The sequence below is a fragment of the Microcaecilia unicolor genome, chromosome 10 (assembly GCF_901765095.1).
Source record: "Microcaecilia unicolor chromosome 10, aMicUni1.1, whole genome shotgun sequence".
NCBI classification, from domain to species: Eukaryota; Metazoa; Chordata; class Amphibia; order Gymnophiona; family Siphonopidae; genus Microcaecilia; species Microcaecilia unicolor.
This window is the reverse complement of record NC_044040.1, coordinates 212,466,033-212,578,345: the sequence shown is the minus strand read 5'-3', so window position 1 is coordinate 212,578,345 and position 112,313 is coordinate 212,466,033. Positions and strand designations below refer to the sequence as shown.

Sequence of the window (112,313 nt, the reverse complement as noted above, 5' to 3'; positions counted from 1 at the left end):
AAGTAAACGCTTGGCGGAGTTTCTCCTGTGGTTTAAATGTTGCCGTTACTAAAGATAAGTGCTGCTTTTCAAATTTATTACAAGCAGTTAAAGTGCAGTTAAGACATCTTTTTAAATCATAAGAAACTATATAAAAAGGTTAAAAAAAATGATAAAACATCAAAAATAAAAAACTTCTAGAAAATAACTAGGTTGATCTATGAGGATTTGCGCCTCAGCCATTCTGTTGGATGAACATTGCAATATTATGTTCGTATGGTGAGAGCACATTAATATCTGAGGATCCCCAAAAGAATGAAGATAGTACATCAAAGTGATTACTGCAAAGTGTGAGATTATTGCCACTGTGAGAGATTGGTAATTGTTAAATTAGTTGTTAAAGAAATTGAAATCGATTGATCAGGAGAATATACAGTTGTTTGGGACAAAATATATGGGATATTGGTTATAAAGTCCCCACACGAAAAATATTGGCCTACTAAATTGAAGTGTTTTCAAAATGGCAGCCGAGACCCCACGGTAGTCTCACGGGTCTCAACAATCTTGCGAGACTTCCGCAGGGAATCTCGGCCACCATTTTTAAAATACGGTGGTCTTGAGCAGGGGGGGAATAGCGGCAGCCCAGCCGGCCAGGCAGGACAGAACATGTTCCTCCCCGCAGAGGCCACTAGATCGCCAGCGGTGCGCCGGGCATCCGGGCAGAGCCTCTGGGCCCCCTAGAGTCTCTGGGTCCTTGGGCACTGCCCGGTTGTCCGTATGGTCAGTCCACCTCTGCTCCAGGTATTTGTTTTTTAAATAGTTTTAATATTGGTTGCTAGTAAATTGTTGTGATTCATAATAGGGTTTATCTTTTTTTTGTTTTGTGTGTATTTATAGGTACCATAAGCTATAAAAAGCTGGTAATAAGTGTTTACTTCCCCACTAGCTTAGCCGCAGTGCTTGTGCAAACCTTCAGGCATTTCTCGGAGTAATCACTGGACATTACCTTCCTTGTTTTTGCTTTCACCAGCAGGGTAATAGGTCTGGCTTCATGTCTGTGATGGGATAATGTAAGAAGAAAGGTATGTTTGGGTTGTTTTTCTTTTTAAGTCAAAGGTTTGAAGAAGGGCCACCCGTGTCCAAACAAGTGTAATTGTTTTCAGATGCAAAACACATTACAGCATTCAGTAAACTGCAAGCCTCTGTAATCTGATTTTATTTTTTATGAGCGTGTCAGGAGAATCGCTTTCATGTGGGTTGCGTATGTGTGTTTATGGGACACGGTTTGCGGGAGACTGTGTTTAACGGATTTTCCTCTACAGTAGACTCAGGTTTATCAGAATTTTGCCAAATTCCAGTATGTGTCGCATTTTATGACTATCTTGTAACATTTTATGCTACTGCTGGATTTTCGACGCATTTCCCCTGATGTCACCTGGTAGCTGACGGGATGATTTGGAACGGAATAAGTAGGAATGCAAATGCCACAATGTAGTGGAATCAGACCCAGGAAATGGTTAGTTATACTCACAGAAAAAAAGAAAAAAGAAAAAAATAGCATTAAATCTCAAAACCTGGATTTAAATCCTTTCAACTAACCCTTCTACACTGCCTCACACTTGGCGATCGATTTCACATGTTATGCTCACCTTAAATTATTCTACATTGTGGGGGAATAACTAATAACCTCATTACCTTTCAATTTAATATGCTAATATGGATTAATTTCTGCCTGAAAACCTTTCTACATCATGCGGCCAGATATTTGCGTATAGACCTCCGAATAACTGTTCACGGTCGCCCATGGAAACTTTCTGCATCGGCCTTTGAGAGCAGGGTTTATAAGTGAAGCTGGCTACAGATAATCTCATCCAATCATCCAGTGCACAGCTGTAAAACCAAGAGATGCGGGTTCAAATCCCATCCCTTCGAATATTTGATTGAGACCTAACCCTTTGGTAAGATATGTTGACCCTTCTTACATGCCTGGGAGTCTAAGAATCACTAGAAATACTTTTAAGAAACGTTTCACTGGATCTAGTGTGGGAACGGTCAGCCTGCTGTCCTCGGAGAATACCTGCTACAGGTAAGTATCTTCGCTTTACTTTCAAAAAGGAGAATAATAAAATTAATCAAATGGTTAAAAATCCTAAATGGAGTGGTTACAAAGTTCAAGTGTACAATAGGTGCATAGATTAAAAAAAACTTTTTGGGAAGCCCAGACTAAATGTATTTCACATATTAAAGGTTTGAATGAAAGCCAAATGGCAGCTGGCATGATTAAAAGGTAAAGTAAAAGGCGTGTTACAGTCAAAATAAATTTTTCAAGAAGTAGAGCATATGAGTTTATCTTGTTGGGCAGACTGGATGGACCGTACAGGTGTTTTTCTGCCGTCACCTACTATGTTACGTGTGTTACTATGTTACTATGTTAGTGCATGTCCAAAAATATCTGTGGTGGTGGGGTATCAAAACTTTTATCCCACCAAATTCTGAAACTACTACTTATCATTTCTATAGCGCTACTAGACGTACGCAGCGCTGTACACTTGAACATGAAGAGACAGTCCCTGCTCGACAGAGCTTACAATCTAATTAGGACAGACAAACAGGACAAATAAGAGAAAAGGGAATTATTAAGGTGGGGATGATAAAATAAGGGTACTGAACAAGTGAGTAAGGGTTAGGAGTTAAAAGCAGCAACAAAAAGGTGGGCTTTTAACCTAGATTTGAAGACGGCCAGATATGGAGCTTGACGTACCGGCTCAGGAAGTCTATTCCAGGCGTATGGTGCAGCAAGATAAAAGGAACGGAGTCTGGAGTTAGCAGTGGAGGAGACGGGTGCAGATAAGAGAGATTTACCCAGTGAACGGAGTTCCCGGGGAAGAGTGTAGGGAGAGATGAAAGTGGAAATGTACTGAGTTGCTGCAGAGTGAATGCACTTATAAGTCAATAAGAGGAGTTTGAACTGTATGTGGAAACGGATAAGGAGCCAATGAAGTGACTTGAGGAGAGGGCTAATATGAGCGTAGCGTCACTGGCGGAATATAAGTCGTGCAGCAGAATTTTGAACAGATGGCTAAGTGGGAGACCTGTGAGAAGCAAGTTGCAATAGTCTAAGCGAGAGGTGATAAGAGCGTGGATGAGGGTTCTGGTAGTGTGCTCAGAAAGGAAAGGGCGAATTTTGCTGATATTATAGAGAAAGAAACGACAGGTTTTAGCAGTCTGCTGAATATGTGCAGAGAAGGAGAGGGAGAAGTCGAAGATGACCCCCCTCCCCCCCCCCCCAGGTTACCAGCTGATGAGACAGGGAGGATGAGAGTGTTATCCACAGAAATAGAGAATGGGGGAGGAGGAGAGGTTGGTTTAAGGGGAAAGATAAGAAGCACAGTCTTGGTCAGAATCAGAGGAAAACTCTATAAAAAATAAAGCCAGCTGGGTTGATATGTGATCATATCCGGGAAAAGGTGACCCAGAAAGAACAACAACAGCAAAAAAGAGGTTTTAATAAATTCTGTTAGATCAATTTGTAATACAACAGTCCAAACCCCGTCCTTTTATGTGAAAAAAATATAAAACATTACAGAAGTTCAAACATGTAACTTTTGCAGACTGCTTATGGACCCATGACATGAAAAACTGGCCATTCTCAACATTTTGGATGTTCTAAGTTGGTCGCCTTTTCCCAGAGAAGGTTACATATAGTTCAGTAGGTTTTTGGGCTGTTTCTGTAGAGAAATCAGTGCTGCTTCTCATTCGAAGGGACCTGTCCAATCTCTACTGAAGTCTTACTACTTTCCAGAAAAGGCAGGGCAGCTTAAAGAACGGGTGATGATTCCCCACTCTCCTCCTCCGCTCTTCCCAACCCCCCCCCCCCCCCCCCCATCCTGTACCCAGTACCTCCCAATGCTCCTTTCTTCCTCCATGGACTCTCCCAGCTCCAGCTCTACCTCCTCCTCCACCTCTGGCCTCATAATTTATTTTTAGCAGTGGGACAAGGGCCACCTCTGAAGCCTGCTCATTATTTGGTGAAACAGGCTTTTGTTCTCCTCAGCCACGTTTGGACTGAAATGTGTTTATTAATCTTTACTGTTTCAGCATGAAACCCGACACACCCAGACACACACAGACTGTGGCTTCTTAGTTGCTGTTTCTAGGGGTTTTCTTCCCCCCCTCCCCTTACCGTTGGCAACATCTGAAAAAAGGCAACTATTCCTTCCCTTAAGATAAACGTATCCACAACAAAAATGGGCAGACGGCCAAAGTTTTGAGGGTGCAGGTCTTGCGGTTGTTTATCTCTGGTTTAATTACCTGTTATGTCTAAGTTACATGTCTGGCGCTTCCAGGTGTGGGGCCTCCCAGGGAAAGGTGAGCTGGCGCCTTGTTCCCAGATTCGAGGTACGTGAGGGGTGCGCTCTCCAGTGTTATGTCAGTTTCTTAATTACCGTGCTACCTTCTAGGGTCTTACAGCGCAGTTGATGAAGCTAATAATTCTGACTTGGCTAACGTTCCTGCACTCTTCAGCTATATCAAGCTTCAAAACACCTGGTCTCAGAAAATTATTTCTCTGTTGTGGTGCTAATTGATTCCCGGGAAACGTGTAATTTAGAAGCATGGAAGCATTTAATACAGCACAGGCGATTTTAAATCAACAGAAGTGCAATCCGAAAACAGTATTTACAGGAAAGTGTTTCTAACTGGCTTAGTACACATGGGCCACGTGAAAGGATTAACATGAATCTTGCTGTTTCCATGCAGGAAAAGTCATCCTGATTTTTTAGTGCATGAGGAGACAACGGATTCTACAGAATATAGTTAAGATAGGCATACGGTCTGTCATCTTCTATATTTCTGTAGGAATGATCCTCACACTCATTCCTGCCTTGACCAGCTGACCCCAGGCCAAGCATCCTGTCTGTTTTTTCTATTTAAGTCTCAGTTGCCAAAGTTTTAATCAGGTTAAGTTTTCTTAAATCATGTCTCCTTGTTATTTTCACTCCATCTGAAATGCCAACCTTGCTCTGGATCTCAGTGCCACCTGTAAAAAGAAAACCACTTTCCTGCTGATCTCCCTTCCATATCATATTTAGGAAAACAGCAACTCAAAAAGGGGACTTATTCTGGCACATACGTAATACGAATAAAGTGGAATAGGGGTGGAGAGGTTGTTCTGAGCTCAACGGCACAACATTGACAGTCTTGAACTGCGTGACACGGACATAGTAACATAGCAACATAGTAGATGACGGCAGAAAAAGACCTGCACGGTCCATCCAGTCTGCCCAACAAGATAAACTCACATGTGCTACTTTTTGTGTATACCTTACCTTGATTTGTACCTGTCCTTTTCCGGGCACAGACCGTATAAGTCTGCCCAGCACTATCCCCGCCTCCCAACCACCAGCCCCGCCTCCCACCACCGACTCTGGCACAGACCGTATAAGTCTGCCCAGCACTATCCCTGCCTCCCAGCCACCAGTCCCGCCTCCCACCACTGGCTCTGGCACAGACCGTACAAGTCTGCCCAGCACTAACCCCGCCTCCCAACCACCAGCCCCGCCTCCCAGCACCGGCTCTGGCACAGACCGTGTAAGTCTGCCCAGCACTATCCCCGCCTCCCAACCACCATCCCCGCCTCCTGCCACCGGCTCTGCCACCCAATCTCGGCTAAGCTCCTTAGGATCCATTCCTTCTGAACAGGATTCCTTTATGTTTATCCCATGCATGTTTGAATTCCGTTACCGTTTTCATTTCCACCACCTCATGCTAAAATTGAGCATACATAATACGAATAAAGTGGAATAGGGGTGGAGAGGTTGTTCTGAGCTCAACGGCACAACATTGACAGTCTTGAACTGCGTGACATAATATCAACATGCTAAAACTGAGCATAAGAACAACCACTCAGACCAATGGTTGTTCTTATGCTCAGTATCTTGCTTCCAGCAGTGGCCAATCCAGGTCCCAAGTACCTGGCAGAAACCCAATTAGTAGCACCATTCCATGCTACCAGTCTCAGGGCAAGCAGTGGCTTCTCCCATGCCCATCTCAATAACAGACTATGGACTTTTCCTCCAGGAACTTTCCCAAACCTTTTTTTTAAATCCAGATACATTAATCACCCTTACCACATCCTCCGGCAACAAGTTCCAGAGTTTAACTATTCTTTGAGTGAAAAAATATTTCCTCCTATTTGTTTTAAAAATATTTCCATGTAATTTCATTGAGTGTCCCCTGGTCTTTGTACTTTTTGAATGAATGAAAAATTGATTCACCTGCACCCACTCCACACCACTAAGCATTTTGTAGACCTCAATCATATCCCCCCTCAGCCATCTCTTTTTCAAGCCGAAGAGCCCTAACCTCTTTAGTCTTTCCTCATATGGGGAGCAGTTCCATCCCCTTTATCATTTTGTTCGCTCTTCTTTGAACATTTCCTAATTCCATTATATCTTTTTTTGAGATACGGCGACCAGAACTGAACGCAATACTCAAGGTGAGGTTGCACCATGGAGCGATACAGAGGCATTATAATATTTTTGGTCTTAGTTTGCATCCCTCTCCTTGAGTTCAAGGTTAAGCAGGCTAAGCATTTTCTTTGTGTGTTAAGAGTTTGTTTTACTTTTGGGGAGCTTCATTGGAATCAAAGACTCTTTCTAAACCCTTACACGGAGAAACCTTAATCTCTTGGCTAATTGATGAGTTGACTTGCACACAACCTGCTACTCTACAATAGGCTGCGGCCTACACAGAGCTTAGGAATTTAATAGCTTCAGAGGGATGGAGCCACTTTAAGTCAACATTGTGTTTATAGCATTTCTTAAAGAAGCTGCCCTTAATGAGCTTTCATTTTCTTTATTTACCCACTAAGCCCTCGTCAGTCTGTGAATACTTGAATGTTTGAAAGTTTTGCTTAGCTACTTAAACTCCCATCAGAGTTTTCTGGAATGGACTTTTAAACAAGAGAAATTGTATTCACAGAGAGCCGTTTATGCAAGCAAGATTCCCAACTTGCTTTGCAGATTTAATACTTCAGAAACATGTTTGGGTTGTTTTTCTTTGCCAACAGTCAAATATCACATGGGAAAAGGATCCTTCATCTTTCTTACACTGCCAGTATACATTAGAGGGTTCAAGACCTGCCCTCTATTTTCTCATTGGGGTCCATAAGGCCTCTTGGGCTCGATTTAGTAAACAGTGGTGCCGAACGGTATTCTACAATGAGTGTTCCAAGATGGACGCCCTCTATAGAATAGAGTGTTGTGCAGGGATTTGCACCCATCTTTGGGCGCCAGGCTTTACACCAACTGACACCAGGTGTAAATCTTGGCGTGTACGTTAGGCATGGATCCACGGTACTCAGTAACACTGCGCGCATCTATAGTGAATGCCCTGAACTCACCCACGCTCCTCCCGTGGCCATGCCCCCTTTCGAGTTGCGTGCTACAAGATTTGCACACGGGTCTTTATAGAATAGCACTTAGCAAGATGTGTGGAAAATCCAAAATGTTGCTAATTAATGCCAATAATTGGTTGTTAGCACCCAATTATTGGCGCTAATTGGCTCATTAGACAATTTAGTTATGCGCATCTCAGAATAGCCCGAGCCTTCAAGGGGGGGCCGGCGCCGCAGTCCCACCTGCCCTCCGTCGTCGACTGTCTGCCACCGGGCCGAGCCCCCTGCATTGAAATCACAGCACCTCTCACCTCCGTGTGAAAGTGCTGCAGGCAGCAGGGCAGCAGATCGCTTCCCTTCGGGCCTCCTTCTCTCCCTGTGTCCCGCCCTCGTCTGATGTAACTTCCGTGAGGGACACAAGGAGGGAAGGAAGGCCGAAGGGAGGCGATCTGCTCCCTGTTGCCTGCAGCGCTTTCACATGGAGGTGAGAGGCGCTGTGATTTCAATGCAGGGGGCCTGGCCCGGTGGCGGACGGAGGGGGCGGGTGAAGGGGGGAGCGGTGGCAGCGACCTCAGTGGGGAGGGGGGAGAGGCAGCGGTGACCTCGGGGGGGGGGAGGGGGAGTGGCGGTGACCTCGGGGGGGGAGGGGCAGGGGCCCCGAAGGCGGCCTCGCCCCAGGCCTGGCCCAGTCTCTTGGCAGCCCTGCAGAATAGTACACAATTTTGCTTGTGGAAATTTGCACGTTGTTTATAGAATTCCCCTATAAGTGCAACAGAATACAAGGACTGTGTGAGGGAAGTGGAACAAGTTGATCTGGACAATTTAATCCAAAAGTATTTCCAATCAATCCCTCGTTCTGTAATTGTTAATAGTTTTTGAAAGTGTACCAAGGATTACATTTGATAGGCAGGCCAACAGTGGATAAGCTAAATGTTTTCACTGAGTAATGATGTTAATTATGTTGTAATTGGACTTGTTACAGTGTTTTCCCTGTAACGTTCTGTGGCTTCTCATGATCCAGCTGAAGAAAGGGGTTTGTGTTTTCATCTGGCTTTTCCAACAAGTTGACATGCAGTAGAGGATTCATTTGTGTCCTTTAGGAGAGCAGGAAGAAAAAGAGGAACCCTCCAAAATAAAGAGTGTTTGCTTTTGGTTTCATATTTGTTGGCACTGCAGTTTCTTCCAGAGCTTAATTGGAGACGGCTCCACCGGGGGGGGGGGGTTTCCATATTTTATATCCGCCTTTTGACTCAGTTTACCTGGTTACATAAGTACATAAGTAATGCCACACTGGGAAAAGACCAAGGGTCCATCGAGCCCAGCATCCTGTCCACGACAGCGGCCAATCCAGGCCAAGGGCACCTGGCGAGCTTCCCAAACGTACAAACATTCTATACATGTTATTCCCGGAATTGTGGATTTTTCCCAAGCCCATTTAGTAGCGGTTTATGGAATTGTCCTTTAGGAAACTGTCTAACCCCTTTTTAAACTCTGCCAAGCTAACCGCCTTCACTACGTTCTCTGGCAACGAATTCCAGAGTTTAATTACGCGTTGGGTGAAGAAATATTTTCTCCGATTAGTTTTAAATTTACTACACTGTAGTTTCATCGCATGCCCCCTAGTCCTAGTATTTTTGGAAAGCGTGAACAGAAGCTTCACATCCACCTGTTCCACTCCACTCATTATTTTATATACCTCTATCATGTCTCCCCTCAGCCGTCTCTTCTCCAAGCTGTATAGCCCTAGCCTCCTTAGTCTTTCTTCATAGGGAAGTCGTCCCATCCCCGCTATCATTTTAGTCGCCCTTCGCTGCACCTTTTCCAATTCTACTTTATCTTTCTTGAGATGAGGTGACCAGAATCGTGGGTTCATTATCAAAACGGCGGGGGTCGATATTCAAAGGGATTGTACTGGATCGGTTAAATTGTTTGTTCAGGAATATCCACCGATAATGAGTGACGCTTGCGGATTCCTGGACCTTTTCGGCTTCAGTTACGCTGGGACAAATTCCTCTTTATTGATGAACCTAAGCCTTCCAGCTGGTTCTTTATCATTAGAAATCACATATCCGACAACCCCTGAGGCAGGCGCTGTGTGCTGAAACACGGCCTGTGTGGGGTCTACGCTGTAGGAGATTGATGTAGCATTTTGATCCTTGTTGTAGAATTAAGGAATTTGTCCCGATTTTGGAGGCTTCTAGGGGGTCCTTTTACTAAGCCACATAGGTGCCTACGCACGCCAGTTTGTAGTTACGACATGGCTCTTGTGGTAATTTCATTTTTGGCACGCGTCTGCTACGTGCGTCCAAAAAATAATGTTTATTTTCTGACACGTGTGAAGTGTCAATTGACGCGCGTAGGTCATTACTGCCCGGTTACTGTGTGAGACCTTACCACTAAGTCAGTGGCTGGCAGTAAGGTCTCAGACCCAAAATGGACAAGCACCAATTTTAATTTTGCTGCACGTCTATTTTGGGTAAAAACTTTAAAAAGGCCTTTTTTACAGACCCGCTGAAAAATGGATTTGCGCGCATGTAAAACCCGTGCCTGTACTACCGCAGGCCATTTTTCAGTGCACCTTAATTAAAGGACCCCTCAGTGCTTGTTTTTTTGTTTTTTGGACTGACTTGTTAAGTGACATTGATTATCGGCACTAACCACCAAACACAAAGCCGGCTATTTTGTGGGCGGTCTGAGACAGCGACGTAGCTACCTTACATGGCACCTAAAGTGAAACACCCCCGGGTGGAGCACACACCCCTCCTCCAAGCAAGGGGGTGTGTGGAGCAGATACGCTGTTGGCTGGGCCACTCCTCTACCCCCTCAGACATTAACTTCCTGTTTCAGGGCAGGGGACCAACAGAGTTGACAGTGGGCGCCTGCTCCACACACCCCCTTCATTGTCGGCACCCGGGGCGGAATGCCCGACCACTTCGCCCTAGGTATGCCAGAGGTTGGGGGGGTTGAGTTGGCACTTAAGCCGTTAAGGACTGCCTGTGCTAATCAGGAAACCAGATGGCATAAAACACAGTCCTGTCTTTATCTGGTTTTGCTTGGCAGTTAAGTGCTGAACATCACACTTAGCCTCCCCCCCCCCCCCCCCCCCCCATTTACAAAGCTGCGCTAGTGGCTGCCACGTGGCAATCCTGATACATCTCATTCAAAAGAATGGGCTTTGTAAAAAAAGGGGGTGGGGTTAACCAGATAAGGGAGAACCAGCCAATCATGGCCCAGAGCCAAAGAAACGCAGAGCACCATTAGCTAAATATTTACCCCAGATTTTTCTAAAATAATTCTCCCCAAATAACACAGGCTCTAATGTATCTTTATAAAATAGACTCCTGCAATCATGTCCCATATGTATAAATACTGGCACAAATTTACACCCCCTCCAACATGGATGTAATTGTGTGTGTGTGAATCCCATGATGGAGGAGTGGCCTAGTGGTTAGAGCACCGGTCTTGCAATCCAGAGGTGGCCGGTTCAAATCCCACTTCTGCTCCTTGTGATCTTGGGCAAGTCACTTAACCCTCCATTGCCTCAGGTACAAACTTAGATTGTGAGCCCTCCTGGGACAGAGAAATATCCAGAGTACCTGAATGTGACTCACCTTGAGCTACTGCTGAAAAAGGTGTGAGCAAAATCTAAATAAATAAATAAAGATTCCATTCAGAATCTCAAAGAATAGCAACATTCCATGTAGAACCCCAAAGAATATCAAGATTCTGGAATCCTAAAGAGTGACAAGATTCCATGCAACATTCAATGTAGAACCCTAAAGAGTAGCAGTTGTGGAGGAGTGGCCTAGTGGTTAGAGCACCAGAGGTGGCCGGTTCAAATCCCACTGCTGCTCCTTGTGATCTTGGGCAAGTCACTTAACCCTCCATTGCCTCAGGTACAAACTTAGATTGTGAGCCCTCCTGGGACAGAGAAATATCCAGAGTACCTGAATGTAACTCACCTTGAGCTACTACTGAAAAAGGTGTGAGCAAAATCTAAAAAAAAAAAAAAATACTGTGCAAAAGAAAAAGAAATATATCCTAACAGGCAAAACGTCTTCAAAACCAAACTTGTAAATGTAAAAAAAATCTTTATATGGTATAAACTCATCCTTCTAGCAAGCTGAACACAAAATATTGCACACCAAACTTGTGGTCGTATAGCAAAAAGTCTTTACTGTAACAATCTTCAGCAATCAACATCCAAAATATAGTTTTGAAACCATTTGTTGGATCCTAGCAAATGATTTGAAAACTACATATCGAAGGTTGATTGCTGAAGATTGTTACATCACCACGTGACTATGACATGAACCCTTTCACTCCTGGACTACTTAATATAGTTTTCAGTGCTGGACTGGTTGGTCTGGTGTTGTTCCCTGTCCTTTATGTGCTTCCGTTTGTGTTAACTCTCCGTCCTGGTGGTTCCTCCACATCTCCATTCTCTTTCGTACTGATACACACAATCCAGGGTCCTTTATTCCTAGAATGAATCTTCTTCACGAGTGGTCTTAGTTATTTAGGTTTTTGGATCTGGCTCACACGCTTTTCACTAGCAGCTCAAGTGAGCCACATTCAGATAGAGTGGCCACCTCCCTGTACCTGATGGGCTCACAGTTCACGTTTGTACCTGAGCCAATGGAGGGTTACATGATTTGCTCAAGGTCATAGAAGCCACAGTGTGATTTGAACCTGGCTCTTCGGTTCTGTTAGACCACTTCTCCACTCTGGGATTAATGTGAATTTCCTCCTCTGAGCCAGAGGGAATATGTGTTCATTGCCACGTTAGAGGTGTGGGTGACATTAGCATCGAGAGGGGATAAGCACCGAAACATGTTGCTTATAGTGGTGTTGGGAGGTTATTCAGTCAAAGCTTTTAAGAGCAGATCACACAAATCTGTCTGGGCTAGGGTTCTTCAGCTTAGAGAAAAGACGGCAGATGGGACATATGATAGAGGTCTATAAAATAATGGGTGGAGTGGAATGGGTAGATGTGAATCGTTTGTTTACTCTTTCCAAAAATACTAGGACTAGGGAGAACACAATGAAGCTACAATTTAAAACGAATTGGAGAGCATTTTTCTTCACTCAACGTGTAATTAAACTCTGGAATTCGTTGCCAGAGAATGTAATAAAAGTGGTTAGCTTAGCGGGGTTTAAAAAAGGTTTGGCTGGCTTCCTAAAAGAAAAGTCCATAAGCCATTATTAAGATGGACTCGGGGAAAATCCACTGCTTATTTCTAGGATAAATTAACAAACAAAATACACAGAGTGTGTGTATGGCGATGCGATAGTCTTAAATACTATTTGAACTAAAGTGAAAGGGAGTCTCATACACAATTTGTCTGTAGATAGTAATATTGTTTTCACTCAATAGGTGAATATATTACATATATTCATGTCATAATCATTGACTCCACCTCCACCAACCCTTTTATAATCACAAAAAGCAACTTGCTCTGTTTTCTTCAGTAAATATATATTTGTCAAAAAGCAACACACTGCACTTATCTTAGGCGAAAAGGTGTCCTCTTAAATCCCCGACAGGTACCCGTTTCGTACAAACTTTGTCAAGGGGGAGTGGCTATAGTTCCGATTCATGCCCCAGGCTTCAGTATGTGCTGGTTACAATCCTTTGACTAGGATAAGCAGCATAAAATGTATTGTACTGTTTTGGGATCTTGCCCGGTACTTGTGACCTTGATTGGCCACTATTGGAAAGAGGATGCTGGGTTCGATGGACCTTCAGTCTGTCCCAGTATGGCAATACTTATATACTTATGCCCTGTCACTTGGTGTAACTAAACTGGCAGTCCCGTCCCGGTAGCACTTCACCACTGCTGCTGCAGCCAGAGCTTCTCTCATACCAGGGTTTCATCTACCGTGCCACAACTGATTTGGGTCTCTTTTCTCCCATATTACCAGTTAGTGATATGAATCCCACAGTGCTCCGTTGAGCACAAACTGATCCACTTGAACTTTGTGGGAGAGGCCAGCACAGGCTGAGTAAGGGGCTGTCACTTCTGCTGTTTCCATTGAGCATTACCAAGGTGACTTGGGTGGGAGGTGGAGGGGTTGATTGAAGCCAAGAAAAGGGAGGGTGCTGGTAGACCATGGAATTGGCTATAGATGCCAAGGGAGTGGGTTGCTGAAGGGGAAGATTACGGCCTAAGGAGAGGCTGATAGGAGTGCAGAGATATATGTACTTTAGATACATCACTAAACCACTGGAAAAGTGTGTGGCTTTCTTCTTACTGGGCCAGTGAATCTCACTTTTTGGCTTGGGCCCACCCTTGGCATCTCTGGATGCAATCTGCTATGTGAGATTTTAGATGAAAAAAACAAGGGTACCTCTACCAGAAATTCACATGGAAATTCCAAAGGATGTAAGAAAAGTCCCCCTCCCCCGAAACTGGGTCACTTGTCTTAACGTACTATCCTTTAAAACAAAACTCTAGCCAGGAACCTCAAATATTCATCTCATTTATTGAATAAGTCTCTTTACATTTCATATACAAAGATTAAAAAAAAAAAACGCAAAATCCAGTATAGCTTAGAATCCTAAAAAAAAAAACAGGTTAAATGTACATTCTGGAATACAGAAACACCTCTTTAACCTCATGTGGTTTGCAGGCTTCCCTTCCAAGGGAATGCAATCAAACGACAATATTTGTCAACTTAACAAAAACCGCAAGACATTCATTCAAATGGTTTGTACAAGTTTACATGAAATACCAACTTTATTTACATATTTCCTAATCCTCCCCTCAAGATTTAGGGAATCCATATTTGATGAGAAGGACAGTGCGTTCCACAGTGCTGGCCCATTGCCCGTTCTCACAACAGTTGAAAATACAAGAAGGGATGTAGCCAGACCTCGGCGGGAGGGGGGTAGAGCCCAAAGTGTGTGTGTGTGGGGGGGCACATTTTAGCCCACCTCCCCAGCCACCACCCCTCCCCCGCCGCTTCCGACCCCGCGAGGTACCTTTGCTGGTAGGGGTCCCCAATCCCCGCCAGCTGACGCGTTTATCTATCCCACGCTGCTGGTGTCGCACTTGCTTCCTCTCCTGTTTTCAGTGCGCCGTGCACTGCACGCACGTTTTAATGAAACTGATCATGCACGGTGCGACTGTAAACAGGAGAGGAAGCAAGTGTGAGAGACAGATAAACAGCTGGTTGGGGTCTGGGGCCCCAGAGCCAATTTGGGGAGGACGAGGCTCTCGTGGCCCCCCATAGCTAAGCCATCACAGATGGATATCAGATGAGCATGGAATCACTTTAAAGGCATAGCGTACTATGGAAATGATTCATCCGTTCAGTGGTTGTTCCAAGGAATTAATTCAAATGCTGCATTTTATTGTGTGGATCAGGTAAAAGAGAGAAGCTTGCGGCCCAAAGATTAGGTCCTGGTTCTGCTACATTCTGCTTCTTTCTCCTGCTTCTGTCTTTTCTGCAGCACTGTAAACCCTGTTGTACATTAGGTAACGGGCTGTGATTTGCAACAATGCAGGGGCATGTCAAAAACGAACAGAAAAAGCAGACATTTACGAGCTCTTTTCACTAATGGATTTAGTACATGCTAATTGTTAATGCGCACTTACCCCCAAATTCTAGAAATGCATCTCAAGTTGTGCGCGCTAATTGGCTTTAATTAGAATTTATATGCACAACTTTCTAGGCGTATTCTATAACGCGTTGCGTGTGAATTCTAATGCGTGCAGCCGGAAAGGGGGCATGGAATGTGCGGTTGTGGGTGTTTTAAACAATGATGCGCACTATTATGGAATACACCCACTCTGCGCCTAACTTAGGCGCAGGTATTTAGGTCTGGTTTTAGGTGTGCCTAAATTTTAGACAAAAGAACGGTGCGTGAGCATATTCTATAAAGTACGTCTAACTTTAGGAGTAGTTTATAGAATCGCACTAAGCGTGTGGTTTTTTGGCACCGATTTTTAAGGCGCCGTTTATAGAATTAGTCCCTAATTGCTAAGAATCCCATAAGAATAAAATAGGCTCCTTAGCATTTAGCATGCGCTAATGATTAGGGCACCTTTAGTAAAAGGAGCTCTGTATTTTTCATCTGTTTGCTGATAATAGTGCATGCTATGTGAAAATAACACGCACTCTTTCCCAATAGTGAAACCACCATGCATGCACGAACCATTGTAGATAGTAGCAGCAGCAAGGACTTGAATTCTACCAAATACACTTATGCCTGACGAGGCCATGTTTCGCCAAAGGCTGCGTCAGAGGCAAAACTAGAGAGGCAGAGTCAAAAGCACCCTTCTCTCTAGAGTAGCAGTCTAGGTTGGGGGTTCCCTAACCTGGTCCTGGAGGCACCCCAGCCAGTCAGATTTTCAGGATATCCACAATGAATATTTATGAGAGAAATTTGCGTGCAGTGAAGGCAGTGCATGCAAATCTCTCTCATGAATATTCCTTGTGGATGTTCTGAAAACCTGACCGGCTGGGGTGCCTCCAGGACCAGGTTTGGGAACCACTGGTCTAGGTGATTCTTATAGCAAGTCCTCAACAAAATCGCACCATTTTCTGGCTTGTCATCCCTACTGTACATGCTATCAAAGACTCTGAGTGCCCAACGATTTGTAGCATTCATTTTTGTAAAAAATATATCTGTATTTATTTAAGTGTGTTATTTTAATGAGAAAAGAATGAGGAAGGAACATTGTTCATCTATTAATCAGGACGAAGAAACCCATTCTCATATGTAAGAAAAAGGAAGCACTTCTTCTGTCGAACATTGTGAAGCCAACGCTCAGGCCATCCCAGCATTTTAACGTCCCTTCCCATGATACTGAAGCGCTGTCTGTGTTATACGTAGTCTTTGCCCCCTGAGGCTGTGTTCTTGCCTTGGCTCCTCGGTGGGGGGTATGAGGTTTCCCTTCTAGGGCAAGAGCAGCAGAGTATGCCACCTCCGATGATAGCTAGAACTGCGGCTGCCCAGCCTATGAAGAGAGCGTGTCCAAATTCATACCTGAGGACAGAAGGAAGACAGGCGTGTTCAGAAACCAGGAAACAGTAGTATTCTGCGTCAAAGGATCCTAGTTGACTGTTACCCTAGTTCTTTCCTATCACTTAGTCTTCTAGTGAAACCTATACGGGATCTTGAACCTCTGCCCTGATGAAGACTCGAAACTTGGCCATGTCGGTTGAGGTTCTTTGTTTACACCAAATCGCTGCCAGTTAAGTAATTCAGAAAAATCACTTCAAAAATAGACAATTGATAAAAAAATTAATACAATAAGATGTTGGATCAATGACGATTAACACTCTGCTGCCTGAAAAAATGTTTATTAAGCAGTATGGTTGCATTAGATTCTGAAGATCCTCCACAAGAGATAAAAGATTTATCAATGAAGTGGGTTCGTGCTTGGGATTGTCTTTGATTTTTAGGCGCCTTACAGAATAGCACTCGCAATTCACTGCAGTAATTGGTTGTTAGCACCCAATGATCGCTAGTTAAGGGTTCGTTGATCAATCAAGTTGTGCGCTTCTTAATTTTGGCACTCAACATTGGGCACCATATATAGAACACTGTAAATTCACAATTACATGCGTCAAACTGTACTATAATGAGAGCACACAAGAGTATATATAAGGGCAGAACATAGGTGGGACATGGGCGTATCTCCCGTTTACTTACACAACTTATAGAATACTGGAAGTTGCATGCATCTGTGCTCTATCAGACACACCGTGTCTGATAGAGCACTGATGCACGCAACTTCCAGTATTGATATTGAGATACGTTTCTGATATTGAGATACATTTCTGACCATATCAGGGCCCTCTTTTGCTAAACTACGTTAAAAGTTTGCAGTTACCATGCATTAATTACCAAAATTAGCACAGAATAACTGCAAGGACTCTGTGTTAAATGATGGGGATCTGCCTAGCATCTTCCCATACAGTTAACTCATAGACATCAGATTCAGCACATTAACTGTTCCGCATGATATGCTGTGTTAACTTTTTAATGCACAGTAGCATACTGCATGCTATGGACTGGATTTCGTAAATGGCAATCAAAATTCAGCGCCCAAAACACCGGTGCTGTATAACAGGCGTTCTGGGATCAGCATCCTATATAGAATAGCAGGTAGACCTGGGATCCATGCTCAACTGTGGGCACGAGGAGTTACACCAACGAAAAGCAAATGTAAATCTCGACGAGCAAGCTAAGCGCAGATCCGCAGTATTCTATAGCATTGCCCGCATGTTGAGGGAATGCCCCGACCCGCCCACGTCCCTCCCATGGCCATTCCCTCCTGGATGTGTAAGTGTGTTTTCATGTGGATCTGTCCTGTTTCGGTGCTTTGTGTCCGTTAGAACACTTTTCCATGCTGAAAATTCAGTTCCATAGATAGAATTCTCCCGTAAATGTAGGGTGCATCCTCTACCCAGGGCCAGATGCACTAACCCCACGTAAAGAGCCCTTTCCTTACCGATCCCTTAGCGAATCGGTAAGGAAAGGGCATGGATGAAGAAAATCACATGCAAATGAGCTGCTCGCTGTTAGCTCATTTGCACGCGATTTCCTTCCTAAAGAGGGGAAGCCAGTTGGCCAGCTGAGCATGCGCGTTTAGCTGTTACCGGTATCAGCTAAACGCACTGTGATTGGCTGAGAGAGACCTGGAGGGAGGGACGTCCAAATAGTTTTGATTTGGACGTCCTCTCATGTCCCGATCGTTGGGGGGGGGGGGCGTAAGCTGAAAACAACCTTGGAGGGGACGGAGAATGTTGAGAGAACCTCCATGGCTGTGGTCATTTCAGGCACGTAAGAAAAACACGTCCGAGGAGGACACCCATCACAAAAGCTGAAGGAAAACGTCCAGGTGCTCGAAAGGGACATCCTTTTTTTTTTTTGAGTGAAGGACGTCCGAGTGTTAGGCACTTGGACATCCTTCACTCGAAAAAAATAATGGATGTCCCTGACGAGCACGGATATTTTTTCTTCAGCTTTTGTGATGGGCGTCCTCCTCTGCATAGTCCAGCTCAGCAGCCCCAACAAGAGGTGCAGACCTCCCGTTAGGTTTTCCACGGTGCCTGGAGTCGGAAAACGGCTGTGCATCTGCTAATTAGCTCATTATAATAACCTGTAGCTCATTTGCATTCCGTTTTCGTTAGCTGCTACCGTGACAGGAAAATGGCTCGGGGAACCCGTTTGTGCATGTCCCGGTTTACTACTTGCATGCTAAACTGGCTAGAACCAGTTTAAAAACCACGTTGCTGGCTCGTCAAGTTTCGTGCATCTGGCCCTAAAACGGGAATTCGCATATGCTAAGTGTCGAGCTGTTTCCTTAACTACTGGTGCAGGCGTTGTACTAAGTGTGAATTACTACATTAACTGCTTAATGCAAATGGAACCCCATGTCACAATTGTATGTTTCAATGAACGTGTTTGTAACTCAAGTCATGCATCTTCACCATCCATAGTCATCTGTTGACACACCCACCCCTCTCTAAGTATATAAATATACCTAGAGAGGGATGGGTGTATCTAGACCCAAGGGTGTATCTAAGTATATCTAGACTCATCATGAACTAGACAAAACTGAAATCCCCACACTAGACTGATAACTTATGTGCTTCTAATGAAAATTACGCAATACGCACTACCATTTTATTTCACATACCGGAAATGAACTTTCTAGAGTTGATTGTCTACCTTATTCTATAATTCACTTTATCTTTTAGGAACTTCTAAGCAATACCACTGTGAATTCTACTTTACCATTTATGCACCTTAATGCAATACCACTTGTATTTTTCTATCCGGAAATGGCGATACGCCATTATGGCTTAATGTAAGCCACATTGAGCCTGCAAATTGGTGGGAAAATGTGGGATACAAATGCAACAAACAAATAAATAAATAAATAGGCAGATAGTTCACTATACATACTTGGTATTGGTGGGGGTGTAAGGGTTGTAGAAATCCCGTGCAATTTTACTTCCATACCAGGCTGTGCCAATCAGGACTGCGAGACCTAAAGAAGGACAACCGGAATTTAGGTATGATATCTACATACCATCACATGATATAATGACATAAACCAGTTTCCCACCTGCTCACTCAATATTATTTTGATCAAGAAATCAATTCATTTGGCAGAGGAACTCCCTGGCTCCTATTTAGTGAAGGGTCCTTTTACGAAGCTGCGCTGAAAAATGACCTGCGCTGGTGTAGACACCTGTATTGGATGCACGCAGGTTCATTTTTCAGCGCACCTGCAAAACAGGCCCTTTTTTGGGGCTGAAAATGGATGTGTGGCCCATTTTGGGCCTGAGACCTTACCGCCACCCATTGACTTAGCGGTAAGGTCTCATACGTTAACTGGGCGGTAATCATCAGTGCGTATACAATGCTGATTACCACCCGGTTAGTGCCATGTGCCAGAAAATTTCCAGGGCACCTACTGGACGTGCTTACAAAATGAAATTACCGCCCGGACCACGCGATAGCCAGGCAATAGTTCCAAATTGGCTCACGTTGGGCACGCGTGGAGGGGCATAATCGAACTAAAGAATGCACACTTTTGACAACATCGCATGTCAAATGAAGAAAAATAACAAACAACAGAAGCAACAGACAAATGTTGGCCATCACATCCCTAAGCGACCTTGGGCATTTCATTTTGCCCTCCGTTCTCACAGGTAAGCCAGTTTAAGCATTGAAATAACTCACGTATCTGAATCAGTAGAGTAGCTACATGGGGGCCTGGGCCCCCGTAGATTTGGCCCTGGACCCCCCTGCCGACGACCCTCTCGACCCCCCTCCTACCGCCAACCCTCCCCCGCTGCTGCCGCCATCACCATCGCCTACCTTTGCTGGCGGGGGACCCCATCCCCCGCCAGTGAGATCCTCTTCTGGCGCAAAGTTTCACAGAAACAGAATGAAGCCTTGCGCCGGAAGAAGAGGACCTCGGCTGGCGGGGGTTGGGGGTCCCCTGCCAGCAAAGGTAGGCGACGGCGGGGGAGGGTTGGCGGCGGGAGGTGGGTCAAGAGGGTCGTCGGCAGGGGGGGCAAAGTTGTTGTTGGTGGCGGCGGGGGGGGGGGGTCGGCAATTGCAGGGGGGGGGGTCGGCGGCGCCGGGGGGGGGGGGGCTAAAATGTGCCCCTCACCTTGTGCTCTGGACCCCCCTCCCGCCGGTCTGGCTATGCCCCTGATCTGAATATATAATTTCTCACAAGCTCAAATTTGGAAAAGGTAAATAATGAATCTAAAATCTAAATCCAACTCTCCCCTGGTATTTATGAGCGGGCTTCCAGAAATTGGGGTTTATTTGTTACTAACAGCTATGCTCCAGGCCTCGCCCACATGCTCTGGCAATAAATTCCACATCTTAACTAAGTAGTGACCAAAGAGATGCCTTCTTGAATTTGGTTTAATTCTGTTACTTCAATTTCATGAGTCTTCTGTAGTCCTAAAATTATTTGAAGGAATAAATAATAGAGAGGGGAAGCCCACAATTGTCACTCTGTTTCATTTCCCATGTCATTTGCAGCACGTTTTGTTTTGTTTTGGTTAGAAATGTCCTTGGGAAATTCAGCAAACTGCTTCATTAATAATAATAATAATAATAAAAAGCATGAAAAAAATCCTTAACAAAGGCGGTTAGCTTAGCGGAGTTTAAAAAAGGTTTGGACGGCTTCCTAAAAGAAAAGTCCATAGACCGTTATTAAATGAACTTGGGGAAAATGCACTATTTCTGGGATAAGCAGTATAAAATGTTTTGTACATTTTTGGGATCTTGCCGGGTATTTGTGACCTGGATTGGCCACTGTTGGAAACAGGATGCTGGGCTCAATGGACCTTTGGTCTTTCCCAGTATGGCAATACTTATGTACTTATATTCCCCTGCATACATCTAGCATCACCGCAGAATGGAGTAGTAGTGTAGCCAAGGGTGAGCCCAGGTGGGCCCAGGCCCACCCAGTAGCAGCACACCTATGATGTGGCTGGCAGGGATCCCCAAGCCCCACCAGGCAAAAACTCCCAACAAGTCCCTCCTGCATACCTTGTAAATAGCAGATCTTCGCCTGCATCGAACAGCGACTGATACCTACTGTTCGCAATGGCCCCATAGCCTTCCCTCTGATGCGTTCCCACCTATGCAGAAACAGGAAGTTGCATCAGCGGGAAGGCTGTGTGGCTAACATGAGCAGTGCGTATTAGTTGCTGCTCGCTGCTGGTGAAACTTTTCCACTTAAAAAGGAATGCGGGGGAGGGGGATGTTTGAGAGACCATATGGAATGCAGGCGAGAGAGGGAGAGACCCAGTCACTTGTGGGACAGGGCGGAGTTCTTCTGCCCACCCATGTTGAGCCCAGGCCCTGAAAAGGAGGCATGCCAAGTCATAGGGAAATCACTAAAAACCCATCTATTCAAACAAGCCTATCCTAATGACCCAAACTAATCCTATGAACCATACTAGCCAACACATATCCAGGAGACAACGACAATGACCTAGACTACGTCTCCCACCATAACTCCCTTGTTCATCCTGTAACCCATCCCCCTCCCGCCTCCTCCACCCCCTTCCAATGTTCACCTACCCTTGCTCTCTCCTCTCCTACTCCCTTCACCCTGTCCTTCTCCTACCTAATCTCTTTCATTATTCCGCGATACTCAACTTTATTGTCTTTATCAATATTCTGTAATCCCTATTACAATGTAAGCCGCATTGAACCTGCTTTTAGTGGGAAAGCGCGGGGTACAAATGTAATAATAAATAAATAGTCTTCTCCTCTTACCTGCAATGATGAAAAGTGCCCCCCCAGCCACAGCAATTTTTCCCTTCTTCTCCTTGTCATCTTCAAGGCCCTTTGTACATTTCATCCCAAATGCAGCAACGCACATGCCGCAGAACCCGATAAAGATGCCGCAGATCATCAGGGCTCGAGTTGCTTGCAGATCAGCTGAAACAAATTGGAGGAAACACTTTAAAAAAAAAATAATAAAAACGTGGAAAAATATGTTTAAACTTTCATCACGGGAGCCCAGGTGAAAGAGGTTGAGAAATGGGGGAAAGCCCAGCTAAGATTAAAGAGACCAAGATACTAGACTTATAAAGCTAGATGGAAGGAATTTGGTTTATGTATTCAAGAGAAGGGAAAATGAAGGGGGCTACTCTACAGTGATTTTCAACTGCAAGAGGAAGGATTAAGGGAAGGATGATGTTCAACGAACAACAATTAACTGGGATAAAATTCCAGCAGGGGATATGTGGATGGGACTTTGGTAAGACTTTCCCCATTTGCGAACAAGTGTTCTAGGGAGCTGGAGAAATCTCCTTTAGTGGACAATTTTAGGAGCAGATGAAACAGGGGGCAAGGGCTTGGCTGGATGACCTCTTGAGGTCCCTTCACCACTTTTTTTCCACTCTCCACGATACCAGCACCTGCATATGCTCAGTTTTCAGCGCATGCGTACTGCAGACTGCCATGGTGGAAAGAAGCATTTTCCCGCCAGCTGAGATATTTTTGTTGGTGGTGGTTGGAGGTGGGGGGGGAAGAGCACTTGGTGCCCACCCACTTCTTGCCTAGGCCCACCCAAAATCTGTAGTCTGGCTACGCCCCTGCCTCCCACCCCCAGTGTGCCATCATATCCGGCGCTACAAAAATACATTTCTGCGTGGAGATCAAAGTGTATTCTATAACTTAATTGGTTAATTAGCTAATCAGCGCTGTCAATTGGATATTAACACGCAATTATCAGCACTAATTGCCATTAAGATTTACGCGCAGAACTCGCCAAGTGTATTCTGTAACGTGGTGCATGTAAATTCTAAGGTGCATAGTTGAAAAGGGGGTGTGGCCATGGATGGGGTATGGGCATTTCTAAAATCTATGCGCATCATTATAGAATACACCTGCTCTGCGCCTAATATAGGCAATCGGGATTTACGCCAACTAAAACCTGGCCTAAATGGACACAACCAAATTTGGGCGTATTCTGTATGCCGTGCGAAAACTTAAGCCTCTTCTATAAAATTTAGGTGCATTTTTTTACTGGGCGGATTTTTCAGCCACCATATATAGAACCTATGAGCTCTTACTGCCTACGGAATAGGTGTCAGTAACTGCTCACGTCGTAATAGTCACGCACTAATGGAAAAATTAGCGCATGGCCGTATCATAGAAAAAGGAAAATCAGTCTTTTACTGGCAATGCTAAAAGTGGCCTTTAGTGGGCAGGAAACACCCCGCACTGGAAATAACGCAGGTCACATTTTAATACTATTTAGCAAAAGTTAGTCCTGGTGACTGAAGTGTGGGCAAGAGTTTTTCACTTCATGCCTTGAGTTCAGTTTAGCTAGCTTCCTCAACCCAAATCTAGCCATTGGCAACATCACAAGAGCAACCTTGATGATTGGGAAAGGGTTACTCAGGATCAGATCTATCGTACACTGGCTCCCAATCAAAGAACGCATTGCCTTCAAAATCTGTACAATGGTTCACAAAATTATATACGGTGAAGCACCGGATTGCATGACAGACTTAATCGACCTACCAGCCAGAAACTCATCCGTATCAACACGAACGTACCTAAATCTACACTACCCAAGCTGCAAAGGACTCAAATAGAAATCAAGTTACGTATCCAGTTTTTCCTAATTCAGCACACAACTGTGGAACGCATTACCAAAAGCCTTGAAAACCATATACGACCATCTACACTTCAGAAAGACACTCAAGACCCACCTGTTTAAAAAGGCATACCCTACAGATCCAACGTAAACGCCTGATCTCTGCGACACAACAACACTAAAGTTCGTAATGGCCATCACCGAACTCTCCCGTCGAACGATTCCTCTATGTGGTCCTACCACACGAACCTTACCCTATCACAACTTCACCTTGTATTTGTTTACACCGGAGTCTGCAACTGCTCTCCGGCATTATGTAAGCCACATTGAACCTACAAAGAGGTGGGGAAAATGTGGGATACAAATGTAACAAATAAATAAATAAATATATTATGTAATTCTGAGTGGGAGCTGAACTAAAAACCCCGAATAACTCAATGAATATCTTTTGACTGAAATGTTCTTTCCCAGGGATAGCTGCATATTTAGATAGGGTGTCATCTTTCCATATAAAATCTGTCCCCCAAATCTGATCCCGGAGGGCCACAAAGCAAACAAATTTGCAGGATTTCCACAGTGAATATGCATGACTTGTTTGCAGCTCTCCAGGATGAGATTTGGGCAACCCTGCCTTACAGGATTTACAGTGCAGTACTAAGCTGGGACTTGTTCATGGCAGGCAGCGACTCATTCGCCGATGAGCTGCCCGCACGATGCATGCTTTATCTTTAAGGCGAGTTAAGAGCGGTCTATAACTCTCTGGTATTTTTCAAACACATCCAGAAGGTCCACGGCCTTCTGGCAGCAGCTAAAACCTCCTTCAGAAAACTTCTGTGGGTGTTTACACTGAAGGACCATTACTAGATTTCCTTGGAATTCTAATTCTGCCAAAGAGAGAAAAACAGCTCTTCAGCGCAGGCTCCCCTCGTCCTCGCTGATTCCTGCCGTACATTTTCATGTCACTTTCAGCCGGAAGACTTGGCCTTCCTCAGAAAACAATGAGATCATTGTTTCTTCACTCAAAAACTATCAGCAATCTGACACTTTTCTCACACTGATAATTCATGTACAATATTGCCATCCCCTGTCGTGCCAAGATTTTGAATAATCTAATCTAATCTGAGATTTGTACACTGCACTACTCCCAGTTTGAGGATCAAGGCGGTTCACATACAAGAAACTCACAATAACATGAGGAATTACATGAAATTAAAAGGATAATAACAAACAATATTTTTTCAAATATACATCCATAGCTTTATCACCCTCTTAATTAAGACCAGCTCCTCACCTTTCTGTAAATTCATCCACTGTTTTAACCAAATAATGGTTAGTGCTATGGGATGATAACCAGGGAAGAGGAGACTTAATCCTTGTGATTTTAGGCAAATCATTTAACTCTCCATTGCCTCAGGTACAAACTTAGATTGGATCCTCGGGGGGGGGGGGGGGGGAATGGAATGAGCAATTACTGAAAAGGCATGAGCTAATAATAATGAAAAGAATTATCAAAGCAACGTACCCTCCAAACTTCTCGGCTCAATTTATGGGGGGGGGGGGGGGGGGGTCCCAACAGCTTCCTCCCAAGAATTTTGAACAGTTGAGATGGATTCATTAGTAGAGGTAGTGGAGGAGTGGCCTAATGGTTAATGCAGCAACCTAAGAACCAGGGGAAGGGGGTTGAAGAACTGAGAACCAAGTTGAAAGGGGTTCAGTTCCTACTGTAGCTTCTTGTGACTTTGGGCAAGTCACTTAACCCTCCATTGCTCCAGGTACAAAATAAATGCATGTATAAAATATGTAAACCACTTCAACTGTAACCACAGAAATGTGGTATATCAAATCCATTAACAATGCAACATAGTACTTAGACATACTAGGTCACTAGTCTTAAGTTTTGGAGCACAACTACCGGCCTGGCACTGTACAAGATGAATATGGATGCATCAATACAGAGGTGTAATGACTGAATAATGCAAGTCGAAGAGGTGATGGATAAGGGAGCTCCCTGCCCTGAAAATAAAGACTTGCGTGGTCCATCCGTTCTGCCCAATAACCCTGCCTAAGCCACTCATCAGCCTTCGTCCGTACTGGACATTTGTCTTGGTTGAGCAGTTGACATCTTTGTCAGGGTTGTACTGGAATCCTGATGAACGTTACTAGGGTTCTGAGAATACTTTCACTCATCTGATGTGGTTGAGAAACTGGTCTGAACCTGCAAAGACCAAACTATCCCTAGGTGCTGCTGAGACTGGAATTTGGTGAGGCGGTAAACAGACAGGTAGAGACAAGTGCGGTATGAGCAACATCAAGAATATACAGAAAAGCTTCTGACTAGCGGGGAAGTTAAAAGAGAGCAGACAGATCTGAGGCACGCAAAGGCGTATGATACGTCCCATCACATTAATAGTCTACCTTCCTCCGACACCATCTCAATGCCGTCCACTGCTTTTCTGTCTCTTTGGAAGATCCGAAGTGCTTTTCTCTAGAAATCCTTAAGGACTCAGAATCACAAAAACATTCCCCCTGTATCCAAGGGCAGCTGTGGTACACTGTCTGCATCACCCTATGAGCTAGAACTAGGGGAGAGATGGGATGAGAATCCAGAGACATCCTGATGGACCTACGTCTTTGATCTCTTCTGAAGAAAATCTTCATATGCAGCTTAAACTTGCCTGGTGTGTAAAACCTCTGTGGTGTTGATCCCATCTCCAGGAATTTGGAATGTGTTCAAATACTCCGAGTGACGATTCACTCAGGCATATATTATACCAAGGTATCCTACTACCATTGCCACCTAGCCCAACTATCTCCAGATCTCCAGGAATCTTTATGGGTTTTTTGGTTGGGTTTCTTTTTTTCCCCAACTTGAATGTTAGGAATAGGAAGCCAAAAATATTTTGCGCAATTTTCTTCTGGCTTTTCTTTTTTTCATTCTGAAATGAATTTTGTTACGAGTATACATTTCTCTGAAGTATGTACAATGAAGGCACACTCTTATTAAAAAGTGTGCATTATGTGCAAAGAGTGTGCAAACCGTCATGCGTGCATGAACCAGCATGCTTACACATGCATGTGTGCACCATTGGAAACACTGCAACCCCTTTGCACAGACCCCCAGATTCTATAAAGGTCACCCACAGCTGATGTGTGCAAATTAGGGCATTGAGCCCAGATCCATGTGCAAATTAATTAGTTAACAAGTTGTTAACAATCAATAATTAGGGTTAATTGGCACTCATTTGCAGTTACATGCGGCTTTGCCCTGCGCCCTATTCTATAACATATGCGCCTTAATTCAAAAGGGGGTGTGGCCATGAGAGGCATGTCCGCCATTAGCTGCTTGCCGGTATTTACACCAGGTTTAAGTGATCTTGCCCAAGGTTAGGCATGTGATAAGCTGGTACTCAGCAAAGGACACTTTGCGCAGAGGACCTTTACAGAATACTGAGTTAGCATCGATCTTCTTGGCATCTAACTTTGGGCACCATTTTCCAGGGGTGCCGAGAGGGGGGGGGCAGGGGGGACAAAATTCCCTGGGCCCGAGCCTCCAAGGTGGGCCCGGCGCTGCACTCCCCTCCACCCCCCCCCCCTCCGTCCACCACCAGGCCGGGCCCCCCTGAATTCAAATCATAAGCACCTCACCTCGCTCCATGTGAAAGAAGTGCAGCAGCGGCAGTCTGCAGATCGCCTCCCTTTGGGCCTTCCCTCCCTGTGTCCCACCCTCACACAAGTTACGTCAGACGAGGGCAGGACACAGGGGCGGCCTTGCTCCGGGCCTGGCCCAGTCTCTCGGCGGCCCTGCCATTTTCTGAAGAGTGACCCTTATCAGCAATCGACTTTCATCACAAACGACAGCCCATCCCTATTGTATATAGGTTAAATTAGTTATGGAAATGATATTATTTAAGGGGTCTATAACATTTATAGCCTTGAAGATATATTCAGCTATTTTGACCTTATCTCTGAACTTTTTCGCCTCTAAATCACTGGGGATATATTCAGTGATATGACATTGGGAATGACACAAATATGTCTCATGTCTATGATCAATTGTCTAAGCTCTTAGGCCCAGATGCTCAAAACTCCGGCGCTGTTCCGAACAGCACCGGAGAAATACTGCCCAATCAGCACATCTGAGCAGTGTCCTCATGCTCAATGCTAATGACGTGCAAATTTAAGTGTGGTCATAGCGTTGAGCATGAGGGACAACTGTGGGCGGATTGTGCCTGGGCATGTGCTCAACAGCTGTGCCCTTTTATGGTAGTTAAGCCCCGCCCAGTACATCCCAGTATGCACCAAGCAAGGTAGGGCACTGCCATTTTGAGGAGGCACCCAACAGGAGGAGGGAGTGCTAGATCCCTCCTCCTTCTTTCAAGGTAGGAGGGGGTTGGGGGGTCACAGTTAGACCTCCAGGGCTAGCCCTGGGGGGGGGGGGGGTTAGGGTACTCCCTGAGCCCATACGCCGGGCCCCCTCCCTACCCATCTTCAAATCATTGCTCAAAGCCCACCTCTTCAATGTCGCCTTCGGCACCTAATCACTTCATCTCTTCTCAGGAAATCTCATCTACCCCAACTTGACATTTCGTCTTTTAGATTGTAAGCTCTTCTGAGCAGGGACCGTCCTTATTCGTTAATTTGTACAGCGCTGCGTAACCCTTGTAGTGCTCTAGAAATGTTAAGTAGTAGTAGTACCACTGGACCACCAGGGTGTTATTTAATTTCAGGGGAGCCTGGGGTCCACAGGACAACAAGGCCTTCACATCTTTGAGGGATGGGGGGGTCTGGGGTCCACTGGACCACCAGGGATTGAAGTCTTTGGGGTGGGTGGCCTGGGGTCTTCTGAATCACCAGGGCTGTGATAGCAGGTCTCCCTATTACCCCCGTGAAGTGACCGCGACCAAAATAGAACAAAAATGCCTGATCTCTGGTGTTTCTGTGACTTTCCAGGTGTTGTGCGATATTTTGCCTGTAAAGTTACTTTACGCTTTAGTACATAAGGCCCCAAACGTCATACATAGATGACCGGGGTAGATTCTGAATCTGCTAGAAGCTCTGCTGTGGAAGGTGGTGGACCAAGCTGAAAATCCTCCTGAGCCTGCCTGCAGGGTTAACAAACGTCAGGGAGTTGCCTCATAGCTGTGAAAGAGGTGTGTGTTTCTTTAAAAACAACACAGAAATGATGAGAGCCGAAAAACATTATTTCACCCTGTTCCATTGCTTCGTTTCCCCCACATTAAACCATTAAAGGGTAATTGTATAATTGGTGCATCTATATAGGTCCCTAGAGGAGACCATATGGATTTCATCCCAGTCCTTGGGACACACCTGGCCTGTTGGGTTTTCAGGTTATCTGCAATGAATATACACGTGAGAAATTTGCATACCAAGAAGGCAGTGCATGCAAATCTATCTCATCCGTATTCATTGTGGATATCCTGAAAACCTGAGTGGCCAGGTGGTCCTTGAGGACTGGGTTGAAAACCACTGCTATAGCGGGATGCAGGCGCCTTTCCTTTACCTTGCCAGGTCGAGTTTTCAGGATTTCCCCAATGAATATACATGATCTCACTGCATGAGGCAGCGCATGCAAATAGATCTCATGCATATTTATTGGGGAAATCCTGAAAGCCTGACAGGATTGCGGCCCTCGAGGACCAAGGTTAAACAACCCTGCTTTACAGAATGGTAGCGTAATATATATGCACGTATGTGGTTTCTGCTAACTAGAGGTGGTTGGTATAAATGTGCTCCCTAAATGCTAGAGCAACACCCCCAACTTACCACCCATATCTGCCAAATATGTGCTATGTAAGATATGCCCTTATTTACAGAACAGCACTTACGCAGATTTTTAAGCATTTATCTGTTTATGTGCATGCGCATCAGTGGTGTAGCTATGGGTGGGCCTGGGTGGGCACAGGCCCACCCATTCTTGGCTCAGGCCCACCCAGCGGCAGCACCCCACATCAATATCTCTCCTCCTCCGTGGCATCCCGGCATCTGCCTGCCCATCGCTGAACCCCGTCCCTCCCTGGTGTACCTTACAGGTGTCCCCGGTACCTGCAGTGATTCAATTATTGTTGCCTGCGCTGAGAGACTAGGCCAGGCCTGGGGCAAGGCTGCCCTGCTGCTGCCGCCTCCCGTCACTCCCCCCACCGCTGCAGTCCGCTGTCTCACCTGCCTGCCTCCATGGCTCTGGGTCACCCTGCATTCAAGGCGGCAGTCGCAGATCGCCTCTCTTCTGGCCTTCCTTCCCTGTGTCCCGCCCTCGTCTGATGTAACTTCCGGTTTCCGTGAGGGCGGGACACAGGGAGGGAAGGCCCGAAGAGAGGCGATCTGTGACCGCCGCTTCGAATGCAGGGGGCCCGGAGCCGAGGAGGCAGGCAGGTGAGATCAGGAACTGCAGCGCCGGTGGCCTGACCCCGCTGCCGGGCCCCCCGTGGAAGCCCGGGCCCGGGGAATTTTGTTCCCTCTGCCCCCCATCTCGGCAGCCCTGCCTGCAGGCTTCCATCGGCTGGGTCCCTCCGGAGAGGAAAATGATGTGCCAGGGAGAGACGGGGTTCAGTGATGGGGGTACAGATGCTGGGGCGCCGTGGAGGAGGTGAGATGTTGATGTAGGGTAGGTGAAAAAATCTATAATTTTTAAAATATCTTGGTGGGGGGGGGAGGGGCTGTGGTGTGGTGTGACGTGCTGTGCTGTTGAAGAGTCCATCATCTAAGTTAGCTCTGGGTCCATCCAAAATATTGGGTCTGGCTATGCCACTGATGCACACGTGTGTATCTGACAATCTTCTAAACACTTAGGTGTGTCTTTGCGCTTATCCTATAGATTTTCTCTGTTAGCGCAGTTTAAAACCACTTTACATGCGCTAAAACTGGAAAACAAAGCAAAATTTAAAAACAGTGAAAGCCCGATCAATGAAACCAAAAAGAGAGACGAACGATATGAAACCCCACCCCCGTGCATACACCTGAATTTTAGCGGCATCTGTAGAAGAAATGAGCAGTCTGGCTAGAGATTACCTGTCCCTGGGAGCTTAGGCGCCTGATTCTGCAACAGCTCCTTCTAAGAAAGAACGACCTAGACCAGCTTGGGGATTCTGTGTCAGCAAGATCTAACCTGCATTTAACATTTTAAAAGTAATAAATAGAAATAAAACAAAACATAGAAAAGAAAATAAGATGGTGGGAGGCGGGGCTGGTGGTTGGGAGGCGGGGATAGTGCTGGGCAGACTTGTACGGTCTGTGCCCTGAAGGGGACGGATACAAATCAAGGTAAGTTATACACAAAAAGTAGCACATATGAGTTTATCTTGTTGGGCAGACAGGATGGACCGTGCAGGTCTTTTTCTGCCGTCATCTACTATGTTACTATATGTTACTATCCAGCTTATAACCAAAAGTAATCGCCGGCTATTTCCCGACCCAAATCGGGATATGGCCGGCAATTTCGCAAAAGCAGCGAAAAGCGTATAATCGAAAGCTACATTTGTGATAGCTTCGCCGCTTTCCCTTCGCCTCGCCGGCGAAAGTTCAAAGGGGCATGTTGGCGGCGAAGCGAAGGCGGGACATGGGCAGGCTTGGGCATGGCTACCAGATGGCCGGCTTTCGCGGATAATGGAAAAATAAAACCCGGCGATAAGCAGTATTTCGCCGGGTTTACTTGGTCCTTTTATTTTCACGACCAAGCCTCAAAAAGGTGCCCCAACTGACCAGATGACCACCGGAGAGAATGGGGGATGACCTCCCCTTACTCCCCCAGTGGTCGCCAACCCCCTCCCACACTAAAATTATTAAAATACAAACCTTTTTTGCCAGCCTGTATGCCAACCTCAAATGTCATACCCAGCACCCTGACAGCAGTATGCAGGTCCCTGGAAAAGTTGTTGTTGGTTGCAGTGGACTGCAGAAAGGCAGAGCCAGGCCCATCCCCCCCCCCCCCCCCACCTGTTCCACTTGTGGTGGGTAATGTTGAGCCCTCCCAAACCCCCCAAAACCCACTGTACCCACATGTAGGTGCCCCCCTTCAGCCCTTAGGGCTAGGGTAATGGTGCACACTTGTGGACAGTGGGTTTTGGGGGGGATTTGGGGGACTCAGCACACAAGGGAAGGGTGCTATGCACCTGGAAGCTAATTTGGTTGTTTATAAAAGATGTTTGAAGTGCCCCCTAGGGTGCCCGGTTGGTGTCCTGGCATGTGAGGGGGACCATTGCACTACAAATGCTGGCTCCTCCCACGGCCAAATGCCTTAGATTTCGCCGGGTTTGAGATCGCCGGCAGTTTTTTCCATTATCGCGGAAAAACAAAAGTGGCGATCTCAAACCCGGCGAAATCCAAGGCATTTCGCCGGCCCACACCGTATTATCGAAAAAAAAAGATGGCCGGCCATCTTTTTTGAACATACGGTTCCGGCCAGCTGTTGCGCCGCCGCCAAAATAGATCGCCGGCGACCTATTTCACTGGCGACGTTCGATTATTTCCCTCTATGACACCTTTTTATGGGACTAAATATTTTTTGACTAGCTTTCGCAGGCAACCCTTAATCTTCAGATCAGAAATAAGCAAATGTTGACAAATACCTTATTTCTGATCTGAAGGATTGCCTTAAAGCTAATCAAAAATCTATTAAGTTAGTTCAATAAAAAAAAGGCGTCATCTTCTTTTCTTTTCTATGTTTTGTTTTATTTCTATTCATTACCTTTAAAAGTGGACTAACGCGGCGACCATAAAGCTTTCTGCAGGCCTTTCCCCACAGGCAGATCTAACATTGATTACTCTGAACAGAAAATAGAAATTGAGACACCATCAACTCTTTCCCTGCAAATTATCCGAACCCAGCTCTCAATGGTGGGCTGGGTCCCCTGCTGTGCTAATTTTTTGGGGGAACAGAAGCTGTGGGTAGTGTTCCTGAGGTTTGAACGTTTTGCTTTAGTAAGAAGTGGGGGGGTGTTTCTGTTTTCCTTCCTTTCACTGTTCTTTTGTTCCCTTCTCTTATCCACTTGCTTCATAACTGGACTTAAATCCTAGGATTCCCCGGTGTCACCCAGATGCTGTTTGGTAATCTTCTGTCACTCCTTCTGTACATTCTTTTCTCTGTTCTCTCTAACCTGTATGCAAAGTATTTCCTTTTTTTTTTCTTAAATTGTTTTTTTTTGCATATTCACAAGATACAGAAGTTTGGCCAGCCAAGAATAATAAAAGCAGAAACATAATTTAATCACCTTTAAGAGAGTAAAGATAACAACAGAAGTGAAAGAACTTCAGATGAATGAGAGGTCTCTGGCTAGTCTCAATAAACAGTTGAAACAGAATAAAAGAAAACAGAGAAAAGAAAATAAGATGATACCTTTTTTATTGGACTAACTTAATACATTTTTTGATTAGCTTTCGAAGGTTGCCCTCCTTTGTCAGATCAGAAAATCGTGAAGAAGGGCTACCTTCGAAAGCTAATCAAAAAATGTATTAAGTTAGTCCAATAAAAAAGGTATCATCTTATTTTCTTTTCTCTGTTTTCTTTTATTCTATTTCTATTGATTATCTTTGCAAGTGGACTAACACGGCTACCACATCTCTCTAATAAACAGTTGCGAGCCAGCTGCAAACCACTGGAAGCTACATGGTCGATGCCAGCTTTCTATACCAAGGGCCACTTTCAAGTACCCCAGCCAGCCCCAGTAACACAAACGCACACCTTTAAGTCACTTTACATCTGACATGAGGAAGGACTTTTTAAAATTTTTTTACTTACTGTCCAGCACCAGCAAGGAATCATAAGTTTTGCATTGCATCTGGCCGGTGCTCTGCATGACGCAAGACATCCACAGCCCTATGTACATGGCCTGAGCGGTGACAATGTTCTCGCCTGCGTAAGAGGACATTTTCCACTGGGGCATGGCCGTGCACACAATGAAGCCAATCCAGCCCACTAATGCCAGTACAAATCCCAACATCTGCAAGCCAGCGTTAGCCATCTTCTGCTCAACCACTCAATCTGCAATTCAGAGGTCTTTGGCTGGCTTCAGGCAGACTTCTTTTCAGCTGGAGATATCTATGATAGAGAAAAAAAAAGGTTCTAAGGACTTTTTTTCTTCTTCAGAAGCTACAAAAAATAATAAGATGAGCAGGACAGGCAGCAAAGTGTCTTGTCCGCCTTTCTTCTGTAGTGCTGGAAGGAGCTGATCCTTTCCTAGGCAGTAACACCTGAATGCAGACGGTAGGTGTCTTAAATCTCTCTATTTAACTGGAGTCTCCAGAGCTCCCCCTTGTGGTTTCACTTGGGATCTGTTCCCCCACCACACCTCTTCTTGGGCTTCTTCAGGGAACACTGTAGGAAAAGCCACACCCTTTCCCAGGAGTTTCACATTGTACAGAAATAAAGGCAAGTCATAGAACCTTCACTCCCTATGAAGAGACAGCTGCGTGCTTGATATGTGTTGAAGAACTGTTGATCCCTAAGGGCATGTGAGACTTCTTTTCAGTTTTCTCTCGTCTGTGTTGTCCAGATCAGCAGTTTAAGAATAGGGAGACCAGCAAAGCTGAATAAGTCAGGTGATCTTCCGATTGGCATCTGGTGTGTGAAACAGAAAAAGCTAGAGATTATTATTATTATTGCCCAGATAATAAACTAGTCAGGGGTCAAGAAAACACATTTTTATTGTTTTTTTTAAATAATATATGCAATACACAGGTTTCATTTGCATAAATGTTTATAACTGGCTGATAGCCTCAGGCACTTAGCACTGGGGTAAATAAATCTGCCAGAAAAATATTGACTGTATCTGACCACCTTGGCAGGCATGGGCTGACGAGTCCCATCTTCACACTTAGGTCATGATCAAGTGTACATAAGTACATAAGTAATGCCACACTGGGAAAAGACCAAGGGTCCATCGAGCCCAGCATCCTGTCCATGACAGCGGCCAATCCAGGCCAAGGGCACCTGGCAAGCTTCCCAAACGTACAAACATTCTATACATGTTATTCCTGGGATTGTGGATTTTTCCCAAGTCCATTTAGTAGCGGTTTATGGACTTGTCCTTTAGGAAACCATCCAACCCCTTTTTAAACTCTGCTAAGCTAACCGCCTTCACCACTTTCTCCGGCAAGGAATTCCAGAGTTTAATTATACGTTGGGTGAAGAAAACTTTTCTCAGATTTGTTTTAAATTTGCTACACTGTAGTTTCATCGCATGCCCCCTAGTCCTAGTATTTTTGCACACCAAAACTTAGAATGAGACATGTAGAAAGACTTAAAGTGACAAAAAAACAGCTCATGTGCAAATCACTCCTGGCAGACAAGACTGTACAGAGTATGAGTATCACTGCTGCAGCTGGGTTTCTGGGAACTTTCCTTCCTCTTAACTATGTTAAATATACCGTTGGGTATCTTTTCTTGATTTTCTTTTCTCTGTTTTGATTTATTACCTTTAAAAGTGAACTAACACAGCAACCCCACCGCTTTACTTTTATTCTTGACAATATCCAGTTAAGCTGCTCATAAATTCTCTGCCTGTGGGCTGAGCATAGTAGGGGCTTATTCCTTCATTAATCCCTTCATTATCTACAATCAAAAAAAAAACATGTGACCACAGGTTAAATTCTTCCATGTAAACACATAACTAGAAATCGTATGCGGCGGAATCCAGGGAGGCGTGTTAGACACAGCCTCATATCTAAAACAATACAACAGAGGACAGTTTTCTCCGTTACAAAGGAGAGCCTGCTTAGATACATAAGGGGCAGATCTGTATAGCTTTCCCTGCATGTAAAGTATGTTTTATAAACCAGAAAATGCCCCTTCACAGTTGTGCAATGGGTATTGTAAGTGCAAAAGTTCACTTTGGGGATGAATTGAGGGAAAATTGGAGACCCCTGGAGATGCTGAGGGGAATCTTTGCTGAGACATGAGTCTTATTAATTAATTAATTCATTAGGATTTATTTACCGCCTTTTTGAAGGAATTCGCTCAAGGCGGTGTACAGTAAGAATAGATCAACCACGAGCAATAGACAATTACGGTAGTAAAAATATTCAAATAACAATGCAAAGTATGGTATAGTTACTACTTCCAATGTCAACACAATACGTAATAGAACATTTTAATTGATCGTGAAGGTTAAAGCAAAGATGGAACATACGGGGCCCTGTTTACGAAGGTGTGTTAATAATTTTAACGTGCCTATGATTAATGTGTGTGCTAACCGTGTAGGCATCTATAGGGATATTGTAGACATGTACACAGTTAACGTGTTTACACGTTTAACATGCATTAAAATTGTTAACGTGGCTTAGTAAACAGGGTCCATAGATAAGAGACTAATAATAGTTAGAAAGTAAGGTGACTAATTAAAAAAAAAATTTACACATAATGACTTTTGGCCAGATTATGCCAGGTTACTGACCTGAAACCTTTTTGAATTTGACCCCTTCCATCACTGGTCCAGCCTGGTACCTTTCTTTCTTTAAAAAAAAAAAAATGGCCATCAGGATACGAAAACCCAAGGACCAATACTTCCCCCTTCAACTTTCTCTGCAGATGAACTCTGAGTAATATTGTTACCATAACGCTTATAGCACACATAGAGGGGCATAATCGAAAGGGGCCGCCCATCTCTAAGGGCGGCCATCTCCGTGGACTGATCCGAGAAGGGACGGTCCCGACCGTATTATCAAAAAAGATGGGCGGCCATCTTTTATTTCAATAATACGGTTGGGCCCGGCCAAATGTCAGAGATGGGCGGGTTTGAGATGGTCGGCATCGGTTTTCAGCGATAATGGAAACCGAAGGTGGCCATCTCAAAAATGAACAACTCCAAGGCATTGTTTGGTGGGAGCGGTTTAGTGATGCCCTCCGGTGGTCATCTGGGCAGTTAGGGCACCTTTTTGGGAATTGGACCTAAAAAAAAGGGTCCAAAAAAAGGCGACCTAAATTCTCGCTACGGTCGTCCTTCTTTTTTCCAATATGGCCTGAAGCCGGCCATCTGTTAACCACTCCCATGCCCGCCCCTGTCCCGCCTTCGCTACTGTGCCGACATGCCCCCGTGAACTTTGTTCGTCTCCGCGACGGAGTGCAGATGAAAGCGCCCAAAATCGGCTTTCGATTATACCAATTTGGGCGCCCTCGGGAGATGGGCGCCCATCTCCCTTCGAAAATAAGCTGGATAGTACTGCAAATCAGGAAAACTGTACTAGAATGAATAATTCATGCAGGGGTATTTAAAAAAAATGATCAGAACTTCATTTAGATGGTCAAATATAGGTGAATTTTCAGCTGAACATAGGTTAATAAAAGAAAACAGAATATAAGGTAATACCTTTCTAATGGACTAACAACACATTTTTGACTAGTTTTCAGACGTTAAAGCCTCCTTCCTCAGGTCAAGACTATCCAGAAAATGTGATGATTCTAGAGTATATGAATAAAGTGGTGTGGTACTATTATTATTATTAACATTTGTATAGCGCTACCAGATGCACGCAGCGCTGAACACCTGACATAGAGAGACAGTCCCTGCTCAATAGAGCTTACAACCTAAAAATAATACAGACAGACAAGACAATTAAGGGCGAGGGAAGTACTGGGTGAGAAGGAACAAGGATAGGGGAATTGAGTAGTGGTTAGGAGCCAAAACATTCCATGTAGAATCTCCAATAGTAGCAACATTCCATGTAGAAGCCTGTCCTTGTGCGTCCGCGCAGGCTTCTGTTTCTGTGAGTCTGACGTCCTGCACACTCACAGAAACAGAAGCCTGCACGGCCGCGTTGCTCATCTGCAAGGGCAGGCTTCTACATGGAACGTTATTATTATTAACATTTTTATAGCGTTACCAGACACACGCAGCACTGAACACCTGACACAGAGAGACAGTCCCTGCTCGATAGAGCTTACAATCTAAAAATACAGACAGACAAGACAATTAAGGGCGAGGGAAGTACTGGGTGAGAAGGAACAAGGGGAGGGCAATTGAGTAGTGGATAGGAGCCAAAAGCAGTGGTGAAAAGGTGGGTTTTCGGCATAGATTTTAAAACAGGTAGAGATGGAGCTAGACGTACAGGCTCAGGAAGTCTATTCCAGGCATAAGGTGCTGCGAGGGAAAAGGAACAAAGTCTGGAACGGTGGTAGATATGTTAGTTCACTTTTAAAGGTAATAAATAGAAATAAAACAAAACATAGAAAAGAAAATAAGATGATACCTTTTTATTGGCCTAACTAAATACATTTTCCAATTAGCTTTTGAAGATAACCCTTCTTCAGATCAGAAATAAGCAAATGTTAAGAAATATCAGAATATGTCATGAAACACAAAAAGGTCCCAATGACAGTCTCACAGGAAGAGATCTGGGTGGGTGAAAGACAGGGAGAGAGGGATGGCTGGTAAGAGGGTGACAAAGCAGTAGAATTTTGTGGTTTATAGTGGGATAGAAAACCCAGATCTTTGTTAAGTCCTGTCCGGTGGGTGTGAAAATATATAAACAAACACAGGTGTCCTTTTGCTAAGGTGTGCTGAAAAATGGGCTGCGCTAGTGTAGGTGCGTGTTTTGGGCACGCGCAGAACCATGTTTCAGTGCGCCTGTAAAAAAAAAAAGGCCTTTTTAAAATTTTTGCTGAAAACGGGCGTGCGGCAAAATAAAAATTGGCGCACATCCATTGTGGATCTGAGACCTTACCGTCACCCACTGACTTAGCGGTAAGGTCTCACGCGGTAACTGTGTTGTAAACATCAATGTGCGTAGAATGATTACCGCCTAGTTTCCGCTGTGCGCAGGAAACTAAAAATTATTTTCTGGCCACACGTAGCGGATGCATGTAAAAAATGAAATTACCTCCTGGAACATGCGGTAGCTGGGCAGTAACTCCAAATTGACATGCATAGGATGCGTATACGTACCTATGCGGCTTAGTAAAATGACAATGAAATCACAAGAATCCTGTAATGGTGCTGTCAGTGGCGTAGCTACGTGGGGCCATGGGGGCCTGGGCCCCCGTAGATTTGGCCCTGGACCCCCTGCTGATGGCCCTCTCGACCCCCCTCCTGCCGCCAACCCACCGTCACCGTCTGCTACCTTTGCTGGCGGGGTCCCCAACCCTCGCCAGCTGAGGTCCTCTTCTTCCGGCGCAAGGCTTCGTTCTGTTTCTGAGTCTGACGTCCTGCACGTTGTACGTACGTATGTACAACGTGCAGGACGTCAGACACAGAAACAGCCTTGCGCTGGAAGAAGAGGACCTCGGCTGACGGGGGTTGGGGTCCCCCGCCAGCAAAGGTAGGTGATGGCGGGGGAGGGTTGGCGGCAGGAGGGGGGGTCGAGAGGGTCATCGGCAGGGGGGATCAAAGTTGGCAGCGGCAGTCAGCAATGGCGGGGTGGGGGGGTTGGCAGCACCGGGGGGGGGGGGGGGGGCTAAAATGTGCCCCCTCACCTCGGGATCTGGACCCCCCCTCCCGCCGAAGTCTGGCTAAGCCCCTGAGTGCTGTCACAACTTTTATTCAAAACAAGGCGTGACCCTTTACTTTTTTACTTTACCAGGTGCTTATATTCCTCTCACACCTCAAGATTTTTGGAGCGGATTACAGAATAAAAAGAATTAGCAAGATTACATTGGGAAGACAAGTTTCGTAGCAGATTACATAACAGATTAGCAGGTAGATAAGTCAGTCTAATGCATAGATGTAAAGAAAGGGATGAAGTCTGACAATTTTGATTCAGCATTACAGCACTCGATTGACGTCCAGAGAGAGACAAGCGAGGAGAGTGTGCCTTTAGCAGGACCATCATCGTTGCTTGGTACATAGCGTGTATGGTGCATACGATATATGGAAGGACATGGTGGTGGCTGGTTCCTCTTCCAGCTATCGCCAGTGCAGCAGTTTGATAGGCTCTGAGACTGCTCCCCACTCCTTCTCTCTCCAGATTCAGAGACCCTCTTGCTTTAGTGTAATGGTGCAGTGGCCAGAGAAACAGGACCCTTCCCCAAAGACATGGGATTTAATTTGAAACTGGGCTGAATTTCTATTCCAGCAAAGTTTCCCTCCATGAGGTATCTCCTCTCCTCCTACCACTATCAATCACAGGTAGAATAGCCAGTCCCTTGTTCCAGACGCTGTGGGGGTAAATAAAAGTCAAAGTGCAATGCTATGGTAGAACCACTAGAGGGCTCTACAGAACCTTAGGGTCTCTACATAAGAATTAGAAAACTCCTATGCTCTAAACTGGATTTACACTTATTGCTCAGAGAGATGTGGTAGCCACATAAGCGTCTACGCGCTCCCAACGTGCGCCAAAATGGAATAACCGCCTGACTACTGAGTGGCTCTTGCGGTTATTTCATTTTTGGCATGCATCCGATACGTGCGTCTGAAAAATACTTTTTATTTTCTGGCATGCGTAGCGGACGTGTGTCAAGTGGCATTTGATGCGCGTAGGTCATTACTGGCCAAATTCTTTACCGCTAGGAGGTTTATGGCTGGCGGTAAGGTCTCAGACCCAAAATGGACGCGCTGCAATTTTGATTTTGCCGCATGTTCATTTTCGGCAGAAATTTTAAAAAGGCATTCTTTGCAGGTGCGCTGAAAAATGATTCTGCGCTCGCCCAAAACCCGCGCCTACGCTGCCGCAAGCCATTTTTCAGCGCCTTTGTAAAAGGGCCCCTTACTCCACTTTTAAAGGTAATCAATAGAAATAAAAGAAAATAAAACATAGAAAAGAAAATAAGATGATACCTTTTTTATTGGACTAATTTAATACATTTTTAGATTAGATTTCAAAGGTCGCCCTTCTTCATCAGATCAGAAATAAACAAATGTTGATAAATAACAGTATTTATAAGTGAAACATCAAAGCAGTTCAGTGACAGTCTTAACAGGATGAGGGTGGGGTGGATTAGGTGAGAGACGGGGGTGGGGGTGGATGAGGGACTGGGAGAGATGCATGGTAATAAGAGGGTGAATTTTATGGTTTATAATGGGCTAGAAAACGCAGGTCTTTGTTAAGTCCTGTCTGGTGGGTGTCAAAATATTAAATCATTCTGACTTCATCGGCTCTCCCTGTCTCTCACCTAACCCACCCCACCCTCATCCTGTGAGACTGTCACTGAAATGCTTTGATGTTTCACTTATATATACTGTTATCTACCAACATTTGCTTATTTCCGATCTGATGAAGAAGGGCAACCTTCGAAAGCTAATCAAAAAGCCAATAAAAAAAAAGGCACCATCTTATTTTCCTTTCTATATTTTTTTTTATTTCTATTGATAGACTTATTGCTCAAAATGCCCAAATCTGAGCTCAAGGTGAGTTACAAGCAGGTACGCAAGTTGCTTCCCTGCCCAAGTGGACTCACAGTCTATTTTGTACCTGAGGCAATGGAGGGTGAAATATATTGCCCAGGGTGATAAGGAGTGTCAGAGGGAAAGGCGTCTTTGTTTCACAACCCACTTCTCTAACTACTAAGCTATTCCATGGTGTGGTGAGAATGCAATAAGGGAAAATTTGCCATGTACTAAGTACATTGTGTTGAATACCAAATACTTTTATTTTGAAACATAAATTCTATGGAAAGAGTCTTTTGGGTAAACATGGAAGTCTGAGGCCTGAAATTAAATCCTTCTCCACCTTGCTCCCCCACTACCACCAAAAAGCCCTACTGTAGCCCCGCCCCCCCAAAAAAAATTGAGTTGAGATGCAGTTCAGTATTGCGCTCCCTCCCCGTGAAGGAGTGTCCAAATGTGGGCTCCACAGAATGATGTGGAAAACCTAAGGTCTTTCAGCCTCATTAAGGAAGAGTATTTTTCACGCAGCTAATTTACCCCAGTTAAATTGCTAATTATCTAGATAAATGATTTTGAAACAGGTCCTCCCCCCCTCGCTTTTGTATTAAAATAGTCTAGTTCTGCTGCTAGACATTGGTGATATGACTGAGAAGCAACAGCGTGTGAGAAGGTGAAGTATTTCCAGTCTGGCTGGTATGGAATGAGAAGAGAATTTGGTAACTGTGTTGGAACTTGTTAGTGCGTTTGAACAGGCCTGGGATTCTGCACCCGGGGAGCTGATCCCTCGTACTAATGAAATTCCATTATAGGGCGAGGAAAGAGCAGAAAGGAAATGCATCTGTACTAAAGAACCATCCACGAATCGCAGGACGATCTGGCTGTCATCGTGTCGGATGAGTCCAAGAAATCAAAGGTCAACTCAAAGAGGAGCAAATTTCTTCTTTCTAGGCTATAGCGGTTCTTTTCTGTATTTTATTATGGTAATTCTCGGTGCAGGTCTTGTCATTATCTACAGGGCTTTGCTAGAAGCAAGGAGGTTTTATGACAGGAGACAGCATGACATCAAAAAGTTGAAGCCATCTCCCCCACTCAGCCGCCATATTGTGTGACCCCAAACATTCGCAGATGCTGTTGAAAGCTATAGCAACATAAGAACATAAGAGCAGCCATACTGGGTCAGATCAATGGTCCATGTAGCCCAGTATCCTGTTCCCAACAGTGGCCAAGCCAGGTCACAAGTACCTGGCAGAAACCCAAATAGTAGCAACATTCCATAGAGAATCCCAAAGACTAGCAAGATTCCGGAACCCCAAAGAGTAGCAAGATTCCGGAATCCCAAAGAGCAGCAAGATTCCATACAGAATCCAAAGAATAGCAAGATTCCGGAATCTCAAAGAGTAGCAACATTCCATGCTACTATTCCCAGGGCAAGCAGTGGCTTCCCCCTTGTCCATCTCAATAACAGACTATGGACTTCTCCTCCAGGAACTTGTCCAAACATTTTTTTTTAAACCCAGATACACTAACTGCTGTTACTACATCCTCTGGCAATGAGTTCCAGAGCTTAACTATTTGTTCAGTGAAACAATATTTCCTCCTGTTTGTTTTAAAAGTATTTCCACGTAACTTCCTCCAGTCTGACTTTTCATGCTAGGAATGAACCTGCCTGAGGCAGGGCAGGGAAGAGAAGGAGGGAGGGAGGGAGGGAAGAAGTTCCATGGTCTGAGGCAAGTTGGGGTTTTAAAGAAATTTTAGTCAGATCAAGAAATTCCTTAAGATCCAGGTCTGACTTTAATTTAAAAAACAAACAAAAAACAATCCGGTTCAGCCCAGGGGCGTAGCCAGACAACAGATTTTAGGTGGGCCTAGGCAAGAATTGGGTGGGCACCAAGTGTTCTTCTCCCCCCTCCCAAAACAAAAATCTCAGCTGGTGGGAAAACGGTTCTTTCCACCTTGGCAGCAGGAATGCACTAAAACTGAGCATGCGCAGGAGCCGATGTTGTGGAGAGTAGCGTTTTCGTTACCATCAGGGGGAAATCTTCAGCTGGCGGAGCTTGGGATTCCCACCAGTTACCACTAAATATGTGCTACTGTTGGGTGGGCCTGAGCCATAAATGGGTGGGCCCTGGCCCACCCAAGCCCACCTGTGGCTACGCCACTGGTTCAGCCAACTGGACTCCTTCCCTTCCCTATCTCGGGCAGGTTGATTCTTAGCAATAAAGTTGGATCTAACTTTATAGAAAAAAAAAATCCCAATGCTCCTGGACAAGGTGAGCTCAGCTGGGGCAAAGTAAATCAAGTTTGAAACATGGGTAACTGGGTAAAAGCCAGATCTTCTCTCAAGATCCATCCAGTGCCTCCCTGGGGGACTTAACCCGCCTCCAGTGTGAAAATCACAGCTGTAAAATCTGTTCTGTCCTCATCTGGCCTTAAAATGCAGAACTGCTGCCACTCAGTGGCAGACATGTGCATTGCAGGCAGTCATCTGCTAGACTAGACAGACCAGGAGCCTCTGAAACAAAGCAATAGTTTCTTTGATCATATCACCAAATTTACTACTACTACTACTACTTATCATTTCTATAGTGCTACTAGACATACGCAGTGCTGTACACTTGAACATGAAAAGACAGTCCCTGCTCGACAGAGCTTACAATCTAATTAGGACAGACAAACAGGACAAACAAGAGATATAAGGGAATATTAAAGTGAGGATGATAAAATAAGGGTTCTGAACAAGTGAATAAGGGTTAGGAGTTAAAAGCAGCATCAAAAAGGTGGGCTTTTAGCTTAGATTTGAAGACGGCCAGAGATGGAGCTTGACGTACCGGCTCAGGAAGTCTATTCCAGGCAAATGGTGCAGCAAGATAAAAGGAACGGAGTCTGGAGTTAGCGGTGGAGGAGAAGGGTGCAGATAAGAGAGATTTACCCAGTGAACGGAAGGAGAGATGAGAGTGGAGAGGTACTGAGGAGCTGCAGAGTGAATGCACTTATAGGTCAATAAGAGGAGTTTGAACTGAATGCGGAAACGGATAGGAAGCCAGTGAAGTGACTTAAGGAGAGGCTAATATGAGCATAACGACACTGGCGGAATATTAGTGATGCAGCAGAATTTTGAACAGATTGAAGAGGAGAGAGATGGCTAAGTGGGAGACCTGTGAGAAGCAAGTTGCAATAGTCTAAGCGAGAGGTGATAAGAGTGTGGATGAGGGTTCTGGTAGTGTGCTCAAAAAGGAAAGGGCGAATTCAAGTATGATGAGACCTTTAGTGTAAAGACCTACAACTGAGTCCGTGCAGTTTGTCTCTCACTCTAATGAGTACTAAAATCTATGCCACAGCTGAACGGTGAAGCATGTTTCTTGCAATAACCTTGAAATAATTCATGCACAGTCAGAGCCTGAAAGCAAGCAGAAAAAAAGTGATTGAAACATGTAACCAGAGGAAATATTACAATCTCTGAGCCTCTTGATCTGTCTTTATTTTTGGAATGTGATTTATCATGCTCTCTCCCAGCTAAAACTAACCAAAAGGGAGTCTAAGAAAAACTGATTAAAACTAGTTTAAAATCAAGGTTTTGTAAATCTCCAAGGACAGAAGCAGAAATAGATCCATTAATAGCCAGTTTGCTAGTAATCAGCAATATTGTGCTGCTGCACTGTTTATCATCAGTGTTACATGATCCAAGCTTGCCTGAGTATGTTTCAAAGATAACTTTCCCTTTCCAAAGTTTTATTCAGTGAGTACTGCACTGGGGATGAATACTATTTGGTTACTGCAGGAAATTCTCACAGTTAATTATTTCCTCCACTACAGTGGTCTTGCAAAGGGTAAGGGGTTATATATTTGATATTCCGCCTTTCTGTGGTACAACCAAAGTGGTTTCTATTTGTTATGTACAGGTACTTTCTCTGTCCCTAGAGGGCTCACAATCTGTTTTTGTAACCTGGAGCAATGGAGACTTCAGGGGTCCTTTTACAAAGGCGTGCTGAAAAGTGGCTTGCGGTAGTATAGGCATGGATTTTGGGCGCACGCTGATCCATTTTTTAGCGTGCCTGTAAAAAAAGGCCTCTTTTTTTGTTTTTTTGCTGAAAATGGACGTGCGGCAAAATCAAAAATGCCGCACATCCATTTTGGGTCTGAGACCTTGCCGTCAGCCATTGACTTAGCGGTAAAGAATCTAGCGTGCGTCCGTTACTTGTGCCAGAAAATAAAAAAATCTATTTTTCAGATGCGCGTAGTGGACGCGCACCGGAATTGAAATTACCACAAAGACTGTGTGGTAAATGCAATTTGGTAGGCGTTTGGCGCGTGTCCTACGCAGCTTAGTAAAAAGGCCCCTGAATGACTTGCTCAGAGTTACAAGGAGCTGCAATGAGAATCAAACCCGGGTATCCCACAGGCAACACTGCTCAGCTGCAGCCAGGGTGGAAAAGTGTTCAGCAGTCAAAAGAATACTTAAGCCTTACTAGGATACTTTCATCTGTCATGTCCTCAGTTTAATATTATGCTGGGCTAGCTATTAAGATATGCAATGGTAGAAGAGCCCTTTATCATTTTCATCGCCTATGTAATTATAGCTTTTAGGCTGTGACAACAAGTGCATTTCAGCTCTAGAACTATCTGACTTTTCACGCCTTCCCTGTCCTGACAGAAGACTCAGGAGGGGGTGGGGAAGACTGCTGTCTCACCCAAACAACAGCAATATTACCTGGGCATCAACTGGAATCTTTTTCCTTCCCAGCATGGGTCAGACAGTAAAATCCTGGTATTGGTTCTCCTAAATATGTTAAAAAGTGTCTTTGCCCAGTACTGCCACTCAGTAATCCATAGTTGTATTCATTTGAGCAACATTTTACCCTCTGGTTGCCGTTAGAATCGATATGCGTACATTTGCAGTATGGCCTTGTGTTTAAGTTTATCCAAACTTCCATAAGGTAGTTTTAGGAGCTGGGATACTGAATCAAAGCTTTTAAAATGGCTTTTCAGATATGCCAGGTATCTGTTAATATCTTTCTGCAGGACTGCTGACAAGTAGAGAGGAAAGGCAGACATCGAGACCAACTCTTCCAGGGCTGGAGAAGAGAAAAAGGGTCCAGCAGATCAGTGCTAGGATTTTCAGGACCTCAATATTTTGTTTGCCCCAGAACCTAAATTTTCTCTGGACAGTCCTGGTTCTACATTAAGAGGGGCATTTTCGATATGACATCGACTTTGGATGTTTTGCAGAAAATGTCCGAGATCCAAATAGAAAAAGTCGTTTTCCAAAATGAAAAATATCTTTTTTTGTTTGTTTGTTTCAAAAAAGTTTTTATGCTTTGGACATTTTGTTTTTTGGTCTATTTTTGAAAAAAAAAAAAAAGTGAATAAGTGCAAAACATGGAGATTCATGCCATTGGGATGTGGGAGGAGCCAGCATTTTTAGCAGACTGGTCCTCCAGACATCCCAGGGAAGCAATGGGGCACCCTAGAGGGAGCTTCTGTGCACTTCATGAAAATGCTCAGAGGTACACTTCTCACCTTTGCTCCCTTATCTTCTCCCCTGAGCCCTCCAAAACGACTACTACTTACATTTCTAAAGCGCTACTAGACGTACGCAGCGTTGTACACTTGAACATGAAGAGACAGTCCCTGCTCGACAGAGCTTGCAATCTAATTAGGACAGACAAACAGGACAAACAAGAGATAAGGGAATTACTAAGGTGAGGATGATAAAATAAGGGTTCTGAACAAGTGAATAAGGGTTAGGAGTTAAAAGCAGGATGCAAAAAGGTGGGCTTTTAGCATAGATTTGAAGACGGCCAGAGATGGAGCTTGACGAACCGGCTCAGGAAGTCTATTCCAGAACACTGTCCCCCATCATACACCATTACAGTAGCCCTTATGGGTGAAGTGGGCACCTCTATGTGGGTACAGTAGGGTTTTGGTGACTTTGAGAAGCCTTACAGTTCCACCTGGGTCCCCCACTGTGTACTGCACCGACCACTAACACCACTCCAGGGACCTGCCTGCTGCTCTAATAGACTTGACTTTAACATCTGAGGCTGTCATAGAGGCTGTAAGTCATATTTTTATTCACATTTTGGCGGGTGAGAGGGGGTCAGTGACTACTGTGGGGGTATTGGGGGGGGGGGGTCACTCCTGAATCCCTCCAGTGGTCATTTAGGGCACCTTTTTGAGCCTTATAGTCATTATAAAAACAGGTCTAGCTCAAAACATCTTAGTTTTAGTGCTGGATGTTTTTTTTTGTTCCGTTATGGCTGAAAAACATCTAAGTCTTAGGAACACCCAAATCCTGCCCCCTTGAGATATGGACACACTGCCGAAGAACAGCATAGAAAAACATCTGAAAAACAGGTTTTGAAAACACTGATTTGGACATTTTTGTGAGAAAAACCTCCAAATGCTGCTTTATGCCATGTTTTTTTTAGACGTTTTTATCTTTTGAAAATGAGCCCCCAAACGTACAAATGATGGAATCCTTTTTTGTGTGCCAAATTTTGCCCAGTACTGTTTTCTGGCTATACCATTATTACTAGAAGTAATATATCTCTACCATTTTGTACACAATGCTGTACAGACATCTAATATAATAAAACGCACCCTCAACGTTCTGAGGACAACGTTCTGAAGCCATCTGACGTCACTCCCAGGCTGAAGGGTTCGTGGATTCGTGGTGTGAAGCCTTCAAGCCAGCCAGCCGTCTCTGCCCCGCCCTCGCGTCCAACGTCATGACGTCGAGGGCGGAAAAAAAAAATCTAGCAGCGAAGCGTCAGGGAAGGAGGCGGCGCTCCCGACGTCTAGCCTTCCCTTCGCTGTGTTCCGCCTTCTTCTGACGTCAAGGATGACGTCAAAAGAAGGCGGAACACAGCGAAGGGAAAGCTAGACGTCGGGAGCACCACCTCCTTCTCTGACGCTTCGCTGCTGGAACCGCCACGGAGGTAAATTTAAAAAGAAGAAAAAAAACAAAAAGGGATGTTGGGGGGAGAGAAGAGGGTGACCAGTAAAGTAGAACAATGGGAGCGGGAGGGCAGGGGAGAAACGACAGCATGGATGCGAAGGGGGGGGCATGGATGCGAAGGGGGGGGGAGAAGAGGGCGGGCCAGGCTGGGACATGGGAGAGAGAGGAGCATGGATGCGGGGGGGGGGGTCATGGAAGGGAGAGAGGGGAATTGCTGGAAAAGGATGAATGGAGGCGGCAGGGGACAGAGAAGCATGGATGGGCATGGATTGGGAGGGCAGGGCTCAGGGAGAGAGGGGAATTGCTGGAAAGGGATGAATGGAGGGCGCAGGGGACAGAGGAGCATGGATGGGCATGGATTGGGAGGGCATGACTCAGGGAGAGAGGGGAATTGCTGGATAGGGATGAATGGAGGGGACAGATGGGCATGGATGGATATGGATTGCAGGGCAGGCCTCAGGGAGAGAGGGGAATTGCTGGATAGCGATGAATGGAGGGGCCAGGTGACAGAGGAGCATGGATGGGCATGGATTGGGAGGGCAGGACTCAGGGAGAGAGGGGAATTGCTGGATAGGGATGAATGGAGGGGACAGATGGGCATGGATGGATATGGATTGCAGGGCAGGCCTCAGGGAGAGAGGGGAATTGCTGGATAGGGATGAATGGAGGGGACAGGTGACAGAGGAGCATGGATGGGCATGGATTGGGAGGGCAGGGCTCAGGGAGAGAGGGGAATTGCTGGAAAAGGATGAATGGAGGGGGCAGGGGACAGATGGGCATGGATTGGGAGGGCAGGGCTCACACTCTCTCTCTCATATACAATGTCTTTCTGACTCTCACTCTCACACACTCTGTCTCACACTGTATCACATTCACTCTCTATGTGCCACACAGTCACTCACACACTCGCTTGGTCTCATACACTCACTCTCACAGAGAATCTGTGTCTCACACACACTCTCTCTCTCGCCCACACACACACACTCTCTCTCACACTGTGTCTCACATACACACTTGCACACACTCTCATTCTCACACACACACTCACACCCAGACTCACTCTCTCTCTCACACACTCACACTTTCACTCTGACTCTCAAACAGTCACTCTCACATACACTCTCCCAAACATACACACTCCGAGGAAAACCTTGCTAGCGCCCGTTTCATTTGTGTCAGAAACGGGCCTTTTTTACTAGTAGTTAATAAACAGTACCCGCTTTTGACACTTACAATCTAATAAGACAGACAAACAGACAAGAAACACAGACAAAACACCTGTGTGTGAGTGGGAGGAGAGGGGGAAATGGGAAGGGATTGGGATGTATGATAAGGTGACTCTATAGGATGCTCTACAGGAGGAAGGCAATGAGGTAGCTCAGTGTCCTGAGTATTCAGAATGTGTCCCTGAGTAATACTGGGGAAGGAGGCAGAAGATGGTACAGGAGGGGAAACACATAAGTACATAAGTAATGCCACACTGGGAAAAGACCAAGGGTTCATCGAGTCCAGCATCCTGTCCACGACAACGGCCAATCCAGGCCAAGGGCACCTGGCAAGCTTCCCAAATGTACAAACATTCTATACATGTTATTCCTGGAATTGTGGATTTTTCCCAAGCCCATTTATTTTTTTAATTCTTTATTTATCATTTTTACAATTTTACAAGCATTTACTACTTGAATAGGTAACACAGTTAGGAAACTGCCAAATTAAAGCAAAATAAATCAGGAAAATATTACATAACTTGTATTAGACCACCAAGTTCGAGGGGCTAAAAGCCGTTAACTTAGGAGAAAGATATTTAGTTAATATAACTCAAGATTGAAATAAAGCAATAGCAGGTTATAATTTTAATTACAAACCCCCAGAAAAAATTTTTTTTTAATTACATTCCCAACATCCTTGTCTTTAAGGCGAAACATAACGGTTTAAGGTCAAGAAGCATTATAATAATTTTTTCTGAGAAATAAATTGTTTTAAATGTTCGGGTTCAAAGAAAACATATTTTACCCCTAAATATTTTATATTGCATTTGCAAGGATAGTTCAAATGAAATGAGGCTCCTAAAGACAAAGTTTCAGCACGAAGTGCTAAGAAGTCTTTCCTTCTACTTTGAGTTTGTTTGGTGACATCTGGGAATACCCAGATTTTCCCCCCATAAAATGGGGTTTGCAAGTTCTTCAAAGCCATTTTCCTAACAAATTCTAAATCTTGGGGAAATATAAATGAGACCAACAAAGTTTGCCGTTCAGTTATATCAGTCAGGGATGTTTCCAATAATTCTGATACATTTAAATCCGGTTGTTCCAACAGTTGTATTGATTTCCTTGTAGGAAGATAATAAATTTTATTCACTGGAGGCACATTTTCTAAGGTAAATTTTAAATTTTCCACCAAATATCTTTTAAAAATTTCTAGTGGAGAGTATATAGAAGTCCGTGGAAAGTTCAAAAGTCGTAGATTTAGCCTCCTGTTATAATTTTCGAAATGTTCCAACTTTTTATGTATCAGCATGTTATCGTGTATTAATTTAACTGAGGTTTCTTTCAATTTAGATGTTTCAGCTGACAAATTTTGGATCTTTTCAGTTACCTCTTCTTTCATAGAAGTAAATGCAATAGTTAATTCTTTTACATTACCCAGTAACGGTTCACTCTTGCTAGTTGATTCCATCACCGTCTGTAGTGTCTCCCATATCGCCTCAAGAGTCACCGCCGGCGAGGAGACTGAAGATTTTCCTGGTCTCTGTGCCATCTGACTCTCAGCCTTTTCTATTGAAAAGGCCTCAGCTGCAGCGTCGAAGTGGGGGCCCTGTAGTAGCTCTCCTCTCCCGTCACCGCGGTTAGGGGCTACTTCACCCTCATCGACCTCAGCCGGTTGCGGTGGGGGTGGGCGCGCCGGGGGGGACAGTGAAACGTCCTGCCCCTGGAGTTCAACCTCTCCTCGGGTATTGAGCTCAGCAGGGCTTCCCGGCGTCGTAACAGGGGTTCTCGCGAGAAAACCTTGGATAGAAAGCTGTGTTGGTGTCGAAGTTCGAACCGGTTGGGCTCCGGTTCTCAAAACCCCCTTCCTCTTGGTATGCGGCATCATTGGAAAAAGAGATAAGGTAAGTCTTTAAAGAAGAAAAAATCTACGAAGAGGTGAAGGTTAACACAGCATTATCCAGAGGTTCATTCGCGGAGTGGTGTTGCTGCCGCCATCTTGCTCCGCCCCCAGTCGCTCCCAAGCCCATTTAGTAGTGGTTTATGGACTTGTCCTTTAGGAAACCGTCTAACCCCTTTTTAAACTCTGCCAAGCTAACCGCCTTCACCACGTTCTCCGACAACAAATTCCAGAGTTTAATTACGCGTTGGGTGAAGAAACGTTTTCTCCGATTTGTTTTAAATGTACTACACTGTAGTTTCATCGCATGCCCCCTGGTCCTACTATTTTTGGAAAGCGTGAACAGACGCAGAGGGAAATCCTCCAAATAAATAGCATTAATATTCCACTTCGCTCTTAGGTGTTCTCCGTCATCTTGGAGTAATGGTCTTCGTTCTGCTTTGCACGTCCTGGGCTCCTTCAGTTTCCAGGCTGTAATGAACTCCCCTCCCGGGATGCATTTGACCGACCTGAGGACTGGTAGGAGCAAAATGCCAGGCTTGGTTGGTCAGTAGCAGCTCTGAGATCCGCCTTCCTCGGTCATGCTCAGGTTTGTTAGCTCTGCCTGCAGCCTAAGGATGATTTGTAGGCCACTGGCCATAAAAATGCAGAAAGGAAAACCATTCACAAGCTCCCTGAACACTGAACCACTGCAGATGTCCTTTGCTGCTTTGGATAAGAGGTTGGGAATTACCAATAACTCACTGGAGCCATCCTGCATCTCTTTTGCCCACAATGAGGATTCTGCTCCAGTCAGTTGCTTTTTTCTTTGCCCTGGTTTCCGCAGGCTTTCTGATTGTGGCTACCTGGACAGACTGTTGGATGGAAAACGCAGATGACTCACTGGAGGTAAGATCAAGCGGGAGGGATTCGCTGGGGCTTTCCCTCCCCCCCCCCCCCCATTTCGTTAGGACAAGCATATGAGGTTTTACTATTTACTCTTGATTTCAACTTTTATCCACCTCTGCTCTACCGTGCTCAAAAAGCAGGTTACAGCAAAACACTAACCAAATCATATCGATTGCCATCATGTCATTCAAAACTATACAAACATCAACACCGCATTAATAAAGAAAAACACAATTTCACTAATGTCAACTTTGTATATGTCCGAACCATCTCCCGCCTTCATACTGGCACTGGGGAATCCTGTTCCTCAATCTGAGGACACTGGAGGCGCGAGAGGTCTGAATTGGAGAAAATATTTTATGATGGTCTGAGAGGTGGTTTATTCAGGCGCAGCCATCCAGGGCCCGTAGCAAGGTCCTTAATTTATAATCCACAATTGATAACCAAGAGACCACTGATTGGGCGAAGGTATGGGAGTTAATGTAAAGCTGTGGGGGGAAGGGGGGGATAGGGGAGAGGAGTGTAAGGTCTGATTACTCTGGAGGGATCATTTCTACTTAACAACTTCCAGATGGCTGTAAGAGTCAAAGCCATAAGGAATGAGTCTTTTTGTACTGTTTTATGTGGGGTCTCTAAGATGCAGGGCTTTTTTGAGGGGGCACTTGGGGGTACTGAGTACCGACACCTTTCCATTGTCTACTAAAATCGACCCATGGTCCCCAAGTTTTAATGAAAGAGCTCAGGCTCTATACAACAATTCTGCCTGGTCATAGATTCTGTGACTGGTTGCAGGGGGCCTGGCTATTGTGGGGTGGGTCCCTCGGTGATCACCCCATCCCTGAAGGGTGGCCTAGCATTTGAGTAGCAGCACCTTTTCCACTGTCTGCTAAAATCGACCCATGGTCCCCAAGTTTTAATGAAAGAGCTCAGGCTCTACACAACAATTCTGCCTGGTCATAGATTCTGTGACTGGTTGCAGGGGGCCTGGCTATTGTGGGGTGGGTCCCTCAGTGATCACCCCACCCTTGAAGGGTGGCCTAGCATTTGAGTAGCGGCACCTTTTCCACTGTCTGCTAAAATCGACCCATGGTCCCCAAGTTTTGATGAAAGAGCTCAGGCTCTACACACCAATTCTGCCTTGTCATAAGTTCTCTGGTTGCAGGGGGCCTGGCTATTGTGGGGAGGGTCCCTCAGTGATTACCCCCACCCCTGAAGGGTGGCCTAGCATTCGAGTACAGGCACCTTTTTTACTAGAAAAAGTGCACTGCTAAGATACATGTTTTGTATTAATAACAAAGGGGGGATTTTAGGGAGGGGGAGGAATTGATAAATATACAAATATTGTCTAAAGTTAACTGTTTTTGTATTATCTTTGCATTATTAAAACAAATTTGCAATAACAAAAATTCAGACAGAACACAATAAACATAGGATAAAATATATTAAAAACTGTAAGTAAGGGCACATCCCTTCACCTTAGGAAAATGTGTTAAATCGTGAGGCCTTTTTAAAAACTGCGTTGCACATTTCCATTAAAAATAACAACTGCTGGGGGGGGGGGGGGGGGGGGGGGGGGGGAAAGAAAAAAAAAAGCTTCCTTTGGAAGCCCAAGACTGGTGGATGAATGAAAGTCGAGCAACCGTGAGGTCAGCCAGAAAGCTCTGCAGGCCCTCCAGGATTGCAAAGGAATGAATATTAGCATAGTTGGTTCTGATCCAAGTGGATTAAAAAAAAATTCTAATTGTCGCAGTTAGAAAACAGAAAAAAATATTAACATGGAGAGTGCACGAAGCGGAGGGGGAGGAGGTTTAATTGATGGCAAACATTAATTTTCAGTCACAGTGCGTCCTAACTTTATTAGCCGAGAGATATGTGGATTGCTGGCTCATACAGTGCAATGTTTTAATTGCCTTGTGCTTTATAATGAAAATGATTAGAGAAAGCAAGGCTGCACTGCAGGAGCCCTTGTTGAGGAGGGATTTGGCTGACCCTTGAAGTCGGCTGTATTGAACTCATATGATTAAGAGACAACAAAAGCAGAATATGCTTCGGAGGTAGAGAATACAGGAGCTAGAAATTTCTGCACTTACTAGGTGTACCATAGGAAAAGAGAGCCATGGGCCTGTTCAAATTAATACGAGTAATGACCCCAGTCTTGGAATAAATCAAGCACTTGTTGGTATGGGCAATTGGGTTGCAGCTAAAACTTACTTTTCAGCTTAACCAGTGAGGCTCAGCTGTAATGAATACGCTTCCCAACAGTGGGGAAGTGAGGACAGTGCTAGGCAGGTCTGTGTCTAATTAAACTCTGGAATTCATTGTCAGAGAACGTGGTGAAGGCGGTTAGCTTGGCAGAGTTTAAAAAGGGGTTAGACGGTTTCCTAAAGGACAAGTCCATAAACCGCTACTAAACGGACTTGGAAAAATCCAAAATCCCAGGAATAACTACTACTACTACTATTTGACATTTCTAAAGCGCTACTAGGGTTACGCAGCGCTGTACAATATAACATAGAAGGACAGTCCCTGTTTGAAGAGCTTACAATCTAATGGACAAATGTACAGACAATCAAGTAGTGGCAGTCAAATTGGGGCAGTCTAAGGTTAGGTGCCGAAGGCAACATTGAAGAGGTGGGCTTTGAGCAAGGATTTGAAGATGGGTAGGGAGGGGGCTTGGCGTAGGGCCACAGGAAGTTGATTCCACGCATAGGGTGAGGCGAGGCAGAATGGACGGAACCTGGAGTTGGCGGTGGTGGAGAAGGGTGCTGAGAGGAGGGATTTGTCCTGTGAGCGGAGGTTTCGGGCGGGAACGTAAGGGGAGATGAGGGTGGAGAGGTAATGAGGGGCTGCAGACTGAGTGCATTTGTAGGTGAGAAGGAGAAGCTTGAACTGAATGCGGTATCTGATCGGAAGCCAGTGAAGAATGTATAGAATGTATAGAGTGTATAGAATGTTTGTACGTTTGGGAAGCTCGCCAGGTGCCCTTGGCCTGGATTGGCCGCTGTTGTGGACAGGATGCTGGGCTCGATGGACCCTTGGTCTTTTCCCAGTGTGGCATTACTTATGTACTTATGTGTCCCCTATATGGCCAGACAGATCAGGATAGGCTGGGTTGGGTTCAAAGGCAACTTCATTAGCTGGGAAGTAGGGCCAGGGCTGGGCTGACTTTTACAGTCTGAGCCTGGAAAATGGCAAGGACAAATCGTGTGCTGTGAGAATGGGTGCTGCATGTCTCAGTGAAAGAGGGGAAAGACATCTTAAAGTGGAACTTAGCAGGTAAAATGTTGTTAATAATGACTATGAGGAAAGGCTGAAGCGGCTAGGGTTCTTCAGCTTGGAGAAAAGATGGCTGAGGGGAGATATGATAGAGGTCTATAAAACAATGAGTGCAGTGGAACAGGTAGGCATGTATCGTTGAGCCTGCAAATAGGTGGGAAAATGTGGGGTACAAATGTAACAAATAAATAAAAAAAAAATACTCTTTCCAAAAATACTAGGACTAGGGCACATACGATGAAGCTACAAAATAGTAAATTTAAAACAAATTGGAGACAATTTTTCTTCACTGAACATGTAATTAAACTCTGGAATTCGTTGCCAGAGAATGTGGTAAAGGCAATTAGCTTTAAAAAAGTTTGGACGGCTTTCTAAAAAAAAAAAAAAAGTCCATAGATCATTATTAAAATGACTTGGGATAAGCGGCATAAAATGTATTGAACTTTTTTTTGGATATTGTCAGGTATTTGTGACCTGGATTGGAAACAGGACACTGGGGCTTGATGGACCTTTGGTCTATTCCAGTGTGGCAATACTTATGTATTTTATCTGTCGTCATATACTATGTTACTATGGAGCTGATTTTCTAAAGAGAAAACCACCCAAAAAGTGTCATAAAGCAGCATTTGGATGAATTTCTTCTCAAAACATCCAAATTGGTATTTTTGAAACCTATTTTGCACACGTGTATCTATGCAATTTATCGGCAGTGCACCCAGATCAGAAGGGGGCATTTCAGGGGTGGAACAAAACGAAAATGTCTAGGACTGAAACATCAAGGTCTAGACCTGCTTTTCAAACAAATAAGGCAGAAAAATGTGCCCTAAATGACTTGATGACCACTGGACGGAATCAGGGATGACCCCCTCTCCTTACTCCCACAGTGGTCACTGACTCTCTCCCAACCCCCCAAAATGTGAATAAAAAGACAAGGGAGCATGTTGAGATGTGCACCTAGCAGCATTTATATAAAGTCTACAACAGTGTCCCCTAGGGTGCCCCATTGCTCTCCTGGGATGTCTGGGGGACCAGTCTACTAAAAATGTTGGCCCCTCCTACATCCCAATGACTTGATTTTCTACGTTTTTCACTTGTATTTTTTCCCCCCGAAAATGGCCTGAAAAGATAAATGCACAAACCACAAAAAGATGTTACAAACAGTATTTTCATAAAAAAAGATAGACATTTTGCTTTTTCAAAAATGACTATTGGGCTCATTTTTGAAAGAGAAGGGCGCCCATCTTTCGACATAAATCGGAAGATGGGCTTCCTTCTCACAGGGTCGTCCAAATTGGTATAATTGAAAGCCAATTTTGGACGTCCCTAACTGTTTTCCGTCGCAGGGATGGCCAAAGTTCAAGGGGGCGTATTGGAGGTGTAGCGAGGCGGGGCTTGGGAGTGGCTAACACTAGGACGTCCTTGACCCATAATCGAAAGAAACAAGAATGTCCCTGACGAACACTTGGACGACTTTACCTGGTCGTGTTTTTCTTACAACCAAGGTACAAAAAGGTGCCCGAAATGACCAGATGACCACCAGAGAGAATCGGGGATGACCTCTCCTTACTCACCCAGTGGTCACTAACCCCCCCACCCTCAAAAAACATCTTTAAAAATATTGACTGCCAGCCTCAGATGTCAAACTCAGGTCCGTGACAGCAGTATGCAGGTCCCTGGAGCAGTTTTAGTGGGTGCAGTGCACTTCAGGCAGGTGGACCCAGGCCCACCCCCCCACCTGTTACGTTTGAGGAGGAAACAGCGAGCCCTCCAAAACCCACCACAAACCCACTGTACCCACATCTAGGTGGCCCCCTTCACCCATAAGGGCTATGGTAGTGGTGTACAGTTGGGGGTAGTGGGTTTTTTTGGGGGGGCTCAGCACACAAGGTAAGGGAGCTATGTATCTGGAAGCAATTTATGAAGTCCACTGCAGTGCCCCCTAGGGTGCCCGGTTGGTGTCCTGGCATGTCAGGGGGACCAGTGCACTACAAATGCTGGCTCCTCCCATGACCAAATGACTTGCATTTGGTCGTTTCTGAGATGGACGTCCTTGGTTCCATTATCTCTGAAAATCAGAAACAACCAAGTCTAGAGACGGCCATCTCTAAGGATGACCAAATTTCAGGACTTGGACGATCCTGACCGTAATATCGAAACGAAAGATGGACGTCTATCTTGTTTCAAAAATACAGGTTTCTCCGCCCCTGGATGGGGACGTTTTGCGAGGACATCCAAATCGAAACGAGGACGTCCCTTTTGATTATGTCCCTCCACATTTCCTATTCGGATTTGGGATGTTTAGCGCAAAATGCCCAAAGTTCGAATTAGACATTATATCAAAAATGCCCCTCTCTATATATCAACTGCTTCAAGGCGAGTTACATTCAAGTACATTAAGTTGCTCATTTTGCAAACAAACAAACCAAAAATCCAAAAAAACATCATAAGATGGCAGAAAGTTGTTTTTCTCTCAAAAACATCCAAGCTATGATTTTCAACACTCTGATTTGAGACGTTTCTCTCCACAGTTTGTCCAAATTTCAAGGAGGCACATGTGTGTGAGTGTGTGTGGGAGGGGGGTTGGGTGGAACCTGGGCATAACACGGGCGGCACCAAAAGATAGACATTTTTCTGCAATAATGGAAGAAAACAAAAATGTCTAGGGTCAAAATTAAGTAAGGCATGGTGAGGGCGAGAAAAAAGCTAAATGGCAGACGATGTCCAATGTATTGAAGCTTTTATCCAGTTCATCGTGAATAATGTTGCTTTAGAACCCACAACTTGACGACTAATATCCGTTTACCACGTGTAGCCGCTCTTGCACGAATCACAATATGAAACGAGTTGAGTTGGTATTTATTCAGTCCACCATGCTTGTTAATAATGTTGCCTTAGAATCCGTAGCTTGACTGCTAATATCCGTTTTTCATCTCATTTTGTTTACATACTACATAGTCGACAGACACAGTTTTCAATAAGTAACCATTTTAAATTTTAGATTTCATTTGTATAATTTTAGATCCCGTCTCCAGCTCAGTGCCTAACACTGTTTGCATATTCTTTTCCTATCATGGTATGGTCCCTTCAAAGCGCTATAAGTCTATTTATTATCCTTGTCTTCATTTGCATATTATACTGTTTTTGTTTTTATCCTTTTAGACGTGTTTGTCTCCAGCGTTCTCAATAGACATCCACACATCATCTCTGGTTTCCAATATGAGTATTTCTTTATTTTATACTAGTAAAGAAGGCCCGTTTCTCAGAGCAATGAAACGGTCGCTAGATTGTTTTGGGGGGGAGGGGTGACTCACATATGCAGAGCAGGAGCATGGCCATCCAAATGGATTTCTTCTGTCAGCGCTGTTCGTGTTGTCAGGGCTGCAGTGTAAGTGAGCGGTTATGTCTTCATTGGTGCTGGCGCTCCGTTTCATCCAGTGTCAGTGCTCCGCCCTCGTCGTCATCATGTAGTGATGCGAGGGCGGGGCACACACTGATGGGGAAAGCAGCTATCTCGACACCTCAACTTCCGGTGGGGAAAGCTGATCTCGACGCTTCAACTTCCAGTAGGGAAAGCTGATCTCGACGCTTCAGCTTCCGGTGGTGGCTTCATTTAGAACGTTGGGGTTGTGAATTATATGGATAGACGAGTAGATGTATTTAATTTTTTTAAAGCTGCTTTTCCTTCTCTAGGTACGTAACATGCATTGTCTAAAAGACTAGCTAGGAAGTCTTTTAGACAATGGAATGTTAAGGGACCTTTTTACTAAGCTGCGTAAGCGTCTACGCATGTCAAAATGGAGTTACCGCATGGCTACCACGTGGCTCTTGCAGTACTTTCATTTTTGGCGCGCATCCGATACATGCGTCTGAAAAATATTTTTTATTTTTGGATGCGTGGAACCAAATGCATACCAACAGGGGCATTTTCGAAAGAGAAGGGCACCCATCTTCCGACACAAATCGGGAGATGGGCGTCCTTCTCTCAGGGTCACCCAAATCAGCATAATCAAAAGTCAAGTTTGGGCGTCCTCAACTGCAGTCCGTCGCGGGGATGACCAAAAATCACGGGGGGAGGGGGGTGTCGGAGGCGTAGCGAAGGCGGGACTGGGGCGTGCTTAAGAGATGGGCGTCCTCAGTCGATAATGGAAAAAAGAAGGGCGTCCCTGATGAGCATTTGGTCGACTTTACTTGGTCCATTTTTTTCACAACCAACCCTCAAAAAGGTGTCCAAACTGACCAGATGACCACCGGAGGGAATTGGGGATGGCCTCCTCCTACTCCCCCAGTGGTCACCAACCCCCTCCCACCCTAAAAAAATATATTTTTTTTCCAGCCTCTATGCCAGCCTCAAATGACATACCCAGCTCCATGAAAGCAGTATGCAGGTCCCTGGAGCAGTTTTAGTGGGTGCAGTGCACATCAGGCAGGTGAACCCAGGCCCATCCCCCCCTACCTGTTACACTTCTGCTGGTAAATGTGAGCCCTTCAAAACCCACCCAAAACCCACTGTACCCGCATGTAGGTACCCCCCTTCACCCCTTAGGGTAGTGGTGTACAGTTGTGGGGAGTGGTTTTTTTTTGGGGGGGGGGGGGTTGGGAGGCTCAGCACTGAAGGTAAGGGAGCTATGCACCTGGGAGAAATTTGTGAAGTCCACTGCAGTGCCCCCTAGGATGCCCGGTTGGTGTCCTGGCATGTGAGCGGGACCAGTGCACCAAGAATGCTGGCTCCTCCCATGACTAAATGGCTTGGATTTGGTCGTTTTTGAGATGGGCGTCCTCGGTATCCATTATCGTCAAAAACCAGGGACGACCATCTCTAAAGACGACCTAAGATCGACCATCTCTAAAGTCAACCTAAATGTTGAGATTTGGGCATCCCCAACCGTATTATCGAAACGAAAGATGGACGCCCATCTTGTTTTGATAATAGCGGTTTCCTCGCCCCTTCGCCGGGACGTCCTTAGAGCTGGGAGCCCTTAGAGATAGTCGTCCCCATTTGATTATGCCCCTCCAAGTGGCATTTGGTGCGCATAGGTCATTACCACCGGGTTACAGTGTGAGCCTTTACCGCTAGGTCAATGGCTGGCAGTAAGGTCGCAGACCCAAAATGGACGCACGGCAATTTTCATTTTGCCACACGTCTATTTTCGGCAAAATTTTAAAAAGACATTTTTTACAGGCACGTGCCCAAAACCTACACCTACACTACCACAAGCCATTTTTCAGCTCACCTTTGCAAAAGGACCCCTAAGTGACTTGTCAAAGATCACAAGGAGCAGCGGTGGGATTCGAACCCTGGCTTCTGTGGTTCTCATTCCTTTGCTCTAATCATTAAAGCTGTTAAAAACATGTCTCTTGGGTACTGTGCATAATGCTAATGAAATTATGAACAGTAATTTGCTCTCAGATTCTAGCTGTAAAACCAGAAATATTAGCAGCAGACACAATAATGTTTCCCAGTCTGCAATAAAGCATTTAAATAGGAGACATTCATCTAGGCGATTAAGACTTATTAAGAATAAAACCAAAGGTACAGAAAATCCCTGATAAAGAGTCCCAGACATGCCCAGGGATGCATAACCTTGTCCTCTCTGCACAAAGGCACCTCTAAGCTCAGCAGGTGTGGGTGTTGCATTAACAGGTGTGGTAGTTAACGACTTTTGTCACGTACATGAACTCAGTGTGACGGCCAACGCAGCTCAGAGTATGCCCCAAGCAATAATACCTGACAAAATGGTTCTCTAATGAACTCTGAGCTCAGCACCTAAACATGGCCATGGGGTAAATGACCCGTGGCGTTGCTGGACCTCAAGTGTTGTGCAGTGGTAGAGTCCACGGCTAACTCAGAGTATAGGGTAGTCAGGCATTAATATACAGAGATGGGTATGAGTGAGATCACCTTACTCAAGATAGGTCTTATTCAATGCAGGTCTCTGGGACCCTTTCACTAAAATGGGTTTGAATCGGCTTAAGGTGTGGTAATGCGGGAGGTTCCCATGGGCTAAGTCCAGATTTAGGAGTCCTTTTACCAAGGTGCGCTGAAAAATGGGCTGCGCTAGTGTAGGCGTGTGTTTTGCGCTCGCACAGACCCATTTTTCAGCGCACCTGCAAAAAATGTTTGTCGAAAATGGATGTGCAGCAAAATAAAAATTGGTGCGCGTCCATTTTGGGTCTGAAACCTTACCACCAGCCATTACCTTAGCGGTAAGGACTCTCGCATTAACTGTGCGGTAATCACCTACACGCATCAAGTCAGAGTTACCACTCGATTTTGGCCACGTGCCAGAAAAGAAAATATATTTTCTGGCATGCATAGCAGACGCGCATCAAAAATGAAATTACAGCATGGGCCACACGGTAGCCGGGCAGTAACGCCAAATTGCCGTGCACTGGGCGCGTGTAGGCGCCTTCGTGGCTTCGTAAAAGGGGCCCCTTAATGCAGCACTTTTGGGGGGGATTTTTAAATATATTCATTGCAGGTCATTCACCAATGTCATTAGCACACGTTACCTGCATAGCGTTAACATGGGAGCATCTACCACCCCGTTATTTAGGAGATGCTGACCCCCGGATTCTATATAGCACTCCTAGATTTACGTGCAGTTCCGTGCGTAAATCTAGGCGTATTTTAAAACTACATGTGTAGAGTAATTGTTTAACAAGCCGTTAAGCCCTTAACAAGCAATAACGAGCACGAATTGGCAAAAATTTGAATTTACGTGCATACATTGCTAAGCGTATTCTGTACTGCGCATAAATTCTAATGTGCGCAAGCAAAATGGGCATGGTTAAGGGTGTGGAAATGGGTGTGTTCCAAAATGTATGCGCGTTGTAATAAAACACGTGTCAGTGCGCATAAATCAACGCACAGAGATTTGCATCATCTTTTTATTGGTATAAATGGGCGTGTGTAGATTCAGTTGCATTAACTACTGCCTAAGGTACCGCGTATTAATTTTAGGCACCATATATAGAATCGGGCCCTAAACGCTTCTGTATTAACTCTGCATTTGCCAGTTAGGGCATGTTAAGTATAAGGCATTAGCTGGGTAATGCATATATGTCCATGACATGCCCCCTCCCCAAAATATATTTTTTAAAGTTAGTAATAAGCAAGTTAACACAAAAGGGACCCTGCGCTATCGGCGGGGGCCATTTTTTTGCCGTACGCTGAAGCCCTTTTTACAGCAGCGGGTAAAAAGGCTGAAAAAAGACATAGCCATGCGGTAAGACTGTTCTTAACCAAGTGGCCATGCTGGGGGGGGGGGGGGGGGGAAGCACTTACCGCGTAGCGATATGGGCTCCTTCACTAACCCGGTGGTAACCGGATAGTCTGTGGCAGTGCCAGATTACCGCTGGGTTACCCCCTATGGAAATATTTTTTCGGTGGGGGCATAAGACATAAGCATCGCCACACTGGGACAGACCAAAGGTCCATCTAGCCCAGCACCCTGTCTCCGACAGTGGCCAATCCAGGTCGCAATCATCCGACAAGATCCACGGAGCAAAGCATTTTGTACTGCTTGTCCCAGGAATAGTGGATTTTTCCCTATGTCCATTTAATAACATTCTATGGCCTTTTCCTTCAGGATGCCGTCCAAACCTTTCTTAAACTCTGCTAAGCTAACCGCCTTAACCACCGCCACAGTTCCTTGAGCCAGTCCTGATGTTGTCTACAATGTTATAATTCCCCTTGGAATTTCAGTCCATTTAAACCTTCTTAATATCCTGCCTTTCCACCTTTAGGTGAGTACTAAGTGCCGGGGTCTTTGGTGGGAGTGTGTCACCAACGCTTTCGATGGCATACGGACCTGTGATGAGTATGACTCTCTATATGCAGACCATCCCTGTATGTATAACAAGAGATCTGTTTCATACGTACCATAGCTAGTGCATCCTGTTCAGAGAAACGAGGCCCTTGGGCCAGATGTACCAAACATTTTCCCCTTAGATACACCAAAGCAGTGGTGTGCTGGAATGAACTCTCAAGAGCCATTTATTAAGTTTGTAAGATTTTTTGGTGTCGGTTGTTAAACTAGCCCCCCCCCCCCCCCCCCCCCCCCCTCCCATGGCTACTTTAACAACTGACTCCCAAAATGTTGGCTCAGGCCCCCTCCTAAATTCTCTTTTACTTTGCTGGTGGGGATGCTGAGCCCCGCCAGCCAAGTAAATAGACTGCCACCACTCCCCGCTCCCTGTTTCCGGCTCTGAGCAAGGGACTTCTCGTGTATGGGCGAGAAGTCCCAGCGTCATGCTCAGAGCCAGAAACAAGCAGCAGGGAATGGTGAGAGTCCATTCATTGGCTGGTGAGGCTCGGCATCCCTGCAAGCAAAGGTGAGCCTAGCATGCTCCTAAATTGCAGAGAAACAGCCCGTCGTTAAAAATGTACCAGCACACCCCTGCATAGAAGAAAGTAACATAACAGGTCATCCAGGTTGGGAGGCCACGTAGGTGCTTATTTTAAACCTATTTCATAAAAACATGTAGGCACCTTTGAAAATATAACCACCTATGTGCAGGGCCGCCGACAGACTGGGCTGGGCCCGGGGCAAGGCCACCCCCGGGCCCTGCCCACCCCTGAGGTCGTCGTCGTCACCGCGCCCCTCCATCCACCACCGGGCCAGGCCCCCCCTGAATTCAAATCTTAGCGCCTCACCTCTGTTGGATTATTTGTAGTAAATAATTAGCAGATTTTAGTACACACAGCTTAGCTTTAGAAATGTTAATTTCTTTCTTCATCTCTCTCTCATTCACCCCTGAATAATTCACTGCTGAGTCACTTTAAAGTTTAAGTAACAAAACATCTGTTTACTCACAGTTTGTAGTTAGATTATAATCAGACAGGCTTATATATACATATTACTATACATTTGTATTATCAGCTCCTTCCATGTGCTTAGATGGTAATGGATGCTCACACCACCATAGATCCTCTCAGGTTAGGAGAGATCATGAGCTCCATGTGCTGCATGTGCTGTGTCTAACCCCCACAGGAAGTTGCATAGCAGTGTGACCTCTCTAAGTAATTCACATCAGAGGTCACAGAGTAATCACAGAGAAATAATAGGTGACAGGCAATGCATGTAAAATACAATTACATTCCAACAAACCCCTTCTCATGCATAACTGTCATGCAATTATTTATTCATACAAAGTCCAAGCTTTATACGCAGATTCACAAAATGTTCTCTGGGTAACGGTTTGGTCATGATGTCAGCTGTCATCTCACTGGTGTGACAATAGTGTAGACTGATGACCCCTTCTTTTGCCAACTCTCGCACGTTGTGGTATTTCGTTGCGATGTGCTTGGTGCGTGACTGAACCTTGTCATTCTGTGACAGTCGGATGCAGCTCTGATTATCTTCCATTATCTGGATTGGTCTCTTTTCAGCTATTCCGAAATCCAGCAAAAGTTTTTCAATCCACATCAGTTCTCTGCACGCTTCCGATACTGCCACATATTCAGCTTCTGTAGAAGACAAACTCACAATACTTTGTTTATGACTGGCCCATGAAATTTGTACATTTCCATACATAAACACATATCCACTTGTGGATTTATAATTAGAATGATCCCCTGCCCAATCTGAATCACAGTAACATATTAGTTTTGGATTACTATTGGCTGAAATCTTTAATTTACAATCAATGGTACCCTTTAAATACCTTACCATCCTTTTAACTGCAGTCCAATCTGATTTGGTAGGTGAGCTGACCCTTCTGCTCAAAATTCCTACTGCATTTGCTATATCAGCCCTGTATGTGGTAGCTAGATATAAAAGCTTACCTATGGCTGATCTATATTGGATGTTATCTGGTAAAGGTTCTCTTACTGTTTCATCCTTCAGAAAATCAGTGATCATGGGAGTGCTTACAACTTGGGCATCTTGCATACCTAAACTTTCAATAAGCTCATTTATTTTCTGCTTCTGGCTTAGAAGATAAGAACCATCATTTTGTTTCTCAATTTCTATACCAAGATAGTATGACACATTTCCAAGTTCTTTTATCTCAACATTGAGGTTTAAACACTTTACAATGTCCTTGTACTCTTGCTCACTTTTGCTTGCAATGAGCAGATCATCAACAAAAGCTAAAATGTATGCATATTGTCCATTTGTGCACCTAGTGTACAAACATTTATCTGCTTCACCTTGCTTAAATCCTAAATTTGTCAATATTTCATGCAATTTATCATTCCAACATTTTGCACTTTGCTTTAATCCATAAAGACCTTTGTTTAATTTACACACTAGCTGTCTTTGTTTTGTATTTATGAAACCTGTTGGTTGTTCCATGTACAAGTCTTCAGTTATATCTCCGTGAAGAAACGCTGTTTTCACATCAATGTGGTTGACTTGCATGCCTTTTGAGACTGCAATGCTCAGAAGTGTTCTAATTGTCGTGTGTTTCACTACAGGTGCAAACACTTCATCAAAATCTTCTCCATATTTTTGAAGATATCCCTTTGCGACTAATCTGGCTTTATACCTTTCCACTTTTCCTTGTGCATTCCTTTTTAACTTGAATACCCATTTGCATCCTATAGCTTTCTTGCCAGGAGGTAATTTTGTAAGAATCCAAGTATTATTTTTATCCAATGCATCAATTTCTTCTTGTGCAGCTTTATGCCATTCAGCAGCTTCTTCTGCTGGCATTTTCTCAATCTCATCCCATGTTAAGGGCTCTTGAGCTTCTGCTGACTTTGTTAGGTAAGACAGTCTTAGGGGTGGAACACCTTTGTTTTCCCTGGATGAGCGTCTGACAACAGGTTGGTCTGACCTTTCTGCATCCTCTAAATCTGAGAGTCCTTCTCCAATTGATTCCCCTTCTCCAACTGTACTGTCTTCTTCAATGATCCTTTCTGTGTCTGCTTCCTCTGCCTGTTCCTCGTTAGATACAGGTGAGTTGCTTTCAGACATCTGCCTTGGTATGGCATTTATATACACTGGCATGTCTATTATGGTTCTAGTTTCATATTCTGGATGATAAGGCTCATCTGGGATAATCCAGCCTTTATCAACCCTTTTGTTTTCATCAAAATATGTAACATGTCTTATGCCAACAATGCCAGTTTTCAGATTCAAAATTCTATATCCTTTGTGTCCTGGAGTATAGCCAACTAAAATGCCCCTTTCTGTTGTGGAATCCAGCTTATGCCTTCTTTGCTTTGGTACATGAGCATATGCTGTACTTCCAAATGTTCTTATGTGTGACAGGTTTGGCTTCCTACCATGCCATGTCTCATGTGGTGTGCGCTCAGCGCCTTTAGTTGGCATTCTGTTTTGTAGGTACACTGCTGTGAGAATTGCTTCCCCCCATAGTCTTTTAGGGAGATTGCTATCTGACAGCATACATCTGGTCATTTCCACAAGTGACCTAAATTTTCTCTCTGCAACAGAATTTTGCTCTGGTGTATAAGCTACTGTTGTGATATGCTGAATGCCTTCTTGTTCTAGAAATGTGCGCATGCTTTGTGAAGTGAACTCACCACCATTGTCGGTCTGAAGAACCTTTGGTTTTCTTTCAAATTTGTTGCTCACCATGGCTACGTATTTCTTCAGCATGTCTGTGACTTGACTTTTTTCTTTCAGCAAATAGGCCACACAATATCTAGAGAAATCATCCAAGAATATTAGCACAAATCTGTTATTTCCCAATGATGGGATATTAAACGGTCCACATAAGTCACTGTGTATTAAGTCCAGCACTTTATTACTCCTATTTCCTGTGTTTGCAGGAAATGAGGGTCTCACACCTTTTTGAGTAACACAGTCTATGCATTTCTCCATATTACCAGCATCTGCACTTATCTGAATGCCGGTGGCCAGTTGCTTACTGTAAAGATCCTGGATCACCTTAGAATCACGATGTCCCAGGCGGCGGTGCCAGATTTCCAGACTACATTTACCATCATTCTTCCTTACTTGCGCCATATGTGAGGCTTCACCTGAAATGTTCAGCTTATAAACATCATTATGCATAAAAGCTTCAGCATACACTTCATCATTTTTAGAGATTGTGCACTTACTGTTTTCAAAATGAATCACAAATCCCTTCTTATCTAATGTAGATACACTAAGCATATTGCAAACTGCTTGGGGAATATACAAGACATCACTTACAGGAATTTCTTTAACTTCATTAGACACTTTGCATTTTAAGAATCCAATACCTTTTGCTTGGATCTTAGCAGTCCCTGCGTTTGCAGTTTTAAGAATACCTTCCTCTGGATTCATTTCCTGAAAGAAATTCTTACAATTGGTTAAATGGCATGTGCTCCCCGAATCCAAAATCCAAGTACTTTCATTTGAATTATTATTTACCATAGTCAAAGATTTTTCTGCCATTAGAAAGCCCTTGTGTTTATCTTTGTCCTTCATACATTTCCTGGTTTGAAAATTCTTTAGTTCCATTGGCTTAGGTGAGCTAGAGGGAGTGTTTTGTGTTTCCTTACACCATTTAGATACATGTCCCTCCTTTCCACATGAGTAGCAAATCAGCTTGCCCTTGGGTGGAGTTTTCCCATAGCTCCGCCTTCCTCTGTTCTTTGCCAAGAAATTTGTTTCATTTCTCTCTGACTTGCTTTGAGAACACATCTCCTCAGAATCATTTATTATGCATTCCTGCCTTAGTTTTGATGTTGCCTGTTCAAAAGATTGCCCTTCAATGGCCTCATTTACAGACCTAAAAACATCAAACTTCTTTGATAGTGAGGTAAAAAGAAATGCTCTTTTCAATGCATCACACATGGGAATTCCAGAAAGTTCTAACTTTTGAAATGAAGACATAAGATGCATAATGTGATCATTACATTTACTTTTATCCCTTAATTTGGTTTCATTCAACTCTGCTAACCAAATTGGTTGCTGCTTTGCATATGTAGTTGCATACATAGTTCTCAGTTTATATAAAATGTCCTTTGGTGTATCTTTTCCCTCCACTAATATGGCTTGTTTCTCTGAGAGAGCTTCCAAAAGCATGCACTTCACATAATAGTTTGCATTGTCCCATTCAGCCATATTTTCAGCTGTTCTGTCTTGGTCTAAGCATATATGTAATCCTTTTGCTCGAAGGAGACATATGAATCTTAATTCCCACTGCCGATAATTAAACTCAGTTAATTTAGGCACCTTGAGAGAATAGAAAAATGGTGAATTTCTTCCCTCAGCCATTTTCTTAGCCTTCTGTCTGCTGTGTGGGGAGAGAGAGAGACAGACTGAATCTTTCCTTTAAAACTTAAGAGAAAAATGTGGCCTTTTTTTCTGCCTGGTAATATTTCTCTTCTTTTTCAATTCCTGAGCCCTGTAACCCTTTTGTTGGATTATTTGTAGTAAATAATTAGCAGATTTTAGTACACACAGCTTAGCTTTAGAAATGTTAATTTCTTTCTTCATCTCTCTCTCATTCACCCCTGAATAATTCACTGCTGAGTCACTTTAAAGTTTAAGTAACAAAACATCTGTTTACTCACAGTTTGTAGTTAGATTATAATCAGACAGGCTTATATATACATATTACTATACATTTGTATTATCAGCTCCTTCCATGTGCTTAGATGGTAATGGATGCTCACACCACCATAGATCCTCTCAGGTTAGGAGAGATCATGAGCTCCATGTGCTGCATGTGCTGTGTCTAACCCCCACAGGAAGTTGCATAGCAGTGTGACCTCTCTAAGTAATTCACATCAGAGGTCACAGAGTAATCACAGAGAAATAATAGGTGACAGGCAATGCATGTAAAATACAATTACATTCCAACAACCTCGACCTCGCTCCGTGTGAAAGAAGTGCAGCAGCGGCAGTCTGCAGATCGCCTCCCTTCGGGCCTTCCCTCCCTGTGTCCCGCCCTGGCGCAAGTTACGTCAGACGAGGGCGGGACACAGGGAGGGAAGGCCCGAAGGGAGGCGATCTGCAGACTGCCTCTGCTGCTCTTCTTTCACACTGAGCGAGGTCGAGGTGAGGCGCTATGATTTGAATTCATGGGGGCCCGACCCGGTGGTGGACGGAGGGGGGCAGGTGGAGGCCCGGGCCCAGGGAATTTTGTCCCCTCTGCCCCCCCCCCCCCCCCGCTCGGCGGCCCTGCCTATGTGTTTTTCTAAAATCGTACCACTAAACCTACCAAAATGGCTGCCACAATGAACCTGTGTAATGTACACCTATAGGCGACTGAAATACATGTGTAGCTGCATATTTTACACCTCATGGGGTAATTCTATAAAGATCACCTAACGTTAGCAGGATTTGCGTGAAACACGAATTCTGTAATGGCGACTGCATGTGTAATTGCCATTAGAGAACAGAGAGTTAGTTCTTACTTGTCTCCTTGTTACTTGATTCATCTTTGTGAGAAGATAAGTGACTTTTTGAATTTGAAATGTTACCGTACATTAGAATGTTTTATAAAAATAGATTAAAAATACAGATCAGTGAAGAATGTGAATTTGCCCTGGGCTGAGTATCTGACAGATCCAACAAGATTATATAAGAGGGAATGTTTGATAATGTTTAGAATAAAGATATACAGGAATATGAATGGTTACAATATCTTGATATAAGTGAATATTTCAGCACATATGTGAATAAATGCTGAAAATCAGGCCTACGTGATATCCCTGCTGGTCCAAGTGGGGGCGGTGGCCATTTTCCTATGGCAGCCGCAAGGGGCAGGAGTGGGCTTTGACCTTGCCCCCATTGTTCCAACTTGGACCACCAGGGATATCAGGTAGGCCCGAGGAGGGAAGGGGCCATGCCAGAGGGAAGAGGGGTTGTGTTGAGTGCACGCTGAGGAGAGAAATGGAAGGGGGGGCCTTTTGGTGTACCAGGAGTAGGATCAGGTGTGGGGGGGGGGGGGGCTTAAAACAACAATACAAATCTATGTGGATCCCGGACAATATTTAGTGATGGGACCCACATACCTAATCCGGCCAAGTTACAGGGCCGCTGAGAGGGGGGGCAGGGGGGACAAAATTCCCCGGGCCCCCCTGAATTCAAATCATAGCGCCTCACCTCGACCTCGCTCCGTGTGAAAGAAGCACAGCAGTAGCAGTCTGCAGATCGCCTCCCTTCGGGCCTTCCCTCCCTTTGTCCCGCCCTCGAGGGAGGGAAGGCCCGAAGGGAGGCGATCTGCAGACTGCTGCTGCTGCACTTCTTTCACACGGAGCGAGGTCAAGGTGAGGCGCTATGATTTGAATTCAGGGGGGCCCAGCCCAGTGGTGGACTTAGGGGGGCGGCGACGACGATGACCTCGGGGGGGGGGGGGCAGCAGCAGGGGGACCCCAGGGGTGGCCTTGCCCCGGGCCCTGCCCAGTCTCTGCGGCCCTGCCAAGTTAGGGCAGCTTTTGAGTTGTCCTACCTTGGCCAGGTTAGCTATACGGGTCCCAGCTCTGAAAATAGCCGGCATCTGCGTAACCGCTGGCTCCTCCCCAGTGCCGCCGCTTGTACTGCCCCTGACCTGCCCACAGCACTGCCTGGTTTAGTGCTGCTGAATATTGAGGGGTTGGGTGGAGCCTGGAGCCTCTCCTGCTCACGTAAATCATTCTCTGAGTATTTGGTCCCCAGGTCTACAGATGTGTTACTTTTGGCCAGTCTCATCTTTCAAGCTTTTATTCAGTGCGTTGTCGTACTTTGGATCTGCTTTGTTTGTTTGCAATAATAACACAGCCGGCGTGGTAACAAAAATCCATAAATGGACAATGTCGGTTTCTAAGAAACATCAGAGCTCTGCATCTCCCAAAGTAGGGAAGGACGACGAAGACAGGCTAAAATAATGCACTTGTGAATGCAGCTTATCTGGAATCAGTAATATTGAATGTTATTGGATAAGTCACCTAACATCCTCAGGATTTCTTAATGCAAAAGCTATCAAGTATTTGCAGGAAAACATTGCCGCTCTCTTTGGCATAAAATAATCTATTGCTAAGCAACGGAACTCAAAGAGAGGGGAGAAAAGTACATGGAAAGACATGAATTTGCTTCCTGGGTACCATGACACACACGCACATACAACACACACAAACAACACACAAGCACACACACAACACAACACAACACAACACACACAGAGACCAGAAAATGACTCCTTGTTCTCTGGTAACAGGAAGGGAGCCATTAGAATAAAAGTTCTTGGGTGTCCAAAATGATCCAGATCTTGTTCAAAGACCCCCCCCCCCCCCCCCCCCCCCCCCCCCCCCTCAGGCCTTGGTTCTGGGGTGTTAGGTAACGATTTGTTCATATCATTTGGCCAAGTGGGCAATTAGTGCCCTGACAAGAGTCAGCAGCCGTCTGTCATTCCTTTCTAGTGACAGTTAAAGATAACGAGTGAGGCGTAAGTTGGCAGCTTAATTCGAGGTGGGTGTAACGGAGCCATTTCAGAGCAGGAAATAAACGGACTGAGTGTCGTGGTGAAAGCCAGTGCGGCAGTACAGTCGTGTATTATTATATCACGTGTATCCTCGTTGCCTAAGTGCTGTTTCAGGGGCTGCATTTCCTGAGGTTGTCCGGGACGCAACGTCTTCCAGTCTTTTAAGATGGTTTCTGTGTTTTACAGTGAAGCTGGTGGTGACCCGAGGTCTGATGATTACAGCAGACATTCTGGCTGGCTTTGGTTTCATCATCCTTCTCCTGGGGCTGGACTGTGTGAAATTCCTCCCGGATGAACCCGCCATTAAGCTACGGATTTGCTTTGTGGCTGGAATTATATTATTAATAGGAGGTAAGAAAAGCAGTCGTAATAAATGCACGTCACTGCCCATGACACAAGCTGTACCACTGTCAAGACCCAATATCGGCTCTTCTCAGTGTGCAAGTCACCCCTAGGGTTACCATATTTTGTCCCCCAAAAAGGAGGACACATGCCCCGCCTCCTTTCACACCCCGCCCCGCACCCTTTCACACCCTCCCTCCGCTCCTTGTCACACCCTCGCTCTGCCCCCTGTCACATACCCCATCACCCCCCCCCCTCCCCGTCACCCCCCTCCCCTTACCTTACTACTGCCCTGGTGGTCTAGTGACCTCTTCGGGGCAGGAAAGAGCCCCCCTCTTTCCTGCTTGGAGCGCTGCCCTACATGCATCATTCCTGTTGCTGATGCTCGGCGCTGATTCAAAATGGCCGCCAAGAGTTGAAGTCTCGTGAGGTCACTTCAACTCTCGGCGGCCATTTTGAATCAGCGCCGAGGATCAGCAACAGGAAGGACGCATGCAGGGCAGCGCTCCGGGCAGGAAAGAGGGGGCTCTTTCCTGCCCCGAAGGCGGTAGAGGTCACTAGACCACCAGGGCACTACTAAGTAAGGGGAGGGGAGGCTAGCAATCTGCCCATTTGTCTGGATTTCTGGACAAACTGGCAGATTGGCAAAACCTGCCCGGTTGCCCGGTCATGCCCTCAAAAAGAGGACATATCTGGGTAAAACCGGACATATGGTAACCCTAGTCACCCCCTCAAAGGAAGATAGTCTCTCATTGGTCTTAAAAGGCATCAATCACATGATCCACTTAGAAACTTTAGGTTTCCAACAGTTTTTGATCAGACGACATTGGTGCGTAGTTACAAATCCAACATAATTATACCAAACTCATTTATGAAAACATTTCAGCAAAGCGTCATCAACTTTTCATATGATTTACAGTCCCTCCCTCCCCCCTCCATTATCCACAAACTAGGAACTAAACTATCTCCCCTACCCCTAGGCAGGAGGCAACTGATAACAGATCATACCTAACCTAAACAACCAACCTACCGCCCCTCAAAGCCCCCCTCCTCTCTCTTATCCCCATTATACCACCCCGCGTAGGTCCTATTGGCTTGGACTCAAGATAGCCCCTGGGAACCTCCCTCCCCCCCCCCCCCCCACTTAGAAACTTTAAAATGGGTAGCAAAGCTAGTATGATGTGTAGACAAGGGTGAAGCCATTGAGTCCTCTGGAGGTAAATGGTGTGTTTAAGAAACATTTAAGAGCATCAGAAAAGAGGGAAGTGGCACCCTCTAGTCCAGGGGTTCTGAATCCAGTCCTCGGGACACACCTAGCCAGTTAGGACTTCAAGATACCCACAATGAAAATACATGTGATAAATTTGCAGGCACTACCTCCATTGTGCTGAGTCACCTTGACTACTGCAATGCACCCTATGCTGGCTGCAAAGAACAAATCATCAAGAAACTTCAGACAGCCCAGAACACTGCAGCCAGACTCATATTTGGAAAAACAAAATACGAAAGTGCAAAACCCCTAAGAGAAAAGCTACACTGGTTGCCACTCAAGGAACGCATCACGTTCAAGATCTGCACATTAGTTCATAAAATCATCCACGGAGATGCACCAGCCTACATGATAGACCTTGTTGATTTACCTCCCAGGAATGCTAAATGGTCAGCCCGCACATTCCTTAACTTACACTGCCCAAGCTGTAAAAAACTGAAATACAGACTAACACATGCGTCCAGCTTTTCATACACGGGCACACAAATGTGGAACGCACTACCACGTAGCTTATGAACAGCCTACGAACTAACTAACTTTCGTAAATCACTGAAGACATATCTCTTCAACAAAGCATACCACAACGTCCAATAACTTTAACTACAACACATTACCACGCGACCTCCATTTTGATTGATCTCTTTCTATGCCTGTATATCTAATTTTACCATGTCAACCTATTCTCTATGTAACACCAATTGCAATGTCTACTCTGAAATGGCGAATGCCATAACGGAGCTTTGTAAGCCACATTGAGCCTGCAAATAGGTGGAAAAATGTGGGATACAAATGCCACAAATAAATAAAATAAATAAATGACGAATCAAGAATGAAAGCTGAGGTTGGAAGGTTAAAGTATGATCCAGAAAAATACCAACAAGCTTTAGAGAAGAAACCAAAGCATGCTAGACCTGGTCGACTTGCCACCCAGGAACGCTAAAAGATCATCCCGCACATTCCTTAATCTTCACTTCCCTAACTGTAAAGGTCTAAAATACAGACTAAAACATGCGTCCAGCTTTCCCTCTGCATTGCTGCACGATAACTGATTAGTGCGTGATTAGCACAGGAGCCCTAGTATCGCCTACAAAATAAGTGACGGTTAGGGTCACACGCCAATCATTTTAAAATGGTAACACGCTAAAGGCAACATTAACTTGTGGCCTTTAATACAAGCATCCAAAATTCAGCCATTTTACTGCTGCGCTAAAACTGGCCTTAGCACGTGGGAAAGACCCACGCAAGGGCGCACTGAAGCCACTTTTTAGTGCCGCTTTGTAAAAGGGCCCCTATGTAAGTTACGTGGGTATTTGCAGAACAACGCTTAAGTATATGCACGTAAACTCTAATATTCTAACATTTCTGCTCATAATGCACAGGTGACCGTGAGAGCCTGGATTATACATTTGCCATTCATATTTCTAAGCACTTGGAATTACCTTCTAATAAGGCCAGTGGCACCCAAGACAATTTGACCTATTTGGGGTAATATCTCCAAGTGGGTTAGTTTTGCACATACCATGGCAGGAATGAACTTTACCCCTAAGCCGGGGCTTGTGGAGTATGATCTCAGTCTCTCACATTTACTGCTAACACTTGTCGTAGTACTTGCACTGTGCCGTGGAGAACTTCTTTCCGGAGTTCATAAGATGTAACATGGACAGGCAACTTATCCAGGTGCGCTTGGAAGTTCTTTTTGATCAAGGCTGTGGCAGCCTAAACGATGCGAAGTATTTGACCCATTTGGATTGTATTGGTTGAATGCAGAATGCTCTGGAATATTTCCATGCTGTTATTCCCCTACTTCTTGCAGGTATCCCAGGAATAATTGGCTCTATATGGTACGCCATCGATGTTTATGTGGAACGTTCTTCACTGGTCTTTCATAACGTCTTTCTGGGAATCCAGTACAAGTTTGGCTGGTCCTGTTGGCTTGGAATGGTTGGATCACTGGGATGCTTTCTAGGCGGGGCTCTCCTCACTTGCTGTCTCTATCTCTTCCAAGGTAAACATGATGGAGCCTCACTTAGCTCTGATGGGCTAATCTTCCAATAAGACACTGACTTTGAGGCCAGCCTGATATCTCAATGGTAGTGTTGGGTTTGATTTCCTGACCTGGGCCTGATCAGCTCTTGGGTGGAGAGGGAGTCCCAGTCTATGCACAAGAGCAACATGTAGAGGTCAACCTCAGGGTACAGATGCAGTGGATTCAAGAGGGACATTCAGTCAATTACTTCTGGCTGAGAATGGTCACCTCAGTGGTTGAGCTAGATGGAAGTGGGGAGAAAGAAGAAACTGTGAATAAATTTTGGGTAGTTGTGAATGAATGCTTATGGGATTGGTTGACCTACTTGCAGGAAGAAATAGCTGAGCCAAAAAATAAAGGGGTCAATATTCAAATGATTTAACTGGCAATCACAATGGATAATGCCACTGAGTATTAGCACTGACTGCTATGGTTCTATCCAGTTGGTGAGTGGGGGCAGACTCTGAAAATATCCAGGCACTGTAGATATTCAAAGCTGGTGACTGAATAGCTAACCAGGCATGTCAAATGTCACATCGTCCGTACCCAGATAACTTCCAGACACCACCAAACACTCTGATAACCAGCACTGGTACCAGGTAGGTGCCGGAACTGAATACCTGTAACTAATTCAGAAACCGTCGACCACCACCAGGTGAATATTGACTAGAAAAAGTCTACTGCAAGTGAGAGTAAGACTTTTGTCCTAAATCCCCCCAAACAGCACTGCCTAAAAAGGACTGCCTGGTGCTGGCACATGAGTAGCAGTGTAGGCCACATGAAAAGCACAGGCTTTATTTACACTTTTAAAGTCCAGGTCAGGGGCAGAGAATAGCAGCTGGTGTGAAATCTCAAGCCTCACCAAACTGATAAAAACAGTGTTTCCAACCAGGGTTAGCTGGTATTCATCCACCCCTGAGGTAGCTGTTTACTAAGGCACGCTCACGTTTTTAGTATGCACTAAAATTGGGCACACGCTAAACGTTGGAGCCGCCCATAGGAATGCATTGACAGAAGCCGTTTTTAGTCTTTCTGCAGCTTTGCAAAGAGTACATGCTAAAACTATAGAGTTCTGTTTTCATTTGAACACAGATGCTGGATCTGGGAGAAACCGTTCCTTGTATTACCCCAGGAAGGTATATTGTGGTCCGGAGTCAGCAATGGAAAAGCTCCATTCCTCATCCCGAACAGAAACAGCAAAGATGTATGCGATGGACACCAGAGTGTAAAGGACGAGAGACTATGCATATCAGGTCAACAGAAATGCAAGAACGTTGACATTGGTTGTAATAACTTCCATTTACCAAACACATACAAATTAAGGTTGGCCAAAATATCTCAGGTTAGTAAAAAACAGTTGTATACAAGAGCTCCCAATGGATACTACAGAGGCATCAAACTTCATGAAAGCATAGGATAAGGACAGATGATCCCTAGGTTAAAACTGGAGATTAGTAGGGTCTGCAATATTACGGGAGGAAAGGAAAATGTGCAGACTAGATGATTTCTAAGTGTATTCTCTGAGCTCTGCCTTGATGTGTTTTTGCGAAAGGCCGTTAAGCAAATTCATTAAACATGGGCCTTGCATTCTTTACCTGCTGTCATGTTCTCTATTTAATTTATCCATATCTCTGGGAAATTTGTTTATTTCAGCCTACTGCTTAATAAGGTTCAGCTACAGCAAACCAAAGGCGTGGAGGTCACTGCTGGAAATCTTGTGGGACAGCAAAAGAGCTTAGTTGAAACACAAACTTTTCGGGATGGGATAAGAAATAGAATTGCGGGGGGCCAAAAAGGATTCTCTTTTCCCAGTGGGTCAGGATGTTAACCTGGTAGGGTTCAATTTTATTTTTTACCCGCACCGTTGGTTATCAGTTGGAGCAACGAGAGTATACAAAGAGAATTCTGGTGGGCAGGAGGGGTCAAGATGGCGATGCTAGCCCTCTGCTGAGCTCTTGTTTACTATGGTGAAAAGGAAAGGCAAGTTGAGGGCTTACCCCTCCGAGCCCCAGCAGCCTCCTATCTCTGGTTTGATGGATACTTTTCTGCAACATGGAAGCACAGTGTCTGCAGCACTCGGAGAGTCGCCGTTGCTGGATGGGGCAGCATCGGACCTCAGCTCAAAACTATCTCTCATCCCCGAACTGTGAAGTTCTCCCCCGCAGCCATCATTATTGGGAACCCTGGAGCCAGCTGCTGCGACACAGAAGCTATCTCTGGCAGCTGGAGATGAAAGCGGGGTGATTTCTGGAGCCGATGGTCAGCGGAGGAGAGATTACAGTGGGTCAAGCTATGGAAAACAGTCTACCGCTTCTAGAAGTGTGCTCGATGGTCTGCATCAAGGCTTCCTTTCTCTTTCGAGTTCATCTTGCAGCCCCCTGTGTTTCAGATAAGTGCTCCCTCCCTGAAATGGCCGTGCGGCAAGTGCGAACCTACCATACGACCATTTCGTTTTTTGATCTTTTTACCCTCGGTGGCACGCGGCAAAAACATGCACTGCCTAGTGAAGGGCCCCTTTCACCGCAGCTTGGTAAAAAGGCCCCTTGAGTTCACCTTTTGTCTCTTTGGGGGCTCGTTTACTAAGCAGTGCTAAAACGTGGCAGCAATATCCTCAGCGCGGATCTTTCCTGCGTGCTGAGGCCACTTTTAGTGCTAATTTCCCCACTGGCGCATAGCCATCGGCACATGAGCCATTACAGCCACTTATTTTGTAGATGGTAAGGGCTCATGCGCTAACTCGGTTACAATGCGATGATAAAGCTGTGATAACCGATTAGCGCAGGAGCAGTGGCGTAGGAAGGGCGGGGCGGTGGGGGCGGTCCACCCCGGGTGCACGCTGCTGGAGGGTGCAGAGCGCACCCGCGCGCCTGTCGGCTCCGCTGGTTCCCTGCTCCCTCTGCCCCGGAGCAGGTTACTTCCTGTTCCGGGGCAGAGGGAGCAGGGAGCCAGCAGAGCCGACAGGCACTCTGCTGCTCTCTGCACCCTCCAACAGCCAAGAATTCACCCAGGGAGGGGGGTGTCATTGCACTGATGCGCTGGAGAGGGGGGTGTCATTGCATGGGGGGGCTTGATGTGCCGGGGGGGTGTCATTGCGCCGGGGTGGTGTCGTACTGTACCCTGGGGGGACGGACGCCGCTGCACCCGGGGGGGGGGGGGTGCGCAGCGGAAGTCCTCCCCAGGTGGCAGCCAACCTTGCTACGCCACTGTGCAGGAGATGTCTTTAGTGCTCAGGAAGCAGGCGCCAATTCCAATATTATCGTAGGAAGCCTAATTGCACCCCATGGTGCTGCTTTTTAACCTGTGGTAAGAATGTGTTAGTGTTTAGCGCAGCTTAGTAAAAGAATCCCTTGGTCAGTTAACTAACCTTTTTCCTTTAATTTCCCTTTTGATCTCCCCCCCTCCCCTCCCCTAAACTATCTTCCTTCAATTAAATTATGTGTAATTATGATTTCTTCTTGAATTCTGTACAAGTGTTTTCTGCTTGGTGTATTACAATGAAAACAAGTTCAATGAATAAATAATATTTTTTTAAAAAATGATCATTCGTAGTACAAACAGGGATCATTGTTTTGCATTTTCTAGAATTTTTACATAGGGCCCGATATTCAGACCACAGGAGGCAGCTTGCCTAAATACCGCGATCGATGCCAACACTGGATATTCAATGCCGGGCTATTTCCGGCGACTGCCATTGAATGCTCAGCTCAAACTTAACCGGCTGTGGGGTCCTTTTACTAAGTAATGGTAAAAAATGGCCTACGGTAGGTAGTACAAGTACATCTTTTGTGTGTACGCTGGGCCATTTTATACCATGTCTAGGAAAAAGGGCCTTTTTTTGAGGGGCCGGAAAATGGAGGTGCGCTAAAATTGAAACCAGCGCGCTTCCATTTTCAGCCTGAGACTTTACCGCCACCCATTGACCTAGCAGTAAAGGGTCATTTGCTACACGTGCGGTGACTGGTTGGCACAAGCCAGGGGCGCAGCTATGTGGGACCACGGGGGCATGGGCACCCACAGATTACGCCCTGGCCCCCTCTACATCTGACCCCCTGCCCCACTGCTGCATCAGGTACCTTGTTTGCTGGCGGGGGTCCCCTAACCCTGCCAGCCGAAGAGTTTTCTTCAGTGCCAGTCAGCTCCAGCGCCTTCATTGTGGGATCATCTGTTTCTGACGCCTTACGTCCTGCACCATGCATGTAGCCCCGTGCAGGACATAAGGCGTCAGAAACAGATGATCCCACAATGAAGGCACCGGAGTCGACCGGCGCTGAAGAAGACTCTTCGGTTGGCGGGGATTGGGGACCCCCGCCAGCAAACAAGGTACCTGATGCGGCAGTGGTGGGGCAAGGGCCGGGCAGTGGGGGGGTTGTGGTTGCGCCAGTGGTCCAAAGTTGCAGCGGGGGGGGGGGGGGGGGTTGTGGTTGCGGCGGTGGTCCAAAGTGGCGGCGGGAGGGGGGGTTGGGGTTTGCAGTTGCAGTGGTGGGGGGGGTCCAAAGTGGCGGGGGGGTTGGGGTTTGCGGTTGCAGCGGCAGGGGGGTCCAAAGTGGCGGGGGGAGGCGGCTAAACAGTGCCCTCCCACCTCGGGCTCTGGCCCCCCTCCCGCCGAGGTCTGGCTACGCCCCTGGCACACACCAACTGACGATTAATGCCAGAAACGCCGCACATGGTGGGAAACAAAAAAAAATTGTCCCTGTGTTATGGGTGCGCACTGAATCCAAAATTACCACTAGGGGGCACGCTAGCCTGCCAGTAGTCTCATGTTGGCATACACTGCATGCGCTTAGAACCTACCACACCTTTGTAAAAGGGCTCCAAAGTGAATATTCAGCGCTGGCCAGTAAGGTTTACAGTGGTCAAAGGTAGGACTGCTATTTAGGTGGTCCAATTTGGCTTGTAAATTTAGCAGGCCAGCTCTTAAATATTCATAGAAAGCCGGCTATTGTTTGATGGAGCCAGTCAGCAGCTATGCGCTAACCACAAATATTCAGCGGAGATAAGCAACTATCTCCTGCTGAATATTAGCAGTTAGCCGGCCAAATGCTATTTAACCGGCTGGTTAAATAATAATAATAATAATTATTATTATTATTATTATTATTACTGCAGTCTTATAACCTGCAAAATACCAAAAGTTCACTGCGGGTAACAACAGACAAAAAGCTGAACAAACATCAGGTATTACAATATATTAAACCAAATTATACAATAATTTTCAAAAACTACACCATTACCACAAACTAATAAAATTACTTAAAAAGAAATGTCTTAAGAGCTTTCCTAAACTTTGATCCGATAGGGTCGGTCACCAAAGTGGAGACACGGGATCCGCTACAATTAAGAGTGGAGGAGTGGCCTTGTGGTTAGATCACCGGTCTTGCAATCCTAGAGGTGGCCAGTTCAAATCCCACTGCCGCTCCTTGTGATCTTGGGCAAGTCACTTAACCCTCCATTGCCTCAGGTGTACAAACTTAGATTGTGAGCCCTCCTGGGACAGAGAAATATCCAGAGTACCTGAATGTGACTCACCTTGAGCTACTACTGAAAAAGGTGTGAGCAAATATATGGAATGTTGCTACTATTGAAGATTCTACATGGAATGTTGCTATTATTGGTGATTCTACATGGAATGTTGGTACTATTTGAGATTCTAGATAGAATGTTCCTAGTGTAGGAGTGGCCTAGTGGTCAGAGCACCAGTCTTGCAATCCAGAGGTGGCCAGTTCAAATCCCACTGCTGCTCCTTGTGATCTTGGGCAAGTCACTTAACTCTCCATTGCCTCAGGTACAAACTTAGATTGTGAGCCCTCCTGGGACAGAGAAATATCCAGAGTACCTGAATGTAACTCACCTTGAGCTACTACTGAAAAAGGTGTGAGCAAAATCTAAATAAATAAATAAAGATTCTGGAATCTTAGAGTGACATGATTCCATGCACAATCTCAAAGAGTAGCAACATTCCATGTAGAACCCCAAAGAATAGCAAGACTCTGGAATCCCAACGAGTGACAAGATTCCATGTAGAACCCCAAAGAATAGCAAGATTCTAGAGTGGAGGAGTGGCCTAGTGGTTAGAGCACTGGTCTTGCAATCCAGAGGTGGCCAGTTCAAATCCCACTGCCACTCCTTGTGACCTTGGGCAAGTCACTTAAGCCTCCATTGCCTCAGGTACAAACTTAGATTGTGAGCCCTCCTGGGACAGAGAAAGATCCAGAGTACCTGAATGTAACTCACCTTGAGCTACTACTGAAAAAGGTGTGAGCAAAATAGATATAAATACTGAAGTAAGGGAGTAGCATGATCAACAAGACTCTTCCAAAAACCCAAGCAGACAACATGGAAATGTATTCACTTTATCCTATAGACTTGATACGGCACCGTATTTCGGCAACTGTGCCTGCCTCAGGAGTCTGTATGTCCTTGTGGCTTAGTGAAAATGTCTCTTAGGATGCTGTGATAAAAATAAGAACCAAACTTAAACGCGGCAGGGAGATTGTTTAAGATAGTACAGTGTATTATATACCACGATTAATTTGGAGCCAATGAAGAGCAAAGAGAGTCATGAGCATTCTGCTCAAGTGAAACGAGTCGCCATTGATGGCTCCATGTGGTTTATGATTAAATGAGCCCTAAAGCCACAAGTTTTCAATTCTAATTTCAAGCGCTTCATGCATTAATAGCAACTTTAGCATATGGCTATTAAATGCAAAAAAATAACAGAAAACAAGCCATTTTCCAGCTGTGGGTCAAAATGGCCCTGGCGCATGGGAAAGACATGTCCGGGCGCTCAAAGGCCAGGTTTTCCCTCAGTGCTAAACTCCTATCATTTTCTTGCCTTAAATCTGTCCCTCTTGCTGCCCACTCTTTAAGATCCAAAAGGGGTCTTTTACTAAGCGACAGTAAGCCCAACGCGGGCTTACTGCTCACGAAACTGGAAGTACCGATGGGTTCTTGCACCAGCCCAGCGCGCCATCCGGTTACTGCCAGCTTAGCACAGGAGCCCTTACCACCACCTGAACGGTTGACGGTAAGTGCTCCCCTCCCAAATGGCCATGCGGCAAGTACTTCACTTGCCACACGGTCATTTCTTTAAGAAAAAAAAACCAGCCTTTTACCTGCTGCGGTAAAAGGGGTATCAAGTGCTGACGCCAACACAGATCCGCTTTTGCCGCAGCTTAGTCAAAGGACCCCCTAAGTCTTCAGTCCTAGGCGATTTTCAAAGAAGCCATTAGAAGCCTAATTCTCAAAATCAGGAACTAGAAGAATTGATGCACTTTAGAATGTGCAAGTTTTTCTTTTAACGTTAGGGGAAATTAAGTCCGTTTTTTTCTGTGGAACCTGTTCTTGAATGATTTTGGACCTTTCCAGCACAGAGCAGATCCTGGACAAAAGCAAGCAAGCAAGCAAACAAACAAATAAAAGACTAGCATAACAAAAAAGACAACAATAACATTTGCATAGTACTTTGTAAATACCATGTTTGCTGAATTTCAATGCCTGTAGGGTCACGTGAGTGATTTTAAATCTAATTTAGGAAAAGATTGTTTATCACACACTGAAATCATACCTTTCTGGCTTTGAGCATCTTCTTTTTATATTTAAAGCTCGTATGAAATTGTCATTGTTATAGGAAATTGTGGAAATTCAAAAACAGATCTAGGTGTGTAACAGAATTATCGTCTGTTGTTTATCCATCCTCTGTGAGGATTAGGATTATGGCCTCATTTTGGAGAAATGCAGTTATTTTATTTCAAGTAAAGTTATACTGTAATATTTAGAACCATTTGTGATTGATGGGAAATAAATGTTTATACAGATCATGATTCATGTCATTCTTTCTAATTCGACTATATATAGTATGACTCTGGGCAAGTCACTTAACCCTCCATTGCCCCATGTAAGCCGCATCGAGCCTGCCATGAGTGGGAAAGCGCAGGGTACAAATGTAACAAAAATAAAATAGATACTATTGGAGATTCTACATGGAATGTTGCTACTATTGGAGATTCTACATGGAATGTTGCTACTATTGGAGGTTCTACATGGAATGTTGCTACTATTGGAGATTCTACATGGAATGTTGCTATTCCACTAGCAACATTCCATGTAGAAGGCTGCGCAGGCTTCTGTTTCTGTGAGTCTGACGTCCTGCACGTACGTGCAGGACGTCAGACTCACAGAAGCAGAAGCCTGCGCGGCCACATTGGTGATCTGCAAGGGCCGACTTCGCTAGTGGAATAGCAACATTCCATGTAGAATCTCAAATAGTAGCAACAGTGGAGGAGTGGCCTAGTGGTTAGGGTGGTGGACTTTGGTCCTGGGGAACTGAGGAACTGAGTTCGATTCCCACTTCAGGCACAGGCAGCTCCTTGTGACTCTGGGCAAGTCACTTAACCCTCCATTGCCCCATGTAAGCCGCATTGAGCCTGCCATGAGTGGGAAAGCGCAGGGTACAAATGTAACAAAGATAAAATCGATACTATTGGAGATTCTACATGGAATGTTGCTATTCCACTAGCAACATTCCATGTAGAAGGGTGCGCAAGCTTCTGTTTCTGTGAGTCTGACGTCCTGCACGTACGTGCGGCCACATTGGTGATCTGCAAGGGCCAGGCACAGGCAGCTCCTTGTGACTCTGGGCAAGTCACTTAACCCTCCATTGCCCCATGTAAGCCGCATTGAGCCTGCCATGAGTGGGAAAGCGCGGGGTACAAATGTAACAAAAATAAAAATAAAAAATAAATGTATGTAGATGAATAAATGTCTGCATTACCTGGGGGCTGTTGGATGTGCATATGTGTATGTGCGTAAATTGTGGTTGTGTTGGTCAAGGCCTTAGCGAGGTATGTGCAGCTGGTGCGGCCACAATGGACTCAAGGGAGGCAGGGCGGGAAAATTACGGCCTTTTCATTGCTTCCCCTGTCCATTGTCCAGCATCTCTCTTTGCATTTTCCAAGGTGGCCAGCATCTCTCCTTCCTCTCTCTATGCCTCACTCCCCCTGTGCATTCATCTCTCTCCTGAAAAGCACCCCCCCCCCAGAAGAACAGCACCTTCTGAAGACCACCCTACCCCAAAGAGCATCCACCATTCCCTCCTTTAGACCCCTCCCCACCTGCCCTAGGCCTCCTTTTCCAGGTTTGGGGGGGCTTATCTATTTAGAATCCCTAGTCTGATTTGGTCCATTTTCAAACTTGGTATGTCTTTTTACTGGTTGTACCCACATGCCAAGTTTCATCCCATTCTGTTAAATTTTCTACACTACTTTGGAATTTGCTGTATCTAGTCAGTGGTTTTTCTGACCAGCCAAGTTTCATCCCCCTTCTGTTAAATATTTGGAGAATTATTTTGCTCCCAGACTGAGAAGCAGATAATTCTTGACCCTTTTTTCTATAATTCTTTCCCGCAATGCTTTTGAAAATACAAATGTAAGAGTTTAAGTGCACCCCAGCTCAGGGGCATCTCTTCTTATTGCAGATATAATCACCTGTGTAGAGACACTTCACACCGTTTAAGTTTAATTTTCTATAACCTACTTGCACGAGTGAAACACCTGACTGACTCTCCCGATTAGCAGGTGATAAAATAGACCTCAGGTACTTATATATCAGGGAACTAACATTGATACCAGACTCGCCATTCTGAAGTGATTGGACCTGCTCTATTTATAGATATTCAAGTCATTGATGTAAGATGCATTTCTCATATGTAATGAACTCTGTCACAGATGTATTATTAACAGAAGGGGACAAGCAAGCCACTCCTCTTACTCTTTCTCAGTGGCGTAGCCAAGGGTGGGCTTGGGTGGGCCCAGGCCCACCCAGTAGCAGCACACCTATGATGAGGCTGGCAAGGATTCCCAAGCCCCACCAGCTGAAAGCTCCCAACAACTCTCTCTTCTGCATACCTTGTAAATAGCAGATCTTTGCCTGCAGCCAGCTGTGGGGCCAACATGAGCAGTGTGTATTAGTTGCTGCTCGCTGCTGGTGAAAATCTGCTATTTAAAAGATATGCGGGGGTGGGGGAATGCTTGAGAGACCATATGGTATGCAGGTGAGAGAGGGAGAGACCAGATCACTTGTGGGACAAGGCGGAGTTCTTCTGCCCACCCATCTTGGGCCCAGGCCCACCCAAAATTGGGTGTCTGACTATGCCCCTGCTATTTCTTAAACTATCAGCTGTTCTGAAAAAGACATTCTTAACTGTATGTTTCGATGGAGATATTTAGGACATAATTGTTTTCCCCACTATACTGTAGGAAAGATTTTTGGATGGGCTTTGAAGTATGTTTTTAGCTCTGTCATCTGAGAGATTTTATGCCTGTGCAAAATATTTTCCCCGCCTCCAAATTCTGCAGTGAAAAATGCTCCTGACCATGATGCAAATTCACTCAAGTAGCACTTGAGGTCTGGTGGGGTCCGTTAAGGGAAGGTGGAACCCTCTGCTCTTGGGAACTCTATGTCATATTTTGCTTTTCTTGGAGGCCTCTAGTTTGAACTTTTGCACAGATCCCTGAAACAGCTCATCGTGGTGCATGGAAAGATATGAGGCTTGGTCGTGTTTTTTTTTGTTTTTGAGGTCTGTTTGTTATTCAGGTAAGGACAGCCAACCTCGGTCTACTAGTGTAAGGACAGGGTTAATAGAAAGCTCTTGTGTAGCAGGGATAGATTAAATTAATCCCAGTGGATGAAAGTAGCATTTTAATTTAAGCAAAGCAAACATCATTAAAGTTAAAATGCAATGTGAAGGATATTCAGTTCCACAATATCATGCCATAAAAACTTGGAAGAGAAAATAGCTTTTTTGTTAAATATAATTTTCCTACGTTGATGCCTGGTGCATAGGAGAGACGTGTTAACCCTTCAATTCCCTTGCAAAGGGCCTCTTTGACAGGTTCAATAGGGAGATAGAAGACACCCTAGAATTACAGAAAACACAACCGTTTGTTTACAATAAAAGCGGAACTGCAAACCCCAGAATGCTTAGAGACTCCTCCTTCCCCCCCCTCCCCCCCAATATTCAGCACTATTTATCTGGTCACCAGTTGCTCCTGGCTGGTTAAATAGCATTTAGCCAGCTAACCGCTAATATTCAGCGGGAGACAGCTGGTTATGTCTGAATATTTGCGGTTAGTGGCTATCTGTGAATATTCAAGCAAATCAGACCACATAAATAGCAGTCCTATCTTTGCCCACTATTAACTTAACTGGCCAGCGCTGAATATTCACTTAGCCAGTTAAGTTAGAGACGCCAAAAACCTCCCAGATATTTAATGTCAGTGTCACGGATTCAGGTATGGTGAGTCCTTGGACCGCTTCTGGTGAACGGCAGCAGCAGGTGAACCACCCAAACAAGGACTGAAGCTGAAGACAGGCAGGACTGGAACTGGAGCAGAAGACAAGCAGGGTTGTAACAGGCAGGACAGAATACAAGCAGGGCAGGGACTGAGGCAAGATTACAGACCAACAATAAAGCAGGAGCAGGCTGGAAGTGCAACAATCACACACTGACAAGAACTCATCCAAAGACCTCTGTTGCAAAGGCAAAGCACGAAAGTTCCAAGGTGCTTTACAAAGGACTTTACTGATGACGTCACAAGTAAAAATGAGGCTTGGCTGCAGGAACACCAGAGCGAGGCTTGGCTGCAGGAACACCAGAGTGAGGCTTGGCTGCAGGAACACCAGAGTAGGACTGGAATAACCTCTGGAACATGATTTGAGAAACAGGGAAAAAGCAGTCCACAGCAGCCGTAGCGCCTGGTCACCGGGAGGAGAAGTGAGTATAAACACGGGGCACGGCCACAACCATGACAGCCAGTCACCGGAAATGGCCTGGCATTGAATATCCGGGGTCAGCGCTGACCGCGGCACTTATGTGGGCTGCCTCCTGCTGACTTACTATCAGCCCCTACATTAAACAGTGTTCAAAAATAGGCCAATTCATACTGTGAATTATTGGCTTGGGGATGGCGGGCAAGTCTGGTCTCAAAAAACCCCAGTTCTCTGGTAACCCTCCCTTGTCCCAAAGAGTTCTCCGGATTTGTTCAGTGGCACATGCTGTATCGGTGGTGTAGAAAAAATACCAACCATCGACCTAAGAAGAAGAGATGATGTGGCCTAGCGTGTATTACGTTACATGATGCAGTGGCCGGGTGGCAGGATCCTACTCCGACATGAGCTAGATGCTTTCCTGGCTCAGGCAGTTTCTGGCCAACTGTATGAACCAGATCAGCTGCAGGAGTTGAAGGTAGGTTTACTTACAGGCTCATTTTCAAAGCACTTAGCCTCCCAAAGTTCCATAGAAACCTATGGAACTTAGCCTCCCAAAGTGCTTTGAAAATATGCCTCTCTGTCTCCCTTTAAGGACTGGGGCTGTTGTGATGTATGTTCCTGCTACTCAAACATAAGGGATGGGGAAAAAGTTTTGGCAGTAAACATGTTTCTTTGAGGACAAGCAAGATATAGAAATCCTCACACATGGGTGACATTTGACAGAGGCCTTTTCCCCTGCCTTGAAATATAGATCTTTTGAGACAGAGGAAATGATGGCAGATAAACCATATGGCCTATCATGTCTGTCAATCCATAACATCTACTATCCCGTCCTCTCCTGTTCAGATTGTACATGCTTCTCACATACCATGTAAAATGAGTTTATCTTGTTGGGCAGACTGGATGGACTGTACAGGTCTTTATCTGCCGTCATTTACTATGTTATTATGTTTAGGGCACCTGGTTCCCAAACCTGTCTTGAGGGAACTCCAGCCAGTCCAGAAAGAATATGCATGACAGAAATTTGCATGCAGTGAAAGCAGTGAATACAAATCAATCTCATGAATATTCATTGCAGATATCCTGAAAAAAAAAACCTGACTGGCTGGGGTTCCCCCCAGGTTTGGGAACCACTGGGTTAAGGTAACGGTGCTGAGAACCAGAGAAGTCTCTGACGCTTCTTGTGACCTTAGGCAAGTTTCCCGTGGCCTCAAGTGCCAGCTTAAATTGTAAGCTCTTTGAGGCAGGAATATATTGCATGTGGACATTTGTCACCACTGCGCAGTGCTTGCAAATGTTCAGTAGCGCTACAAAAACGATGCGGTCAATATTCAGTGGCAATTAACTCCCATTGACTGAGTCCAGGGCAGATACTCAGCAGCACTTAACCAGAGAATGTCTGCACAGATTTCCAGGGCAGCCGGAAGTTATAGCGCCAGAGCCCAATAAACTATCTCAGTAAGCTGAACTGAATACAGAGCAGGTCCTAATCTGTCCAGTTCCGGCTGTACTCAGGTAACTTCCTGTGCCCGATGATCAGGATAGTCGACACTGGCAACCAGACACAGCCAGGTGTACAAAACGCCAACTGCCGAGGGCTGCATATAGTCCGGGATAATTATTGCAGTTAGGATATATATTCACCAGTGGCAGTGCGTGTTTATTTAGTAATTGGCGGAATTATTCCTAGATAATGCTGGCCATATCCAGACACCGGCAGTGAATCTCCAGGTCATAAGAACATAAGAGTAACCATACTGGGTTAGACCGATGGTCCATCTAGCCCAGTATCCTGTTTCTCAATCAGTGACCAAGTCAGGTCACAAGTACCTGGCAGAAACCCAATTCGTAGCAACATTCCATGTAGAATCCCAAAGAATAGCAAGATTCCGGAATCTCAAAGAGTAGGCAACATTCCATAAAGAATCCCACAGAGTAGCAACATTCCATACAGAAATCCCACAGAACATAAGAGTTACCATATTGGGTCAGACCAATGGTCTATGTAGCCCAGTATCCTGTGGCCAAGCCAGGTCACAAGTACCTGGCAGAAACCCAAATCGTGGCAACATTCCATGTAGAACCCCAAAGAACAGCAAGACTCTGGAATCCTAAAGAGTGACAAGATTCCATGCAGAATCTCAAAGAGTAGCAACATTCCATACTACAGATCCCGGGGCAAACAGTTGCCTCCCATGTCTGCCTCAGCAGACTAGGTCTGTGCGGCTGGCTATCATTTATGTGGTTCAGTGTGATATTCATCTCTTAACTGACTGAGCAACACCTCATAAAGATAGGACTGACTTTTATGTGGTCCAGTTTGGCCATTTAACTTAGGCTGTTAAGTGCTGAACATTGGCACTTAAGGGTCTTGGATTTGATATACCACCTTTCTGTGGGTACAACCAAAGTGGGTTACACATATTACATGAAGGTACTTAACCTAAATGGCAACTCCCCCCCCCCCCAGAGCAGCCACAAAATAGCTGGTTTTCACTTTAGCGGTCTGTGGTGTGTGGTTGAGTGCTGCTGAGTAGCCCCATATTGGCAATCTAACTGGCCAGGAGCCGTTTGTGGCTAGTTAAATTGCTTTGAATATCAACCCCATTATTACTAAGGAGGTGGGGGGAAAAGGGGACACTGGAGGACCTCTTGTATGGCAAGGACCTGGTCAATCCTGCTCAGTTCTTTTTTTCCGAACCAGACAGCACGGTCAGCTTTTCTCCATCAATTTTGGAAGCCTTGGTTCTTTGTTTCTGAGCTGCACAAGCTGCCAAATCTCTCATCTGTGGAAACTGTTTACGTGTTTGTATAATTGCCAAGTGGGTCCCATGGGCCTGCCCACTGTGTTATCACTTTTGTTTAATCAATAGAAATAGCTCCGCAGTCCCGTTTAGCACTTGGAAATTCAGCTGTGCCGTTTTGTTAACTTGGCTGATGAAAATGTAGTATTTCAGGGCCCCTACAATCTGATTGAAATTCACTGAATGCTCTAAAAGTTGAATGTGCTTAAATTATTTACTATGCTGAGCTCTCAGATTTTTGGAAAGCAGAGAAACAATAGGGTCAGAATTCAGTCTTTATTCAAAACGTGTCCCTGATGGAACAACCAGGGCAATCAGAGAGATATACAAGCTGTAAAGGAAAGACGAGCAACACTTTTTTTTCCCCCCTCAGGGAATGACTTTTTGATGGTATTACTTACTGTTAGCCTGTGCCTTCTCTCTTCACATGTCTGTTTGCTTTGCAAACTGCTCTGTCACAACAGTAATTTCATGCTATCTTCCTGTCTATATAATCTCCATTCTGCATATGTTTGTTTATATGATATGCTGCCACCTGCTGGCAGCGAAGAGTACCTGAGTCCACGTTGAAACCTGTATCCTGGTTCCTTATTGGTGGATGGATGTTAAAGAAGAGCATGAGAATCAGGGCAATTTTGTGGGTCAGGACATCTGAAGATCCAACATCTCTACCTCTCCTGAGCCTTTAGAAAACATTGGAGTTTTTTTCCCTTTGTTATCCAGCAGTTTAGCAGTCCATAGTCCAGTAATTCAGAAACCATCCCCTGAGGATTCACGACAACTCCTTCTGACAACTTAAAGACTATGGCGCTGATATTCATATTTATTTATTTGGATTTTGCTCACACCTTTTTCAGTAGTAGCTCAAGGTGAGTTACATTCAGGTACTCTGGATATTTCTCTGTCCCAGGAGGACTACTGCAATCTGCTTCTTGCTGGCCTCCCACTTAGTCACCTCTCCCCTCTCCAGTCGGTTCAAAACTCTGCTGCCCGTCTCATCTTCCGCCAGGGTCGCTTTACTCATACTACCCCTCTCCTCAAGACCCTTCACTGGCTCCCTATCCGTTTTCGCATCCTGTTCAAACTTCTTCTACTAACCTATAAATGTACTCACTCTGCTGCTCCCCAGTATCTCTCCACACTCGTCCATCCCTACACCCCTTCCCGTGCACTCCGCTCCATGGATAAATCCTTCTTATCTGTTCCCTTCTCCACTGCTGCCAACTCCAGACTTCGCGCCTTCTGTCTCGCTGCACCCTACGCCTGGAATAAACTTCCTGAGCCCCTACGTCTTGCCCCATCCTTGGCCACCTTTAAACCTAGACTGAAAGCCCACCTCTTTAACATTGCTTTTGACTCGTAACCACTTGTAACCACTCGCCTCCACCTACCCTCCTCTCTTCCTTCCCGTTCACATTAATTGATTTGATTTGCTTACTTTATTTATTTTTTGGTCTATTACTACTACTACTACTACTACTATTTAGCATTTCTATAGCGCTACAAGGCATACACAGCGCTGCACAAACATAGAAGAAAGACAGTCCCTGCTCAAAGAGCTTACAATCTAATAGACAAAAAATAAATAAAGTAAGCGTGGTCTATTAGATTGTAAGCTCTTTGAGCAGGGACTGTCTTTCTTCTATGTTTGTGCAGCGCTGCGTATGCCTTGTAGCGCTATAGAAATGCTAAATAGTAGTAGTAGTAGTAGTAGTAGACTCACAATCTAAGTTTGTGCCTGAGGCAATGGAGGGTTAAGTGACTTGCCCAAGATCACAAGGAGAAGCAGTGGGCATCTCTGGATTGCAAGACTGGCTACCACGTGGCCCGGGCAGTAATTTCATTTTTTACATGCATCCACTAAGTGCGCCGGAAATTTTCCAGCACGTGGCACTAACTAGGCGGTAATCAGCATTATACGTGCGTAGACCATTACTGCCTGGTTAACGTGTGAGACCTTACCGCTAGGTCAATGGGTGGCGGTATGGTCTCAGGCTCATAATGGACATGTGCCAATTTTTATTTTGCTACATGTCCATTTTTGGCCCCCCAGAAAAGGGCTTTTTCTGCAGGTGTGCTGAAAAATGGACCTGCGCGCATCCAATACACCTGTCTACACCAACGCAGACCATTTTTCAGCGCACTTTAGTAAAAGGACCCCTAAGTTCCTGGTGGTTAAAGATAGTTCTGCTATTTACGTGATCCTATTTAACCGCTTAACTCAGGGCTGAATATTGGTGATAACTGTCTATCCTGCTTATTTTCGAAGGAGATCGCCGGCCATCTTCCGACACAAATTGGGAGATGGCCGGCGATCTCCTAAACCCGGCCAAATCAGTATAATCGAAAGCTGATTTTGGCCGGCTCCAACTGCTTTCCGTCGTAGGGCCGGCCAAACTTCAAGGGGGCGTTTCGGCAGGGTACAGAAGGTGGGATAGGGGCATGGCTACGAGATGGCCAGCTTCGCCTGATAATGGAAAAAACAAAGCCAGCTCTGATGAGCATTTTGCTGGCTTCACTTGGTCCCTTTTTTTTCAGGACCAAGCTTTAAAAAGGTGCCCCAACTGACCAGATGACCACCGGAGGGAATCGGGGATCACCTCCCCTTACTCCCCCAGTGGTCACCAACCCCCTCCCACCCAAAATATATATATATATTTTTCCCAGCCTCTATGCCAGTCTGAAATGTCATACCCAGCTCCCTGACAGCAGTATGCAGGTCCCTGGAGCAGTTTTTTTGGGAGCACATCAGGCAGGTGGATCCAGGCCCATCCCCCCCTAACTGTTAAACTTGTGGTGGTAAATAGGAGCCCTCCAACCCCCCCCCCCCAAAAAAAAAACCCCCACTGTACCCACATGTAGGTGCCCCCCTTCATCCTTTAGGGCTATGGCAGTGGTGTAGAGTTGTGGAGAGTGGGTTTTGGGAGGGATTTGGGGGGCTCAGCACCCAAGGTAAGGGAGTACCTGAGTCCACTTTGAAACCTGTATCCTGGGAGCAATTTTTGAAGTCCACTGCAGCATAGGAGCCCAGCTTTTCAAAATCATTGGGGGTTGTAAGCCCAGTGAAAATAACCCTTCCTTGGACACAAACAAGGAATTTTCTCAATATTGGGGGTGCTCAAGCACCCACAGAGTTGGCTCCTACGCACTGCAGTGCCCCCTAGGGTGCCCGGTTGGTGTCCTGGCATGTCATGGAGACCAGTGCACTACAAATGCTGGCTCCTCCCATGACCAAAGGGCTTGCATTTGGCTGGGTTTGAGATCGCCGGCATTAGTTTCCATTATCGCCGGAAACCGATGCCGGCCATCTCTAAAGCCAGCGCAAATGCTGAGATTTGGCCAGCTCCGACCGTGTTATCGAAACAAAAGATAGCCGGCTATCTTATTTCGATAATACAGTCGGGGCGCCGTTCGATTATGCCCCTTCACATCACACAATATAGCCAGCCGCTACAGGAGAGATTCTATATATTGCCGCCTAAAAAATCGGCGCTAAAATCAATGCCAAGCGTATTCTATAATCGGCACCTAGATTTAGGCACAGTATATAGAATTTGCTTAGTTGGTATCATAGAGCCTAAAACTATGCACATCCATTTACACCAACAAAAACATGGCGTAAATCCCGGTGTGTAGTTTTACGCACACTGGGTCATATTCTATAACTACACAGATAAATTTCAGAACGTCCACGAAATGCTGTTATTCCTGATTCCATTGAAGTCAGGAAATTGTTTGTTTTCCTGTTCCTGTGATCTGTTTCAATAAAGTTGCGGAAATGAGTCTGTCTTAGATATCAAGCTGGCTTTGGGTTTAGCTCTCTAGTTACCGTATCCAACATTGTTACGTGCAGTGAGGACGGAACAGAAACGCTTTCTAAGTGAATAGGAAGTGGCGTGGGTGCCGTGAGCCTGCCTTCGCTGTCTTTAGGGAGCACTGCCCACACGGACCGGGTGTGAAGCTTGGGGACACTATTGCAGGCTCTCTTGGCAATTTCAAAGTTGCACTCTAGGGAAAAGAAGATGCTCCTTGCAAACCAGCAGGCAGATGATCAAAAGCAAACGCTGGCGCTAGAGGCTGTTAGCTCCATACTAGCGCCGGCATTTGTTACCGCCCCATGATCAGAGCCCTCGAGTGCGTGAAACAACGCGCTCGAGGGCTCTTAGCGCAAGTAGCATGCAAATGCATGCTAATCAGTGCTTAACGCATTCATCCCCAATGATCAGCGTCCAGCACGCCAAAGATTGGGTCGCTGGCCGCGACAAACCCTACGCCAGCTCCCTAAGCAGGCCCCCATTCCCCCTACAGCAAACCTGCCAGCAAGGGCAGTTGAGGACGTCCAAAATTTGGATGTTTCTGTGACGGGGCAGTCGAGAACGTCCAAATTTTGGACGTTTCTGCAATGGGCAGTTAAGGACGTCTTTCTCATAGAAACATCCAATTTTGGATGTCCTTAACTGCCCATTGCAGAAACGTCCAAAATTTGGACGTCCTTTACTGCCCTGTCACAGCAACATCCAAATTTTGGACGTCCTCAACTGCCCCATCGCTATACCTCCGACACCCCCTTGAAATTTGGCCGTCCCTGCAACAGGGCAGTTGAGGACGTCCATCTTCCGATTTGGATGGACCATGCAGGTCTTTTTCTGCCGTCATCTACTATGTTACTATGTTAAAGATGGGCGTCCTTCTCTTTTCATTGGTCTCCAGCCCAGACCTGTCAAACAAGTGCGGGAGGATTGTGCTGAGCACATGCTCGGGCACAATTCTCCCGCACTTCTACCCCATCATCAGAGATAATTGCGCTGCTTAAATTTGCATGCATTATCTCTGATCATAGGTCTAATAGCGCCCCGCGCTGTTCCAGCGCTATTTTAGAGCGCTGTTTGGAACAGCGCGGGGCTTTTGATCATCTGCCTGCAAATGAACAGAAATAAAATAAAACAAAACAAGCAAAAAAAAAAGATACATTTTTTATTTTCAACACTTTTTATTGCTTCTAATTATCAATTACAACATAAACCATCAACTATATAGTTATAACAAGTTGACTACAGCAGACGCAGGAGGACTGTGAGAGTACAATAACATCTGCTCATAAAATTACAATTGCAAGAAAATCTTCTTACCAACTTATAACAGCCCTACTGAGATAAATGTATCATATCCAGCGCTACAGAGTCTTACGATAAGCAAAGGCACCGTAAAGACAAACAGTGAAAGATGTAGATCTAAGAGTTTCTTAGACCATCCACCTCCTCCCGCATCCTGCAGTGAGTCACCCTTCCCAGTCTCCCCTCAATGGCTGACCCAACTAACTCATCGCCCTGATTGGTGATTCTTAAAGGCTAGAGCTGAAATTGTTCTCCAGTATGTCTGGACTTCACGTGGGACCAGGCAGCTTCATATACCTAGAAGATGGAGCCTAATCTTTGTCAAATTCGCCTTTTTGACCGCTTAACTCAGATGTTATCCACTGCATACCGACAATCTCCGACACTATCTGGAGAAACTCTGTTCTTGAAGGGGAGTTGATTTCTTTCAATGCCTCACAATTATACTTGCAGCAAGAGCACAACTGTAACTAATGTTGTACGTTGCTTTGGATTTAGCTGAGCAGAATCGCCCCCCAGCAAATCCCTGAAGCTGAATTAGGAGAGACATTTCTGTAATTTGGAAGAGTGGCCTTACCTTGCATCCAAAAACTCTGGCTAAGGAGCAATTCCCACAAAACGAAGAGTAGGGTAGGTAGGCTCTTCCAAAAAACTCAAGGGAGACGTAAAAAGACGTTCTTGTACGTGAAGATTTATTGAGAACACACTAGAAGATAAATGCCAGTGTCTTAGAAGTTAGGCCTGAAGTGATGTGGCCAAGAATGACCAAGGACTGCCTTGCCAGTGAGTTTTTGCAGAAAGAATATTGATTTTCTTCCCTGGTCAGGGGATGTAAGATCAAACTTTGGTTGTCTTGAAAATGTCTTCATATGAGGGTGGGGCTGAGGCTCCTACGACACCATCGTCTATGGCAGGACAGGCGTGTGCAAACTTCAGGTTCTGAGGGTGACGATGGGCTCCAGCATAAGAGCAATGTGATGTTTCAGTCTCTGAAAACACAGACAGTAGACTTAGTTTCAGTACATCAAGGAGAGGGTCATATCCTGTGTGTCTGTGGGGGGGTAGTTTTAGTATTTTGTATTTGGTTAAAATGCACTAAAAAATGAACAAGTACATATGGGGGTAAATTCTATACATTTTGCTCAAAAAAAGATCGGTGGAAAAACGCAATTCTATTAAAAAAAAGTGTGCAGCCTTTCTAGAATTTCACTTAGTGCCAATTTCTGTGCCCAAACTTTGGGTGCCAGACTTATGCCTGCTGAAACCTGGTGCCCAAGTTGGGTGTGCTAACCCATATTCTATAAATATGTGTGCAACTGTTTGGAACACCACTCCCATGGCCACACCCCCTTTTGAGATATGCGCTATAGGAATTAGACACCCTGCCTTACAGAATAGCAAACAGCTAGATGTACACCAATTCCAATGGGCGCCAATTAACTTCAATAATTCGCTGTTAGCTTCCAATTATTGATAGTTCAGAGCTCATTATTCAATTAATCTGTATGCGCATCTCAGGACCATATACAAATTTGGGCACCATATATTGAATCTGAAGGTTACTGTTGAGAGAGATATTTCACAAAAAAGTGGGGGTATATGGAACAGCCTCCAAGGGAGCTTGGGGGGGGGGGGGGGGGGGGGAGGAATCCAAGGAAATCTGAGCCAAGTCCAGAGAAGCCTTGGTGGTGGGAAGCAAAGGTAAAGGCAGTATTTCTCTCCTTGAAGCCCAGTTAATCATCACAGTACCATATAATGCACCCTTAACATGGCATGCTATGGGTTTCCAGTACCCTGGGGCCACATTTCCAACCTCCCCCTCCCAACACACAACACATCACAAAGTCCACATCCTGTCAGGCTGGTGCCAGGGTGGACATGCCCTCCTGACACTCCCCCCCCCCCCTAAACCCTCATTGGTATACCACTGACCCTAAACTTTCCCTTCAGAACTCTGACTCTGTAATCCTGCTGAGTGTCCCATTAACAGCTCTTGCATCTGCCTGAGGTTGCATTTTTACTGAAAGAAATGTTCTTATCTCAGTTACATGTTTCTGTGAGTACTGCAAGCTTTGCCCCAGCAGAGACACTCCTTGTTAGACAGCTGCTGGTTGCCTGCTTGGCCCTATGACAGGGTTTCTAACTCAGTCCTGGGGGGGGGGGGGATCATATTTTAAAGATATCCACATTGTATGCAAATCTATCTCATGCATATTCACTGTGGGTATCCCGAAAACCTGACTGGCTTGTTGTGTCCAGAGGACTGGGTTGAGAACACTGCCCAACATTCAGTTGAAATAGCAGCACTAGCCTGGTATTATAGCTGTGCCCATGCGCAGTAGTACAAAGACTTCACATGTACACTGTGGATGTCTCTGTGGACAGCATGATAACAGAACCAGAAAACTCAGATGTACACTAACCATAGGCAGCATCTGAGTCATTGAGTGCCACCACGGTAAGGGTGCGCCTGGCAGAACATTTGCTGCGTTTTCGGATCCACCACTGCAGGCACAAAAGGATCACACAGCAGAGGACCACCACCAGCAGGAGGAGAGGGCAAAACCTGGAAGAGAAGCACAGGAATCCCGAAGGCAAAAGAATCAAACCATCCCTACTGCTAATCAATGCTATAAAGCAGCACAGACTATATTTCCAGGAAATGACTTATTCCTCAATACATAACATTTTGAACTGCTTTAATTTACCAAAAAAATAGACTTGGGTGCCTTATATTGTATTCCACTGTACCGTCATCGCAAGGGAGACATCTTTAGTTTATGGAGGACATCTTCCCCATCCAAATTTCTTCCATCAAATTTAGAGGCATCATTGTCATAATCTTTGCTTACACCCTACACTATCTATTAAAATGTTTTATTGTGTATTGTGTTGAAATAGTAACGTGTAACATAGTTAGTGACAGCAGAAAAAGACCTGTACGGTCCATCCAGTCTGCTCAACAAGATAAACTCATATGTGCTACTTTATATGTATACCTGACCTTGATTTGTATCTGCCATTTTCAGGGCACAGACTGTAGAAGTCTGCCCAGCACTAGCCCCTCCTCCCAACCACTAGCCCCGCCTCCTAGCCATCGGTGCTGCCACCCAATCTCTGCTAAGCTTCTGAGGATCCATTTCTTCTGAACTGGATTCCTTTATGTTTATCTCACGCTTTTTTGAATTCCGTTACCGTTTTTATCTCCACCACCTCCTACGGGAGGGCATTCCAAGTAACCACCACTCTCTCCGTGAAAAAAATACTTCCTGACATTTTTCTTGAGTCTGCCCTCCTTCAACCCCATTTCATGTCCTCTAGTTCTTCCGCCTTCCCCTCTCCAGAAAAGGTGACGGGAAGGCGGTAGACATTGTAATGAAGCATGCTATGCCACATGTGTACTGTTATTTGAATATTTTTACTGCCGTAATTGTCTATTGCTTATGTTTGACTTATTCTTGCTGTACACCGCCTTGAGTGAATTCCTTTAAAAGGCAGTAAATAAATCCTAATCAATAAATAAAGAAACGTCTTGCAATGTCGGCAAGGATGGTGTGAGAGACACACATAAGGGGGGGTGGATCCTTGATACAGCCGGATGGTGAAACATGACTCATGTTGGACCAGAACATACGCGTGGAGCCTACACTGCTAAGATAAATTTTGAACTGCAGTGTGTAACGCTCTATGTGAAAAGTATTGCAGCGCTTCAAGCTATTTTTAAAATTTAGGCTAAGAAATGAAAAATGCAAGTACTTAGAAAAGAAGACCGGTGATGACTTTGGAGTTTTGTTTTAGATGGAGTAAAATTATCCATCTTACCTCTCTGCTGAGGTCTTCAAAAAAGACATAGATTTTTGAATGTTAATGCATAAGCCATTCGTTATTATTAGTTTATTCTAGGCTTATGGTTTTGCACTTCAGCCTTGTTTGTAGTTGTGTCAAGAGTGAAAGATCATGTTCTGGTCTTGATGTATCACTTCCAGTCTCTACGTTCTGTGTAAAATGGGCCTTTCATTAGCAGTTCTTGAGCATAGCTCAGATTCAGTGCGCCTACAGCCTGCGACTGCCTTAAGGTCAGGCTGACTTGACATTTTACGATTGCTCAGAAACAGTGCGCAGTTGGAAGAGTGGCTGACTGAGTGGCAGTTTACCAGCAGATGGCGCCATTATTCAGAAATATACCAATAATAAGCATCTGCAGGAGGAAAGAGAATGGGACATGATGTACCACCTTTCTGTGTTTTTTTGCAGGAGGAATTACCCCTGTGCAGTTGGCAAGAAGGTATCTCTCATGGGGGGAGGGGAGCGGCTAAGAGTTCACAGCTGAGCAAAATAGAAAGTGCACTAGCCCTTTGGGAGACCAGATGAGCCTCAGTGGGGTTAGGAAGATTACAGGAAAAAAAGAACCTAGGAGCAGAGATTGGATGCTTTCACCGCTGTACATGAATGATAACTCCAGTGCCCCCAGCCCTGTATGCATGGGGGCCCTTTTCAATTTCTGCTAAATACTTGTTCCTTGCAGTGTGTATTGATGTGGGAAGCAGTACACTTTTGGGTGATTAGAGGTTGCCCACACGTTGGAAAGGAGTTTCGGTTAGTTTGTCTACCAGTGGCGTAGCCACAGTGTGGCCTGGGTGGGCCGGGGCCCACCTACTTAGAGCTCAGGCCCACCCAACAGTAGCACACATTTAGCGGTAGCTGTTGGGGATCTCAGGCTCCGCCAGCTGAAGACTTCCCTCTGATGGTAACGAAAACGCTACTCTGCATGATACCGGCACCTGTGCATGCTGCTGCAGACTGCCATGGTGGAAAGAAGCATTTTCCTGCCAATTGAGATATATTTTTGGTGGTGGAGGTGGGGGTGGGGGTGGGGAGAGAACACTTGATGCCCACCCACTTCTTGCCTAGGCCCACCCAAAATCTGTTGTCTGGCTACGCTCCTGTACCTTTACCTCTCTGACAGAGATTAGCTCCTCTCCTTTGTGGCTTGTATGTTTAAACCCAGTTTGGGGGGGAGGGGGGTGAAGTTATCAACATACTCATATTTGGAAAAACTAAATATGAAAGTGCAAAACCCCTATGAGAGAAACTTCACTGGCTCCCACTTAAGGAACGCATCGCATTCAAAATCTGCACGATTGTACACAGAATCATTCACGCAGACGCCCCAATCTACATGCTAAACCTTGTGGATCTACCTCCCAGAAACGCCACAAAATTGTCCCGCAAATTTCTCAATATACACTTCCCCAGCTGTAAAGGACTATAATACAAGCTGATGTATGCTACTACCTTCTCTTACAGGAGTACGCAGTTATGGAATGCACTACCTACAGACCTGAAAACATATTTCTTCAACAAGGCTAACAAAGAGAACCCTTAACCCTAACAAACCACCTCACCGATCCTTCCAGCTATGACAATCTACCTTCTAAACTTACCCACCCTATCACTTCCTTCTTCTTCCCCTTACTTAATCTTTACACATCACTAATTGTATCTGATATCCTGGAATGACAGCATCATAACCAAACTATCAATAGAAATCAAACAAAATAAAACATGGAAAAGAAAATAAGATGATACCTTTTTTATTGGGCATAACTTAATACATTTCTTGATTAGCTTTCGAAGGTTGCCCTTCTTCCTCAGATCGGAAACAAGCAAATGTGCTAGCTGACAGTGTATATAAGTGAAAACATTCAAGCATTACCATGACAGTCTGACAGGGTGGGAGGAGGGGGGTGGGTAGGAAGCATGCATGGGGACACCAAAGCACATCATTGACACTCCAACAGGGTGGGTGTGGACAGGTGCCGGCAGGGTTCCCACGCCTGTTGGTCAACATTTTACAGGACCAGGACACTGCACCAGTGACTTCACAGTGAGAATCCTCAAGGGTAACTTTAAAACCATACAAGAACGTGAGACCTTTGAAGTCAGAGTGATTGAATATTTTAACACCCAACAGAAAGGACTTAACAAGGATCTGGGGTTCCTGGCCCATTGTGAACCATGGAGCTGTATGTCTCTGTTGATCGCCCTCCCCTCACCTGTCCACACCCACCCTGTTGGAGTGTCAATGATGTGCTTTGGTGTCCCCATGCATGCTTCCTACCAACCCCCCTCCTCCCACCCTGTCAGACTGTCATAGTAATGCTTGAATGTTTTCACTTATATACACTGTCAGCTAGCACATTTGCTTATTTCCGATCTGAGGAAGAAGGGCAACCTTCGAAAGCTAATCAAGAAATGTATTAAGTTATTGCCAATAAAAAAGGTATCATCTTATTTTCTTTTCCATGTTTTATTTTGTTTGATTTCTATTGATAACCTTAAGAGTGGACTAACACGGCTACCACACTCCTCTAACCAAACTATGTAAGCCACATTGAGCCTGCAAATAGGTGGGGAAATGTGGGATACAAATGCAATAAATAAACATGGGTTACTGTTAAGATGTGTTATTTTACTGTTCATTCCAGTTATTAGTAACTAGGTTGCATTGCATAAAATGGAACCTGGGCTAAAATAGCATGAGTTAATGATAAACTAAAACATCTTAATGGTAGCCCAGTACCACCAGGCAACAGGCTACAGGAGGAGGAGGGAGATGCAGCATGGAGCTTTAGTGCTCCACATCTAATAAAGTAGAAATAAGAACTTCGGGGGTACCCATGCACCCCCCAGAGCTAGCACCTACGCCTAGTTGGAGGCACAACTGACCACTCGGGTTTTCAGGATTATCACAAAATCCTGAGCGATGAAAAACAAGTAGAAGTAAATCGATTTTTACTGGTTCCAAAAGTACAAAGACTAGGGGACACTCGAGGAGATTAAATGGAAATACGTTAAAAACAAATAGGAGGAAATATCTTTTCACTCAACAAATAGTTAAGCTCTGAAGCGGTTAGTGTAACTGGGTTTTAAAAGGTTTGGACAAATTCTTGGAGGAAAAGGTCCATAGTCTGCTATTGAGACAGACATGGGAAGCAACTGCTTGCCCTGGGATTTGTAGTATGGAATGTTGCTACTCTTTGAGATTCTAAATGGAATCTTGCTATTCTTTGGGGTTCTACATGGAATCTTGTCACTCTTTAGGATTCCAGAATCTTGCTATTCATTGGGGTTCTACATAGAGTGTTGCCATGATTTGGGTTTCTGCCAGGTACTTGTGACCTGGCTTGGCCACTGTTTGGAAAACAGAATACTGGGCTAGATGGACCATTGGTCTGATCCAGTATGGCTACTCTTATCTAATAACTTCTCCTTAAATAATATTTTTTTTCTTATTTCATTTGCTTCCGGTGGCATTTTTACCCTTTTAAGACGGACTCCCTGTGTATGTTTTGGAAAGCAGTGGTAGAGACTGGAAGGACTTTCTAAGCTCTGGCAGGTTTCTATCTAATCGTTTTTCACTCCTAGAACCCATCCTAGGAGGCTATAAAGGGGAGAGGGACTAGAATATGGGAGGAAGGGGGGAAGAGTTACATATGCCGTTAATGTTTTCATTTAAGGTTTAATATTGATTTATTTTTTAGGGGGATGCCTCATCTTTAAGGGGAATCCAGAAATCCTCAGTGTCGTGGCATGCAGTGACATTTGAATTTTTGGAAGTCCAAATGACTGCCCTCTACTGGGTGTAAACACTCCCCTGACACACAGACCTCAGTGTCAGCACAATCTATCTAGCCTGACTCCATTGCAGCCAACTTTTCAAACTGATCAGAGATGCTAAACCCAAAACAAATTGCCCCTCGCTGGACACAGTAAAGGAGTTTGTTCAATGTTGGGGTTGCTCGAGTACCCACAGCTGGCTCCTGTGCCTGACTCCATGCCCCAAGGCTGGCTTAAAGGATGAGTCAGTAAGGCACTGGCTTGGGGCACCCAAGCTTAAGGGCAACTGATAGCCTGTTTCACTGGCTCAACACACTCTGCAGCTGTGGGAACTTGGGTTTTTTACTCCCGCTACTCTGTACATCCTTTGGTTATGACAACGCCACAGGAGTCTTTTATGCAAGAAACAAGAAATATCTGTTCCCGTGTTTTAAATCTTCCTGCGGTGCTGGCAGAGCCAGATTAAGATATGCAGAGCAGCAGGAGCAGAAAGCACAAGCGCCCTCTACTGGAAACATAGAATCATAACGGCAGATAAGGGTCAAATGGCCCATCCAGTCTGCCCTTCCTCAATAACTAATAACTCCTCCTTTTCCTAAGGGATTCCACGTGCCTGTCCCATGCTTTCTTAAATTCTGACACAGTCCTCGTCTCCATGACCTCCACCAGGAAGCCATTCCACGCATCCACCACCCTTTCCGTGAAATAGTATTTTCTTAGATTCTTCCTAAACCTATTTCCTCTTAACTTCATCCTATGCCCTCTCATTCCAGAATTTTCCTTCCGTTGGAAAAGGCTCACCTCCGGTGTATTAACGCCACTGAGGTATTTAAACATCTCTATCAGTATGGAACTAGTCCAACGGGTGAGGGGAGGGGGAATTGAGGCTGATGTTGGAGAGGCTTGGAAGAAGGGGGTGACACTGGCAGATGCTGGTATGGATGTGGAAGAAGAGAGCTGATGATGGGAAAGGGAGAAAGAAATATAGGAGAAGGAAGCAGATGGGTGAATGTTGGCGAAAGGGAGAAGATGATATGGAGAAGTGGCAGGAGCTATCGATACTGGGGAGGGGGAGAAAAAGAGAAGAAGTCAGATACTGGAGAGAGCAGAGACAGTCAGGTAGAGGTTCTAGGGCTGGATGTGAGGTCAGAAGAAATTGGATGGGTAATGGGAACGTGCATTGGGGACTCAAAGTTTGGATGAGATTTTGAGTAAAGACACATGGATTAGGTAGGGTGGAAGTGAGTTGACAGGACTTAACTGGAGGGATAGTGGGGACTAAGCAGGGCTTTTTTTGAGGGGGTACTCGGTGGTACTGAGTACCGGCACCTTTTCCAGTGTCTGCTAAAATTGACCCACGGACCACAAGTTTTAAGGAAAGAGCTCAGGCTCAACACACCAATTCTACCTTGTCATAGATTCTGTGACTGTTTGCAGGGGGCCTGGCTATTGTGGGGTGGGTCCCTCAGTGATCACCCCACCCCTGAATGGTGGCCTGGCATTTGAGTACCGGCACCTTTTTTTGCTAGAAAAATTGCACTGGGACTAAGAAACTGAGCAGAAGTTAGGAGACAATGGAGAGTAGGTGATTGGGGAGGGCTATGAATTGGGCTGTGAGGTGGAGAAATATGGGGGAGATGATTTGAAATGGACAGAAGGCTATGGAAAGAGTAAGAGATAAAGAAAAGGGGGCAGGCCTTTGAAGGAGATGAAGTACAGGTACAAATTTGTAAATGTACTTGACCCAAAAGCAGACGCAAAGAAATAGTCCATGCATAGCCTGAGTCTTGCATATGCTTACCTCCCTGGATCTATCCTGGCCACAGGAACACCTCTAGAACCCAGTGGGCAAAATTGCCAGTGGTGTGGAACAGTGCAGAGTTCTACTTATTCACCATTAATTCTGTAAAGTCCATGCTCACAGCCACATGTCGATTACACGAGTAATGCAATATGCTGCTCCTCTGTAACTTCATGCATATTTCTGATAGGATGTAGCTGGCTATACACATGGGTAGCATCTGGGTAAAGCATAGGTCAAGCGCAAAGTTATGCGCATAATTTATAGAATACTATAAGAGATACTGTCTTCCTGTGTCCAGAACATACTGTAGGTGGGAACATGCCAGCTCTATAATAAGTGTTTGCACCTAAGCACGTATGCATGTAGATATCTGGTTATGTTCGTATTCTATAAAGAAAAGTAGGACCACATAGGTGCCCTCAGAATTGTTCCCCGGGTGGGCAACAATTAAACAGCTTCATTTCTGTGGATAAACCCACAGGAAAAACTTTTGTTGTCCTGCATGCCATGTCTGTTCTAAAACTGTGAGACACAAGAACACAGTTTAAACGTGTTTCTCAAATTGTTCAAGAATATAGAGGGGCAGATAGGGACTTGATATACCGCCTTTCTGTGGTTTTTGCAACTATATTCAAAGTTTACATAGTATATACAGATCCTTATTTGTACCTGGGGCAATGGAGGGTTAAGTGACTTGCCCAGGGTCACAAGGAGCTGAAGGGGGAATTGAGCCCAGTTCCCTGGGACCAAGGTCTGCTGCACTAACCACTAGGCTACTCCTCAGACTACAGCAAGTCCTGACTCAATCCTTGGGTGCCAAGTACATAAGTACATAAGTAATGCCACACTGGGAAAAGAGCAAGGGTCCATCGAGCCCAGCATCCTGTCCACGACAGCGGCCAATCCAGGCCAAGGGCGCCTGGCAAGCTTCCCAAATGTACAAACATTCTATGTATGTTATTACTGGAATTGTGGATTTTTCCCAAGTCCATTTAGTAGTGGTTTATGGACTTGTCCTTTAGGAAACCGTCTAACCCCTTTTTAAACTCTGCTAAGCTAACCGCCTTCACCACGTTCTCTGGCAACGAATTCCAGAGTTTAATTATGCGTTGGGTGAAAAAACATTTTCTCCGATTTGTTTTAAATTTACTGCACTGTAGTTTCATCGCATGCCCCCTAGTCCTAGTATTTTTGGAAAGCGTGAACAGACACTTCACATCCACCTGTTCCACTCCACTCATTATTTTATATACCTCTATCATGTCTCCCCTCAGCCGTCTCTTTTCCAAGCTGAAAAGCCCTAGCCTCCTTAGTCTTTCTTCATAGGGAAGTCGTCCCATCCCCGCTATCATTTTAGTCGCCCTTCGCTGCACCTTTTCCAATTCTACTATATCTTTCTTGAGATGCGGGGACCAGAATTGAACACAATACTCAAGGTGCGGTCGCACCATGGAGCGATACAACTGGCATTATAACATCCTCACACCTGTTCTCCATACCTTTCCTAATAATACCCAACATTCTATAAGCTAGCTGCTGTCCATGGTACTGTTTGTTTAACTATTCCCACAGCATCTGTAGGTCCTCCTTAACCAGGACACTTTTCTACAAAATGCATATAGAGGCAGTAAGTATCTACTCCATAGAACTTCACATCTAAGTAGGAACTTGAGGCTATGGGTGATAAACCAACTTGCCCAATGTTACAGCGGGCAGCAGAGGTAAAATCTGAACCCAGGTCTTCAAGTTCCCAGTTGATTATTCTAAGGTGCCTGCTGACTTCTGTCTATGATTAATATGCATGGGATATATTTGTATACATGTCTCTTTCATATCCACTGTGGTTATCCTGACAGCGCGCTGACTTGGGTATACCTAGGATCGGATTGATTATCACCGACACTTTTCACGATTTGGTTAGTGATTTGCACCAGTGTTGATAGATTAAATCTGGCCAACGGAGTTTTACAGCTTCATTTATTAATATGTGTTTGGCTCTCTGCTTACTTTTCAGCAGAATGTGTGCTCTATTTTTTTTATGGTAAATTGTAAAATTGACAAATGGATACTGAACATTTTCACTTTTTTGCATAAACACAGACCAGAATTAATGTTGTGTCTCAGCAAAACAGAATCCAATTTTGACTAGATGCCTTAATACTCACCACACATACCAGACACTGATGGGTTGTGCACTGTACATCAGAGACCTGGAAATTAAGGACAGAAGCTTTACCAGTGCACAGAAGGAAAGGTTTGCATTGAAAAACTGAAGGTGAATACAGATTGGAGCACTCACAGTTCGCTGTTTTCACATTGCAAGTCTGAGTAGGCCACCTGCAAGAAAATTAATAATACATTTGAGGAAATGAGGGAGCAGGAGGAACACATGCAAGGCATTTGGTTGTCTATGAGTTACATAAGTACACTGGGACAGACCAAAGGTCCATCAAGCCCAGCATCCTGTTTCCAACAGTGGCCAATCCAGGTCACAAATACCTGGCAAGATCCTGAAAAAGTTCAATACATTTTATGCTGCTTATCCCAGAAGTAAGCAGTGGATTTTCCCCAAGTCATCTTAATAGTGGTCTATAGACTTTTCCTTCAGTAAGCCGGCCAAACCTTTTTTAAACCCCGCTAAGCTAACTGCCTTTACCACATTCTCTGGCAATGAATTCCAGAATTTAATTACACATTCCATGAGTGTGTATTGTTTGGAGCGGGTACCTTGGGGGGGGGGGGGATAGTGGGTTGTGGAGGGTTGCCTGGTGGAGGAGGTGTAGTTTGGGCAGATCCATGCTGCACTTACCTAGGAGCCATCTGCTGGTGATCTCCCCTCGCTCAAACCTGCGGAAGATTCCTGAGTGCTGCAATATATAGGCATCATGGGTGGAACCTGGGTATCGGGCACACACGTCTAGAATCTCCCCCTGGGCGTCACACACAACTTGCATATTGAGTGAGTGGAATGCTTTCCTGTTCCTATAAGTGGCCTCTCGTGCCCGGGGTGCGACATGTGTGCAGTCAATGGCACCTATGACTGAGGGGAAGCGAGCTACGGCGTAGAAATCAGACGTGTTGTTCTGCATGGCCTGGGGGTGGTGGGGAAGGTGATGTACTCAGAGGTGTGGGTAAGGAAGGCGTCAAGGAACTGGGTGAGGCAGTTAGAAATGGAAGCCTGGGTGAGACCCGTGTTCACAGATAAGACAGACTGGAAATTCCCAGTGGCCAGAAAAGATAGAAAAGCAGTGATCTTTAGGTGCACAGGGATGGGGTTGTTCCTATGGGTCCTGGGCTGCAGGAGGGGTTTGAGCTGGTCACAAAGGTACTGAATGGCAGCCGTATCAAAGTGGAACCTAGTGAGACACTGCAGGTCAGTGAGGTCTAGGAAACTGCTACAGGGCCTGAAAACTCTGGGGCATGAGTACCTCATGCAGTGCCTCCCCTCTTCCTCCAACATGTAAGCCATCTGTGCATTTAGTGCCTCCATTTCCCCACACTACAGGTGCAATGCAGTGCCACCAGTGCTCACCTCTCCCTACCAACTTGGTGAAACACAGCAGCAACAAACAGAAGCTGACACTCACTCTCCCACCACCGACAGACAATGCAGTCACACACAGCAGAGCCACACTGCAAGCACTCTCTGACCCAGTACAAACTCTCCTGCCACACTCTCTAGCCACTCACTCTCCAAGCAGTCTTCACAAACACGCTACAGCAGTACACAGGACAAAGAGACAAACAGAGGCTACAAACAGGTAAGGGAATGAATTAGGAACTTGGGGACAGTGAATGGAGAGGGATAGGGTGAGGGGATGGGGGAGATAGAGGAAGGAGTAGTGGTGTCTGGGTTTGGGGGCTAGAAGAGGTAGGGGAAGCTGAAAAGGTAAAACACAAATGAGGCAGGTGAGGGTGAAAATGCTCTGACTACGGCACACAGGCAAAGGTAACAGGTACTGAACAAACTCTCAGCTTTCTCTCCCAACAACGCTCTCACCACTCTCCAACTGCACAAAATCGCTAATGGGTCTAAAGACGACTCCCCCCTTACCCTGGTCGCTTTTATTTTAGGTCTAACTAAGGACGCCCATGTTCCCACCCATCCAAAACCATTTCGCTAGCCGTTATACGCTGGGGGTGCCCATCTCGTAACGCCACCCATAATACGCCCCTAACATGCCCCCTGTGGGAACGACCATAGATGGGTGTCCTCAAGTTGAGGACACCCTTACAGCATGTTACGATTATTACTACTACTTAACATTTCTAAAGCGCTACTAGGGTTACGCAGCGCTGTACAGTTTAACAAAGAAGGATAGTCCCTGCTCAAAGGAGCTTACAATCTAAAGGACGAAATGTAAAGTTGGGGCAGTCTAGATATCCTGAATGGAGGTATAATGGTTATGTGCCGAAGGCGACATTGAAGAGCTGGGCTTTGAGTAAGGATTTGAAGATGGGCAGCGAGGGGGCTTGGCGTATGGGCTCAGGAAGTTTATTCCACGCATAGGGTGAGGCGAGGCAGAAAGGGCAGAGTCTGGAGTTGGCGGTGGTAGAGAAGGGTACTGAGAGGAGGGATTTGTCCTGTGAGCGGAGGTTACGGGTAGGAGCGTAAGGGGAGATGAGGGTAGAGAGGTAATGAGGGGCTGAAGATCGAGTGCATTTGTAGGTAAGTAGGAGAAGCTTGAACTGTATGCGGTACCTGATCGGAAGCCAATGAAGTGACTTGAGGAGAGGGGTGATATGGGCATATTGGTCCTGACAGAAGATAAGACGTGCAGCAGAGTTCTGAACGGATTGAAGGAGGGATAGATGGCTAAGTGGAAGGCCAGTGAGGAGTAGGTTGCAGTAGTCAAGGTAATGAGAGAGTGGACGAGTGTTCGGGTGGTATGCTCAGAGAGGAAAGGATTATTGGATTTGGGTGACGCCCATGTGCCTTTTGTGTCGCTTTTTGGACGCCCCTTTCTTTCGAAAATGAGCCTGATAGAGAGCAGCTGTGGCAAAATGGAGTTAAAATAATTTCCAGCATTCATTTAGTATTCTGCTGAATGCATGCATGACTATAGAATACTAATTATTCTTTACTTGTGTATTCTAAAGGTATTCTACTCCACTGCAATTTACGTTACAGATAGGATGACTTTTTAACAGGTGTGTGAGTGGTTCATGTTTTTAAAGCAAAAAAAAAAAAAACCAGACCCATCTGCCAGAAAACCCTCTCTGTCACAACGACTGCCATTTCACTGTCATGTCAACATGAATTTTCTTTTTAATATGTGTCTGGAGTAAGGGGAAATGGAGCACTGACACAGCGCCTGGAATAAGGAGAGCTCAAACACAGCTGGAGCCATTAAATCTTGGTTTAATATTTCTGTTATTATTAGCAGATTTTTATGGAGTGCTACTAAATGAACTATCAAGAGCATTCTATCAGGATTGATGATCGGCCAGGGTTACCATCACTGGCATGCTTGATACTCACCCACCTACCCGCTCCAATGAGAAATTTTTCGCCGCGTCTTTGTAAAAGGGCCCCATAGATTTTTTGATATTGTTATTTTACCACAAGCCATGTTATTTTAGCAGAGGGTCTAAAATAATCCATCTTAATGACAGCCTCCGTTGTGAACTTCCCCTCTGATTGTCTAAGAAGAATTCTAATGAGAGAATTCATATTTCGTCCAAAGTACATTAGTTTGCATTTATTGAATTTTAACTAAGTTTAGTTTTATTTGAAATTATTTTACGTGATTCTATTGTAATTGTATTTGTTTTTTAGCATGTAATTTCATTATTTTACTGTGTATATTGGTTGTAAACCGCCTAGAATTTTAGGTAGAGCAGTCTATAAATTGCTATAAATGCCAACTTCTTCAGGTCGAAACCCAAAAGCATCGGTGCTGATAACCATTGAAATCACAGTTGAGATCTCAGCGTTACCAGATAATAACCCCTGAAATTCCTTAGCCCTAATAGCCAGGGAATTGTTTAACTGAAAATGTTCAGTCAGGGAATTCGCTACATATATATTTTTTAAAAAGTCCCAAATCAAGACTACCGGTAATTTAATACCAAAATATAAATGCAATTCCCCCTTTCTCTTAAAAAAATGCAAGGATTATTCTTTCCTTCTACTATGGTAGCATCTCTCATTTTATTTTTGTGCAGCATGTTAAGACAGGATAAGTAAAAACGTATAATTAAACTCTGGAATTTATTGCCAGAGAATGTGGTAAAGGCGGTTAGCTCAGCGGGGTTTAATAAAGTTCTGGGCGGCTTCCTAAAAGAAAAATCCATAGACCATTATTACATTGACTTGAGGAAAATCCACTGCTAATTTCTGGGATAAGCAGCATAAGATGTATTGAACCTTTTCGGGATCTTGCCAGGTATTTGTGACCTGGATTGGCCACTGTTGGAAACAGGATGCTGGGCTTGATGGACCTTGGGTCTGTCCCAGTGTGGCAATACTTATGTACTTATGCACTCTTTAAATAATACATCGAGCTACATTGAACTAGATGTACATACAGGTTTTCCAACAGTTTTTTTGTACTCCTGGTTTTGATTATATTTAGGGGATTCACTGCAGCGGAGTAAACGATAGCAGAATGTCCATTGTAATCAGAGAATTTTGCAAAGATGAATACAGTATTTAAATGCAATGAAATAAACAGAGCCCACATTTAACTATGTCACATTTTCTTCTGAGATGTGACGTACCAGCAAAACTTAAACCAGTCAATAAAGAATTCTCACAGTCACGAAATAGAACTGACACACTAAATCCAACCCCTGGTGCATTGTAGCCTACCAAGCAGAAGAAAATACAGCAAAAATTCTGCTACCCATTAGAAACGTTGTTACCTGAAATAATGCAAAGGAGAAAACTCCAGTGTGAGAAGTGAGGGGAAGAACTGAGCCAGCGGTTCCCTTCATTCTGAGTACAGGAAGTCCTTTGCTGGTAGAGACGTATCCAGGGCTCTGGAATGGTTAAGCTCCTCTGTAAATTATACTCGAACCATGGAATGTATTAATGACCCGTCTTTGTGACTGAGAAATTATGGAACAGGAGTGAACACGGCTTTATGAGCTGTTAGTACAGAAATGAACACGGTGTAAGGTCAAAATGCAAATGTCCATCCCACAGCAGTACCACAGAAGTTCACGTTAACAGACCAGGGAGGCAGCACTACGATAGTGTTACAAATATTCAAGTGCTTCTTTGAATATTTCCCTCCTTTCCCTCCAGACTGTATGAGATTCTGCTTGCTTTGACATTAAAACTGAATTTTCTTCTGTGGGGTTTCCAATGAAGTTCATCTGGGGTGTATTGTCAGAATAGAATTTGGTAGAGAATCGCCTATTATTTACATGAAAGACTGACCTGAGACCAGGCTTTACAAGGCAGGGGACTGACCCCATGGCTCATTGGCAGGATTGTTCACTGCCATTAGGGCCGCCGAGGGTGGGGGCAAAATTCCCTGGGGCTGGCCTCCAAGGGGGGCCCTGTGCCAGCAAGCTTCGTCTATCCTCCCCGGGCCCGGCTATGTCTCTCGGCGGTTAGGGTTAAGAATTTACCTCAGTTCGGTACCTTACTCAACCAGCAACTGCCGGGAATACCACAGAGACAGTGCCCACAATCCCAGAGGAAGGACATCTTGGCCATCTACAACAGCGCCACCTGATGGTCAGTCGCAGGATGCACACATAGCAGATTCCA

The 112,313-nt window shown here is 45.1% G+C and overlaps 3 protein-coding genes across 4 annotated transcripts; 1 reads left to right on the top strand and 2 right to left on the bottom strand.

Annotated features, from left to right (window-relative positions):
* Positions 1-15,810: 15,810 nt before the first annotated feature.
* CLDN1 (claudin 1) lies at positions 15,811-34,208 on the bottom strand. Its single transcript, XM_030216286.1, has 4 exons — positions 33,737-34,208; positions 22,152-22,316; positions 19,302-19,386; positions 15,811-16,370 (listed from the first exon to the last, which is right to left on the bottom strand). Exons 1-4 carry the CDS (start codon positions 33,957-33,959, stop codon positions 16,208-16,210), a joined length of 636 nt encoding a protein of 211 aa, XP_030072146.1. The 5' UTR covers positions 33,960-34,208; the 3' UTR covers positions 15,811-16,207.
* A 17,679-nt stretch (positions 34,209-51,887) lies between these two features.
* CLDN16 (claudin 16) lies at positions 51,888-82,797 on the top strand. Of its 2 annotated transcripts, XR_003943568.1 has the most exons (7): positions 51,888-52,203; positions 63,226-63,328; positions 72,031-72,195; positions 75,270-75,461; positions 76,575-76,919; positions 79,222-79,226; positions 82,787-82,797. XR_003943568.1 is itself a non-coding variant. In XM_030216284.1 (5 exons), the coding sequence occupies exons 1-5, from the start codon at positions 52,090-52,092 to the stop codon at positions 76,709-76,711; spliced, it is 711 nt and encodes a 236-aa protein (XP_030072144.1). In that variant the 5' UTR covers positions 51,888-52,089; the 3' UTR covers positions 76,712-78,278. The 2 variants fall into 2 exon arrangements, 1 of the variants encoding a protein (XP_030072144.1); XM_030216284.1 differs by lacking the exons at positions 79,222-79,226; positions 82,787-82,797 and having other exon boundaries at positions 76,575-78,278.
* A 12,247-nt stretch (positions 82,798-95,044) lies between these two features.
* Positions 95,045-111,668, bottom strand: TMEM207 (transmembrane protein 207). The gene is made up of 5 exons (XM_030216499.1): positions 111,458-111,668; positions 106,890-106,927; positions 106,756-106,800; positions 97,590-97,732; positions 95,045-96,155 (listed from the first exon to the last, which is right to left on the bottom strand). The coding sequence occupies exons 1-5, from the start codon at positions 111,527-111,529 to the stop codon at positions 96,004-96,006; spliced, it is 450 nt and encodes a 149-aa protein (XP_030072359.1). The 5' UTR covers positions 111,530-111,668; the 3' UTR covers positions 95,045-96,003.
* Between the last annotated feature and the right edge of the window lie 645 nt (positions 111,669-112,313).

What these genes read in the sequence shown, in the direction of transcription:
- TMEM207 (XM_030216499.1), bottom strand. Translation starts at nt 111,529, where the DNA reads ATGAAGGGAACCGCTGGCTCAGTTCTTCCCCTCACTTCTCACACTGGA. An exon ending in TCTCCTTTGCATTATTTCAG is followed by an intron (nt 106,928 to 111,457) that starts GTAACAACGTTT and finishes ATTTTCTTGCAG; the next exon opens with GTGGCCTACTCAGACTTGCA. An exon ending in ATCAGTGTCTGGTATGTGTG is followed by an intron (nt 97,733 to 106,755) that starts GTGAGTATTAAG and finishes CTTCTCTTCCAG; the next exon opens with GTTTTGCCCTCTCCTCCTGC.
- CLDN1 (XM_030216286.1), bottom strand. Translation starts at nt 33,959, where the DNA reads ATGGCTAACGCTGGCTTGCAGATGTTGGGATTTGTACTGGCATTAGTG. An exon ending in GGCACTTTTCATCATTGCAG is followed by an intron (nt 19,387 to 22,151) that starts GTAAGAGGAGAA and finishes GTCCTTCTTTAG; the next exon opens with GTCTCGCAGTCCTGATTGGC. An exon ending in TACACCCCCACCAATACCAA is followed by an intron (nt 16,371 to 19,301) that starts GTATGTATAGTG and finishes TTCTGTCCTCAG; the next exon opens with GTATGAATTTGGACACGCTC.
- CLDN16 (XM_030216284.1), top strand. Translation starts at nt 52,090, where the DNA reads ATGAGGATTCTGCTCCAGTCAGTTGCTTTTTTCTTTGCCCTGGTTTCC. An exon ending in AATTATATTATTAATAGGAG is followed by an intron (nt 72,196 to 75,269) that starts GTAAGAAAAGCA and finishes TACTTCTTGCAG; the next exon opens with GTATCCCAGGAATAATTGGC. An exon ending in CTGTCTCTATCTCTTCCAAG is followed by an intron (nt 75,462 to 76,574) that starts GTAAACATGATG and finishes ATTTGAACACAG; the next exon opens with ATGCTGGATCTGGGAGAAAC.